General features: G+C 43.1%; 1 protein-coding gene across 3 annotated transcripts; it reads left to right on the top strand.

Moving 5' to 3' along the window:
• Positions 1-50,433: 50,433 nt before the first annotated feature.
• On the top strand, positions 50,434-89,609 carry LOC137345801 (uncharacterized protein C4orf19 homolog). 3 transcript variants are annotated; one of them, XM_068009220.1, is made up of 4 exons: positions 50,463-50,509; positions 70,782-70,881; positions 87,065-87,131; positions 88,206-89,609. In XM_068009220.1, the coding sequence occupies exons 3-4, from the start codon at positions 87,100-87,102 to the stop codon at positions 89,053-89,055; spliced, it is 882 nt and encodes a 293-aa protein (XP_067865321.1). In that variant the 5' UTR covers positions 50,463-50,509; positions 70,782-70,881; positions 87,065-87,099; the 3' UTR covers positions 89,056-89,609. The 3 variants fall into 3 exon arrangements, with proteins under 3 accessions (XP_067865186.1, XP_067865321.1, XP_067865246.1); XM_068009085.1 differs by lacking the exon at positions 70,782-70,881 and having other exon boundaries at positions 50,434-50,509; XM_068009145.1 differs by lacking the exons at positions 50,463-50,509; positions 70,782-70,881 and adding an exon at positions 50,688-50,831.
• Positions 89,610-109,581: the final 19,972 nt, after the last annotated feature.

The raw sequence follows: 109,581 nt of genomic DNA, 5'->3' as shown, positions 1-109,581 counted from the left end.
TTATTCTTCCTGCCAAAATGGACAATTTCACATTTTTCACATTATACTCCATTGCCAGATCTTTGCCCACTCACTTGACCTATCTATAACCCTTTGCAGCCTCCTTATGTCCTCTTCACAACTTACTTTCCTACCTATCTTTGTGTCATCAGCATATTTAGCAACCATACCTTTGGTCCCTTCATCTAAGTCATTTATATAAATTGTAAAAAATTGAGGCACCAGCACTGATCCCTATGGCACACCACTCATTACAGCTTGCCAAACAGAAACTGACCCATGTATACTTACTCTCTGTTTCCTTTAGCTATCTTCTATCCATGACAATATGTTACCCCCTGCATCATGAGCTTTTATTTTCTGCAATAACCTTTGAAGAGGCTTCTTATCAAATGCCTTCTGGAAATATACATACAGTACATCCACCGGTTTCCCTTTATCCACAGCACAAGTTACTTCTTCAAAGAACTCCAATAAATTGGTTAAACATGATTTCCCTTTCACAAAACCATGTTGACTCTGCCTAATTAGCTTGAATTTTTCTAATTGCCCTGCTGTAACGCCCTTAATTATAGCTTCTAACATTTCCCCTATTACAGATATTAAGCTAACTGGTCTGTAGGTTCCTGATTTCTGTCTCCCCTTTTTGAATACAGGAATTGCATTTGCTATTTTCCAATCTAATGGAACCGTACCCGAATCTAGAGAATTTTGGAAAATTAAAAGCAATGCATCAATTTTCTCACTAGCCACTTCTTTTAGGACCCCTGGATGTAGTCCATCAGGACCCGGGGACTTGTCAGCCTGCAGCTCCAACAATTTGCTCAGTACCACTTCCCTGGTGATTGTAATTTTCTTGAGTTCCTCCCTCCCTTCCATTTCCTGATTTATAGCTATTTCTGGGATGTTACTTGTATCCTCTATAGTGAAGACCGATGCAAGATATCTGTTCTATTCATCTGCCATCTCCTTATCTTCCCTTATTATTTCCCCAGACTCACTTTCTATAGGACCAACACTCACTTTGTTTACACTTTTCTCTTTTAAATATCTATAGAAACTCTTACTATCTGTTTTTGTATTTCTAGCAAGCTTTCTCTCCATATCATTCTATTGGCCATTCTTTGCTGTTTTTTATATTCTGTCCAATCTTCTGACCTGCCACTCATCTTTGTGTAATTATATGCTTTTGCTTTAAGTTTCATAATATCTTTAACTTTTTTAGTTAACCACGGATGGTGGGTCCTCCCCTTGGAATTTTTTATTCTCGTTGGAATGTTCTATTCTGTGTATTCTGAAATATCCCCTTAAATGTCTGCCACTGCATCTCTGTTGACCTATCCCTTAACCTAATTTGTCAGTTCACTTTAGCTAGCTCTGCTTTCATGCCCTCATAATTGCCCTTATTTAAGTTTAAAATACTAGTCTTGGACCTATTCTTCTCTCCCTTAAATGTAAAATTCAATCATATTATGATCGCTGCTGCCAAGGGGCACATGCACTATGAGGTCATCAATTTCTCTTTGCACAATACCAGGTTTAGTATAGCCTGCTGTCTGATTGGTTCCAGAATGTGCTTTCTAAGTAACTATCACGAAAACATTGTATGAAATCCTCATCTAGGCTACCTTTGCCCATCTGATTTTTCCTGTCTGTCTGTAGATTAAAATTCCCCATGATTATTGCCTTACCTTTCTGACAAGCTCCCACTATTACTTCCTTTATATTCTGTCCTACCATGTGGTTACTATTAGAGGGCGTGTATACGACTCCCACAAGTGACTTCTTGCCTTTATCATTTCTCATCGCTACAAAAACCATTTCTACATCCTGGTTTCCTGAACTTAGGTCATCCCTCTCTATTGTGCTAATAACATCATTAATTAACAGAGCCACCCCTCCATCTTTTCCTAGATTCCAATCCTTCCTAAATTCATGTACCCTTTAATATTCAGATCCCAATCTATGTCATCCTGCAACCATATCTCTGAAATGGCTATCAGATAGTACTTATTTATTTCTATTTGCGCTCTCAGTTCAGCTGTTTTATTTCGAATGCTATGTGCATTCAGATAACAGAGCCTTTAATTTTGTCCTTTTATTATTTTTGTAATGTCTAGCCTTGACTGCTGATTTACTCTTAGATTTGTACTCTTTGTCCCTTCTGGTCACGGTCTGTTTATTATTTCCCACATTAATAACTTTCTCTCTTGCCTTGTCTCTACTCTTTGATTTACCACATCTTCCGCCAGTCCAGGCTGCCTTAGATCTTCACTCCATTCCCCCAAAGTGTGAGGTTGTATCCAAGGGGAAAGGGAAATCCCTTGAAGAAACGGCTACTGACCCCTCAACTGGAACCCAGACAGAGATCCAGAGGTGAAACAATCAAGGCCATCTGCTCAGCAGGACAACCATTGAGCAGGCCATCGGGCTTCTGAAGATGTGATTCCGGTGCCTGGATCTGTTGAGTGGCAGCCTCCAAAACCCTCCTGCAAGGATCTTAGTCATTGTGGTGGCCTGTTGTGCTCTCCAGAATATGGCCCTCTAAAGAGATGTGGACCTGAGGACAGTGAGGCCCTGGAAGGAGACCGCTCATTGGGGGAGGACCAGGATGTAAGAGAGTAGGAGGAGGAGGGGGCAGAGAGAGATAACACTGAACAGAAAGGTGCCCCTACAGCACTATGAGGTGGCCCCCTCCTGCCACCCTCCGGGAAAGGACCTCCCTCCTCTCCCTCACGGCATTAGATCCAGTTCGACATCAATGAAGAGAGGGTCTGCCCTGCCCTCAGTGCCAGGCCTCCTGCTCCCATGTGGCATCTCACTTCCCTCTGGTGCAGTGGAAGGTTTTGGCACAAACTGCAGATCTCAGCCTCAGGACAGCCAGCAGCCTCAGTGATGGCTGCCATGGGGTGTCTACATGAGTCCCACCCTTGATCTGACCCACCTGCATTTTCAATCCCACTGGCTCTAAGTGGAAAGGAAACCTGTCTCCATACCAATTAAGGGCTTACCAATTTGAAAATTGCCATCTGAATCAGTTTTCCAGTGGAGGCGGGTCACTGACCCAAAACCTAACCCAATTCTTACCTCCGTAATGAAAATCCAGCCTCATATGTAAGGTATGGTGCTTGTATGGGCCTTGAACACCACTGGAGCTCTTGGTCAAGAAGGCAGCAGGGGCCGGTTGAAGGAGTAGGTGTTTCACTTAAGTTATGTGTCTCCAGCAGGTAAAGCAGCAGATAAGGGGTCCTGCAACAATGGAAAGCTCAGAGGATGCACCATCATCTCAAGTCACTGCATCAGTTCCTTCCAGTGCATCCTTGAAGGCCAGGGAAGAAATTCATGTCCAGTTCTGCAGCCAACCACTCACCCACGACCCACTGCCAAAATACCTTGGGATTACTTTTGACCGTACATTAACCTATGGCAACACCTCCAGAACACCAGAGCCAAGGTCAAGACGAGAGTGAATCTCATAACAAAACTGGCAGGAACCAGCTGGGGTAGCAGAGCCAACACACTACGCACTGGTCCACTTACCCTGGTCTACCCAACAGCAGAGTACTGCTGCTCAACCTGGCTCAGGAGCCACCACACAAACATGCTAGATATCCACCTGCAGGAAATCATGAGGATTATTTCTGGAACATTGAGACCAACACAGCTCAAGTGGCTTCCTGTGCTAGCACACATTAAACCTTCTGATGTCCGTAGGATGGCTGTAGACTCCAGAATGATATCAATGGTTTGGTTAAGTGGGCGGAAAAGTGGCAAATGGGATTCAATCTGGAGAAGTATGAGGTAATGCACTTGGGGAGGGCAAATAAAATAAGGGAATACACAATAAATGAGAGGAAATTGAGAGAGGTAAAAGAAGTGAAAGACCTTGGAGTGCATGTCCAAAGGTCCCTAAAGGTGGCAGGACAGGTAGATAAAGTGGTGACGAAGGCATATGGAATGCTTTCCTTTACTGGCCGAGGTATAGAATACAAAAGCAGGGATGTAATGCTGGAACTGTATAAAACACTGGTTCGGCCACAGTTGGAGTATTGCGTACAGTTCTGGTCGCCACATTACTGGAAAGACATAATTGCTCTGGAGCGAGTACAGAGGAGATTTGTAAGAATGTTGTCAGGGCTTGAAAATTGCAGCTATGAGGAAAGATTGGATAGGCTAGGATTGTTTTCCTTAAAACAGCGGAGGCTGAGGGGTGACTTAATTGAGGTGTATAAAGTTATGAGGGGCCTAAATAGAGTAGACAGGAAGGACCTGTTTCCCCGAGCAGAGAGGTCAATTACCAGGGGGCACAGATTTAAGGTGATTGGTAGAAGGATTAGAGGGGACATGAGGAAAAACTTTTTCACCCAGAGGGTGGTGGGTGTCTGACATTCACTGCCAGGATCGGTGGTGGAGGCAGAAACCCTCAATTCTTTTTAAAGGTACTTGGACATGCACCTGAAGTGGTGTAACCGGCAAGGCTATGGACCAGGTGCTGGAAGGTGGAATTAGATTGGGTGGCTAGTTTTTCAGCCAGCATGGACACAGTGAGCTGAATGGCCTCCTTCTGTGCTGTAATTTTTCTATGGTTCTATGGTCCGCAGGGAAAACATTTTCCTCAAAGAACACAACTGGCTGACAGCTAACGAAGCATTCCCATTGATACAGGACTTCAAAAGAAAAAACCCACGCACTTGCCTGAAATCTCGTAGTCCCTTCTGGAACATAGTCTATACCCTAGGTCAAAGGAAGTGGCTTATAACATCGCTCGAAAAAATGGTAAGCCCAAGGATTGAGAGCCGATAAGAGTCCAACAAAGAAGGGCCAAGAAACTGATAAAGAAAGGGAATAGAGATTATGAATGTAAGCTATCTACAAACGTAAAGGCAGACTGTAAAAGCTTCTTTAGGTATGTGAAAAGGAAACGATTAGTAAGGCCGAATGTTGGTTCATTGGAGGTGAAGACAGGAGAGTTTGTGGTGGAAAATGAGGAAATGGCAGAGAGACTAAACGATCTAGTCCTGGACCAGATGAGCTACATCCCAGAGTACTGAAGGAGGTGACTTTTGAAAAAATGGATGCATTGGTGGTTATCTTTCAAAATTCTATCGATTCTGGAAGGGTTCCTGCAGACTGAAAAGTAGCAAATGTAACCTCGCTATTTAAGAAGGGAGCGAGAGAGAAAACAGAGAACTACAGATCTGTTAGTTTGACATCAGTAGTAGGGAAAATATTAGAATCTATTTTAAGGATGTGATAATGGGACACTTGGAAAATAATGATTTGATTGGGCAGAGTCAACATGGATTTATGAAAGGAAAATCATGTTTGACAAACCTGTTTCAGTTTTTTGATGATGTTACTTGTAGCATAGATAAAGGAGAACCAATAGATGTGGTGCTTTTGATAAGGCCCCACACAGGAGGTTAGTAAACAAAATTAGAGCACATGGGATTGGGGGTAATATACTGCAATCGATTGAAAATTGGTGAACAGACAGAAAGCGAAGAGTAGGAATAAACGGGTCATTCTCAAGATGGCAGGCTGTTACTCGTGGGTTACAGCAAGGATCAGTGCTTGGGCTACTGCTGTTTATAATCTATATAAAGGAATTGGATATGGGGACCAACTGTAACATTTCCAAATTTGCAGATGACACAAAACTAGGTGGGAATGTAGATTGTGAGGAGGATTCAAGGAGGCTTCAAGGGGATTTGGACAGGCTAAGTGAATGGGCAAGAACGTGGCAGATGGAATATAATGTGAATAAGTGTGAAGTGATCCGCTTTGGTAGAAAAAACAGAAAGGCAGAGTATTTTTTAAATGGTGAGAGGCTGGGAAGTGTTGATGTCAAAAGGAATCTGGGTGTCCTTGTTTATGAGTCACTAAAAGCTAGCATGCATGCAGGTGCAGCAAGCAATTAAGAAGGAAAATGGTATGTTGGCCTTCATTGCAAGGGGATTTAAGTACAGGAGTAAAGATGTATTGCTTCAATTGTATAAAGTCTTGGTGAGACCATACCTGGAATATTGTGCTCGTTTTGGTCTCCTTATTGAAGGAAGGATATACTTGCCATAGAGGGAATGCAAAGGAGGTTCACCAGAATACTCCCTGGGATGGCAGGATTGTTTTTATGAGGAGAGATTGCAGAAACTGAAGAGTGAGAGGTGATCTCACTGAAACTTACAAAATTCTTACAGGGTGTGACAGGGTAGATGTGATAGGATGTTTCCTCTGGCTGGTGAGTCTAGAACCAGGGGACACAGGCTCAGAATAAGGGGCAGGCCATTTAAGACTGGGATGAGGAGGAATTTCTTTACTCAGAGGTTGGTGAATCTGTGGAATTCTCTACCCCAGAGGGCTGTGGAAGCTCAATCATTGAGCATGTTCAAGACAGAAATCGATAAATTTCTGAATACTAACGACATCAAGGGATATGGGGATAGTGAGAAAAATGGCATAGGGGTAGATGATCAGCCATGATCTGTTTGAGTGGCAGAGCAGGCTCGATGGGCCGAATGGCCTACTCCTGCTCCTATTTCCTATGATCCTACAAACCGACGACAGCCCTACCTCTTGATGGCGCACCTCCTGGTTGACTGCTAACATCACCAACCGCAGCCTGGTAACTTATCCAAGTGATAAAACCCCAGGTTTCAACCTCCAATGGAAAATCTGGACACCCCTCAACCAGTTAAGGGTGGGCCAGGGAAGATGTGGCCACTTGCTCCACAGTGGAACATGAGGATCAGCTCAAATTGTGACCATTGCCCACATATTGAACTCTTGCCCTGACAGATCTATTGCTGGTTGCATCACAACCATTCACATTGCATCAGGTTAAACCTTTGAATGGATTTTTAACCTCAACATTGAACTAAAACTGCTTCCCCAGCCATACAAATATATATAGTGCACCCTCCACCAGTGCAAATACAATCACATTGGTGAGCTTTGTTATACATGTCGAGTGGGTGGCACAATCAAGTGAGCACTGCACAGACACGCAGGAGGAACTAATGGAGGCAGCGAGCACCATACCTGCGAGCCAGTAACCAGCCTCATTGCCAGAGGCCCTCCCATCTCCATAACCTCGAGGTCCCCACTGCAGCTGCACAGCTCAGGGTGTGGCTGCAGTCCAGCTCTGTGGCCATTGCGATCAGCTGCCACTTTGCTATTGGGACTCGCTCCTTAGGGCGAGCAGTGGCAGAGGACAGAGACCTGGCAACCAGGTACCCAGAAATGAATTGGAAGGTCTCTGCTATCCCAGGCAAGTTTCAGCTGTTCAGACAAAGAATGGAGTTATGCCTTCTAGATAATGAGGTTATCTCATTAATGAAATAACATGATAGATGCAGAAAAGCAAGCAATCAAAATTAAAATTGCAATAGGCAACGAAAGGCCTTGTAGAATAACCTCCTCCAGTCTATCCAAAACCAATCTGAAAGATCCTGCAAAGCTCTGGTTGACGCTGGAAAACCAACTTAAAATAAGGTAAACTTCAGAATTCATCGTTTAGAGTTTATAAGGTATAAGCAGAAAATGAAGGAGAGCATCAATGAGTTTGTCAGTAGGTGCAGAACAAAAGAAAGGAGTACAACTTCACATATGCAGTGCTCTCTGAGCATATCATGGAATTAGTCATCACCTCCACACCAATAGAAGCATTCCAGAAGAATTTGCTCGACAAGTGATGCGACATAGATAGCATGCTACATGATGGATGGAAGTATGAAACCATCGTAGCAGGGAGACAATGCTTACAAACTCTGGAAGCTTGAATAACTGTTGGTGTAATATCGAGGGCACCTAAGCAGAAGAAGACACGTGGCATTTGCGGGACTCCCATCAGCCATGTAAGTGCCCAGCTAAAAGGGACACATGCAAGGCCTGCGGATTCAAAGGGCAGTGGCTAAGTTCTGCAGGAAGTCCGGTGACGAGGACAAAGGAAGAAGCTAGAGCAGACAGTGCTTCAGCCGTAGACGCACGCCACCTAGAGGCAAAGGCAGACAGGACTCATCTCGGCACTGCCAGAAATATTGGCCCATCAGACCAGAGGAGAAGAGACGGATGACGATGAATACACCACAGACTGTGAGCAACTATTCCACACAATCAGTCTGGCTGAACAGGCTGACTCCATAGCCAAGACGGAAGCCTTCACAACACTTGAGATCATATGTTCAAGCAAGACTGGAAAGCATCGCCTGTGTATAAAAATTGACACAGGAGCAGCTGGAAATACATCTGTACTGCAGACTCTCAAGGACATGTACAGGGAGAAATGGATGTCGGTAATCCAGCCTACCAGTGTGAAGCTCACCACCTACAATGGCTCACCAACACACTGCTTAAGCATCTTGACCTTGAAGTGTCGATACAAAGGGTCCCTCTGGTCAGGACAAACAGTTTATGTTGTGGATGTTTCAGGACCTGCAGTGACAGGGTTGCCAGCATGCAATAAACTCAATATAGTAACCATCCATGAGCTGAGTCAATTGAAGGACTATGACAATCCAGGTACATATATCCCCATAAAGTCAATCAAGGACCTCCAAAGGATGTACCCAGACCAGTTTGACACAGTTGGTGAGGCAGGCCTTCACCTCAAGGAAGCCACAACACCATCTATTGACCCACCACGAAAGTGAAGTGTGCATATATGGGACAAGTTAAGGATAGAGCTTGATGGGATGGAGAAGCAAGGCATAATTCACCAAGTTCAGCACCATATTGACTACTGCAGTTCCATGACTACCACAGCCAAGAAAGATGGTTGGATTTGGGGTTGTGTCTAGACCCGAGCAGGCTGAACAAAGCCCTGAAGAGATGTCCCTGCAAGGTGCCAATCCTGGAAGAACTCAACCCAACATTTGCGGCAGCCAGGCATTTTTCCAAGCCTGATCCCAAGTATGGATATTGGTCAGTACACCCGTCCGAGGAATCACAAGTGCTGACGACCTTCAGAGCCCCTTTTGGCAGATACTTCTTCCTTCGCCTACCTTTTGGGCTATAGGTCAACCAAGACATCTTCCAGCAACATATGGAATAACAGAGCATGTCCCAGGTTGTGTATGTATCGCAGACGACATCGCTGTGGTAAGGTGGGCAAAAGGGGAACATGATAGAAACCTCCATATGCTGATGGAGACAGTCAGGCATGAAGCTTTAGTCTTCAATAGCAAAAAGTGTTCCATCAAGACAGACCACATCAATTTCTTCATATCTATTTATAACACGGATATTTGCCCAGACCCAAGTAAAATTGAAGACATTCATTCCATGCTCACACCACTGGATAAAGATGACCTGCAGAGATGTTTAGGATCATTTTAAATTCCTGAGAGCATACATCCCAAATTTCTCAGAAAAGGCATCCTCACTCAGGGAGCTTTTGAAGAAAGACACACGGTTCGTCTGGCAACATAACCATCAACATGGATTCAATGCACTAAAGCAGACACTCTCAGCCGAATCATGCCTACAGTGCTACGACCCACAGAAAGCGACAATGCTAGAGGTAGATGATTCACAGAAGGGCCTTGGGGTGTGCCTCCTGCAGGACGGCACACCAGTAGCATTTGGAACAAAGAGGCTATCGCCTGCCCATGCAAACTACACAAACATTGAACGTGGGACTCTAGCACTCATTATTAGAATCACCAGTTTCCACACATAGTAAGGAATTCACGGCCAAAACGGACCACAAACTTCTAGAGATGATTTGGAGGAAGCCATTCACCAGCACACCACCTCACCTCCAGAGATTGTTGATAAAGATCCAAGGTTACAATTGCGATGTCAGGTACAAACCTGGAAACCAGATGGTTCTGTCAGACACTCTGAGCAAACTACCTGACCCCGGAAAGACATGGGATATACCACTTGACCTCCAGGTCAACGAGACATGCACAGATGTAAAGGATGTCTACAACATTAACCTGATGTGTTTTGGTCACAGTAAATGAGAGGAACTCCAGAGAGATACTTCCCAAGACCTCAAACTCAGAACTCTGTGGCATATTGTCGTCAGTGGTTGGCCAGAAACCATCAAGGAGATACCCACAGAGCTGAAGACATACTGACCATTTCGGGACGAGACTGGCATATTGAACGGAGTGCTTTTCAAAGGCTGCCAGTATTGATTCCGGTGACACTTCGCTCAGGCATACTTAGTCAGCTTCACCAGGGCCATATGGGGATTGAGAAGACGAGATGTCTTGCTCATGAATCAGTGTTTTGGCCTCTCATTAGCAAAGATATTGACCAGGTCATAAAGGTTTATGATGCTTGGCAAGAACACAAAGCCAAACAACAGAAAGAGCCACTTCAGCCACATGATATCCCGTTCTCTCCAAGGACCAAGTTAGCAACGGACCTGTTCACTGTTGGCAAGGAGGACTACCTACTCGTAACCAATTACCATTCCAAGTATCCAATCATTCAAAGGCTCAAGGCCATGTCAAGTGCAGCATTGGCCAGCACTGTAAATGCCATTTTCAGCCTTTGTGGTGCCTCGAGGGAGATTGTATTGGACAACGGTCCACATTACAGTGGAAAATCTTTTCAAGACATGTATGAGAAATGGTCTGTCGATCACATCAAACCTTCTCCCTGGTGTCCTTGCTCGGATCAGCAGAGCACATGGTCACATGGTCAGAATGGTAAAATCTCTGATCAGGAAATGCACAGAAACTGGACAAGACATCCCGATTGTTATGTTACATCTTCGTGCAACTCCGTTGGATTCTGAATTGCTGTCTCCAGCAGAAATTCTGTTCAGTCAGCCAGTGAGGACCACCCTCCCAAGCCATCGTGTCACAAAGTCATCTTCGGTCATGGACCAACTGCAACAAAGACGGAACAGGAATACAGGACACTCATGATAAGTGTGCAAATGCAGAACTACCTCCACTCCATGTCGGTCAGTATGTGAGAGTCTTACACCCACAGGAATAAATGTGGATCCCAGCAGAAGTGTTAAAAGTTTGCAGGGAACCATGATCTGATGAGGTGACGAAACCAAATGGAACTACACTAAGAAGAAATAGTTCTCACCTCAGAGAACTCACTGTCAGCCATGCACCGAGCAATCCAATAGCTTTGCCTACGCACAAATGTATGCATTTGCCAACGAAGGAACGACGAGTACCAAACCGAGCATACCAACACCTGAAGACAGCAATTCCAAACCCAAACCAGAGGCTGAAAAACCGGACAGTTCAAAATCACACCCACACACAGCTGTTACCAGGTCTGGTCGAGCCAGTTGCTGATCAGCATGTTTCCAAGAATACAAAATGTAGTAAGCACCTTGGAGAGTAGTCATTTTAAGTGTTGTTGTTATAGGTTATAATGTTCTATGTTAAGCAGTGTTCATAGTTGCTTAGAAGTAAGGACTTCTTGTTGTGTAGCAATAGAGATGTAATATTACTAATGTAGGCGAATGTGTTTCTGCATATGTACGCGCCACGGCCAGACGTGATGTGATTACCCATATGGTGCTGCCATGATGCCCAGCCAGGAGCACATATAAGAACAGTCCTCAATAAAGCACCAAGTACAACGTCTGTGCTGACTCTTTGACTGAGTTTGTATTGATCTAAGCACAGAAAATACAACAATGTCATTCTTGTGAATGTGCACTGTTACTAGGGTTACTGACATTTCATAACATGATTTCAAGGCATAATGAAACTATAGAAAGTTCCCATACTGTCAGATTTATGTCAATTAATTAAACCCACACTCCCATCAAAATGACAGTTTGAAGGTGACATGAGTTAGCAATAATAGCACCGATTCTCTAACTCACATTCCCCTCAAGCACAGGTCTCTGCTGGGAGTGCAAAATTGTTGAATTTACCCTATTATGATCTTTATGTCTCAACATAGAAACTGAAATCATCCAGCGCATTTTGCACAGGATTTGTAAAAGGCATGGTGTAGATAAGACAATATGAAAATATACCTTTTGTTTTTTAGTTCAGAATTTAACTTACAAAATACAAAAGGGTACTAAATATCTGTTCCTCGCAGCACATATTTGCTTAAAAACTGGAAAAACCAGTGTCTGTAAATTAAGAGTTAGATAACACTTGTCCAATCTGAATACTGAATAAGCAGGCAGCCTCTTGGAACTAGTTTAATCTTTAACTGCTTGAAGGCTGCCAGTTTTGTAAATGGCCATCACACCATACTGCAAGCAAACAGCTTTTAGCAGCAATTTGAATTGATGGCTTGTAAAATGATACAATATAAATATTGACTAAAGTTGAGAACTAAGCTGTTCAACCAATCACATGTTTTGCTTTGGGACACAGTGAGGCTGAACATTCAAATGAGGAGCACAAAGAATAGACAACATGTAAAACAACTCATCACTGTTAGCAATCACAAAAAAAACTATGGAAAGGGGTGCAGTAGTTTTAGGAAGCTTCATGGCACCACAAATTTATGAAATCATTAGTTGTGTAATTTAAATTAAATAGATTGAATTGCAGTTCATTTAATAACACCTTGTGCTTGAATATCGTCTTTCACATGGTAAAACGTTCCAAGCTGCCTCACAGAGATAATCAAAAAATTGATTAGCTTAAAGTGTTTATTTCAGATTTCCAGAATCCAGTATTTTGCTTTTGTATTAGCTTGAAGTGTTCTTCTTCATAGTCAAAAGTCAAAGCTAAAATGGCAGAAGAGTACAAAATACCAAACTGTGGTAGGCATTTAGCATTAACTGTGAAGTCCACATCACTCCAGATATCTGCTAACTCCACGTTGAATCTCTCCAGTTACAAGTTTTTCTGACTTGCCCAGTGACATGTAGTCCTGTTATTGAAAGCTGAGAAATGTCCTTCTGATTAATTGCATTTGAGGACTGAGGCAGCATTTCTGCACCTCATTCAGAAAAAGCTCAAGGTTACAACTTTAATGCTTTACTCCAGAATTGCTGATTAGTAAAAATGTTTCCATATCCATTATTAAAGTTATTGTTAATAATTTCCAGCTATTTGTTATAGATGTGGTATGAAAAAAAAATGTGTATAGTTTGAAAGTTGAAAAAGGCCCTTCTGTTTTCGAAGAATTAAATATTACAGGTCATTCACAACACTGAAGAAGTTTGCGAGTTCCAAACCAGGAACAACACATATTGTTCATACCATATGTTATTGGACTGGAATATAATTGTGTTAACCAAAACACATCTAATTTTAAAAAGGTAGATTCCAGTTCTTCATTATTTTTGCATTACTTTACATTGCCCTTCCTTCCCCTTACTCAATCAGCACACAGGCTCTTCTGCTGGTATCTTGGAAATTTGCCATACCCTGTGCAATGAGGGATGAAGGATTTAGTTCATGCAGCCTCTTTATCCCAATATAGCCACACACCTAGCATAAGGTTTTTTCTCCATGACAACAAGGAGACAAACAATATCTTGATTTTTTTTTTGAATAGATGTTTGGCAGTGATATGGGATTAAAGCCACCTGTATTGCTTGAATTCCATATGCCATCAAAACACAGACATTGTGATAATGTGGCATTCTGATCCACTGGGCTAATATGAATCTCTGAATTTAATTCTCTACAAAATTACTATTTTCAAAGCACTACTGGAAAAATCACCATTTTAAGTTATACTGTCAAATGAGAACCATTTTTGCCCAAAGAAGATTTTATATCCAGAAATGGATTTTCTTTATGCAGAAAGGTCAGGCAGAAAATCATCCCCTCTCCTCTGACAGATGAGGACAACATAAGGGAGAAAATATCCTGAAAAAACAAAGTCCAGAAATTAGCTCCTTGATCTTTGCAAACAAGTGCTGCTTTTTGCTGGTCGTCAGCACAGCAAAGACAAGAAGCAAATCAGCTTCTGTTTTGAAAGAAGCTTTGAAACTTAGTGGGGCCTAAATACAACATTGTTGCATCTGTTTTACGGGTGTAAGGTAGGCACAACCATGGCCAATTTAGCAGTGATATTGCTTGCACTGAATCAGTGGTCAGGCCACTGCTAAATTCATTGTGCATATTTTTCAGGTGTCCCTGGCAGCCGCCTATAACAGACATTAGACCCATTATAGATGTAAATGCCGGACCTAACGCCCGTTTTAGGTTCCCTTGTCGAAATTGGTCGACAATGAGTAGAGCTGGAGCCAGATCTGCTCCACACGGGATTCTTCACCGGTCCTTGTGGCCACCAATGAAATGCCCAATTTTTTTTAAAGAAAAGAAACGGTCACTGAGGAGCCAGGTGGAGCAGAACTGCTCTCCAACTCCACAGTCCACGTGATCAGTTCTCCAACCCTCTTTGTCTCTCCACCCCCTTCCCAGGATTTACCTTTGGTGAGAAAACTGGCCTGATATCCTTCTTAGTAAAATATTGAGAGGCCTGTGGATGTGCAATAAGCACTGGCAGCTCACACAAAAAATGTTAATGAGACCCAAGGACGAATTTCGGGCCGGTCTTTGGCCTTTAATTGGGGCCCACACTGTTAACGCACAGATGGTTATGGGCCCAAATATAAACAAAAAAATTCAAAACAAGAAAACATTTTAATCTGTCAAGGGGAGGCTACCCAAGTGGGTAACATAAAATGCATAAGAAATTAATTGTGGAACCCAACTTATTTGCTCTTAATATGTATAAATTTGGAGTATTTATGTCTAATTAACCTTGAAATAGCCAGTAGCAAAAAGATGAATTTTGTCACTCATTTTAAATGACAGGGTGATGCTCATTAACTTACATTTCCATTCTGTAGTCATCTACTAAGCCTTCACCATGCTGGAGATTGGCAGGAATGATAGAGAAACAAATACATTGATTTTTTTTTTGTGATGAGCTCCTGTGAGAATATGTTTATAGAGCTCTGGCAGTGTTAAGTCCAACCTCAACAATTAGCCAGCAGAGGCATAGCTTGTGAAAAACTTTACAAGGGCCAGTGTCCCATGTCCTAATGTGTAAAATGTACTAGGCAAGTAGGGCCTTCTATCTCTGAAGGCTGCCAGTAGACAGTAATTTGTGAGTGCTTATCATTTCAGAGTGCCTCTTATATCTTTTATAGTGTAAAATATTTGGAACTGTCATGAAGTGTCTGAACTTTTTGGTGTTCATAGAATGTCTGTGGTGCTGGATTCCACTGTTGTTTAATTCTGCCATTTATCATTGAAATTTGCAACTGGCACTTTTTTCCCAAGGTTCCAACTCTTAACTATGAGTTTTGAATTATTTCTTCCATGGCAAAACAGGCTGAACTACAAATTCTAGTTATAAGGAACTTGCATTTGAAAGTCGTGTTTTATCATTTGATGGTTGGTAAGAATGACTTGGTGTAGAGCTTCCATTTATAGCTGGAGAAATAGCAAACACTCCGGTCCCCTGAAATAAAAGTAGAAAATGCTGAAATGCACAGCAGGTCAACAACAACAACTTATATTTATATCACTTTCCTCACTCGCAGGACAATATCTCAGAGAACTTTATAATAAAAAGGAAAGGGATATGGTGGACAACAGTGCAGCTCATAAGGGGAGGACAATGGAGAAGCCAGGATGGAAAGCCAAAAGCAAAGTCAAACAGAGAGGTTCCAGAAAAGGGTTTGAAAGTAGAGAGGGAGGTAGTAAGGCAGAGGGGACTGGGTAGAAAATTATAGAGAGCATGTGCAGCATAGCTGAACAAGTAGTGACCAGTGCTAAGAAAGAAGGCACGACAGGCCCAGGGGATGTATTTTCTATAGAGGAGAAGGTGCATGCAGGAAGGTAAGGGATGAAATTGGTGAGGGAATGCACAGGGCAGCCAATGAGTGATTTAAAAACAAGGACAAGAATTTGAAAATCGTCAGGGAGCCGGTGGAATTCGGAGAGGATGGTGGGGGTGGGGGAGGGGGGGTGGTGGGGTGATGGAGGGGAAGAGGCTCAGTACAGTAGAGTACATAGGTCAGTTTTGGATGAGTTGAAGATTATGAAGGGTTGATGCCAGTTAGAAGAATGCTGGAGATGTCAAACCATGTAGTGGTGAAACATGGATTAGGGTTTCAACAGCAGAGAAGGAGAGCTAGAGACAGATGGGATATGTATAGCAGGGGCTAAAGAAAGTGGTTCTGGATGTGGAGGAAGAAGCAAGCTCAGGGTCAAACAGGTTCCACACTTCTTCTCTCAACTTTAAGATGGGAGCAGAACCATACAAACCTCTAAACGTTTCTCAGACAGTCAGGAAAATGATTGACTGCAGCTTCATTTCTTATTTTAGAAAACCGCAGCACCATTTTTAAAATTACACATTGAAGTGAATAGTTGATTTAATGATTCTGAAATGAAGATTATATTACAAAAGCAAACTGCTTTTGGTGCAAGATCTGCTCTGAAAATGCTCCATGGAAGTCATTACCCTTAATTCAGCAATCTAGCTCTCTGACCGTCATTGCTATATTCCAAAAAGCTCTTTAAAGATATTTTGTTACATTGAAATGGGCTTGAAGCTTGAAATGCTACATTACTTAGGACACTTGGACACATACTTCAGATCAAACATCACTTTAGTACATTAATGATGAACTCTCTGCTATGCTCTATGGTGGGGCAGGAGATCTGAACCTGTTGAAGGATGTGGCTGTCTCTATTTCAAGGTCCCTATTCCATCAGGAACTCATTATCATCGGGCAATAGTAAAGTGCCAACAGGATGAACAAAGGAAAACATACTGAATTTTGTTGTGGAAGATTGTATCAGAAAACAAAACATTTAAATCCTTCCTCTTACGGGTGAGATCTGGAGGGGTTAAACCGAACATTCTGTAGACTGTAAAGCAGAAAGTAACTACAATTCTATGAACCTAAGCATACAGAGAAACTGTTTTAAAAAAGCTGGCAACACACAAAGAAACATACATATATAGCGTCTTAAAAAATTGTAAAACGTACAACTGAAAAATGGCCATAAATAAAAGCTTATGACCGTGGCCACTGTACCAGATAAACTGCTTTCTATTTCATTGGTTTTCAGGATTTTTATTAGTGTTTTGGGATCACATTGTACAATTCAGTTTGTTTTTCTATGAACACTAAAGCCCAATATGGCTTCAGGTAGGACACATAAAAGGCATCAGATAAAATGAAAGAAAAGAAAGAACTGGCATTTATATTGCACTTTTCACAACTTTACAACGTTCCAAAGTGCTTCACAGACAATGAAATACTTTTGAAGTGTAGTCACTGTAGTAATGAAAGAAACAAGGCAGCCAGTTTGTACACAGCAAGGTCCTACAAACAACTATGAGATAATTGACCAAATAATATGCTTTATTGATATTGGTTGGGCAACAAATATTGGCAAGGGCACCAGGAGAATTACACTGCTCTTCTTTGAATAGTGCCTTAATTTTTTTTTTTCCATCCATCATATAGGGAACATGGGACCTATGATTCAACGTCTCATCTGAAAGACGGCATCTACGACCATGCAGCACTTCTTCAGTACTGAACTGAACAGCCAACTTAAATTATGTGCACAAGTCTCCAGAGTGGAACTTAAACCCACAACCTTGTGACTCAGAGAATGCTGCCATGGAACCACGACTGAAATAAGAAACTTGCCATGCTGCTCATTTCCCTTTATGGAATTTAAAATTATTATTTGTCATAACTTACAGAAGTAATCTAAAATAGAATATAGTATAAAATGGATTCTTACTATTTCTCAATCTTGGGGCTGGATTTTATTCCGGCAATGGGGGCCCCTGCGGCGGGCCAGAAGATGGTGGAAGACCCCACTTCAGCCCTCCATCGGTCCCCCATTGCTAATTAACAGTGGGCAGTCAATTAACTGCCCACTGTCAGCAATGCCGTCCCTTTAAGGGATGAACTCCCGCCTCCAGAGCTACCAGCCATTCAGAGAGCTGGCGGCTCTGCAGTACTGGCAGTGCCACTGGGAGCGGTGGCCACTGCCAGTACTGCAGGAGGCCCTGCAGAGGCGGCCCTGCAGAGGAGAAGACCCCAGGAGTATAAGTGGAGTCGAGGTCATTGGGCCATTTAGGCAGGCCATGGCAACATGGTGGGGGGGCTGTTAGTGAGGTTGGGGGATTCTTCCCGTGGGGGCGGCCAAAAGGGGACCCCTCCTTAACACTGCTAGGAGGCCGCTGGATCTTACCTGGCAGCTCCCCACAGAAGTAGGCCCCTCCGCCTTCAACAAAATTGAAGTTAGAAGCCCTTAAGCAGCCATTAATTTGGCCACTTAAAGGCCTCAATTGGCCTGGAGCAGGAAGGCCATCCCCCCCACCCCCCCACAGCCAGCCCCCAACAAAATGGCAGGGGGCCCAGGCAACGTCGGGAATGGTACCTGCCATCTTGTTTGGCCCACCCACCTCTGTGTCCATGTCCAAGGGCAACTCAAAACCCTGCCCTAATCACTAACAAAAGCTTTGAAACTATCTAAATTCACAAATATTTCAGAGCTAGTTAAAAACAGCAGTAAAAACCTGGGGTTCAGCTAATGCTCAAAAGTCTTCAGACTATGTAATTTACTCCCCACTGCTATTCTATATTTAAAGGCATAAAAATAGGGGTTTGGCAAACTTTTCTTATTTGGGGAAGAGCCAAGCATCATTTTCATCAAGATGATCATACACGCAAGCAATGTAATGATGTGTCACTATAATACTTGTTTACAAGCAAATAGGCTTACAAAATACATTTTCCAGGAAGACAGTGCCTCTAATTCATGTGCTTTGTTTTTCAAGCAAGAATTTAGCAACTGAATAGTGATGCATATTATAATGTCTGTGCTTTATTTATGCATATTATATATAGCACTGTATTTTGTACATGGAGTGCCGGGGTGGGTTGTCATGTAGTGGCACAACTCAATGTATACCTTCTCCAGTATAAGTTGGTGAATTCACACATTTCAATGACTGAAGGTCACATCCCACTTAGTGAGACTTGGCACAAATTACTACACTGAAATTTCATTGTGTAACAAACAAAATACTGCATTTGTTGTGACAGCATGCTGGTTCTTCCAATATATTGTGTTAAAGCCAAGGAATATCTTCCAAATTCAGATTCTAATGACTGAAGATACAGCCATTTTCTAATACTCCAATACTTAAATCAAGAAAGCAACTTCTGATGTGGTAAGAATTAGAGCAACTTAGGTTATTATATAGATTCCAGAATAAGGAAGTTCAAGAGAAAGGTAGAGATGGCAAGTGGAATGGAGGAGTAGATTAATATGTTCAAGAAAAAAATGGTGTTATGACCAGGTGCGAAATGTGTCTAGGGGTCTGTTACTATCTTCACCTGGTCTTATTGTAACAGGGTTTAATTTTAAACACACTGTGTTTTGAGCTCCCCCTTTGTGAATCCTTGTTCACAACTTTCCAATTATAAAGCAAATAAATGCGCACAAACAGGCTTTCTTTGGGTTAAAGAAGAAAGATGAAATTTATTAAACCTTAAACTTAAACTCTAATACGGTTAATGCCTACAGATATACGACTCGCCCATGCTAGCATACACACGCGATACACACATGCAAATAGGGACAGAAAAGAGCAGAAGAAAAGACAAGTAAAAAGGGTATCTTGTTACGGTGCTTCGAGCTCACTGTAATCCTTTTAAAAGTAGTCTTGCTTTTTGTTGGGGCCCAGTAGTCTTCTTAAAACCTTGTTCACGTAGGAAACCTTTCTCTCTTTGAGTTTCATGTGTTTTCAGAAGATTCAGTTCTATGGGAAGGAGATGGAAGCAGGTAGACAGGAAAGGCTGTAATTCTTGCTTCAGTTCCAGGAGAGATCTTTACTCCATGAGCACACGGCTTTGTCTCTGTTCAAATCCTGTTTTCTCCAATTTAAAACTCTCAGTTCAAAACTCTGCAACAGCCAATTAGTCATGTGACTAGAACTGATATGACCACTTCTGTGTTTTGGGGAAGCAACTGCTGGTTCCCCATTGTTTCAAGATTGTCTGGTACTATGTAAATGTCCTTCCAGTCAGAGCTTGCAATTTTAAGTTTTTGTTCATGTGGCAAAATAATGTGTACCTCAATCTTGGCAGATGGGGGGTTTGCCTGATACCTCCAAACCCAGGGGAATGAAATGCAATTTGAAGAAAAATGGCGCATTTCACTACAGAGTTTGAGAGAAATATAAGATACAGAAAGAAAACCATGCATTTCTCTCATTCATTTCCATTCATTCACCAATCTTAAAGATCATTAAAAATGGTCTTGTCTGGGTGTCAGGGCTGCTTTAATTTTCTGTTTTTTTTTCTCAGAAGAGTTAGTAAGTGCATGGGGGGGTGGGGGTGGGGGGTTATGTCCTGAACTCCCTGATTCATACAAAGACTTTTGGCTTCAGGGGATGGGTGGTCCCCTTTTCCTCTGTGTGGGGGAGGAGTCTTTGTTACTCTCCCCTTTGTTGCCTGGGACAGTCCTACCTGCAGGTATTTGTGCAGACTTCACTGCATTCTCCTGTGACACCTCGACTAGGTGAGGATTCACCCTCATGGTTTCTCTGCCCCATAGAGGTCTCTCTTTGTCTCTGCAGGTTCCTGAAAATGCTGTTAGCAACTTTGGTGGGGTGCTGCTAGAGTATTCAGTTACATAGGAGGATGTGGGGTCTAACTTTTCACATTTCTCAGGGTTGGTTGACCGGACAGTAGGGGTTTTCATCGGGATTCCTCCTGGACTTCCTTTAACCTGCCCTCTTGGTCACTTTTTCTCCTTCTCTTTTTAAACTTTTGCCAGCCATGTGCCTGCCTGTCCCCTTTTGGGCCCTCACAGTTCACCAGCCCTCTGCTGGAGGATCCTCCTAACACCGGTACAGGACTTAGGGTGCAGGTTTCACTGTAGGTTGGGGTTTCCCCTCAACCTGGCACATGTGGCAACTCCTGCAGTACTCCACCACATCTTTGTGGAGTTTTGGCAAATCAAACTGCTGTCTTATGCGAGCTTTCATATACCGATATGTATAGCTACTGTAGTCTCTTAGGCCCTTCTTAATATTTACCCCCTGTACCTCTTTGGCACCACTAACTGGTGAACTACTGTCCACTCCTGGCCCTCAGGTCTGTGAGGAGAACTCTATTTCCTCATCAGTACCTCATTCTTAAAAAGTAGCAAGAGGGACTCCCTCTGCTTCACTTTCAGACTGGGCAGCCTGTACTAACTCTTGCAATACTGGCTCGGCTCGCTGAGCTTCAGCTGGGGAAAATCCATTTAATTCATTCCCTGGGTCCCCTAAATTTCCAAAGAAAGTCTCAGACAGGCAGACCTCATGGCCATTTTCCTACAGTACCAATTCAGTCAACTCTGGGGGAGCTGGTTTGACTGACTACACATTCAGGGAAACTGCAGGAGTCCATCTCCCGCCACTGCCCTGTCTCTCTGACCTCCCGTGGTCTTTCCTTCACTACTGGGGGGCTACCACCTTCACCCCTGCCAGATCATTATCCAGGAACAGGTCAACCCCTTCCACAGGCAAACTAGAGACAATCCCTACAGTCACCGGTCCTGAAACTAGGTCGCACTCCAGGAGCACCCGGTGTACAGGTGCAGACATACACTTCCCTCCAATACCATTCACCACCATTCTGGTGTGCACTGCACTCTCTGGGGGAAAGGTCAGGCCTTTTCCCAGTTAAAGGGATCTGGTGGCCCCTGTGCCCCTGAGAATTACTATGAGCTTGCTTGCCCCGCTTGAGGGAAATGGGGTTACTTTCCCTTCAAACACAAAACCCTGATAACCTTCAGGAATCCTACTAACTTTTCCTGCACTGGCCATAGTAAGCTTCCTGGGTTGCACTCTTACTGCACTTAAAGCCACAGCTTGTTCTGTGTTTTCCATCAGGGTCCCGTCTGCACAGAGCGGGTGTGCCCTGATTAATCCTACGCTTTTCCCTTTAGTTTCCAGCAGTCAGCTCTTAAATGCCCTGCCTTATTACAATGGAAGCACACAGGTCTCCAGGCCTCAGTCTTGCTCACAGCACCTTCCTTTTTGGCTGGAGGAGGGCCCCCTGTGTCTCCTGCTTTCCTTTCTCTTCCAGGACTGCCTGGGCTACTATCACCTTACCACCCTTTGTCCTTTTCAGATTTGTGGAGTGATCAGGACAGGTTCTTCCCTGGGAAGCAAATTCATCAGCCAGAATGGCTGCTTGCTGGGCTCCCTGAACCGGGCTGCTCCTCTACATGGGTTTTTATTGAGAATGGGAGAGAGTTTTTAAATTCCTCTAACAGGATTACTTCTCTGACAGTCTCATAGTTGAGTTGTATTTTTAAAGCCCTCAGCCACTGGTTAAAAGCCAGCTGTTTGCTTCTTTCAAACTCCAGATAGGTTTGATTGGCTCGTTTTTTGAGGGTTCTAAACTTCTGGCGGTACGCTTCGGGTACTAATTCATATGCCGCAAGGATAGCAGCTTTGGTCAGTTCACGGTTTGATAACTCTCATCTGGCCGCAAGGAATAAACCTCAAGGGCTTTTCCGGTTAGTTAGCTTTGCGATAAGAGAGACCAGGTCTCAGCTGGCCATTTTAGATGCCTTGCCAGTTTCTCGAAAGACACAAAAAATTCTTCCACATCTTCCTCATTGAATTTTGGAATTAGTTGGGCGAGTTTTAGCAATCTTGTACCCAGTCCTGAATTATGTTCCTCCATATTGGCCGTGCTTTCACGAGGGCTACTCTGTCGCCCCCTAGATAACTCAAGCCACTGTAACTCTCTTTCTTCGCATTCCTTCCAGAATATTCTTTCTTTCTCTCTCTCCTCTCTCTCTTGTTCCTTCTCCTGTCTTTCTTTCTCTCTCTCCTGCCTTTCATTTCCTTCACATCCTTTTGGAAGGCTCTCCCTTTCTCCCTCTCCTGTCTCTCTCTCGCTTTCTCTTTCCCTGTCTTCTAATTCAAGTTTCCTTTGTTCCAATTGTATCTTTGCTAACAGTACCCTCTCTGGGTCTACTTCTAACACTGCCTCTGCTTCTTCAGATTCAAGGGAAAAATGGTTGTCCATTAGCCTTAGGAGTTCAGACTTCCTAGCTTTGCCACGTACAGTGATCCCACACTGCTCAGCTATTTTTCTCAACTCCTCCATACACAGTGCTTTTAACCTATCCCAAATTACTTCACCCTGGCTTGGAGAGCTACTCGCTTCAGTTGCAGACATGCTAGTATTCAATCACACACAACCACAAGAACCCCTTTATTGATTTGCTCTTTTTAAGTGGGAACAATTTGGCTTCCCACTTCCAATTTCACTCGTTTGTCTGTGGGTAACAATATAGACGCTAGCACCCAATTTCTGTTATGATCTGGTGCAAAAGGTGTCCAGACTTCTGTTACTATCTTCACCTGGTCTTTTTGTAACAGGGTTTAATTTTAAACACATTGTGTTTTGATCTCCCCCTTTGTGAATCCTTGTTCACAACTTTCCAATTATAAGGCAAAGAAATGAGCACAAACAGGCTTTCTTTGGTATAAAGAAGAAAGATGAAATTTATTAAACCTTAAACATAAGCTCTAATACAGTTAACGCCCACGGATATACGCCGCGCCCACGCTAGCATGCACACGCGATACACACATGCAAATAGGGACAGAAAAGAACAGAAGGTGTCATCAACAGTGCCATCAAGCGTCACTTGCTTAGCAATAACCTGCTCAGTGATGCTCAGTTTGGGTTCCGCCAGGGCCACTCAAGATGACATCAAGGAGTCGAACAAAACTGAAGTCTATGGGAATCACGGGGAAAATCCTCCGCTGGTTGGAGTCATACCTAGTGCAAATGAAGATAGTTGTGGTTGTTGGAGGTCAATCATCTCAGCTCCAGAACATCACTGCAAGAGTTCCTCAGGGTAGTGTCCTAGGCCCAACGATCTTCAACTGCTTCATCAATGACCCTCCTTCAATCATAAGGTCAGAAGTGGGGATATTCACTGATAATTGCACAATGTACAGCATCATTTGCGACTCCTCACATACTGAAACAGTCTGTAGAAATGCAGCAAGACCTGGACAATATCCAGGCTTGGGCTGATAAGTGGCAAGTAACATTCGCGCCACGCAAGTGCCAGGCAATGACCATCTCCAACAAAAGAGAATCTAACTATCTCCCCTTGACATTCAATGGCATTACCATCACTAAATCCCCCACTATCAACATCCTAGGGGCTTTCGTTGACCAGAAACTGAACTGGAATAGCCATATAAATACCATGGCTACAACAGCAGGTCTGAGGCTAGGAATTCTGTGGCGAGTAACTCTCCTCCTGGCTTGCCAAAGCCTGTCCACCATCTACAAGGCACAAGTCAGAAGTGTGATGGAATATTCTCCACTTGCCTGGATGGGTGCAATTCCAACAACACTCAAGAAGTTCGACACCATCCAGGACAAAGCAGCCTGCTTGATTGTCACCCCATCTACAAACATTCACTCCCTTCACCACCGACGCACAGTGGCAGAAGTGTGTACCATCTACAAGATGCACTGCAGCAATGCACCAAGGCTCCTTAGACAGCATCTTCCAAACCCGCAACCTCTACCACTTAGAAGGACAAGGTCAGCAAATACATGGGAACATCACCACCTGCAGGTTCCCCTTCAAGTCACACAACATCCTGACTTGGAATTATATCACTGTTCCTTCACTGTCGCTGGGTCAAAATCCTGGAATTCCTTCCTAACAGCATTGTGGGTGTACCTACCCCAAATGGACTACAGCAGTTCAAGAAGGCAGCTCACCCTCCACTTTCTCAAGGGCAATTAGGGATGGGCAATAAATGCTGGCCTGGCTAGCGATGCCCACACCCCATGAATGAATAAAAAAAAGAAGAAAAGATAAGTAGAAAGGGGTTTGAGGCAATATCTTCTAACGGTATTTCGAGCTCACTAGCCCTTTTGTAAGTAGTCTTGCTTTTTGTTGGGGCCCAGTAGTCTTCTTAAAACCTTGTTCATGTAGGAAACCTTTCTCTCTTTGAGTTTCATGTGTTTTCAGAAGATTCAGTTCTATGGGAAGGAGATGGAAGCAGGCAGACAGGAGAGGCTGTAATTCTTGCTTCAGTTCCAGGAGAGATCTTTACTCCATGAGCACACGGCTTTGTCTCTGTTCAAATCCTGTTTTCTCCAATTTAAAACTCTCAGTTCAAAACTCTGCAACAGCCATGTGACTAAAACTGGTCTGACCCCTTCTGTGTATCGGGGAAGCAACTGCTGGATCCCCATTGTTTCAACATTGTCTGGTACCATGCAAATGTCCTTCCAGTCAGGGCTTGCAATTTTAAGTTTTTGTTCATGTGGCGAAATAATGTGTGCCTTAGTCTTGGCAGGTGGGGCAGGTTTGCCTGACAGATGGGATTTTAGTAAATTAAAGCAATATCTCTAGAAAAAATGTAAAATGAAAGTCTGGCTTGAGCCAGAAAGCTGGAAGAGGTTAATGCTAACAATAGGGATCTGTTAGAGAATATCAGGGCAATTAAGGATAGCTGAAATCATTTTATACGCTGAGATAATATGGCTATGTACAGATATTGAGGATTATTTTGTTAGTTCATACTTCTGATAGGGGGCCTCACTCACTGATCATATGGTTGGAAAATGTGGGGCAATGTGTGCCCATGTTTCCCATTAATGGGGTCGATGAGCAAGATGCTCATCCAGAAGCACAGAACCATAAAATTTCCCCTTATATATACGAATAATGAGCAACTTCAATCAACTCAATGTAGACTGATAATGTGACCACAGAATTATAATTAGTTAAATGTGGTACAATGTCCTGGCACAATGGAATGAATATTGTGATTACAGTGCACTACTGTTCATGAGGCACCATGTGTGCTGCTGCCCCAAACACCTAACCTAACACAATATCCACACCTTGCAATATCTGCTCATTCAAATACTCTTACAGTGCTTCCAGGGTGTAGTGCATGACCGATTGAGAGTGCCACAAAATCAGGAGTCAGAATGTTAGGCATCAGCAGCCATAAACAGGTTGTTGGCTTGCTTTATTGCATCATAATTTTATTTTATATTTTAACACATTTTTAAAATTCTTTAGATAAAGAAGCTTCTCCTGAATTCTCTATTGGATGTATTAGTGACTATCTTATATTTATGGCCCCTAGTTCTCTCTACTTCCAAAAGCAAAATACTGCACATGCTGGAAATCTGAAATAAAAACAGAAAATACAGGAAACAGGTCTGGCAGCATGTGTGGAGAGCAAAACAACATTAACGTTTCAGGTCTGTGACCTTTCATCTAACTTCAGCATTTATGTTCTCTACTTCCACCCTATCTAAACCATTTCCTAATCTTAAAGACCAGGCCACTCCTCAGCCTTCTCTTTCCTAGAGAAAAGAACTAAAGACTATTCAACCTTTCCTGATAAGTATATCCTCTCTGTTCTGGTATCATCTTTGTAAATCTTTTTTGCACCTTGGCCAGTGTAAACTCTGAACAACAGTGATCCCAGCACTAATCCCTGTGTAACACCACTTTCTACATTCTACTAGTATGAGTAACTTTGAGGGAGAAAGATTTGTTCACTGCTCCTAGTGGCACTACACAGACTACATTGAGTTCCCCATGTCCTTCATATCAGTGCAGAACACAGCACAGTCCATGCAGATAGCGGCCTGCAGTGCAGCCTGCCCCCAGGGAATTGACATAAGTCTGCATCGCACTACTGGAAGCAAACAAACTTCTCCCCCACCCCACCCCACCCGTCCACCACCCCCCTCATCTTTTCTGTTTTGTTGCCAGCTTGCTATCCATGACTCCACATACTCAAACCTTAGTCATGAGTCTGTTGTACAAACCTTGTCAAATGCTTTGTGAAAATCCAAATTATAATATATTTACTGCATTGCCTATTCTTTCTGTTACATCTTCAAAGAATTCAATAAGATCAGTCAATCATGATCTTCCCTCTGAAATCCGTGATGATTACCCGTCATTATATTTTCAGTTTCAGGAATTTTTTCTATTACAGCTTTTTGTAAAGATTGCATGCTCTTTCCTGATGCTAAGCTAATTGGTCTATAGTTCCCTGGTCCTGCTCTATCTCCTCTTTAAATGTAGGAATAATCTTATCTGCCCTCTAGAACTAATGAATTGTTTCATAAATATGTAATAGTGCCTCTGCTATCTCTTCCCTAACTATGTTTAATATGTGCAGATCCAATCCGTCTGGACCAGGGGTTTCATCCTCTTTTTGTTTGATTATTTTATTAATTATCTCCTGTTTTCTATCTTAAATATCTTCATCTCTTTTTGATCATTTCTTGCTTCTTCTAATGTCAATCCCACCTTGTTAGAGTCCCTACTGAATGCAAAGGCAAAGTAATTACTCCATATTTCTGCCATTTTGCTGTCATTATCTGTGAGTTTATCTTGTAGATCTATTCCTATCTTGATTTTTCTTTTGTTATTTATGTATAGGTAGCATACTTTACCATTTCTTTTTCTTGATAACTTAATTTTGTTGTTTACTTCCTTTTTTTGACATACTTCCTATATGAATTGTATTCTTTTGCCAACCTATCATTTTCTTATATATGTGCTTAATTTCCTTTTTCATTAGTTTCAATTTTAACCTTTTTTTTATTCATCTGTGGTGTTTCATTATTGTCTACTTTGTTCCTGTTTTTAGTGGAATATATTTCTCCTGAACTCTCTTGATCATCATTTTAAATATTTTCCACTGTTGTTCTAGCTCTTTGTCAGTCAATCTTTCTTCCAGTTTACCTTCACTAGTTCCATTCTCTTCCCCTCAAAATTAGCTTTTTTCCAATCTATTGCTTTGATCTTTTTCTTACTTATGATTTCTCAATCAGTATTTTAAACCATATTATGTTATGATTGGTATTGCCTAGATGGTCCCCTAAATGTAAAGGCATAAAAAAGCTGCAGGAAAAGATTAGGGAAGCTGAAACTCTAAAGTTTAAAGAAAAAAAAATCAAGGGGTCTTATGGAATTATATAAATTATTAAATACTGTAGGCAAAGTAAGCCCAGAATATTACTTCAAAGTGAGACAGAATACTAAGATCAGAGGATATATATTTAAATTAGTAAAAAGGGACTTTAAAACTGATATTAAAAATAGCTTCACTGAAAGAGTGATAAATATTTGGAATAATCCAGCAGGCAAGATGGTAAAGGCAAAAACATGGGTTTCTTCACCATTTCTGACGAAACATTAACTCTGTTTCTCTCTCCACCGATGCTGCCTGACCTGCTTAGTATTTCTAGCATTTTCTGTTTTTATTTCAAATTTCCAGCATCTGTAGTATTTTGCTTTTGTGTCAAAAACACATGTTTGCTCAAAATGGGAGAGTTACAGTATTCTAAAGTTGCTGAAGAAGCTTTTAGTCTTGCATTCATCACGACAGACGAAAGAATGCCAAATTTCAAAGGGAGCAACAATTTATACTGCAAGAGAAAAGGGTGCTGATTGGCTGGCAAGTCAACTCTGATTGGTGGAGGTGTTGCCATGGCGAATGCATAGGGAACTCTTGTTCCCCCACGCTTTGTTTAATTCAAAATGGCGCAACGCTGTCCCTGTGTATGAATATATGTAGCTTCTAGCAATCATAAGTCAGCCATATTGCGAGCCCGACTGATAATCTTAAATTGGTTGTTAGTGCAATTCTTAGCACATTTGGGATTGTTCAGCTAGTGCTGTCCAATCACGGAATCGCATCTAACATTAGATATTTGGGGGAATTTTGTGCTTTCCCGTGGTGGGTTTGGAGGTGGGGCGGTGAGGTTCCACCACCATCCTGCCTCTGCCAAAATTTAGTCCAGAGCGGGAAGGCCTGTGAACAGCCTCCCCACCCCACTGCTAATTGAGGCCCTTAACTGGGGAATTAACCCCCAGTTAAGGGCATCTTCCCACCACAGCCGCAATTAGTCATGTGGTGGAGGGCCTTGTTGCCACATGGGAAGCATAGCCTGAAAAACCATATGGGCTGCTTCCCAGTTCCGGGGGTGGGAGTCCCTCATTAAAAGGCACTTAGTACCTGAACGAGGGATCTGGCATCGGGCAGGGGGGGCCCACTGAGAGTCACCCCTGCTGCCCTTGCTGCTGACCCCCCCTTCCCTCTCCCTTGTGACCTCCACCCCTATGAGACCTCTCCCACCCTGACCTACCTGAGGCCTGGGTCGAGCTTGGGGGAATTTTGTGCTTTCCCGTGGTGCCTCCAGTAGATGCACCTCCAGCAGCAGCCACCGTGGTGACGCTGCAGCTGCCTTCCACTGATTGGCTGGCAGCTTTCCATGGGCAGGACTTCTGGAGATGGGGTCCTTGATCCAGTGGAAGACCACTGCTGTTCACTTAAGTGCCAAATTGGCAGTAGATTCAGCAGACCATCCAGAGAAGAGGAAATGCAGGGATCTCAGCATTTCTTTTTCTGCATGTTGAGAACCTTGCTGCCAGGATAAAACTCCCCCCATTGTGTTCTGAGTTTTGAAAGTACGGGCTGGTTGAGTACCGCCAGTACTCTGCCAAAGGGACATACTGTTTGATACAATCTACCAGTCATTAGGACGTATGACCTACGTACCTGGCATCACATTGGCACTGGAATTCATATACCACATGACTCATTTGTGTGGTAGGCAGATCGTCTTTTGGCTTGACGGCAGCATCCTGTTAGTGGAAAATACCCACGCGTTGCTGCTGCATAGTAACAGTGTGAAATGACTAGCTTCAGCTGTTGCTCAAATTTTTGAGATACTTTACTCTTCCAGGGTAATTTGAGGTAGCCTGGGCACATTTCAGGTCTGAAAGTGGAAGCCTTAGGCCTATTCATGAGTATGCGCAATACACAATGAGCAATGATCTGTTCAAGGTAGCCATTATCCCACAGGATAGCTTTAATGCGCCCTATTTCAGCATCAAGCTTGCATGGTGAGTAAATGACTTGGCCCTATTTACAAGATTGCTGATAAGGTCATTCTTATAGCGCATGGCGCTATAGGAATCCCAATGCGTATATTGACCAGTGAACGTAGGCTTGCAGTAGACAGTAGTAGAGAATCCGTGAGCAGAGTTCTCAACTAGCACGTTGAGGAAAGGGAAGTCATTAGACTGCTCCATTTCAAAGGTGAATTTGAGCATGGGATGGGGCACATTAAGGTGTGTAAGGAAATTCTTACATGTAGCTGCTGATTCAAATATAGCAAACGTATTATCTACATATCGGAAATATGCAAGGGGTAGGAGGTTAGGGGTCATCCCATAGAAAATGTGTTCTCGTGGAAACTGACGAAAATATTAGCGAGAGCTGGGCCTAGAGGGGATCCCATGGCAACACCAACTATTTGGGCATACTTGGTGTCATTCAAGCTGCACTCAACTACACGAGTTGCTAAGTCCATAATGTTCAATGAATACAGATTCAGAAAATGGTGGTGTGTCTATATTGCCCTGATATAGTGACACGGCGCAAATGTGTATAGATACCTTGAGCGGCACATTTGTGAATAGGCTCGCAATATTGAACGAGCTCATAGTCACAGCATTGCCATCAATACGCAGGTCACGTATAATCTTCATGAAGGTGGAGGAATCTTTGTGTATGTGGAAAACTCACTCAGGACTGGTTGTAGCAACTCATTCAACCGTTTGGCCAATTCATGTTGTGCAGAACCAGTCATAGATAAGATAGGACATAATGGGTCATCACATTTGTGTATCTTGGGCAGCCAGAACATATGTGGACACAGTGAACCTTGAAGACGAATTCTATCCTAAGTCACAAGGCAGCTTGTTATTCTTACACAAGTGTAACAAATGTTTATGTAGCTTGCTTTCGAGAAGGACTGTGCAGTCGTGCTTGGCAGCAAGCAAAATGGATATGAATTTGGACCTGTCATTAAGAATGGTATGCATTTTGTCAGTATAGTCATGCTTGTTAAGGAAGTCTATTCCAGTCCCTTTATCAGGCTTTCAAATATGTATATCTGGGTTGGCCTTGAGGGTGTAGTCAACCAACCCATACTTGCAAAATACAGAACACAATGTGTAACCATAGATATGACTCTGCAATTGGACAGCACTTACTGAATAATACCAAGTGTGCTAAGAATTACACTAATAACTAATTTAAGATTATCAGTCAGGCCCACAATGTGGCTTACGTACGCTTGCTAGAAGCTGCATATATCCATTCGCAGGGACCTGTCCTCTGCAGACAAAAGGATCATGTCCAGTCTTTGTGCCTTTTTTTGAATTCAACAATAGTGTGTGGTAACAAGATTTCCCTGTGCATTCTCCATGGCAATGCCTTGACCAATCAGAGTCAACTTGTCAACCAATCAGCACCCTTTTCTCATGCAGGATAAATTGCTGCTCCCTTTGAAATTTGGCATTCTTGCATCTGTCCTGATGAATGCAAGATTAAAAGCTTCGACAGCATGTCTCTTCTTTTAGCAATAGCAAGTTCAGTACTACCAAGTGATTATTAGAAAGTTATTATAACATTATATTTTAAGAACATAATTAATTGTGTTATTTTAATGTTGCATTACTATAAACTGCAGCAGCAGATTCAACTCCAGCTTTGGCAATCATCCCGCAATCACTGTTGTTTATAGATAGGCAATGATCATCTTTTACAAGTGCCACTCGACCTGCCATTCAAGTTAGGTTCACATTTTTGCAACATGAGCAGAGGAATAAATATTAAAATGTGACAACCATGCACTGGAAAATTAAGCAAATCTAAAACTCTCACCAAACTGTTGGATCACATTATTATCAGTAGGGTTCTCACAGAATAGATTCAGAACACATAATTTATATTTGAAGTTTGTCTCAGGACCTGTGAAATACCATAAACTGAATACAAGCGTCCATGATATTATGTAGAATTGAACCAGGTTTCTGCAGAATTAGTGACCAGAATTTTACGCCACCTCAACAAGTGGGATGGTGGCGGGAGGTGGGGGCGGCGTAAAATGGGGCAGGAGGGTCCAGGAGGCTTTCCTGACTCGCTCCTGCCTCCTCTGCCCTTTATGTAGGGTGGGGGGGGAGGGCGAACAACGGCCCACTTAATGGCCACTTAAGGACCTTCACCTGCCTCCACGTGGATATTACACGTGGCAAGCGGGCAGCCTGGAGCCAGGAAAAGCTGCCTGGGATTGTCCTGGGGGGAGCCCTACTGATCAGGCAGGGTGCCCGATGGAGGGCTGCCCCCTCTACCCCAACAACCCTCAGCACCCAACATGCCCCCCTTCCCCCCAACTGACCACCCTTGCCTCGCCAGGGCCTGACCGATTACCCCCGGCGAGGCAACCAAAGCTTACCTTAACTCCCAGCTCCATGTCTTCCTCTGCGGTTGGCTGGGCTGTAGTCCCAGCAGTGGCCACCGCTTTTGGTGGCGTTGCTGGGACTAAGAGCTGCCGGCCCGCCGATTGGCCAGTAGCTCCATGAGGTGGGACTTCCTCCCTGGAGCAGGTGGAAGTCCCGCCTTGGAACACTTAAAGCCTGGGTACCCGTAAAATTTTCAGTCGATGGCCAGCTCCCGTCCGCCAAACGTAAATCTCGGCCTATATTCCAGTCCCTCTTTTACAATCAATATAAGAAAATATTTTAACACTTTTTTTTACACATTTAACCTTATCTTTCTTGCTTTGCTGTTTAATGAGTCACAGTAAAGTCATTTATATTTTATACTTGAGTCTAGGCACAACAGTGCACATTTATTTTAATTATGATTTCCAAGTTTTTAATGATATTTCTTTAGAAGAATTCTTTGTAAAGTTTATATGCATGGACATATGCCAAACAGATTATCTATTGAAAAAAGGCCTTTCAATGCCTGTGAGATATAAAGCTTGTCACTTGCCGGTAATTATTGGCATTTAATAAGTCATTGGAGGATGGTTACAGTGGATATAATTGTATAACATTTTCAAATGCTTAGAACTATGCTTGGCATTTTGAAGTATGGACGCTGACCAACTAGGTTAAGTTAATCATAAAGATTAGCATACAGAATGAGATCTGGATGAACAGCTCCTTGTACTTTCAGCTCTGTATATTACTCCAACCCAGGCACCTCTCTCTGGCAGATTAAGGATCATGTCTGAAATTAGTTTGTGGCATCTCAAACAAATTCCAAATAAATGCCTATCCATAGCAAGGTTGCTTATGCTTTGTCAGTTTAATTTAGAGGATTTCCAGGATTGAAAATAGACAAATTGGAAGTATCGCTGCCCAAATCCTGATCCACATCAAGTCCCATTCATCCATCACCTCTGTGCTCACTAATCTACATTGGGCCCCCTTCCGTCAATGTCTCAAATTTAAAATTCTCATCCTTGTGTCCAAGTCCCTCCATGGCCTCACTCCTTCTTATCTCTGTAACCTCCTCTAGCCCTACAACCATGTGTTCCTCCAATTCTGGCCTCTTGTGAATCCCTGATTTCCTTCACACCTCTGTTGGTTCCAGGCTCATCCGCCTAGGCCCTAAGCTCTGGAATTTCCTCCGTAAATCTCTCTGCTTTGCTACCTGTTTCTTCTGAAAATCATCTTCTTTTTACCAAGCATTTTAGTCACCTTCCTTAATGTCTCCTTATGTGAATCAGTGTCAAATATAGTTTAATAATGCTCCTATGAAGCACCTTGGTATGTTTTCCTGCATTAAAGGCACCATATAAATGCAAGTTGTTGTATTCAAGAGGTGAAAGTTCTTCTTAATTACGGGTTAAGCATACTATTGAGCAAAATAGAGGGATCTTTAAGTTACATCCGCCTCCAGAGTACCTGGCCAAGGAGTGTTTGATATTGACATTGAGTGATCAAACTGGGAAGCGCTCCATTCCACAGAAATACCATCCCTTTTCAAACATTATTTACAGGTGACATACATTCATCTTAATTTCTATCTGCCATTCTTTTCATGCCTAATTGTTCTGTGACCTTTCTCTCTGTTTTGTAAGTATCAGTTTCTTATTGAGGGAGACTGTCTTCAGTTTGGCAGCAATCTTTAACATCCTTCTTCATGTTTCAGCTGACACTCACTTTTGAGATAACTTTAGCTGTATAATTCAGGCATTTGTTCCAAACCAATGGGTGACCTCTCTCCTTTTAACACTTCACTAAAAAGATGATCCAGTGTTTCTTCCCTTAAGTGTGGCTCAACTGATATTTCCTCATGAATGCAAATAATTTAGTCAAGATGTAAACAATGATTTTAGCTTGCAATTGATTGAATGGCATACATTTCTCCTAGCTCTATTATCACAATAACAAAGTTAAAAATACACTATCAGATAATTCTTATAAAATTTACTTGAAAAAAGCATGATCACCCACTTTGCACTCAAAATAACTTTTTCACTTAAATTGTTGGCAAGAGGAACATCAAAAGGTGTCAAGAGTCTCAAGATAAGTGTCTTATCAAGTCTGGTCAAATCCAATTCTTTTTTCAGTAACAAGTTAATGTTTAGCAAAGAAAGTCTACAGACAGATGGTCCAGCATACACTATAATATGTGCTCTCAGGATGAAACCAAGAGGATGATGAAAATGCCTCACTTTAAAAGTTTGGTGAGAATACTCAAATGATACTGTAGGCTGAATTTTACCAGCACGCTGCCGATCTCCACGGGAGTGCCAGCCACTGCCCGTAATATGGCAGCTGGATGGCCTGCGCGACAAGGTAAGTAATTATTTGTTCATTTACATTTATTAACATATTGAAATGTTGGTCCTGTCACCAAGCAGCAGGAGGGGCTGCCACAAGGCCTCGCTGCCACGAGTAATATGGGACAGGGAAATGTGGAGGCATTTTCTGTCTGCCTCCGCCACGACCCCTGACATCGGGGGAGGGGGGGTGGTTGGTAAAATTCAGCCTGTGTCTTCTTTATTGGCTGTGTCACCAGTTAAACATACGGAAAATTCTAAGCTTGTCTATCTTTGAAGGGAATGTAGCTTCAAATGAGAAAATACCTCATTTACATTTTAGTTAAAGTTAAACATGAGTTTTTAAATTATTAACATGATTATCATTATTAACATGGCACATGACTTCTCATAGATAGGCAAATGAAACTCAAGGATACTTTCCAGCATATCAGGTTTAATAAGGAAACTATTGTTTGATAAAAGGAGGTCACTCCAGAATCGTTCGTGAAAATCGTATGATGCATTCTTAAGTTATTGTGTTAACAAGTTAATCTTCGACAACAGAAAAGTTAAGGCTGAATGTGTTGTAAAATAACACAGAAAACCACACTCACACTTTCCATCATACTTATCACAGTGGGGGAAATGAAAAAGAATTGTTTACAATTACATAGAAATTACAGCACAGAAAGAGGTTATTTGGTCCAACTGGTCTATGTTAACTTTCAGCTCCACATGAGCCTCCTCTCACCCCTCTTCAGCTAACCCTTTCAGCATGTCTTTGTATTCCTTTCTCCCTCACAACCAAAGAAAAAATAGTGCCTATTTGGGAACAAAAGGGTAACTTGTGTGTGGAGGCAGAGGGTTGGTATGGTTCTTACTGAATACTTTGGTCTGTTTTCACAAAAATGAGGGACAATACAGACATTACAATCAGGGAGGAGGAGGGCGAAATATTAGATGAAAGTAACATAGTGAGAGAGGAAGTATTAAGGTGTTTAACATCTTTAAAAGTGGATAAATCCTCTGGCCCAGATGAAATGTATCCTAGGCTATTAAGGGAAGCAAGAGAAGAAATAGCAGAGGCTCTGACCATCATTTTCCAATCCTTGTTGGGTACAGATGTGATCCAAGAGGACTGGAGGACAGCCAACATTGTACCATTGTTTGAAAAGGAAGAAAAGGATAGACTGAGTAATTACAGGCCAGTCAGCCTAACCTCAGTGGTGGGAAAATTACTGGAGAAAATTCTGAGGGACAGGATAAATCTTTATTTAGAAAGATGTGGATTAATCAGACAGTCAACATGGATTGAGGTCATGTCTGATTAATAAGAATGAATTTTTTGAAGAGGTAACAAGGAGGCTTGATGAGGGTAGAGCATTTGATGTAGTCCACATAGATTTTAGTAAGGCTTTTGAAAACGTCCCACATGACAGTTTGGACACGAAAGTAAAAGCACATGGGATCCAAAATTGGCTCAGAGGCAGAAGGAAAGGGTAATGGTCGATGGGTATTTTTGTGACTGGAAGGTCGTTTCCAGTGGGGTTTTGCAGGGCTCAGTACCTAGGTCCTTTGCTTTTCGTGGTATATATCAATGATTTGGACTTGAATGCAGGGGGTATGATTAAGAAGTTTGCAGATGATACTAAAATTGGCCGTGTGGTTAATAATGAAGAAGAACGCTGTAGACTGCGGGACTCAACAAGTGATAATGACCTGGAACTCGCTACCCACGAAGATGGTGGAAGTAGAGACAATCAATGATTTCAAACAGAAATTGGATGGGCATTTGAAGGAAATAAACTTGCCGGGCTACGAGGATTGAGCGTGGGCGTGGGACTGACTGGATTGCTTCGTGAAGAGCTGGCATGGACTTGGTGGGCAAGATGGTCTCCTTCTATGTTGTAAATGACTCTATGACTCTCCATATCAATGGATTTGTCAGGGTCGTGGAACAGTGGCAAATGGAATAAAAAATAAAAAATGCTGGAAATACTCAGCAGGTCTGGCAGCATCTGTGGAGAGAGAAGCAGAGTTAACATTTCAGGTCAGTGACCCTTCATCAGAACTGGCAAAGGTTAGAAATGTAATAGGTTTTAAGAAAATAAATTGGGGTGGGGCAAGAGATAACAAAAGTGAAGGTATTGATAGGACAAGATCACAGAGAATAACTGACAAGAAAGTCATGGAGCAAAGGCAAAGGGTATGTTGATGGTGTGTTGAAAGACAAAGCGTTAACGCAGAGAGGGTGTTAATGGACAGAAAACTGAACAGCCCTGGCCCAAAGCACAAACATGAAAAAAATAGTGGGCAGGCATATGGTAAGAAAAATGAATGATGAAACAAACTAAAATAAAATAAAAGAAAAGAAAAAAATAACTTTGCTCCATGACCTTCTGGTCAGTTATTCTCTGTGACCCTGTCCTATCAACACCTCTTTTGTTATCTCTTGCCCCATCCTGATTTATTTTCTTAAAACCTATTACATTTCTAACCTTTGCCAGTTCTAATGAAGGGTCACTGACCTAAACGTTAACTCTGCTTCTATCTCCACAGATGCTGCCAGACCTGCTGAGTATTTCCAGCATTTCTTGTTTTTATTTCAGATTTCCAGCATCTGCACTATTTTGCTTTTATTTTAGTGACAAATGGAGTTCAATTCTGAGATGTGTGAAGTAATGCATTTGGGGAAGGCTAACAAGGCAAGGGAATATACAATAAATGGTAGGACAGTGAGAAGTGTAGAGGAACAGAGAGATCTTGGAGTCCATATCCACAGATCCCTGAAGATGGCTGGACAGGTAGATAAGGTGGTCAAGGAGACAGATGGGATACTTGTTTTTATTAGCTGAGGCATAGAATATAAGAGTTAAGAGGTTATGTTGGAACTGTATAAAGCACTAGTTATGCCACAGCTACAGTACTGCATGCTGTTCTGGTCACCACACTATAGGAAAGATGTGATTGCACTAGAGAAGATACAGAGGAGATCTCAGAGGATGCTGCCTGGACTGGAAAATTTTAGCTATGATGAAAGATTGGATAGGCTAGGGTTGCTTTCTTTGGAACAGAGGAGGCTGAGGGGAGACCTAACTGAAGTGTATAAAATTATGAGGGGTCCTATTCCCCTTGGTTGAGGGGTCCATAATCAGGAGGCATAGATTTAGGGTAAGAGTTAGGAGGTTTAGACAGGATTTGAGGGGAAAGGTTTACACCCAGAGGGTGGTGGGGATCTGGAACTCACTGCCTGAAAGGGTGATAGAGGCAGAAACCTTCATAACAGTTAAAAAGTACTTGAACATGCACTTGAAGTGCTGTAACCTAAAAGGCTACGGACCAAGAGCTGGAAAGTTGGATTAGGCTGGATGGCTACTCGTTGATTGGTGCAGACACAATGGGTCAAATGGCCTCTTTCCGTGCTGTAAATTTCTACGATTCTATGATTCATTTGTTTATCTAACTTCTCCTTAAATGTATCTATGCTATTCACCTCAACAACTCTTTGTGGTAGCTGAGTTACACATTCCAACCATTCTCTGAGTAAAGAAGTTTCTCCTAAGTTCCATATTGAATGTATTGGTGACTATCTTATATTTATGGCCCCTAATAATTTATAACAAATAGCAGACTTTGGTAGCTATCTAACAGTATATAGAACTGGGTGGAATTATGGGCTAGACACTGGCTTTTCTAGTTCCAATCCAGCCCAGACTAATGGGATGAAAGTCTCTGCTGGCTGTAAGGATCCTTTATGAACTGAATTTGGGCACACTGAATCTGATTGCTTGTGGATGTGGGCCTACGGAACAAAACAGCCCTTAATTAGGCATTCATTAATTAGGCTGGTGTGGGAAATGGAAAAATTGCCACACTGATGCAAAAAGGGATGCTCTTTTACAGTCAGGGTTACAGGGTGCTTTTGGGGCAGAGTAGCAAATGCTTCACTCACAATCTGGCTGGGCTATACCTGATGTGGGAGTGTTTGGTGTTGACACTGTCAGAAATGCATCATATAGTGCCAGGGAATAATAATTTTAAATAAAATAAATGTAGCTATTCTCCTTGACCTTCAACAGCACCATGATTAACTAGTCCCCTACCATCAACATTTTGGGGTCACCATTCACCAGAAATTGAAATGGACCAGCCACATCAATATGGTGGCTACAAAAGCAGGATAGAAACTGAATATTCTGCAACAAGTTGCTCACCTTCTTATCTCTCAATGCCTCACCACTATTGTGGGAGCACCATCACTACAGGAACTGCAGCAATTCAAGGGAAAGGCCCACCTTCCACCCCAGACTCAACTGGGGATGGTCATTAAATACAGTCTTGCCAATTTCACTGACATCCCAAGAACAAATGAAAAGAAACAGATAAGGTCCCAATCTGACAGCAGGTGCCCCACATTATTGCAAGTGGGGGCTCTATAGTGTCCAACGTGTTTGGGCAGTCAGGGGAATGCAATGTGTTGAGTGCAAAGGCTGCTGAAAGACTGTGCACAATTGTTGGTCAAGGTTCCTTAGGGCCTGAATTTAATTTAATTTAGGTGGCTGCTCCATGGTATGGGCAGAGCCCCTGCGCACTTTTGCCACATAACTCCCATTTGGAAATAGCGCGAAAAGGAAAGTTGCATAAGTAAATTTCTTAACTCTACCACCACTTCCCCACACACCCACCCACCCACCTCCCATGCCCTGTGCCTGATGCTTCTCACTCCATACCTGGAAAATCACCTGGGGAAACAGTGGGCAGTCTTCATTGGCTACAGGTGCCGATATTCTGGCCTTTGACACATCATGAGTGATTGCTAAAAACTTATGCAAATGACCTAACCTGACATTATCCGATTTGGTCAACTCATTTAAACATACAACACCTGCATTTCTCTAACACTGGTATTGCTGCATGTAGGTATTGTTTTCAGCTCCATAGAGTCTTTCTTAGTATCAGGGATAAAAACAACAAACAAGAATGTGTAGAGATATCCACACTCCTATGGGCGGAGTGGGGGTGGTGGTGGGGGAAGCATCTGACTGAGCCACTTCCCTGGACTGATGCCATTGTCTTTAGTCATAAGTTAATTGCATCAGAAATGATCATGTTTTTGAAATATTACTGCCTGCAAGTATGTAGACTGGGAGGGAGAGAAGACAAAACTCTTTGACCCAAAATTCTTCAGTGATATGGGTGAAATGATAGAGTTATCAGAGTGTGCACGGATGTGCGAAGGTGGTACTTGCTTGCAGGACCAAGTTTTGCCGGTTCTCCATCCCTTTTCTGGTTGTAAGTGGGTTTCCCATGGATATGAGTGGTTTAGGCATCCATCCTCTTGGAGCCTGATGTCAGGTGGGACTGACTGGATAATCTCACATGCTGGACTTCCTGCTGGTCGCATCTTTGATGAGTATAACATACTGCGCATCTGTAACAGGCAAACATTCGGGATTTCACAGTGGCAGGTGGGTCGCACAGGATTGTTTAAGGCTGGTGTCCTTACAGAAACTGGTCGCAAAATAAACAATGAACATATTATTTTGCTTACAAACATACGAACATACCAATTAGGAGCAGGAGTAGGCCACTCGGCCCCTCGAGCCTGCTCCACCATTCAATAAGTTCAAGGCTGAACTGATTACTCCACATTCCCTCCTACCCCCGATAACCTTTCACCCCCTTGTGAATCAAAAATCTATCTACCTTTGCCTTAAAATATTCAAGGATTCTGCCACCACCGCCTTCTGAGGAAGAGAGTTCCAAAGACTTGCAACCCTCTGAGAGAAAACATTTCTCCTCATCTCTGTCTTAAATGGGTGACCCCTTACTTTTAAACAGTGACCCCTAGTTCAAGGTTCTCCCAGAAGGGGAAACATCCTTTCCACATCCACCCTGTCAAGACCCCTTAGGATCTTATATGTTTCAATCAAGTCGCTTCTTACTCTTCTAAATTCCAGCAGTTACAAGCCTAGCCTGTCCAATCTTTCCTCATAAGACAACCCGCCCATTCCAGGTATTAGTCTAGTAAACCTTCTCTGAACTGCTTCCAACACATTTACATCCTTCTTTAAACAAGGAGACCAATACTGTACACTGTACTCCAGAAGTGGTCTGTGATCCACATTATACTCCATTTGACAGATCTTTGCCTACTCACTTAACCTATTTATATCCCTTTGTAGCCTCCTTATGTCCTCTTCACAACTTACTTTCCTACCTATCTTTGTGTCATCAGCAAAGTTAGCAACCATACCTTCGGTGCCTTCATCTAAGTAATTTATATGAATTGTAAAACGTTGAGGCCCCAGCACTGATCCCTGTGGCACACCACTTGTTAGATCTTGCCAACCAGAAAATTACCTATTTATACCTACTCTCTGTTTCCTGTTAGCTAGGCAATCTTCTATCCATGCCAATATGTTACCCCCTACTCCATGAGCTTTTAATTTTTTGCAATAACGTTTGATGTGGCACCTTATCAAATGCCTTCTAGAAATCTAAGTACAATACATCCAGCAGTTCCCCTTCATCCACAGCACATGTAACTCCCTCAAAGAACTCCAATACATTGGTTAAGCATGATTTCCCTTTCACAAAACCATGTTGACTCTGCCTGATTAGCTTGAATTTTTCTAAATGCCCTGCTATAATGTCTTTAATAATAGCTTCTAACCTTTTCCCTAAGACAGATATTAAGCTAACTGGCCTGTAGTTTCTTTTTTCTGTGTCCCTCCCTTTTTGAATAAAGGAGTTACATTGGCTATTTTCCAGTCTAACAGAACCTTCCCTGAATCGAGGGAATTTTGGAAAATCAAAACTAACGCATCAACTATCTCACTAGCCACTTCTTTTAAGACCCTAGGATGAAGTCCATCAGGACCTGGGGACTTGTCATCCCACAGCTGCAACAATTTGCTCAGTACCACTTCCCTGGTGATTGTAATTTTCTTGAGTGTCTCCCTCCCTTTCATTTCCTGATTTACAGCTACTTATGGGATGTTACTTATATCCTCTATTGTGAAGACTGATGCAAAATACCTGTTCGATTCATCTGCCATCTCCTTATTATCCATTATTAATTCCCCAGACTCACTTTCTATAGGACCAACCCTCACTTTGTTAACTCTTTTCTTTTTTAAATATCCACAGAAACTCTTACTATCTGTCTTTATATTTCTAGCTAGCTTTCTCTTGTACTCTAATTCTACCTTCCTTGTCAATCTTTTAGCCATTCTTTGCTTTTTTTTTATATTCTGTCCAATCTTCTGACCTGCCTCCCATTTTTGCATAAATGTATACTTTTTCTTTAAGTTTGATACTATCTTTAACTTTTTTAGTTAACCACGGATGGGGGGTCACCCCTTGGAATTTTTCTTTCTCGTTAGAATGTATCTATACTGTGTATTCTGAAATATCCCCTTAAATGTCTGCCACTGCATCTCTATTGACCTATCTCTTAACCAGGGATTTGCCAGTTCACTTCAGCTAGCTCTGCTTTCATGCCCTCATAATTGCCCTTATTTAAGTTTAAAATACTCGTCTGAGACCCACTCTTCTCTCCCTCAAACTGAATGTAAAATTGAATCATATTATGATTGCTGCTACCTAGGGGCACCTTAACAATGAGGTCATTAATTAATCCTATCTCGTTGCACAATACTAGGTCCAGTATAACCTGCTCTCTGGTTGGCTCCAGAACATACTGTCCCAAGAAATTATCCAAAAACATTCTATGTACTGTTCATCTGGGCTATCTCTGCCCATCTTGATCTTTCCAGTCTATATGTAGGTTAAAATCCCCCATGATTATCACCGTACCCTTCTGACAAGCTGTCATTATTTCTTCCTTTATACCCTGTCCTCCAGTGTGGTTAATGTTAGGTGGCCTATACACCACTCCCACAAGTGACTTCTTGCCTTTATGATTTCTGATCTCCACCCAATCTGCTTCTACATCCTGGTTTCCTGAACTTAGGTCATCCCTCTCTATTGCGCTAATACCATCATTAATTAACAGAGCCACCCCTCCACCTTTTCCTAGCTTCCTGTCCTTCCTAAATGCCATGTACCCTTCAATATTCAGGTCCCAATCTATGTCATCCTGCAGCCATGTCTCTGTAATGGCTATCAGATCATACTTATTTATTTCTATTTGCACTCTCAGTTCATCTGTTTTGTTTCAAATGCTATGTGCATTCAGATACAGAGCCTTTGTTTTACCCTTTTATTATTTTTGTAACCTCTAGCCTTATCTGTTGATTTATTCTTACATTTGTACACTCTGTCCCATCCAGTCACAGTCTGTTTATCATTTCCCATACTTTCCATCAATCTTTATCCAGACTTAATGGTTCTGAAACTATTGGTTTGTCACTTCTATATTCCTGCCCCCACCCCCTTCCCCACCTAGTGGAATCCTTCATCTACACCAATTTTTGACATGGGCACCTGTCAATAACATGCTAATTGTCTGATCCTGGGAATTAGGTACATAAATCTCTGAGGCATCTGAAGTCCCACTTCACTATTGCTTTAGCATCAGAACAAGATTGTAGTTTCTCAGGCCTATTGACACGCATGGCTGCACCACCAAAGATATTTTACATTAATCAAGAGTCCAGTATGCATTATTTTAGCACAAAAGACAAATACTGCGGATGCTGGAAATCATAAACAAAAACAGAAAATGCTGGAAATACTCAGCAGGTCAGGCAGCATCTGGGGAGAGAGAAGCAGAGTTAACATTTCTGATCGATGACCTTTCATCTAGAACTGACAAAGGTTAGAAATGTAATAGGTTTTGAGCAAGGGAAAGGTGGGTGGGGGGGAAGAAGAGAAAAAGGGGAAGTCTGTGACAGGGTGGAGGGCAGGAGAGATTAAATGACAAAAGTTTTCATGGTATAAAGCTGGCGCTTTAACAAAAAACTTTTTATCTTCTTTTTCAGGTGTGAAGAATCGAAGCTTCAACAACTCATGGGTACCAGCACCCCTCTGGATCCTTCTTCCCCTTCCCTTGCCTCTGACCCCATCCCTTCTTAGAATCTTACCCCTTGTTGTGTATTCACGATACCTTCTGATCTTCCCCTCTCTGACTCTGAATGATCTGTCCTCAGCAAAGGCCTCAACTTCATCCCCTTACACCCCCACCTCAATGAATTTTGAGCTCGGCATGACGTTGAGCTCTTCTTCTGTTGCCTCCACCTCCGCGCCCACATCTTTGGCCAGGAGTGAACCCCTGCACAGCGGCCTCTTTTACTCATCTCCAACATTCTCCCTCCATTGTGTGTTGAGCCGGAAGAGATAAGTGAGGTTTTGAATGAGTACTTCTCTTCGGTATTTACGAATGAGAAGGGGTGTATTACTGAAGAGGACGGTGTGAAACAGACTGGTAAGCTCGAGGAAGTGCTCGTTAGGAGGGAAGATGTGTTGGGGTTTTTGAATAACTTGAAGATAGACAAGTCTCCCGGGCCTGACGGGGTATATCCAAGGATGTTATGGGAAGCAAGGGATGAAATTGCAGAGCCGCTGGCAATGATCTTTTCATCTTCTCTGCTGACGGGGGTGGTACCAGGTGATTGGAGGGTGGCAAATGTTGTGCCCCTGTTCAAGAAAGGGAATAGGAACAACCCTGGGAATTACAGGCCAGTTAGTCTTACTTCGGTGGTAGGCAAGTTGATGGAAAAGGTGCTGAGGGATAGGATTTCTGAGCATCTGGAAAGACACTGCTTGATTCGGGACAGTCAGCACGGTTTTGTGAGGGGTAGGTCTTGCCTCACAAGCCTGATTGAATTCTTTGAGCAGGTGACCAAGCAAGTGGATGAGGGTAAACCAGTGGATGTGGTGTACATGGATTTTAGTAAGGCATTTGATAAGGTCCCCCATGGTAGACTTATGGAGAAAGTCAGGAGGCATGGGATAGTGGGGAATGTGGCCAGTTGGATTAAGAATTGGCTAACTGATAGAAGGCAGAGAGTGGTCTTAGATGGTAAATACTCAGCCTGGAGCCCAGTTACCAGTGGCGTGCCGCAGGGATCAGTTCTGGGTCCTCTCCTGTTTGTGATTTTTATTAACGACTTGGATGAGGAAGTCGAAGGGTGGGTCAGTAAATTTGCAAATGATACAAAGGTTGGTGGAGTTGTGGATACCGAGGAGGGCTATTGTCGTCTGCAAAGGGACTTGGATAGGTTGCAGTGCTGGGCTGAAAAGTGGCAGATGGAGTTTAACCCTGAAAAGTGTGAGGTCGTCCATTTTGGAAGGACAAACACGAATGCAAAATACTGGGTTAACGGTAGGGTTCTTGGGCATGTGGAGGAGCAGAGAGACCTTGGGGTCTATGTGCATAGATCGTTGAAAGTTGCAACTCAAGTGGATAGGGCTGTGAAGAAGGCATATGGGGTGTTAGCGTTCATTAGCAGAGGGATTGAATTTAAGAGCCGTGAGGTGATGATGCAGCTGTACAGGACCTTGGTAAGGCCTCATTTGGAGTACTGTGTGCAGTTCTGGTCGCCTCATTTTAGGAAGGATGTGGAAGCCTTGGAGAGGGTGCAGAGGAGATTTACCAGGATGTTGCCTGGAATGGAGAATAAGTCTTACGAGGAAAGGCTGAACATTCTAGGCCTCTTCTCATTAGAACGGAGAAGGATGAGGGGTGACATGATAGAGGTTTATAAGATGATCAGGGGAATAGATAGGGTAGACAGTCAGAAACTTTTTCCCCGGGTGGAGCAAAGCGTTACAAGGGGTCATAAATTTAAGGTGAAGGGTGGGAGATATAAGGGGGATGTCAGGGGAAGGTTCTTTACCCAGAGAGTGGTCGGGGCATGGAATGCCTTGCCTGGGGAAGTTGTTGAGTCAGAAACTTTAGGGACTTTCAAACGGCTTTTAGATAGGTATATGGATAAAGGAGAATGATGGGGTATAGATTAAATTGTCCTTGACAGAGGACAAAGGATCGGCACAACGTCGTGGGCCGAAGGGCCTGTTCTGTGCTGTATTTTTCTATGTTCTATGTTCTATGTTCTATTCTCCACCTGGACCCTTCCTTCTGGTCTCTTATCCTCCCTCGATCTTTTCATTGAGAACTGCTGGCGTGACATTGGCCGTCTCAATTTCTCTGCTCCTATCACTCACGCTAACCTATCTCCCTGTGAACTTGCTGCATTCTGTTTTCTCAATTCCAACCCTAATATTGTCATCAAACCTGCAGATAAGGGCGGTGCTGTTGTTTTCTAGCGCACCGTCCTCAACCTAGCAGAGGCCAAATGCCAACTCTCTGACACTTCCTCTTACCTCCCACTGGACCATGACCCCACTACTGAACATCAAACAGTTGTATTCATGACTGTCACTGGCCTCATCTCCGCTGGAGATCTTCCCACCATGGCCTCAAACCTCATAGCTCCCCAACCCCATACAGCCCAATTCTGCCTCCTTCCCAAAATCCACAAAGAAAACTGCCCTGGTAGAGCCATTGTTTCAGCTTGTTCCCACCTACATCCGTGACTTTTCCGATGCCCTCCATCACTCCAACAGTTTCCGGTTCCTGGCCCTCACCATCTCCTATTCACTATGGATGTCCAATCCCTCTACATCTCCATCCCCCATCAGGATGGTTTGAAAACTCTCCACTGCTTCCTTGAACAGAGGCCCAACCAATCCCCATCCACCACCACCCTCCTCCGTCTGGCTGAACATGTTCTCACATTGAACAATTCTCCTTTAACTCCACTCACTTCCTTCAAATAAAAGGTGCTGCTATGGGAACCCACATAGGTCCTAGCTATGCCTGTCTTTTTGTAGGATAGGTGGAACATTCCTTGTTCCAGTCCTACTCATGCCCCCTGCCTCACCTCTTCTTAGAGTACATCGATAACTGTATCGGCGCTAATTCCTGCTGTCGCCCTGAACTGGAAAATTTCATTGACTTTGTTTCCAATTTCCACAATTCTCTAACCTTCACGTGGTCCATCTCTGACCCTTCCCTTCCCTTCCTTGACTTCTCTATCTCCATTTCTGGGAATAGGCTGTCAACCAACATTCATTATAAGCCCATGGACTCCCACAGGTACCTGGACTACACCTACTCACACCCCATTTCCTGCATGGACTTGATTCCATTCTCCCAGTTTCTCCATTTCCATCGCATCTGTTTGGACAATGCAACCTTCCATAATGACACTTCTGATTTGTCTTCCTGTTTCCTCAACTGAGGATTCCTCCACCATGATTGGCATGGCCCTCAACCCTCTTCGATCTATTTCATGCACTTCTGCTCTCACTCCTTTGCCTCCCAGAACCATGATAGGGTTCCCCATGTCCTCATCTTCCACCCCACCAGCCACTGTATTCAACAGATCATCCTCCACCATTTCTGACACTTCCAGCGTGATGCCACCACCAAACACATCTTCCTCTCCCCTTTCAGCATTCTGAAGGGACCATTCCCTCAGTGACACCCTGGTCCACTCCTCTGTCATCCCCTATACCTCCCCCCTTTTCTACGGCACCTTTCCATACAAGCGCAGGAGATGCAACACCAGCCCTTTTACCTCCTCAATTCCCACTGTCCAGGGCCCCAAACACTGCTACCAAGTAAAACAGCAGTTTACTTGTACTTCTTTCAATTTAGTATACTGTATTCACTGCTCAGAATGTGGTCTTCTCTAGGTTGGGGAGACTGAACTGTCATGAACAATTGCTATACCGAATGATGATTTTTCGTTTAATCCATCGGTTGGAAACATGAATTAAACTTTAAAAAGAAAGCAGGGAACAAAGAACTTGGAGTAAACTTTAAAAAGAAAGCAGGAGACAGAGAGTTGAAAAAAGGTCACTGCTAGCAGCTAAAATGATCATGGCAATTTGCATCTAAATGCCCGACATACCAATGTATTGAGATGGAGAGGTAGGTATGGTAAATCTCCCATCAGAACAATGGCTTGTGAATTTTGAATGAGCTACCTGCCTTGCCTTAATTAACAAGACAATAAAGGCAACCTTGGAACATTAACACTGGTGGAGATGAGTCACTCAAAGGGTATTCCTAAAACAATGGGACCCTGAGAAATTGGAATTCTTAGACATGATCTGATTAATTTGCAAAAGACAGAATACACTGGGCCATTATATATCTCTCCATCTATGTGAACACTTGCAGTTACTTCTCTCTACAGCAGACATGCATCTGTGTTTGACCAGTGAAGGACTCAAGTGGGTCTCTCTCTCTCTCTCTCTCTCTCTCCAGGCGACCTTGCAATTTTAACCCTACCTGCTGACAGCAAAACATCCAAGTCTATCATTGCATTAGACAGAGACCCCGGGAAGAAAACCATCCGTAATGAGAAGCTTTTTTATGTTGTCTGTTGCAACATAAATGAAATGCGTGGAGTTCAGTTGATTGAAGATCTCAAACAGGTTTATTAAACAACTAAACCAATATACATTGCAGAGCTAACTATTTACAGAAGCTACTTCTCGGTGTTACAGTTACAGAGTGAGTCTGGCATGTAGTCCCATGACTACATCCTGGTACTTGGCTCATTAGCATCTTAAGATCTTAAAGGGACATCACGCTTAAAGGCAATCACACAACATCATCTGCATCACTCTCTCCAAGAAAACCCTGAACCAGTTGGCCCCCTCTACCAGTCAGAAACTTCAGGACCATGAGTTCAGCTGGAAGACAACTGAATTACCAGATTCCGCAGACTGTATATTCTTTTTTATTGTTTTGAACTCTAATCCAACCAATCTATTCTTCTTCACTCTGTAACCTATTTGTGTGTGTGATTCTCGTGTGTGTATGTGTGTGAGTGTGTGTGAAAGTTGGAGCGCAGTTTATTATTTTATTTAAATAGGATTTTGGTTTTAAGTTCAATAAACTAACCTCTTTCTTTTTTAAATTCAAGAAAATCTGTCCAACTGGTTCTTTTATGGTCATAGCACATGGAGTGTTAAACACTCACTGAATTGGTAAGCACATCCATTGTTTAAAAGAAATAAACCCTGTTGCAGTCAAACAAGGAGTGGGACAAGAGGGGAGCCTTTTGGCTCTTTGTGACCTGATCATAACAAAACGCTGACTGGGTAACCGCTTTGCCGAACACCTCCGTTCAGTCCACAAGCGTGACCCCGAGCTTCTTGTTGCTTGGCATGTTAATTCTCCACCATGCTCCAACTCTGACTTTTCTGTCCTTGGCCTGCTACAGTGTTCCAATGAAGCTCAATGCAAGCTCGAGGAACAGCACCTCGTCTTTTGACTGGACACTTTACAGCCTTCCGAACTCAACAACAAGTTCAATAACTTTCGATCACAGCTTCTTCCCCACCTTTTTTTCCCCTTTTCACATGTTTTGTTTGCTGGCTTGTTCCTCCCATCTTGTTTCTTTCCTAATCTCTTTACTTTGTGTTCAGACAGCTGCTATACTGTGCCATCTACATCTCATCCAGAACATCTTTTGTTTCTTTACTTGGCTTTGTACCATGAAACCTTTATTCATTTAATGTCTCCTGCTCTCTGCCCTATTACAGACCTTCTATTTTGTTCTTCTTCCCCACACCTCCCCTTTCGCTTTCTCAAAACCTCATACATTTCCAACCTTTGTCAGTTCTGATGAAAGGTCATTAACCTGAAATATTAACTCTATATTTCTCTCCAAAGATGCTGCCTGACCTATTGAGCATTTCCAGCATTTTCTGTTTTCGATGCATTATTTTAGGCCTTAGTAAGACTCCAACAACATGTGCCAGGTTACTCATTAGAATGCACTTTATATTATGTCTCCTGGGAAGTTTCCTAAGAACTTAGGTTTTCCTTGAAGAATTCAGCTTTCTGTCTTGACTACCTATTTTAATATTAAAGTGAAGATAGGGTGGGGAGGGTGTGATTATCATTCATGAATCATTTCAACAGAGACTGTTACAAGATTGTAGAAAGAACTGCAATGATTTGGGTTTTTTTGGAACAGTTAGAGTATTGTAAAATAAACACTGTGTTCATTATTTGCTATGTGCCTCCTGCCTTCATACAGTTCTCACACTTGTAAATAAATTCTAATAATAGTTTTAATCTGCACCAAATAGTCAGATAGTATGTTTATGTCATCTTATGAAGTAATCAGGAGAACATATTGAACAGTAAAATAAAAGCAAAATACTGCAGATGCTGGAAATCTGAAATAAAAACAGGAACTGCTGGAAATACTCAGCAGGTCTGGCAGCATCTGTGGAGAGAGAAGCAGAGTTAACATTTCAGGTCGGTGACCTTTCATCAGAACAGTTCTGATGAATGATCACCGACCTGAAATGTTAGCTCTGCTTCTCTCGCCACAGAATCTGCCAGACCTGCTGAACATATCGAACAGTGTATGTTGTCTACAAAGGCATAATACCCTGATAAAAGTATGAAGGTTAGTCCTGTGGCACATTATCACTATTTAGGTAACACGTAAGATTGCAAGTTTTAATTAATGGATCATGTGGGTCTGTTTATGGGAACTTTTATTTTTGCTGTAAACTCAAATTGACAGTGTTGGGAGAAAGCCCAAGTTCTAACAATGACCCAGAACTAAACATAATAATGAATCATTTGCTGAACTAGTATTTTGTGTTTATCAAAAAGTTTTCCAGAAAAAAGAGAGCAGTAAGGGGTTAAAGGGCTTGCTGGTTGGTGAGTGTGCAAATGCAGGCATTTATTTTGATTTCCAGTCACATGGTGCTTTAATAACCAATGACTTCAGCTAAATGTAGCACTAGGAGAGGTCATGCAAATCTAGGGCTAAACAGCCTCGAACATATATTTTAAATTCAAATGTGGATGGTGCGTAGGAAACCTAACCATGGGAGATTATTATCAGAGCAGTGTTTCCTTGACTTAACAAGACTAAGCCTCAGGTACAGAAACTATTTTCTTCCTTTAACTTGGGCCATCAAGTGAGAAATTTCAGCTGGTTTAATAATTAATGCGTGATACAGCACCTTTTCTGCTGGATGAAATGCTCCTTTGTTTCACTACAATTAAACAAATAGACTATTAGAACAAGGTGACACTCCTACTACTACAAGTTGTTTGATGAATGCTGCTGTCATCGGCTTCTGAAAAAAAGAGCAAATGATCAGCTCCTTTTGGCTCTTTTTATGGAAAAATCTTCTCTGATAATGGATCTGTTTCACTGACCTGTTCTGAGCGAGTACACACCTTATGTTCACAGTACCTGTGAGTAGCACCTTAGGCTGTTAATGTTAGTTCAACAGATAGTCAGGATAACAACTGAGAATCGGGATATTTTTCACAAGCTAATCGTGCCTTTTGTGTTGTGTTGTGAACTTTAGACATATTCAATTTTGTGAGAAGTCATGCATGAGCAAGGAAAATGTTTGAATGTAAATTATGCTGTCGAGCTTTGTTTTGAATTTATCCTATTTCACTGTTTAGTATTTAAACACGTTCTTGATGCAAATGGAAAGCTGTTGGTCTTATAGGTGTTGGAGTCATGAAAAGGAGAATTATAACGAGACAATGGATTCCAACGTTGTACATCCTGCTAGTGGCATTCAATTCACTTTTACTTAGTGACTTTCACTGCATATCCTGGTACATGCAAGTAATAGGATTTATCAAGAACAAACATATGGCTTATGTTGGGGCCACACCCTAATGAGAACAGTGAGTTAATGAGAGGTTTGTTTCAGAAAACCCACACTGGAAAGTATGAGGGTTACTCTACACAGTTATTATCCAGACTCTGGACATTCATGAATCTAACAACTACCTCCAGAAGCTAAAGTTGATTTCATTCAGTGCTAGTTAATGAACTTTTGCTCTTAGCAGTGAGCTGATATGATTACGTACAGATCACTGAGACTGTGTTTTCATTGTCAGGAATTATTATAAAACATGAGTTATAGGCCACTTTTTAACCATGATTGTCTCAACACTGGAGATGCTATTACAACTTTGAAGTCACTCAACAGGTCTATTTCACCTTTTTTTATTCGTTCATGGGATTTGGGCGTCACTGGCTAGGCCAGCATTTATTGTCCATCCCTGATTACCCTTGAACTGAGGGCTTGCTTGGCTATTTAAGATTGCTGTGGGTCTGGAGTCATGTGTTGGCCAGACCAGGTAAGGATGTCAGATTTCCTTCCCTAAAGGACATTAGGGAACCAGATGGGTTTTTAACAACAATCAACAATGGTTTCATGGTCACCATTAGACTAGCTTCATAATTCCAGATTTATTAATTGAATTCAAATTTCACCATTTACCGCAGTGGGATTCAAACCCATGTCTCCAGAGTACCATTCTGGGCCTCTGCATTGCTAGTCCAGTGGCATTACCACTAAGCCACCGCCTCCCCATTAATCATATACTTGCCAATCTTTAGTGGCAAGGCTCGTGGTGAATCAGAGGGTGTGCTGTTTTGTAATAGAGGCTTAAACAGAAACATTTTATAATTATTAAATGTAAAGATATTGTGTGGTGCTGCTTAAAGAATTGGAGGGTATGTGAGTTTATGATAGGTGTGTTACACTGGCAACACACATGGAGTCACTGTCACCTTCATCACCTGGGTAGAAATCTGCCAGAGTGGAATGTCCATGAATGGTATAAATCACCCAATTCTCCTCCAATTGAAATCAATGGCCAGAATTTACCCACCAACACTCCAGCCCCGGGAGCAGCCTAAAAGTGAGGGGTGGGGGGGGAGATGGTGGTTGTAAGATTGAGAGGCACATGGTAGGGGTTGCCATTCCTGTCGCCAACCTGGCCCCACTGCCATCTGACCAGCAGCAGGGGAGGTTGAAAACAGCCCACCTACCCCAGGCTAAGTATTTGCCACTTAAGGGCCTCCTCCCACACTTCTCCATCTGGGGAGGATGTCCAGTAAAAATAGGTGTTGGGGGGGCCCCTCCTGATCAGACACCCTATCCCCCATAGAGGGTTTCCTATGGCACAAATTACCCCCTCTGGAGCACCTCCCCCACCCTCCAAACCGACCCCCATCCCCCTCGCTGTGGTCCAGCCGACTTTCCCCGGCGAGGCTCAAATCCCCACTCACCTTTTGGTGCTGAAGTCCCTCTTGCTCTTCTTGCTGGGTGCAGTCCCAGCAGTGGCCACTGCTCCTGGTTGTGCTGCTGGCACTGGGGAGTTGCTGGACCTCTGATTGGCCGGCAGCTCCTGGTGGCAGGACTTCCTGCCTCAGAATGGCGGAAGCCCTGACCAAGGCCAATTGTGGGCCTGGACCACGCAAAATTGCTGTGTGGCTGCCCGGCCTGGCAAAGGAGGGCCCGTCCAAATTTTTCTCTGTTAAAATGTAAAATTGTGGTCGATGGGCCAAAAAAAGTGGGCAGCTTCTTCAATGGGTGGACGTGTGATCAACTTCACTAGATCACTTCCCAAATGAAGATTACCCCCACTTCATTTTGTAGGTCTTTCACGTTCTCACTGAAGGAAAAATATTGTAATAAAAACAAAGTGCTGGAAATATATTCCACCAGAAAAATATTGTAATATGCTGAATATTAAAATACTGCTTACACGAGAGGAAATATACTCTGAAGTTTTGAAAGTTGTCATGTGACATATAATACTGTGCAAAATATTTAATCTGTAAATGTTCTGATTGATCAATATATTTTTGAGGGCAATCAGGAAGAATTAGGTATGATTCTCCAATATTAATTTTTTACGGAAATGGTTATAATAAATAGTCAAGATTTTATGTTCAGTAAGTTAATACCTATTGGAAAATCTGAGCTGGTATGTTTCAGGTGAATGGAGTTTGTGTGATGCACCTGCTCTATTTTCTATCATGCTTGGTTGACTCCCCACTCTAAGTGGAGTTGGTAAGGCTAATATGTACAGTAAATGTTTGCAGTATTTCAAAGGAGCCAATAATGGACATGAAACAGGAAGGTCACACTAGCTGGAAATCAAAAACAAATACCAGGAAGGGAACGAAAGGCAAGTACAAGGTGCCTGAGAGAAGGGATGTTAATGCAGATGAAAGTTATTTTAAATGTTAGATCATTTGATGGTGAGATTATGGTTTTATTTCATTTTTATTCAATTATTTTCATTGTTAATTATGTCAATTTTTATTTCTATGGGTATATGTTAGCACAGGTGAGAAACTAACGTAGCTGGATATTGTCAGAGATGACTTCCAAGACAGTGGAGTTTAAGGGCTAGAAATTGGTATAGGGCCATTTTCAGGCCTGAAATAGACTGCACATGGGCTTCCCCAGAATATTGCCAGTGAGCTGTGGATCCCATTCAGGCATTCTGAGGCAGCTCGCCAGTTTGATAAGGAAGAAGTTGGGCCAGCTGTCATGCCAGCAAAAGCTATCAATTAGGTTGTGGGAGGTGGGAGAAGAATAGGAGGGGTTGATCCTGGGACAAAAGTGGCCCTCAGGGGTGTTATTAAACTAAATGGAGCACTCCTACTCATCTCAGCTCCACATGAAGGCAAATTTAAAAAACATTTACCTACCTTTGTCGTAGTGGCCTCCAACGGCTCTATCAGGAATTCTGATTAGGTCGCATTACACTCCAAAAAAACAAATAAGAGTAGTGCAGGTCTGATGAGTTTATGGAAATGTTCCTGTACAAGTATTAGGCTTCCCATGAACCTATTCAAGGATCCCAAACTCGCTGTTAGGTGGCCACCAATATACAGTCAGTGGTATTTCATGGGGTCTGAAATTGGTACCTTTTTTCCCGTTTTCCACACAGAGCACCAGTTTCTGCCCCTGAGTGTTTGTAACTATTTCCTGGGAAATTTAAAGCAAGCAGAGTGCTTTGTACCTAGGGACAGATGACACCAAATGCAACACTATTATCTACAGAAAATTGGGCAGTGGTTTGTTCCTTTTCTGTAAGCCGTCCTTTATTTGGATACTACCTGCCATTTCCATGCCATTTATTAATGCATACAACCGCCAAAACTGAAGGATTAATGGCTCTGACATAGTGGCCAGAAGTTTACAGCGCCTCCCCCCCCCCCGCCGCCACCCCCACATACACACACACACACACAGGAGCGGGCTGGTGGCAGGAGGGGAATCATAAAACTGAATAGAAGGATTGGGTGGGGGGGGGGGGGGCCATTCCCAATACCTTCCAGCGCCCTTTGCAATTTTACCAGGAATGGTGGCGAGAAACGGCCCGCTCACCCCAGGCCAAATAAGGCCCATAAGTGGCCAATTAACTGCCACTTAAGGACCTCCTCTCGCTGCAGCTGGTATTTCACCACTAGTGGGCAAGAGGCTCAGGCCTTCCAGGAGGCTGCCCAGTAAAACCTGGCAGCCTCCTTGCGTGCTTGGGGGGGCCCTCTTGATCGGGCATCCTGTGCCCCACGGAGGGCTCCCCACTGCCCAACAGCCCCCACTACACAACATTTCCCCCCCCACACCCCCGACACTTACTTTGTTTCTGGGGCCAGTGTCACTCTTGCTGCTGAAGCTGGCTGCAGTTCCAGCAGTGGCCACCGCTCCCGGGACTGAGCCTCCGGCCTGCTGATTGGCCGGCAGCTCCATTAAGCAGGACTTCCTACCTCAGAGGGGTAGAAGTTCCACCCATAGCCAATTATGAGCCTGGGGACTGTAAAATCCCGGCGTGCCTCCCCAGCGGTGGCGAGCTTGCCCCCGACCTTTTGGCTGGTGGGCAGGGCCTCCCGCCCAATGATAAATTCCGGTCAGTCAGTCAGGTTTGCCAAGCAATAGTTTGCAGTTAATCACAAGACAATAATGAAGTCAATATCTCGCAGAACAGTTTCTTGTAATTGTGATCTCAAACTGAACTTTGTTAGTGCAGAGACAATGTCAGTAAATCCAAGCACACACCCCTTTAATCCAACACTTGATATATTTTACAGCTGATAATTGTTTGGTTTTTTATTGAAAATATCTCCTCCCTTCCCCCTGACATGTTGGACTCTCTATGAAGTATCAAGAAGTATCAAGCAGGTAGTGCAGGAGACCTCTGAGTGCATCTCACTCTCCAACTGGTATTCAGTTCTGAATACTGAGGTAAGTGATGATTCATCTAGGGAGTGCAGCCAGAGCCAAGTCCATGGCAGCACAGCTGGCTCAGCTGCACAGTGGGGTACAGGAAAGACTGGAAGAGCCATAGTGATAGGTGATTCAATAGTCAGGGGAACAGACAGCCATTTCTGTGGCCGCAGACATAAATCAAGGATGGTGTTTTGCCTCCCTAGTGCCTGGATCAAGGATGTCACTGAGTGGCCACAGAGCTTCCAGAAGGGGAGGGTGAACAGCCAGCACATCAGAATTAACCACATAGGCAAAAGAGGGATGTGGTCCTGCAGTCAGAATTTAGGGAGCTAGTTAAGAAATTAGCAAGCAGGACCTCAAAAGTAGTCATTTCTGGATTACGCCCAATGCCATGTGCAAGTGAGTATAGAAATACAAGGACAGATGAATGCGTGGCTGGAAAGATGGTGCAGGAGGGAGGGCTTCAGATCCCTGGGACATTGTAACTGGCTCTGGGGGAGATGGGACTTATACAGGCCAGACAGGTTGCACCTGAACAGAGCCGGGACTGAGTTCCTTGCGGGATGTTTTGCTAGTGCTGTTGGGAGGGTTTAAACTAGTTTGGCAGAGGAATGGAGACCTGAGGGTAGATTTGGCTGGGACAAATTCAGAAATGAAAATGGAAGGCAGAAAATTAATGGATGAGTCGGGAAGACGGAGGAAACAAAGATTAGAAAATAAAAAAAAGAGTTTGGCAGTGCTGAAGGGTATCTATTTCAATGCAAGGAGTATAGCAAATAAAGCAGATGAGCCGAGGGCACAGATAGACATGTAGCAGTATGATATCTTAGCTATTACAGAAACGTGGCTTAAGGAGGGACAGGAATGGCAGTTCAGTGTTCCTGGTTACAGGGTTTTCAGACGCAATAGGGAGGGGATAAGAAAGGAGGGGGAGTGGCAATTTTGGTCAAGGAAACTATTACTGCTGTGAGGAGGGATGATATGTTGGAAGGTTCATCAAATGAGGCCATATGGATTGAGCTAAAGAACAAAAAAAGGGGAAACCACATTGCTGGGAGTGTACTATAGACCCCTAAACAGTCAGAGGGAGATAGAAGAGCAGATATGTAGGCAAATCTCTGAGAAGTGCAAGAAAAATAGGGCAGTAATAGTAGGGGATTTTAACCACCCCAATATTAACTGGAATAGTTTTAGTGTGAAAGGAATTGAGGGAGCAGAATTCTTGAGATGCATTCAGGAGAACCTTTTTGATCATAATTCAGTCAGTTTTAACAAAATTATGGAAAAGAACAGAGATAGAACAGGAGTTAGAGTTCTCAATTGGGGCAAGACCAATTTTACTAAAATGAGCAGTGATTTAGTGAAAGTGGACTGGAAACAGCTACTTGAAGGTAAATCAGTGTCAAAGCAGTGAGAGGCATTCAAAAGGGAGATTCAAGGGGTTCAGAGTAAACATGTTCCCACAAAGAAAAAGGGTGAGACGGCCAAATCTAGAGCCCCATGGATGTCAAGGAGCTTACAGGGTAAGATATGGCAGAAAAGGAAAGCTTAGGTCCGTCACAGAGAAAATGGAGGGGTGAAATCAAAAAGGAAATTAGGAAAGCTAAGAGAGGGCATGAAAGAATATTGGCAAGCAAAATCAAGGTGAACCCAAAGATGTTTTATTAATACATTAAGAGTAAGAGGATAACTAAGGAGACAGTAGGGCCCATAAAAGACCAAAAAGGTAACTTATGCGTAGGGGCGGAAGATGTTGGTATGGTTCTTGATGAATACTTTGCGTCTGCCTTCACAAAAGAGGGGGCCAATGCAGATATTGTAGTTAAGGAGGAAAAGTGTGAAGTATTGGATGTGATAAACATAGAGAGAGAGGAAGTATTAATGGGATTAGCATCCTTGAAAGTTGATTAATCACCAGGGCCAGATGAAATGTACCCCAGGCTGTTAATAGAAGCAAGAGAGGAAATAGCAGAAGGTCTGACCATCATTTTCCAGTCCTCACTGAATACAGGTGTGGTGCCGGAGGATTGGAGAACTGCTAACATTGTACCTCTGTTTAAAAAGGAAGCAATAAATACAGGCCAGTCAGTCTAACCTCAGTAGTGGGCAAATTATTGGAATCTATTCTGAGTCACAGGATGAATTGTCACTAAGAAAGGCACAGTTTAATCAAGGATAGTCAGCATGGATTTGTTTAGGGAAGATCTTGTTTGACCAACATGATCCAATTTTTTGAAGTAACAAGGAAGATAGATGAGGGTAGTGCAGTTGATGTGGTCTACATGGATTTTAGCAAGGCCTTTGACAAGGTCCCACGTGGGAGATGGTTAAAAAAATAAAATCCCATGGGATCCAGGGAAATGCAACAAGATGGATACAAAATTGGCTCAGTGGCAGGAAACAAAGGGTTTTATTGCAACTGGAGGGCTGTTTCCAGTGGCATTCTGCAGGGCTCAGTACTGGGTCCCCTGCTTTTTGTGGTACATATTAACGACTTGGACGTAAATGTAGGGGGCATGGTCAAGAAGTTTGCAAATGACACAATGATTGGCCATCTGGTAGATAACGAGGAGGATAGCTGTAGACTGCAGGAAGATATTGATGGTCTGGTCAGATGGGCAGAAAAGTGGCAAATAAAATGCAACCCGGAGAAGTGTGAAGTGATGCATTTGAGAGGTCAAACATGACAAAGGAATACACGATTAATGGGAAAATACCAAGAAGTGTAGAGGAAGTAAGGAAACTTGGAGTGAATGTCCACAGATCCCTGAAGGTAGCAGGACAGGTCGATAAGGTGGTTAAGAAGGCATATGGAATCCTTTCCTTTATTAGTTGAGGTATAGAATATAAGAGCAAGGAGATTACGCTGGAACTGTGTAACTCATTGGTTAGGCCACAATTTGAGTACTGTGTGCAGTTCTGGTCACCTCATTACAGAAAGGATGTAATTGCACTAGAGAGGGTACAGAGGAGATTTATGAGGATGTTGCAACTTGTTGCAACCTAGCAATCCACCTTGTTACACTTAAAGCTAAATGACATCACTTTTTTTTAAAAAAATGTTCAAGTTAAAAAAGAGTTAAGTAAAGGCTTAGGGTACGGCAGCCTCAGCTCAATGTTTGCATTTGTCTCTGTGCTGTATTCAAATCAGGCCCAGTAAGCATATTAGGTGTGTCTTTGCACTATGCACTGCCTCTGGGAAAAGCCAGACTGCATGAGGCTGAGACTGGGCAGCAAGAGTTCCCTCAATCCCACCCACATCGCAAGAGATGGAGTAGAGGGAGCACCTAATTCTTGTTTGGCAGACTCTCGTTGGTAAATTAAAGTGTGAGCAAATCCTTTGCATATTGTTCCTATACTTATAACCCTCTGTTGTGTTTCATATCAACATTAATGTGACTTAATCCTTTTTTCTAAGGTGGACCAGGAAAACCTGCCATCCTGACACTTTGATTGCATGCTATGTCTTAAAACAAAAATTGTGGCATAGAATATAGAGTTAAAGAGTAACTTATGGCACAGAAGGTGGCCATTTGGCCCATCGAGTCCATGATGGCTCTCCACAGAGCTATGCTGTCAGTCCCACTCCCAGACACGATCCCCTTAGCCCTGCAAGTCTATTTCTCTCAAGTGGCCATCCAACTTCCTCTTGACATCAGTGATTGTCTTCGCTTCCACCTCCCTTGTGAACAGTGAGTTCCAGGTCATTACTACCCACTGCATAAAAAAGTGCTTCCTCATATTCCCCCTGCATCTTTTGCCCAAAACCTTCAATCTGTATCCCCTAGAAGGGGCAAGGACAGAATCCATTTGGTTAGAGCTCAACAGCAAAAATGATCACGCTACTAGGGGTGTTCTATAGGCCTCCAAATAGTGAGATAGAGATAGAGGAGCAAATCTGCAGGGAAATCAGAGATGTGCAAGAACTATAGCATGATGATATTGGGGGACTTTAATTAACCAAATATTGATTGGGATAATTTTAGAGTAAAGGGTAAGGAGGGGGAGGAATTTCTAAAAGGTATTCAGGAGAACTTCCTTGATCAGTATGTTCTTAGCCCAACTAAGTGTCTGTGGGGGCGCACTTGGGTAACAGCGATCATTGTATCATAAGGTTTAGATTAGTATTGCAGAAAATCAAGGAACAAAATAAGTTAGAATGTCTATATTGGAAGAGGGATAATTTCAACACAATGAGAAGGGATCTAGCCAGGGTAAAATGGAACTGAAGACTGGCAGGAAGAGTTGTATTGGAACAATGGGTTATTTCTAAGGAAGAGATTAGATTAGATTAGATTAGAGATACAGCACTGAAACAGGCCCTTCGGCCCACCGAGTCTGTGCCGACCATCAACCACCCATTTATACTAATCCTACACTAATCCCACATTCCTACCAAACATCCCCACCTGTCCCCACATTTCCCTACCACCCACCTATACTAGTGACAATTTATAATGGCCAATTTACCTACCAACCTGCAAGTCTTTTGGCTTGTGGGAGGAAACCGGAGCACCCGGAGAAAATCCACGCAGACACAGGGAGAACTTGCAAACTCCACACAGGCAGTACCCAGAATCGAACCCGGGTCCCTGCAGCTGTGAGGCTGCAGTGCTAACCACTGCGCCGCCCAAATGTTTCAGGTACAGGCTAGGAACATTCCAACAAGGGTGAAAGGTAGGGGAACCAAGAACAGGGCTGCTTGGTTGATGAGGGAGACAGAGATGATGATGATAGAAAAAATGAGGGTGCATGATATGTGTCAGGTGAACTCATCAGGTGAGAACCAGGCCATATACAATAAGTTGAGAGGGGAGGTGAAGAGGAAAATAAGACTAGCAAAGAGAGAATATGAAAATAGAATGGCAATCAACATAAAAGGGAACCCAAAGAGCTTCTGCTGGCATGTAATTAGCAAGTGGGTAGTAAGAGGAGGAGTGGGGCCTATTTGGGACAGAGAGGATACCCGGGTTCGATTCTGGGTACTGCCTGTGTGGAGTTTGCAAGTTCTCCCTGTGTCTGCGTGGGTTTTCTCCGGGTGCTCCGGTTTCCTCCCACAAGCCAAAAGACTTGCAGGTTGATAGGTAAATTGGCCATTATAAATTGTCACTAGTATAGGTAGGTGGTAGGGAAATATAGGGACAGGTGGGGATGTTTGGTAGGAATATGGGATTAGTGTAGGATTAGTATAAATGGGTGGTTGATGTTCGGCACAGACTCGGTGGGCCGAAGGGCCTGTTTCAGTGCTGTATCTCTAATCTAATCTAATATGCCTAGAGGTGCAGGACAAGGCTAATGTACTTAGTAAGTACTTTGTGTCAGTGTTCACTAAGGAAATGGAGGCTGAAAAAATATAACTAGAAGCAGAGAGTGTACGGGCAATGGATAGGATAAAAATTGAGGGGGGGCAGGTACTAAAAAGATTGGTTATGCTTAGGGTACATAAGTCATCTGGTCCAGATGGCTTGCATTCCAGGTTGCTAAAGGAAGTGGGGATGGAGGTAGCAGAAAGGCTTGCCATAATCATCCAATCTTCCCTGGATACGGGGGAGGTGATAGAGGATTGGAGAGTGGCAAATGTAACACCCTTATTCAAGAAAGGGTGTAAGGACAGTCCTAGCAACTATAGACCAGTTAGTTTAACATCAGTGCTGGGTAAGGTTTTAGGAACTAATCAGTGAAAATATCAATGGATACTTGGAGAGGTTTGAGTTAATTAAGGATAGCCAGCATGGATTTATAAAAGGCAGATCATGCTTGACTAATCTAATTGAATTTTTTGATTAAGTAAAAGAGAAGGTTAATGAAGGAATGTGGTAGAAGTTGTTTATATGGATTTTAAGAAAGCATTTGATAAGGTACTCTCATAAAAGGCTGGTTAACCAAATTAAAGCACAGGGAATGGGAGGGTCTTGTTTTTATTTCAGATTTCCAGCATCCGCAGTATTTTCCTATTATAACTGCAGAAGTTTGTCGTTTAGCTGAAATTATGGGATGCTATCAACAATTTGGGGAAATTGCATAAAGCTTTGATACAAGCTTTGTCCTGTGTGAAATGCAAAAGTAACAGGTAAAGGAGAGGCTCCTTAGAGAAACAGTCTTGGGTTTAGTAAAATGTTGAAATACTGAAGAGCTTCAGGGCTTGTTAAAGAATGCATTGGAGGTGTAAAGAATCTAGACCCAGTTCATGCTCTAATTAAGACGGTGCAACTGTAGCCAGCAAGAGCAATAGTGCAGCAGCAGCTGTCAGTATCAAACTGCAGCCAGCAAGAGCAATAGTGCAGCAGCAGCTGTCAGTATCAATACAGGAGTGTTATGGGTGGGATGAACAGTGGAAAGATATCCCATGTACAGCTTGCTGTATTTGAATTGCAGAAAATGTAAGCATTTTGTGTCTCAGTGTTATGTCAAAAGTCAGAGAAAGATCCAATGTCAATAGCTGACATTGAGAATGAGTAAGAGTAAGAAATCATTAAATCATCAAGCCTGTTGCCAGAAGCGAAGCAGGTCAGAGCTGTTACTGGTAGCCACTACCTCAACCTGTAATGCTACTATGTATATTTATAGCAGGCCAGTTCATTTTCAGTTAGCTTATGTAAGATGATCATCGCCAAACAGCAGACAGGTCTGAGTAAAGTGCACATTGCAAGATCCTAGTTTATTTGTTCAATGTATAATACTATATTAAAGCTCTGCAATGCCGCAGAGTTAACTCAAAGACTGGTCAGAAATACCCCAAAGAATTTTAGGTGCCAGAAACAGCACTTATTATATTTTCAATGACTTAATAATTGATAATTATATAGGGGGATGGTAGCATAGCGGTAATGTGACTGGACTAGTAATCCAAAGGCCCAGACTAAACCTCTGGCGACATGAGTTCAAATCACACCACAGTAGCTGGGGGAATTTAAATTAAATTAATTAATTAAATCTGGAATAAAATGCTAGTCTCACTGATAATGATTATGAAACTATCAGATTATTGTAAAACCCCATCTGGTTCACTGATGATCTTCAGGGGAGGAAATCTGCCATCCTTACCTGGTCTGGCCTACATGTGACTCCAGATCCACAGCAATGGGATTGACTCTTAACTGCCCTCTGAAATGCCGTAGCAAGCCACTCAGTTGCATCAAACCGCTACAGAATAGCACTGTGGGTGTACTTTCATCACATGGACTACAGCGGTTCAAGAAAGCAGCTCACCATCACCTTCTCAATTAGGGATGGACAAGAAATACTGGCCTTGCCAGTGACAGAAACAGCCCAAGACAAATGGGGAAGAAAGAGCCTTGGTGAGACCACACCTGAAGAAGTCTGTACTGTTTTGGTCTCTTTACCTAAGGAAGGATGTACTTGCCTTGGAGGGCATGCAAAGGTTCAATAGACTGATTTCTGGGATGAGTGGATTGTCCTATGCGGAATGATTGAGTACGCTAGCCCTGTATTCCCTAGAATTTAGAAGAATGAGAGGTAATCTCATTGAAACATATACAATTCATAAGGGGCTTAATAGGGTAGTTGCTGAAAAGATGATTTCCCTGGCTGGGAGTCTAGAACTAGGGATCACAGTCTCTGAATAAGGGGTCGGCCATTTGGTACTGAAATGAGGAGAAATTCTTCACTCAGAGTTGTGGACCTTTGGAATTGGAATTGAGTATATTCAAGACAGAGATTGATAGATTTTTGGATACTGGGGGGATTAAGGGCTATAGGGATAATGCAGGAAGGTCGAAGACCAACCATGATCATATTGAATGGCGGAGCAGGCTCTAATGCCTATTTCTTATGTTCATATGTTTAAAACAAAATCAAAATACTGTGGATGCTGGAAATCTGAAATAAAAATAGATAATGCCTGAAGCACTCAAGGTGAGGTAGCATCTGTCCAGAGAGAAACAGACATGACCCTTAAGAACTGGAATAAGCTAGAGATGAACAGCTTTTAAGTAAATACAGAGCCAAGGAAAGGGCGATACATCTTTGTTGGGAATAAGGTATTGAAAGAAATTGAATTAATCAAGGTTCAATATAAAAGCATATTTGCCACCATGACTGAAATCACATTATAGCCAGAATCCAGGAAGCCCTGAATCAACTTAGCAAGGAGTACCCAAATCCCTCTCAAGGAACCGGTTGATTAGAGTGAAATTATTACCTGAAAATAAATCCTGAGATAAAACCAGTGATTGATCCACTCAAGAAAATACCTATTGCAAATAAATAGCGTGCTCAAGGAGGAACTTTCAAGATTAACTAACAATAATGCTCCAGTGACCAAGCTGTTACAATCTTTTCCCTGTCCTTGTTCAACCACAACAGGTTTATTTCTTTTTTGGTGGATATGCTTGCCAAATCAGTGAGTATTTAACTACTTACATGCTATGATCATAAAAAGAACCAATTGGGCAGGTTTTCTTGAGTTTAACAAAGAAAGAGGTTAGCTTTATTGTACTTAAACCAATCTAAGTAAAATAATAAACTACGCTCCAACTTTCACACACACACACACAAGTTACAGAGTGGGGAAGGATAGATTGGTCAAATTAGTCCGAAGAAATAAAAAGGAGTATACAGTCTGTGAAGGTTGGTGACTCAGCTAGCTTCAGGCTGAATTCAGTGGTCCTGAGGCTTCCGGGTTGAAGATGTGGACAGCTGATTGGGTAGTTCTCCAGGAGATAATGATGTGGATGATTTCCTTCAAGCGGTCTCAGTCTGCAGCAGTGATATGCCTAGGTGGTTACAGCCAGTAGGCAGGGTTTGAAGCTTGCAAGGTGGATTGGAGAGAGAGAGAGGGGGGGGGGGGGGGGAGAAGGGACCCACTTGGATCTTCGCCTGTCAGTCTCTATCTACTTGTCTGGTTGCTGCAGAGAAAACACCAGCTTAAGCACACTGTTGGTGGGCCTGTTGGTGACCATCACCAACATGGTGGTTACCAATGTGTATTCCCTCTTGCAACTTAATTAGTCCATGTATAGGAATTCCCTTCTCACAACCAGGGTCCCATTGTTCAAGTGATTAGGTTTAAATGGTTTGTCTCCACCAGTTTAATGTTCAAGTGATGGCTTTAATGTCTTGCTAATGGGAGCAGGATAGTAGTTCACTCAGATTCCCCAGGTTATTGTTCTTGATGGGACTGTGCAGACAATTTGTCTCCACCTCAATGCATTAGAATGTGGAGTATAGTGATGCAAATTGGGATGGCCATCTTAGCTGCTAGTAGAGTCACCATTTTTATCTTTTTTTTTATTTAATCAGGTTTCCAGCCGGTGGATTAAAAAATCATCATTCAATATAGAATGCTTTCATGACAAAACTAATATTAACACAAGAACATAGGAATGGGAGTAAGCCATTCACTCACTCAAGCCTGTTCCACCATTCAATCAGATCATGGCTGATCAGTATCTCAGCTTCATTTACTCCCCTTGATCCCCTTACCTAACAAATATCTATCAATCTCTGTCTTGAAAATTTCAGTTGATTCAGCATCCACAGCTTTTTGGGAGCGAGAGTTCCAGATTTTTAGTGCAGAGAAGTGTGACGTGATACATTTCGATAGGAAGAACGCAAAGAGACAATATAAAACAAAGGTGCCATTCTAAAGCAGGTGCAGGAGCAAAGGGACCTGGGTGTATATGTGCACAAATCATTGAAGTTGGCAGGACAGCTTTAGAGAGCAGTTAATAGAGCATACAACATCCTAGGCTTCATTAAGAGGGCATGGAATGCAAAAGCAATGAAGTTATTTTAAACTTGTATAGAACGCTGGTTCAGCCTCAACTGGAGTATTGTGTCCAGTTCTGGGTGTCACACTTTAAGGAATGATCTGAAGGCATTGGAGAGAGTGCAGAAAAGGTTTACGAGAATGGTTCCAGGGATGAGGAACTTCAGTTACATAAATTGAAAAAGTTGGGACTGTTTTTCTTTGGAGAAGAGAAGGTTAAGAGGAGATTTGATCGAGGTACTCAAAATCATGAGGAGTCTCACAGGGTAGTTAGGGAAAAACTGTTCCCATTAGGAAGGCTAATGGTAAGAGGATTTGACTACAGGAGTAGTGAGGTCTTGCTTCAATTGCATAGAACCTTGGTCAGACGGCACCTGGAGTACTGTGTGCAGTTTTGGTCCCCTTACCTTAGGAAGGATATTATTGCCACAGAGGGAGTGCAATGAAGGTTCACCAAATTTGTTCCCGGGATGGCGGGACTGTCCTATGAAGAGAGATTGGGGAAACTCGGCCTGTATTCTCTCGAGTTCTGAAGAATGAGAGGTGATCTCATTGAAACCTGCAGAATACTTAAAGGGAGAGACAGGGTAGATGCAGGTAAGATGTTCCCCCTGGTTGGGGAGTCTAGAACCAGGGAACACAATTTCAAAATAAGGGGGAAGCCACTTAGGACAGAGATAAGGAGAAATTTCTTTACTCAGAGGGTTGTGAATCATTGGAATTCTCTACCCCAGAGGGCTGTGGAAGCTCAGTCATTGAGTATGTTTAAAGCAGAGATTGACAGATTTCTAAATACCAATGACATAAAGTGATATGGGGATAGTGTTGGAAAAAGGCATTGAAGTGGATGATCTGCCATGATCGTATTGAATGGCGGAGCAGGTTCGATAGGCTGAATGCCCTACTCCTGCTCTTATGTTCCTGTTGGTGGAAGGATCGAGAACAAGAGGGCACAGATTAGGTAATTGGCAAAAGAAGCAATACGACTTGAGGAAAAACATTTTCACATAGCAAGCAATTAGGATCTGGAATGTGCTGCCTGAGAGTGTGGTAGAGACAGGTTCAAACAAGGCATTCAAAAGGGAATTGGATTGTTATCTAAAAAAAAAAGAAGTGCCACGAGATAAACCAGTCTTTTGGAGAGGTGGCACAGACACAAAGGGCCAAAAGGCCTCCTTCCATTCTGTAACAATTCTGTGATTTCCATCATCTGTGTATGGAAAAAGTGCTTCCTGATTTCACTCCCAAATTATCTGGCTCTAATTTTAAGATAGTAGCCCTTTGTTCTGGATCACCCTCACCAGAGTGAATAGGTTTATTGTATTTACCCTGTGGAATCTCTTCATTTTAAACACTATTAGATCAGACGTCAATCTTCTAAACTCATGGAAATATATGTCAAGTTTATGCAATCTTCTCATAATTCAACCCTTTAAGCTTCATTATCATTCTGGTGAATCTGCACTGCACCTCATTCAAGGCCAATGTATGTTTACAGTGCTTAGAATTGGATGCAGTACTCTAAATGGGGTCTTACCAATTGAAATATAATATTCTCACTTTTGTATTCCAGCTCCCTTGTGAGAAAGACTAAATTTCCATTAGCTGAAATCCCTTACTTTCTCCACAGCTAAGGCTCGGTTTTTCCCTCCAGGGTGGGAAACAGATGTTGAACTGTTTCCGGGTGGTGAACCTGACCCCGGGGGTCAGGGGGTTGGGGAAATAGTCACAGTGTGATTTTTAACGGTATGTCCCCTTAATTGGTCTGAAGACAGGTTCTGTATCCAAATAAGGATGAAGGATGGGCTTTCAAAGCTGGACGGCCACTCAGGGCCTTACAGCTTGAAAGGAGCAGCAGGCTGCAATAGGAGGTAAGAGAGAGGGTGCTTCAAGATGGAGGTAACCTCTCTCCAACATTTTCAAATCTTATTTTAAAAATGGGTTTTGCAACCAGGACACCACTGTGTGGGGAGGGGCGGGGAGGAACCCTGTGCAGGGCAGCCTGTGGCTGCTCCAGCATCCAGAGAGGCAGGAGGGCGCCTAAGCCTGCCTGGAGCATTGGGCCCTGGGCCTGCCACCGTGTGCTTGCCTCCAGGCACCTAAACAGGGCCTGGCAGCCTGCAGGAACCTGGAGGACAACTGGAAAATCCCATTTGGACTTTTTTATTTGGCCTCAAGTAGCTCCTAATGAATCTGATCAGCTACCAGGCACATGAGGGCGAGTAACCCTGATGGCCTCCCCCTGCCTCCACAAAAATGACCCAGAGGAGGGATGGAGCCGGGGAACTGGCACACTGGCCAGTGTGGCTAATTTTGGCTCCCACCTGCATCCGATCCCAGCTCCGGCGAGGGACAAAAATCCAGTCCATCGTCTCTCGCTACAGGGGAAAAAAATTCCAATTTGTCTTTCTTGGATCCAAAGTGGATGATCTCGCATTTCACCACGTACAATCAACAAGGAAGTAATTCAGGTGCAATCTTTAAAACTGTATCCATGAATTTATAGACCATTTGAGGTGTACTCTTAAGCTGTAAAAGAAATAAAAGGTCTTAAAAAGAATTTTGTTTTATAACAGCATCTTGCTTAGGATCTTTAAGCCTTTGTGCGGAATGTGTTGAGTAGGTTAGAAGGATTGATTTGTAAATTTGACATTTTCAAGCTGTTTCTAAAACCAGTAAGTCTAGGTCAGAAAGTTGATTGTCTCCTCTAAAGGTCTTCTGATTGTGCTGGCAAGGTACTGACCAGAAAGGTTGGTAACAGGACACATCGGTTATGGTTAATAGTATGGTGAAATCATCATATCTACTACTAGAGACACTGAAAATCTTCCAACTAAAATCTAAATGAAAAAATGCTATAGAAAGAACTAGGTGATCAGATCTAAGCTCTGCAGTCCTGCCACATCCAGTCGTGAATGGTGATGGACAATTAAACAACTAACTGGCGGAGAAGGCTCCACAAATATTCCCAACCTGAAGGGTGAGGGAGCCCAGCACATCAGTGCAAAAGACAAGGCTGAAGCATTTGCAGCCATCTTCAACCAGAGGTGGTGAGTGGATTATCTATCTCAGCCTGCTCCTGATGTCCTCGGCATCACAGATGCCAGTCTTCAGCCAATTCAATTTATGCCATGTGAGATCAAGAAACAGCTGAAGGCACTGGATACTGCAAGCAATCCGTGTCCACATGTCAGCCCTGACAACATCCCGGCAGTAGATTTTTTTAAAAATTCATTTCATGGGATGTGGCTGTCACTGGCAAGCCAGCAATTGTTGCACATTCAGAAGTGCCCTTGAGAAGGTGGTGACGAGCTTCCTGCCCGAACCACTGCAGTCCATCTGGTGCGATACACCCACGGTGCTGTTAGGGAGGGAGTTCCAGGATTTTGATCCAGCGAGAGTGAAGGAACAGTGATATATTTCCAAATCAGGATGGTGTGTGCCTTGGAGGGGAACTTGCAGGTGGTGGTGTTCCCACGTGTCTGCTGCCCTTGTCCTTCTTGGTGGTAGAGGTTGCGGGTTTAGAAGGTGGTATGAAAGGAGGTGTAGTGAGTTGCTGCAGTGCATCTTGTGAAAGGTACACACTGCTGTCTCTGTGCATCAGTGCTGGAGGGAGTGAATGTTTAGGTTGCCAATCAAGTGGGCTTCCTTGTCCTGAATGTTGTTGGAGCTGCACTCATCCAGGCAAGTGGAAAGTATTGCATCACACTCCTGACTGGTGCCTTGTAGATAGTGGACAGGCTTTGGGGAGTAAGGAGGTAGGTTATTTGTTTCAGAATTCCCAGTCTCTGACCTGCTCTTGTAGCCACAGTATTTATGTGGCTGCTCCAGTTCAGTTTCTGGTCAATGGTAACCCCAAGATGTTGATAGGGGATTCAGTAATGGTAATGCTATTGAATGTCAAAGGGAGATGGTTAGATTCTCCCTTGTTGGTGATGGTCATTGCCTGGCACTTGTGTGGCGCAAATGTTACTTGCCACTTATCAGCCAAAACCTGAATGTTGTCCAAACCTTGCTGCATGTGGACACGGACTGCTTCAGTATCTAAGTTGTGAATGGTGCTGAACATTGTGCAATCATCAGCAAACATCCCCACCTCTGATCTTATGATGAAGGGAAAATCACTGAAGCAGCTGAAGATGGTTGGGCCTAGGACATTACCCTGATGAACTCCTGCAGCGATGTCCTGGGGCTGAGATGATTGACCTCCAACAACCACAACCATCTTCCTTTGTGCTAGGTATGACTCCAACCAGTGGACAGATTTTCCCCTGATTCCCATTGACTCCAGTTTTGTTTGGGCTCCTTAATGCCGCACTCAGTCAAATGCTGCCTTGATATCAAGGCCAAACACTCTCACCTCGCCTGTTGAATTCAGCTCCTTTGTCCATGTTTGGACCAAGGCTGTAATGAGGTCAGGAGCCAAGTGGCCATGGTGGAACCCAAACTGAACAGCAATGCGCAGGTTGTTGCTGCAGACTTGTATTCCAGAAATAGCCATGCCCCTAGCCAAGCTGTTCCACGACACTGGAATCTACCCACAATGTGGAAAATTGCCAAGGTATGTCCTATTTACAAAAAAAGCGAGGCAAATCCAACCAATTACTACCCCATCAGTCTACTCTCAATCACCAGCAAAGTGATAGAAGGTGTTGTCAACAGTGCTATCAAGCAGCACGTATACAGTTTTAAAATTAGGGGTCACCCTTTTAGGATAAAGATGAGGAGAATTTTTTTCTCTCAGGATTGTGTGGCTTTGGAACTCTCTGCCTCAGAAGGTGGTGCAGACAGGGCCATTGAATATTTTTAAGATGGAGGTAGATAGGTTCTTGTTAGGCAAGGGAATCAAAGGTTATTGGGGGTAGATGGGAGTGTGGAATTCGAGACACAAACAGATCAGCCATGATCTTATTGAATGGCGGAGCAGGCTAGAGGGGCCAAGTGGCCTCCTTCTGCTCCTAATTAGTGTGTTCTGAGTGATGGGCCTTGACATCAAGGCAGCATTTGACTGAGTGTGGCATCGAGGAGCCCTAGCAAAATGGGGTCAATGGGAATCTGGGGGGAAAACTGTCCGCTGGTTGGAGTCATTCCTAACACAAAGAAAGATGCTTGTGGTTGTTGGAGGTCAATCATCTCAGTCCCAGGACATCACTGCAGGAGTTACTCAGGGTAGTGTCCGAGGCCCAACCACCTTCAGCTGCTTCATCAATGACCTTCCCTCCAGCATAAGGTCAGAAGTGGGGATGTTCATGATGATCGCACAATGTTCAGCACCATTCACGACTCCTCAGATACTGAAGCTGTCCATGTCCACCTGCAACAAGATCTGGACAGCATTCAGATATGGGCTGATAAGTGCCAGGCAATGACCATCTCCAATAAAAGAGAATCTAATCATCTCCCTTTGACATTCAACAGTATTATCATCAATAAATCCACACCATCATCATCCTGGGGGTTACCATTGACTAGAAACTGAAGTGGACCAGCCACATAAATACTGTGGCTACGAGAGCAGGTAAGAGGCTGGGAATTCGATGGCAACTAACTCACCTCTCAACTCCCCAAAGCCTGTCCACCATCTACAAGGCACAAGTCATGAGTGTGATGGAATACTTGTCTGGATGAGTGAAGCTCGACACCATCCAGGACAAAGCAGCCTGCTTGATTGGCACCCCATCCACCACCTTCAACATTCACTCCCTCCACCACTGGTGCACAGTGGCAGCAGTGTGTACCATATACACGATTAACTGCAGCAACTCACCAAGGCTCCTTTGACAGCACCTTACAAACTCATGACTTCTAGCACCTAGAAGGACAAGGGCAGGAGATGCATGGGAACACCACCACCTGCAAGTCACCCTCCAAGTCACACACCATCCAGATTTGGAAATATATCACTGTTTCTTCAGTGTTGCTGGCCCAAATTCCCTCTCTCTCTCTAGCAGCAATGTGGGTGTACCTACACCGCATGGACTGCCGTGGTTCAAGATTGTGGCTCACTATCACCTTCTCGAGGAGTTAGCGATCCCATGGATGGAAAAAAAAATCCACACCCAAGTAAGTAAACTATTTGTTGTCACAGGAAACATGGGAGCTTGCAAGCACTTAAGCAGCTTTTGGATTAATAGCTCATGTCTGTTCAAAGAGCCAAGACTACCTGAACAGTCCCCAGTACTGGCAACAGCCCTTTAAATTGTGTGTTACCTCACCCCAAAACACTGAGTCAGCAATTTTATGCAGTATAATTATAGTTAGATTAAAATGCTGCAAGGGAACAGACATGTAGCTGTTTGGTTGTTGTGATTAATGCTGCAGCATGGAAGCTGGTTACGCATTAAATTTACTGGCACTTCTTTTGAATTCCAGTTAGCTTTTGAGTATGAATATATTATAAAGAAAACCATTCCCTGTGATCTATTTTATAAAAATGTTTTTAAGTTAAGAATTTAAAACATGGTTGAAAATTATTAATAATTATTGTGGCATGAGTTTTTAAATTTCTGGCATGATTTTATTTTTCAAATTGCTAATTTTGCTCAGAAACCACCACTTATACAAAATTTCAGGATGTGGGGATCAATGCAAAGTATAGTTAATCACAGAATTTGGCATGGAATGTTGTATTGCACCACATCATCAATAATGATAAAAATCCTATAATTTTAATATGTTGAATCTTGGTCTTCAAAAGTGAGGGGCCAGTACAGTGGAAAATTTAGCCTCAGTGGAAGTGACTGGGACAAGGACGATGTTTTGCTACTTTATCATATTGCATTTTGACTTCAATTTATCCCCATTTTAGATGTTCAAAAACTAGCAGTGCTAAACTTGTTTCTTTGCCTTAACAGCTAACTGGTTCAATAGGTTAACTATTTGATTTTAGTGGTGCAATTAGCTGTTTTCTGATTGGCTGTTCTTTTATTCTGTGCCAGTTGAGCTAGTGTGAGAGAGCACAAGTATAAATTTGAGTTAAAACAAGAAAAGCTGGAAATACTCAGCAGGTCTGGCAGCATCTGTGGAGAGAGAAGCAGAGTTAACTTTTCTTGTTTTTATTTCAGATTTCCAGCATCCGCAGTATCTTGCTTTTAGATAAATTTGAGTTTACTGGCAAGAGTACTCATGACCAGTGAGAGTCTAGTAGAGGTCAGCCTTGAGCTATTGTTAACCTAAAACTATTAAGTTTAAATTGTTCTTTTTATTTTAATAAACTAAGAGAAAATTATTTAGTTAAAGGGATGTGATTAGGACGTCCTTGACGCTTAATGTAGCTGAGACAAGTACATGTACAGGAAGTATCTCTGACTGCTTGCACTCAAACTCAAAGTTTGTGATCTTGAAAAGTAACTGGGGATATTGGGGTAGATTTTAACTTTCCCTGCTGGTTGGTAAACTCAAGTGGCAGATAAACTGCCCATTATACACCTCATCTAATTCTCCCTTCCATGGAAAATCAGGAGATATATATTACCGGCAGCTGATCAGATATTGCCCATTTTACACCCGTGCAAAAAGTCAAACCTAGATATATTGCTCTTGGTCTCATCATCTAAGTCATTAACATGGATTATGAATAGTTGAAGCCCCAGCACTGATGAGGGATTCAATAGTCAGGGGATCAGACAGGCATTTCTGCAGCAGTAAACATGACTCCGGGATGGTGTGTTGCCTCCCTGGTGCCAGGGTCAAGGATGCCACGGAACGGCTGCAGGACATCCTTCTGGGGGAGGGTGAACAGCCAGAGGTCGTGGTACCAATGTCATAGATAAAAAGAGGGATGAGGTCCTGAAAGCAGATTTTAGGGAGTTAGGAAGGAAATTAAAAAGCAGGATCTTGACAGCAATAATCTCAGGATTACTCCCAATGCCATGAGCTAGTGAAAATTTTACATTATGTTTGAAAGTGAGGTAGTTCAATCTGAAGCCAGGGTGTTAAATTTAAACCAAGGAAATTATGAAGGTATGAGGGGTCAAATGGCTAAGGTGGATTGTGAAAATACATTAAAAGGTATGACAGTACAAAGGTAATGGATAGTTTTTAAAGAAATATTACATAGTTTACAGGAACTCTACATTCCTTCAATGCACAAAACCCCAAAAGTAAAGGCAGTCAACCATGGATAACAAAGGAAGTTAAGGATTGTATAAGATTAAAAGAAAAGGCCTATAAAGTTGTCAGAAATAGTAGTAAACCTGAGGATTGGGAGGATTTTACAATATAGCAAAGGATAATAGAACATGAATGTAAACTGGCAAAAAATATAAAAAGGGACTGTAAAAGCTTCTATTGGTATGTAAAAAGGAAACGTTTGGCTGTAACAAATGTTGGTACATTATAGGCAGAGTAAGGAGAAATTATAATGGGGAATAGAGAAATGGCAGAAGAGCTAAATTATTACTTTGCGTCTGTCTTCACTGAGGAAGATGCAAGAAATCTCCCAGAATTAGAGATCCATGGGATTAGGGGGAATGAGGAATTGAGGGAAATTAGTATTAGTAAGAAGGTTGTATTGGAGAAATTAATGGGGCTGAAGGTTGATAAGTCCCCAGGGCCTAATATTCTACATCCCAGAGTGTTGAAAGAGGTAGATATGGAGATAGTGAATGCATTGGTGATCATCTGCCAAAATTCTATAGATTCTGGAATGGGTCCTGCAGATTGGAAGGTAGCAAATGTCACTCCACTATTTAAGAAGGGAGGGAGAAAGAAAACAGGGAATTATAGATCTGTTAGCCTTACATCAGTCGTTGGGAAAATACCAGAATCTATTCTAAAGGATGTGATAAATGGGCACTTGGATAATAATGATCTGATTGGTCATAGTCAACATGGATTTATGAATGGGAAAACATGTTTGACAAACCTGTTGAAGTTTTTGAGGATGTTACTAACAGAATTGATGCGGTGTATTTTCAGAAGGCTTTTGATCAAGTTAGCAAAATGAAAGCATATGGGATTAAATTAAAGCTCCTGTTCCTATGTTTCTGGCATGGATTAAGGATTGATTAACAGGCAGAAAGCAGAGAGTAGGATTAAACAGGTCATTCTCGCATTGGCAGACTGTGACTAGTGGGGTACCACAGGATCAGTACTTGGGGCCCCAGTTGTTCACAATATATATCAATGATTTAGATGTGGGGACCAAATGTAATATTTCCAAGTTCATGGATGACACAAAACTAGGTGGGAATGTGTGCTGTGAGGAAGATGCAAAGCGGCTTCAAGGGACAGACTTAGTGAGTAGGCAAGAACATGGCAGATGGAATATCCACTTTGGTAGGAAGAACAGACGTGCAGAGTATTTTTTCAACGGTAAGAGATTAGAAAGTGTAGATGTACAAAAGGACCTGGGCGTCCTTGTCAATAAGTTATTGAAAGCTAACATGCAGGTGCAGCAAGCAATTAAGATGGCTAATGGTATGTTAGCCATTATCACAAGAGGATTTGAGTACAGGAGTAGTGAAGTATTGCTTCAGTTGCACAGAACCTTGGTTAGACTGTACCTGGAGTACTGTGGAGTACCTGGGAGGTGGTGGCGTAGTGGTATTGTCACTGGACTAGAAACCTAGAGACCCAGGATATTGCTCTGGGGACATGGTTCAAATCCCACCACAGCAGAAGGTGGAATTTGAATTCAATTCATAAATCTGGAGTTAAAAATCTAGTCTAATGAAGGCCATGAAACCATTGTCAATTGTTGTAAAAACCCATCTGATTCACTAATGTCCTTTAGGGAAGGAAATCTGCTGTCCTTACCTGGTCTGGCCTACATGTGACTCCAGACCCACAGCAATGTGGTTGACTCTTACATGTCCTCTGAAATGGCCCAGCAAGCCACTCAGTTGTATCTAACTGCTTGCACTGTGGGTATACCTACAGCGGTTTAAGAAGGCAGCCTCACCTCCACCTTCTCAAGGGCAATTAGGGATGGGCAATAAATGCTGGCCTGGCCAGCAACGCCCACATTATTGCCACAGAGGGAGTGCAACGAAAATTCACCAGACTTGTTCCTGGGGTGGCGGGACTGTCCTATGAAGAGAGATTGGGGAAACAGCTTGTATTCTCTAGAGTTTCGAAGAATGAGCGGTGATCTCATTGAAACCTACAAAATACTTAAAGGGATAGACAGGCTAAATGCAGTTAAGATGTTTCCAGTGGTTGGGGATTCGAGAACCAGGGGACACAATTTCAAAATAAGGGGAAGCCAATTAGGACAGAGATGAGGAGAAATTTCTTTACTCGGGGTTGTGAATCTTTGGAATTCTCTACCCCAGAGAGCTGTGGAAGCTCAGTCATTGAATATGTTTAAAGCAGAGATTGACAGATTTCTAAATACCAATGACATAAGGGGATATGAGGATAGTGTTGGAAAAAGGCATTGAAGTGGGTGATCAGTCATGATCATATTGAATGGCGGGGCAGGTTTGATGGGATGAATGGCCTACTCCTGCTCCTATGTTTCTATGTTCCTAGCAGTACTCTGCTAGTTACAGTCTGCTAACTAGAAAATGCCCCATTTATTCCTACTCTCTGCTTCCTGTCCGTTAACCAATCCTCTATCCATGCTAATATATTACACCCAACTCCATGTGCCCTTATCATGTGTATTAGCCTTTTATGTGGCACCTTTATCAAATGTCTTTGGAAATCCACGCATGCTACATCGACTGATTTCCCTTTATCTACCTTACCAGTTACATCTTCAAAAAACTCTAATACATTTGCACTTTCCAAATCCACGACCTCTACCACCCAGATGAATAAGGGCAGCAGGTACATGGGAATATCACCACCTGCAAGTTCCCCTCCAAGTCACACACCATCCTGACTTGGAACTATATCGCCATTCCTTCACTATCACTGGGTCAAAATCCTGGAACTCCCTTCCTAACAGCACTGTGAGTATACCTACACCACATGGACTGCAGTGATTCAAGAAGACGGTTCACCACCACAAGGGCAATTAGGGATGAGCAATAAATGCTGGCGTTGCCTGAGATGCCCACGTCCAATGAACAAAAATATTTTTAAAAAGCCTGCATGAAGGAGTTAAGTTAATATATTTTCGTAATGAAAATGCCGCCTTGGAGCATTTTCAGTTGAGATTTCACTGTGTTTAGTAAATTTGCAATCGGATAATGCTGTGATGTAATTTGTGAAGTTTCTGGAAAGGTCTGGGAGGACGAATCGGTGCTGAAATGGAACTCCTGCATGTCACACCACTGCACCCCTCTCCCCTGTGCCCCCACCACATACCACACCACCAACCCCCCCGGCAACTATGACCCTGCCTGAAATATCAGTGGGACATAACAATTTTAATATCTTGGACAGCAGCCCACAATGTTTCTTGTGCAACATGAACATCCATCTGAGTGAGGGTGGCACCATGCCGTAACATTAATGAGTTCCAGTTTATTGAGGGTTGAATTATCAGGGTAGACAAGGGGGAACCAGTGGATGTAGTGTCGTGTATTTGGATTTTCAGAATGCATCGCGAGGGCCACACAATAGGCTGTTACACAAGAAGATGAGGGCTTTTGCAACTGGGGCAATATATTAGCATGCATTGAGGTTTGGTTAATGGATATACAACAGAGTAGGGATAAATGGGTCATTTTTGGGATGGCAAAGTGTTATTAGTGGAGTGCTACAAGGATCAGGAGTTGGGCCTCAGCTATTTACATTATATCAATGACTTAGATGAGGGGACTGAGCATAATGTATCCAAGTTTGTTGATGATACAAAGTTAGGTGGGAAAGTAAGCTGCAAAAAGATATAGACTGGTTAAGTGATTGGGCAAGAAGTTGGCAAATGGAGTATAATGCTCTTGGCCTTCCTAGTGGGGTCCAAAGGAGTGCAGACCACGACGTTTGGCATCGGTATGGCTGCAGGAACTGCCGGAAACATGCCAAAGGTGACACATGACCGCCTTAGAGATTCCGCTGTGCAATGACTACTGGCAACACCTATGCAGTCGTATTCAGCTGGCCTCCGACACCAGAATCATCAGAGGAATGTATGATGGCATTAAGAGAGCTTTTGGGCCAACCATCAAGAAGATCACCCCTCTCAAGTCTACATCAGGGGACACAATTACTGACCAATGCCAGCAAATGGACCGCTGGGTGGAGCACTACCTAGAACTGTACTCAGGGAAAATGTTGTCACTGATACCGCCCTCAATGCAGCCCAGTCTCTGCCAGTCATGGATGAGCTGGATGAACAGCCAACAAAATCGGAACTCAACGATGCCATTGATTCTCTAGCCAGTGGAAAAGCCCCTGGGAAGGACGGCATTACCCCTGAAATAATCAAGGGTGCCAAGCCTGCTATACTTTCAGCACTCCATGAACTGCTTTGCCTGTGCTGGGATGAGGGTGCAGTACCACAGGACATGCGCGATGCCAATATCATCACCCTCTATAAGAACAAGGATGACCGCGGTGACTGCAACAACTACCGTGGAATCTCCCTGCTCAGCATCATGGGGAAAGTCTTCACTCGAGTCATTTTAAACAGACTCCAGAAGCTGGCTGAGCGTGTCTACCCTGAGGCACAGTGTGCTTTCGAGCAGAGAGACCCACCGTTGACATGCTGTTCTCCCTTCGCCAGCTACAGGAGAAATGCCGCGAACAACAGATGCCCCTCTACACTGCTTTCATTGATCTCACCAAAGCCTTTGACCTCGTCAGCAGACGTGGCCTCTTCAGACTACTAGCAAAGATCGGATGTCCACCAAAGCTACTCAGTATCATCACCTCATTCCATGACAATATGAAAGGCACAATTCAGAATAACGGTGCCTCATCAGACTCCTTTCCTATCCTGAGTGGTGTGAAACAGGGCTGTGTTCTCACACCTACACTGTTTGGGATCTTCTCCCTGCTGCTCTCACACGCATTCAAGTCTTCAGAAGAAGGAATTTTCCTCCACACAAGATCAGGTGGCAGGTTGTTCAACCTTGCCCGTCTCAGAGTGAAGACCAAAGTACGGAAAGTCCTCATCAAGGAACTCCTCTTTGCTGACGATGCTGCATTAACATCCTACACAGATGAGTGGCTGCAAAGACTCACCGACAGGATTGCGGCTGCCTGCAACGAATTTGGTCTAACCATCAGCCTCAAGAAAACAAACATCATGGGACAGGACATCAGAAATGCTCCATCCATCAAAATCGGCGACCACACTCTGGAAGTGGTTCAAGAGTTCACCTCCCTAGGCTCAACTATCATCAGTAACCTGTCTCTCGATGCAGAAATCAACAAGCGCATGGGAAAGGCATCCGCTGCTATGTCTAAACTGGCCAAGAGGGTGTGGGAAAATGGCACACTGACACGGAACACAAAAGTCCGAGTGTTTCAAGCCTGTGTCCTCAGTACCTTGCTCTACGGCAGCGAGGCCTGGACAACCTATGTCAGCCAAGAGCGACGTCACAACTCATTCCATCTTCGCTGCCTCCGGAGAATCCTTGGCATCAGGTGGCAGGACCGTATCTCCAACGCAGAAGTCCTCGAGGCGGCCAACATCCCCAGCATATACACCCTACTGAGTCAGCGGCGCTTGAGATGGCTTGGCCATGTGAACCACATGGAAGATGGCAGGATCCCCAAGGACGCATTGTACAGCGAGCTCGTCACTGCTATCAGACCCACCGGCCGTCCATGTCTCCGCTTTAAAGAGGTCTACAAACGCGACATGAAGTCCTGTGACATTGACCACAAGTCGTGGGAGTCAGTTGCCAGTGATCGCCAGAGCTGACAGACAGCCATAAAGGGGGGCTAAAAAGTGGCGAGTCGAAGAGACTTAGCAGTTGGCAGGAAAAAAGACAGAAGTGCAAGGAGAGAGCCAACTGTGTAACAGCGCCGACAACCAATTTTATCTGCAGCACATGTGGAAGAGTCTGTCACTCTAGAATTGGCCTTTTATAGCCACTCCAGGCGCTGCTCCACAAACCACTGACCACCTCTAGGCGCTTACACGTTGTCTCTCGTGACAAGGAGGCCAAATAAGAAAGAAGAGATATCTTGGCGGCTTGTGGGGCTGGAGGAGATTACAGAGATAGGGGCAAGGCCATGGAGGGATTTGAAACAAGGTTGAGAATTTTAAAATCAAGACATTGCTTTACCAGGAGCCAATGTATGTCACCACATGAATGCTAGGTGACTGGGACTTGGTGCAGTTAAGACACAGGCAGCAGAGTTTTGGATGACCTCACGTTTAGAGAGGATAGAAAGTGTGAGGCCAGCCAAGAAGGCATTGGAATTGTCAAGTCTAGTAGTAACAAAGGCATGGCCGAGGGTTTCAGAAGCAGCAGATGAGCTGAGATGAGGCGAAGTGGTTAGGATCTGGAGAGAAGTGGCCGAGATTGTGGTGGAGGCAGATTCAATCGTGGGTTTCAAAAGGGAATTGGATAATAACCTGAAGAGAAAACGTTTGCAGGACTACAGGGAAAAGGCAGGGGAGTGGGACTAGCTGAGTAGCTTCGAGCTGCCACGGACACAACAGGCTAAATGGCCTCCTCCTCTGCTGTAACCATTCTATGATTCTTAAGACGGGCAATGTTATGGTGGTGTAAATAGGTAGTCATGGTGTTGGCACAAATATGTTTTCAGATGCTCATCTCGGGGTCAAATATGACCCAAGATTGCGAACAGACTGGTTTAGTCTCAGACTGTTGTCAGAGAGAGAGATGGAGTTGGTAGCTAAGGCACGGAGTTTGGACCAAAAACAATAGCTTCAGTCTTCCCAATATTTAATTGGAGGAAATTTCTGCTCATCCAGTACTGGATGTCTGATAAGCTGTCTGATTATTTATCAATAGTGGAAGAGTCAACAGAAGTAGGGGTGAGGTAGAGCTGGGTGTCATTAGCGTAAATGTGAAAACTAACGCAGTGCTTTTGGATGATTTTGGGCAGCATGTAGATAAGAAATAGGAGGGCGCCAAGGATAGATCCTTGGGGGGGAACACCAGAGGTAATAGTGCAGGAGTGGAAAGAGAAGCTATTGCAAGTGATACTATTTCTACAATGAGATAGATAAGAGTAGAACTAGGTGAAAGCTGTTCCACACGACTGGATGACAGTAGAGAGGCATTGGAGGAGGATGGTGTGGTCAACTGTCAAAGGCTGTAGATAGGTCAAGGAGGAGGAGGGATAGTTTACCTTTGTCACAGTCACATAGGATGTCATTTGTGACTTTAAGCTGTTTTGGGACTGTGGCAGGGGCGGAAACCTGGTTAGAGGGATTTAAACATGGAGTTCTGGGAAAGAAGACCGCCGATTTGGAAGGCAACAACACATTCAAGGACTTTAGAAAGGAAAGGGAGGTTGGAGATGGGGTGGTAATTTGGAAGGATGGTGGGGTCAAGAATTGTTTGTTTTTGATGAGAGGGGTGATAACTGCAGAATTAAAGGAGAGAGAAACAACACCAGAAGAGAGAACTGTTAACAATATTAGCTAACATGGGGTCCAGGTGGGGAAGTTGGGTGGTCAGCAGTTTAGTGGGAATAAGGTTGAGGGAGAAGAACACTTTTTTTTTAAAGTGGGAGACTAGAAAATGTTGCTATTAAGAGGAATTTGGGTGTTCTTGTACACAAATCACAGAAAGTTAACATGCAGGTACAGCAAGCAATTAGGATGGCAAATGGCCTTTATTGCAAAGGGGCTGGAAGTGTAAGAATGAGAAAAATCTTGCTGAAATTAAATGGAGCTTTGGTAAGACCACACAGGGTGTACTATGTACAGTTTATGCTTCCATACCTTAGAGGGAATGCAACAAAGTATCACTACATTGATTCCTAGGATGAGAGGGCGCTTCTATGAGGAGCAATTTGAGTAGGTGGGCCTATGTTTGGAAGAATGAGCGGTGATCTCATTGAAAAATTCTTAGTATCTACCCTATCAAGAGCTTGAGAGGCTGTTTCCCATGGCCGAAGATTCTAGAACTGGGTGTCATAGTCCCAGGATAAGGGCTTGGCCATTTAGGATTGAAATGAGAAGAAATTTCTTCATACAGTGTTGTGAATCTTTAGAAATCTCTACTCCTAGAGGACTGCAGATGATCAGTCAATGAGTATATTTAAGTCAGAGAGGGATAGTTTTTTGGGCATTAAGGGAATTAATGGATATGGGGATAGGTCACGAAAATAGAGTTGATGTAGCAGTACAGCAATTAATTTATTGAATGGTGCAGCAGCCTCGAGGAGCCCTATGGCCTACTCCTGCTCCAATTTCTTATGTTCTTATATGGCCACATAAAGCAAATCTGCACAAATGTTTTTTACTCCCTTAAAATATATCACTTTTAAAGCACAGTGAGTGAATCTTCAGTGTCTAACATTTTAATGGACCATGCAGGAGAATCTGGTCTTCGGCAGTAATTCAAAACAGGCGATAACTACTCAGTTATATAACTACTCAGTAGCCTGTTTTAGACACTCCCCTGATTTTCTTTTTCATTTACTTCAATTCACTATTGCTCATTTTGCACTGCCATCAAAGGCCAATTTCTTACCCATATGTTCTATTCTCCTACTCAATTGTCATATTCTGTCATAGAACAGTACATGCCAGGAATTGTTCTAATGCACTGCAACATAAAGTAGACTTGCTGTCACACCCTTCTTAGCTCCTTGAAAGATTGCCACTTGACTGAAACATATAAGATTCTGATTGTGGGAGAATCTAGAACTGGGGTCACTGTTTAAAAATAAGGGTGCAATTTTCCTATCTAAAGGAATAGTTCGTAAATCAAGAGAACTTTGGAAGATTATAGTTAGGGCACCTGCAATGTTGCCACCTACTTCCTTGAAAGTCTGGGAAGGGATTTGTCACTCTGGAAGAAAGGTTTGAATCCATCTCAGACTAGTGAACCAATTTCCTTTCTTTCGCTTAATTAAGTTTTGCTTCAGTGATGTTTGATTGGTTATTCAGTCATGTAGGAAAGTCATTAATAAGACTACCTCTGTTCAAGTTCACAGAATCACAGAATAATACAGTGCAGAGGAGGCCCTTCGGCCCATCGAGTCTGCACTGATGCATTAAAGACACCTGACCTGTCTACCTAATCCCATTTGCCAGCACTTGGCCCATAGCCTTGAATGTTACGATGTGCCAAGTGCTCATCCAGGAACTTTTTAAGGGATGTGAGGCAACCCGCCTCTACCACCCTCCCAGGCAGTGCATTCCAGACCGTCACCACCCTCTGGGTAAAAATGTTCTTCCTCAAATACCCCTTAAACCTCTTGTCCCTCACCTTAAACTTGTGTTCCCTCGTAACTGACCCTTCAACTAAGGGGAACAGCTGCTCCCTATCCACCCTGTCCATGCCCCTCATAATCTTGTACACCTCGATCAGTCTTCTCTGCTCCAGCGAAAACAACCCAAGCCTATCCAACCTCTCTTCATAGCTTAAATGTTCCATCCCAGGCAACATCCTGGTGAATCACCTCTGCACCCCCTCCAGTGCAATCACATCCTTCCTATAATGTGGCGACCATAATTGCACACAGTACTCCAGCTGTGGCCTTACCAAAGTTCTGTACAACTCCAACATGACCTCCCTGCTTTTGTAATCTATGCCTTGATTGATAAAGGCAAGTGTCCCATATGCCTTTTTCACCACCCTATTAACCTACCCTTCTGCCTTCCGAGATCTTTGGACAAACACGCCAAGGTCCCTTTGTTCCTCGGAACATCCCAGTGTCAGGCCATTCATTGAATACTTCCGTGTCACATTACTCCTTCCAAAGTGTATCACCTCACACTTTTCAGGGTTAAATTCCATCTGCCACTTTTCTGCCCATTTGACCATCCCGTAGATATCTTCCTGTAACCTAAGACACTCCACCTCATTGTTAACCACTCGGCCAATCTTTGTGTCATCCGCGAACTTACTGATCCTACCCCCCACATAGTCATCTTTGTCGTTTATATAAATGACAAACAATAGGGGACCCAGCACAGATCCCTGTGGTACGCCACTGGACACTGGCTTCCAGTCACTAAAACAGCCGTCTGTCATCACTCTCTGTCTCCTACAGCTAAGCCAATTTTGAATCCACCTTATCAAGTTACCCTGTATCCCATGTGCATTTGCTTTCTTGATAAGTCTCCCATGTGGGACCTTGTCAAAGGCTTTGCTGAAATCCATGTAAACTACATCAACTGCACTATCCTCATCTACACACCTGGTCACATGCTCAAAAAATTCAATCAAATTTGTTAGGCATGACCTCCCTCTAACAAAGGCATGCTGACTATTCCTAATCAAATTTTGCCTCTCCAAGTGGAGATAGATTCTCTCCTTCAGAATTTTCTCCAATAGTTTCCCTATCACTGACGTGAGACTCACTGGTTGGTAGTTCCCTGGCTTATCTCTACAACCTTTCACAAATAGTGGGACCACATTAGCTGTTCTCCAGTCCTCTGGCACCTCCCCTGTGGCCAAAGAGGAATTAAACATTTGGGTCAGAGCCCCTGTAATCTCCACCCTCGCCTCCCACAGCATCCTGGGACACAAATCATCCGGACCTGGAGATTTGTCCACTTTTAAGTCTTCCAAAACCTCCAATATCTTGTCACTCCCTATGACAATTTGCTCAAGAACCTCACAGTGTCTCTCTCTGAGTTCCATATCTACATCCTCATTCTCTTGGGTGAAGACAGACGTGAAATATTCGTTCAACACCCTACCAATGTCATCTGGCTCCACCCACAGATTTCCCCTTTGGTCCATAATGGGTCCTACTCTTTCCCTGGTTATCCTCTTCCCATTGATATACATATAGAATATCTTGGGATTTTCCCTACTTTTACCAGCCAGAGCTTTCTCATATCCCCTCTTTGCTCTCCTAATTGCTTTCTTAAGCTCCATCCTACACTTTCTGTACTCCACTAATGCTTCCGTTGATTTGCTCTCCTTGAATTTGCTAAAAGTCTCTCTTTTCCTTCTTATCATACCCTGAATGTTTCTGGTCATCCATGGTTCTCTGGGCTTGTTGCTCCTACCTATTACCCTAGAGGGAACATGTTGGGCTTGTACCCTCCCCATTTCATTTTTGAATGCCCCCCACTGCTCTTCTGTAGATTTCCTGACAAGTCTACCTTTGCCAGATCCTGCCTTATTTTACTAAAATTCGCTCTCCCCCAATCCAAAACCTTTTTTTGCAACTTATCTATTTCTTTCTCCATTACAAGCTTAAATTGTACCATGTTATGGTCGCTATCACCAAAATACTCCCCCAGCAACACATCAACCACCTGTCCGGCTTCATTCCCCAGAATTAGGTCCAGCACTGCACCCTCCCTTGTTGGATCCTCTACATATTGAGCTAAAAAGTTCTCCCTTAAACATTTTAAGAACTCCACTCCATTTAAGCCCTTAACACGATGACTATCCCAATTAATGTTGGGAAAGTTGAAATCACCTAATATAATTACTCATTATTTTTACACACCTCTACGAATTGCGCACATATTTGCTCCTTAATTTCCCACTGACTATCTGAGGGTCTATAATAAATACCGAGCAATGTGGCTGTCCCTTTTTTATTCCTAAGCTCTACCCATAAAGCTTCATTTGATGCCCCCTCCAAGATACCATCTCTCCTTACTGCAGTAACTGACTCCTTAACTAATATTGCAATGCCCCCTCCTCTTTTACCCCTTCCTCTGTCTCACCTGAAGATTCTATATCCCGGGATATTGAGCTGCCAATCCTGCCCCTCCCTCAACCATGTCTCCATGATGTCTACTATATCACAATTCCACCTGTCAATCCTTGCCCTCAACTCATCCGTTTTATCTGTAATACTCCTGGCATTAAAGTAGAGGCCATCCATCCTGGTCCTACTCCCTTGAAACCTACTTCCGCTGTATTCCCTCTGACCTGTTTGCTTTCCTGTGTTTAGCTGTGTCCCTATTCTGCTAGGAGTCTGCGTCCCCTCCCAAATTAGTTTAAAATCCTCTCAACAGCACTAGCAAACCCGCCAGCAAGGATGTTAGTGCCCCTTTGGTTCAGATGTAGGCCGTCCCGCTTGTACAGGTCCCACCTTCCCTAGAAACAGTCCCAGTGGTCCAGGAATCTAAAACCCTCCCTCCTGCACCAACTCTTAAGCCACGCATTCATCTGTGCTATTCTCCTATTTCTATACTTGCTAGCACATGGCACTGGGAGTAATCCAGAGATTACAACCCGGGAGGTCCTGCTTTTTAGTCTACTGCCTAACTCCCTGAATTCTTGATGCAAGACCTCATCCCTCTTTCCAACTATGTCATTGGTACCAACATGTACCATGACCTCTGCTTTATCACCCTTCCCCTTCAGGATGCCCTGTAGCCGTTCAGTGACATCCTGGACCCTGGCACCAGGGAGGCACCACACCATCCTGGAGTCATGTTGATGGCCACAGTTGTGCCTATCTGTTCCCCTGACTATAGCATCCCCTATTACTATTGTTCTTCCTCTCTTTCCCCCTTCCTGTGCAGACAGGCTGCTTGTGGTGGCAGAAGCTTGGCTCTGTCCGCACTCCCTGGAGGAACCAGCCTCATCAGCCTCCAAAATGGAATACCGATTTGCAAGCGGGACCCCAGGGGACTCCTGAACTACCTGCCTGTTTCTCTTGGACTGCCTGGTGCTCACCCATTCCCTTCCTTCCTCAAGTCCCTTCAGCTGCAGTGTGACCACCTCTCTAAACATGCTATCCACGATGCTCTCAGACTCGCGGATGCTCCACAGTGTTTCCAGCCACCGTTCCAGCTCTGAAACCCGAGCTTCCAGGAGCTGCAGCTGGACACACTTCCTGCATACATGCTGGTCCCGGGGACTGGAAATGTTCCCGTATTCCCACATGCAGCAAGAAGAGCAAACCACGGCTTTAAGCTCTCCTGCCATGACTAAACCCTTTAAATTTAAAACTTTAGAAGACTATTATAATAAAAAAAATAAATCAACTATGTCTTGCTAAAACAATGACTTACAATTCAATCCAGTTTGAAAAATACCCACCAGGACTTATTCACCAGGCAGCTGTGCTCTTTGGAAACTCTCGGATTCCCTCATGCTCTTTGAGGACAGGTAGGAAATGAAAGGAGCTCCTCGCTCCCTCCTCACCGAACTCCCTCAGTCACAAAACTCCCACTTTAGCACTCTAATGCAGCCCCAAGTCAGCACTCCAGTGCAAATGAAGTCAGCACTGTAAGATGGCCCACTTTTATACTGTCTGACTCTAGCCTCTGAAAACTGGTTTAAGCCAGTTATCTAATTAACAAGGTGCAGCTGCAAGCAGAGCCTGAGTGAACTCTGTTTAAAGCTGGTCTAAAACTCACCTTCTCCAACCCAAACAGCAACTGTTAAGTTAATTTGCTAAATAAAAGAAAGACTAGACTTCAGATAAAACTAACCCTTAATTACCCTCAGTCACAAAACTCCCACTTTAGCACTCTAATGCAGCCCCAAGTCAGCACTCCAGTGCAAAATTGATATGCATATTTTCCAGCAGAAATCCTTAGATAGTTATCTGAAGTTGGAAAGCTGGATGATTTTACTTCTCTGCATTCCTAGCCGAGGGATGCTAAGGTTGATATTTATTATCGCAGCACAAATCAGCATTGGGACAGAATGTGCCATAATTGTACTTAAGCTTAATTATTCCAATTCCATGTTGTCATATCTTCTTGTTTTAATTTTACACAGCTTGTTCCTCGTAGGATTTGACTACGACTGCTCAGATGGGGTGCAGGTGCTGTAGAATGATAAAAAGGTGAGAAAAAATACTCAAATTTGGACTCAACATACTCAGGAAGTGCAGTTGCTTGCTCAGCTGTACACAAATCTTAGCATCTTTTTTGACCCGGACCTGAGCTCAAACCCCAAATGCTATCCATCAAGATTGCTTATTTCCACCTCCACAGCATGACCCAACTCTTCAGTGTCATCCTCAACCCTGCTGAAACCCTTTTCTGTTATCCACCATTACAAGATTCTCTGGGACTGAAACCACAGGGTCTCTGCTCCTCTGCCTGAAGTACATCAGTGTAGGACTCACGCGGATGAAGGGAGTCAGGGCAAGAGGCTCATTCCCTATAGGTGCAACAGAGGCATCTGATCTGACTGCTCAGGCAAAGGATGTCATTGCTTAGTTCCAGCCTTACTCTCCTTCCCGGTAATCCCGCCTTCATCTATCCCAACCCAACATTGATGGGAAAGCTACCAGCCATCACCTATCTTTGTAAACTTTCTCCAAAAAAAACTCTAGCATCCTTTTAAGAGCCTCCAGAAAAAACAATTGTTCAACCAAGATTTCAGTCACCTCTCAACATTCTCTCTCAAGGGCTCACTATTCATTCTATCCTTCCTCAATGAAGTGCTCTAGGACATTTCTCTGCACATTAAGGCAATATATAAATGCCAGCTTTTGCTTATCTGCAGGGGAGGATGTACTCCACCTGAATTGTACATCACATTAATACATTTTTACTTTATGTAATACTCCCCCTCAGTAATGTTTCTCTGCTGTTGAGGCAGAACCTTGCACTGCAGTGCATTCGCACAGGCTGCAGCAACATTCTAGTACAAATTGTAGCTCACACTACTCAACGTTGGTTAACTCAGCACCAATAAGGTATTGCACCTGGGATCGGTCTTGCCTGTATCACTCACACTGTATGATGGATTAGTCTACTGCAATAACAGCAGAGCCAAAGAGAGACTTTGATCCTATCTGTCTTTCTCTAAGGTGAAAGGGCAGTGTGATAAGACCCTCCACCACATTTAACACATTTTTCATCCTTTCAAAATAAACCCATAAGGCAACAGTTTTTTTTTGTTGTTTCAGGTACATCTTTGGACCAGCTATAATAAGAGAAATACCATCCAACAGTGTGAAAAATGAAAAACATTATAAAAACAATGAAATTAAACACGAGACATCATTCCACAACAGGAATGCGAAAACCAACAAAATTGTTGTTTCAACTTTGGACAAAGTAATAAACTTGGAAGAACAAAATGTAGAAATCATAGGAAAGGAAATTAATGCATCAGGAAAGAATGTAACACATGTACAAGAGAAAACAGTGGAAGATGTCAGTGACAACACTGACAATGATGCAATGCACACATTGAATAATAAATTACTGCATCAAGGCTCACATGCTGTTGCACAACAAGGTGAAATAGTACAAACCACCAATACAGACAATTTCTCAAACAATAACTTAAAAGATGTATCTAAAGATGAACTAGTACAGCACCATCACCCAGGAACAGAAAGCAACTGTCACACAGTCAGTGGACCATCCACACAACAACTTGTTAAAATAGAAAATATGCAAGAAGTATGTGACATCTGTCAAGTAGGAGAGAAAACAATCAACAATATTAAAATTGACTTTTCAAATAATGGTAAATTGTCACATGTGCAAAATGAAGAAATAACTCAATACAATGTGGAAACTGACATAGATGAAATCAAAAGTTTATCAAACCCATCATCTGATAAAGAAATGAATACCTTAAACGGCCACAAAGATCGCGAAAGCACTCCTGCTATTGACAGAGAATTCACCAAGGACTTGCTTGAAGAAGTGAAACTCATGATAGAGGGGGAAGATCCAGAGGTGGCAGCTGCACTTGCAGCACTGGAGGCAGCAACAGCAGGAGAAGATGATGAACTGGAGGACTAGACGGGACTAAACAATGTCTGTCTTATTGAATCCCACCTGATTTGAAGTGTGTAACATAATCTTGGGTTTCAAATGATGTCCCATACCACCTGAACTTCAAGACTGTGAAGCGTCTGATTAACATACTGTAAGCCAATTATTTATATACTGAAAAAAATTCTAAAAGATACAAAGGCAGAAAAATCTTGGTCCCGCCAAGTAGAGAAAGTGCAGCAGAGCAAGGATCTTGTACCATGGTTGACTCTGCTAGAGTGTCTGTCTGGCAGGGTTACCTGACTGAAATCCTTTTGATAGGTGACCATGCCAATTTGGATTCAACTTGGAGCAAGGAGCCTTCTTCAAAAGGTGAAGCGAGAACAGCTGCATGGGAGAATGCTGGCAATACCCTCCCTCCCTCCCACTTAAGGGGGGCAGATAATGGTGAACTGCTCCCTTTAGAAGATGGCCAATCAAAAGAAAATGCCAGAACCAGTTCCAGGGTCTTTGAAGCTATGGGTCCCAATCCCACTACAATACCTGGACAATTCTTTTTTCCCATCAGCCAAATCACTGAGCAGAAGGGGGCAGTGGGGGGGGGGGGGGGGGGGAGGGTGGCGGAGGGGAAAGGGGAGTGGGTAGGAGCTGCAGGAATTCTGAACCATCTATCCGTTCCCACTTCCTTCTCTCATCATGTAACTTGAATGGGACCAGGTGAAGGTTGTGCTTGTCGCAGGCATAATGGAAATGCTTGCTTGCGCCTCTTCTGGTTGCACCCAACTTTTCACCCATGCTGGGTCTCTTACGCCAAGCCTGAGCACATTCAGACCTATAATCTGTTCAGTTTATGTTCTTCAACACTGGCAATTATTTTTTGTATCATAAAATGCTACAGTACACAAACAGCCCACTTGGCATAGCAAGTCTGTCACAGTATTTTCCTTCAAGCCATCTAGTTTATTCCCACTCTCCTGCTCACTCCTCATATCATGAATCATTTCTCTTCATCAGCAACTACATGAAGATATAGAAAATTTAAAGCAGAGAGAGGCCATTCTGCCCATCATGTCTGTGCTGGCTGAAAAAGAGCAATCCAGTTTAATCCCACTTTCCAGCCCTGCACTATCAAGTATATTTTAAATGTGGTGAGGGTTTCAACTTTCTACCTTTTCAGGCAGTGAGTTCCAAACTCCCATCACTTTCTGGGTGAAAAAAAAATCTCTACTCTCCTCTAATTCTTCTAATTAATTTAATTCCATGTCCCTGGATATTACCTCTCTGTTAAGGCAAATAGGTCCTTCCTACCCACTCTATCTAAGCCCCTCATTTTATACACTTCAATTAAATCTCCCCCAAGCCTTCTCTCATCCAAAGAAAACAACCCCGACCTATCCAATCATTCCTCATAGCTATAATTCTCCATTCCTGATGATATCTTCATCAATCTCCTCTGTGCTTTCTCTAGTGTGATCACATCTTTCCTGTAATTTGACCAGAACTGTACACAGTATTCTAGCTGTGGCCTAACTAGTGTTTTATACAGTTCCAGAATAACCTTCCTGCTCTTATACTCCATGCCTGGTTAATAAAGGAAAGTATCCCATCTGCTGAACCTCCCTTTCTACCTGTTCCGCTATTTTACAACACTCAAACCTGAGTGCCTCTTTCGAGTCTTTACATGGCTCGTCAATGAATGGACACCTCTAGCATTAACCACAAACAAGGGCTATGCTGATGTTAAGGCGAGGACTGAAACAGGGTACTATTCTAGCACTGATCCTACCGACCGGCCAAGATACCAAGTGTATTATACCATACCACGGGATGTTCTACCACACTGAGAGACATGAAGCCAGGGATTGTTCTGGTTAGTGATCCAGTGACCTACTCTGAATTACATCATTTGATCGTGTTGTGCAATATCCAACACCATTCTATCATTACTATTCACCCTGTTTCATATTAAATCTATCTTCTACCCACCACCAAATTTCACTCTTCTATATTAACTTTTTTTGCACACACCTAAATTGGTGTCATTACTGCATGTTTCACACCTTACCTGGCCTCAGGGATCAGTGTATGTCACTACCAGCTCAAAGGCTGGGCTTTTATAAAATGGAACTACCTGTTGCTGAAGATGTGTAACATTTCAAAGGCCAGGGATATCACTAGTCTTGAAATCTGCTGTGCAAAAGATTTATATCTTTGCATGTTAGGGAAGCACATGAGGCTGTTGTTCTCTTCAAGCCATTTACCTCTGGCGCCCAGCTCAAGGCCTCCCGTCAGTTCCATGATCTCCGATCCCAAATGTTGATATTTCTAGTCCTTTATTGTCTTTCTTGTAATGAACTGTGACATCCACCACGGCAACATCGTTGGCTTTCTTAACTATATCAGGTTTCCATAAAGAACCATAGAATCATAGAATAATAGAAAGTTTAAGGCACAGAAAGAGGCCACTTGGCCCATCATGTCTGTGGCAGCTAAAAAACGATCCACCTATTCTAATCACACCTTCCAGCATTTGATCCATAGCCCTGCAGCTTACGGCACTTGAGGTGCATATCCAGATACCTTTTGAATGAGTTGAAGGTCTCTGCCTCTACCACCCTTTCAGGCAGTGAGTTCCAGACCATCACCACCCTCTGGGTGAAAAAGGTTTTCCTCATCTCCCCTCTAAGTTTTCTACCAATGACTTTAAATCTATGCCCCCATGTCACTGACCCCTCTGCTGAGGTGAGTAGACCCTTCACCTCCACTCTATCCAGGCCCCTCAAAATTTTGTACATTTCAATCAGATCTCCCCTCAGCCTTCTCTGTTCCAAGGAGAACAGCCCCAGCCTATCCAATCTTTCCTCATAGCTGCATTTTTCCAGTCCTGGCAACATCCTCATAACTCTGCTCTGTACCCTCTCTAGTGCAATTACATTCTTTCTGTAATGAGGTGACCAGAACTGCACACAGTTCTCAAGTTGTGGCCTAACCAATGAGTTATACAGTTCCAGCATAACCTCCCTGCTCTTGTATTCTATACCTCAGCTAATAGAGGAAAGGATTCTATATGCCTTCTTAACCAACTTATCGACCTGTCCTGCTACCTTCAGGGATCTGTGAACATTCACTCCAAGGTCCCTTACTTCCTCTACATTTCTCGGTTTTTCCCATTAATCATGTATTCCTTTGCCTTGTTTGACCTCCCAAATGCATCATCTCACACTTCTCCGGGTTGAATTCCATTTGCCACTTTTCTGCCCATCTGACCAGACCATCAATATCTTTCTGCAGTCTACAGCTATCCTCCTTGCTATCTACCACATGGGCAATCTTTGTGTCCTACGCAAACTTCTTGATCATGCCCGCTACATTTACGTCCAAATCATTAATATACACCACAAAAAACACAGGACTCAGTACTGAGCCCTGCGGAAAGCCACTGGAAACAGCCCTCCAGTCACTAAAACACCCATCAACAATTACCCTTTGGTTCCTGCCACTGAGCCAATTTTGTATCCACCTTGCTGCATTTCCCTGGATCCCATGGAATTTTATTTTTTTAACCAGTCTTCCATGTGGGACCTTGTCAAAAGCCTTGCTAAAATCCATTTAGACCACATCAATTGCACTACCCTCATCCTTGTTACTTCTTCAAAAAATGTGATCAAGTTGGTCAAACAAGATCTTCCGTTAACAAATCCATGCTGACTATCCTTGATTAACCTGTGCCTTTCTAAGTGACAGTTTATCCTGTCTCTCAGAATAGATTCCAATAATTTGCCCACTACTGAGGTTAGACCATCTTTGGCTATAAACCTTGGTTCAAGGTAAGCTGTCCAGCCGTACTTGGAGACATATTGCTGTAACTGATCAAGTATCTTATTATGGCGCTTTATACGTGCATTCTTCACAAACGGGCAGCCACCTGAAATATGAGCGAGGGTTTCATTTGAAGCCTCACATCTCAGACAGGTTTTAATTACATAAGGTTGACCCCTTGTTAGGGTTTATCTAGTAGGATGTAAATTGCAGCGTAACAGTAAACTATTTATAAACCGAGACAATTTAATATTAAACACAGGCTTAATCCAAGAGTTTGAAATATTATCATTCTGATAGTATGAAATTCCAGCACTTGACTTTTAGGATTAACCCATTTGGCAAATTCCCATTTCCCCCACATTACATATGTATTCACAGGCTTTGATCTACTCGGAGCTTACATGTCCAAGGTGGGTTCCTCAAGATCGTCCTCTTCTGGGGTATTACCAACTTTATCTGGAATAAATTCTTCAATTTCCTTAAGTTGTCGAAGGTAATATCAATATTACCCTTACCTCAAAACCGAAATTATGTGCGAATCACTTCATCAATTTACATTTCTAGTGCTTCGTGTTTACGAATTATCGCGGCTGGAATTTGCACTAATTTTGGCATACCAAGCCCTCCATACCTATTACTAGAATAGTAATTGTACATTGTATGAGGTGGAAGGTGTAGGAATTGCTTTGTGGCGTTCTTAATAATCTGATCCAATTTTATTTAATGTACTTTGAGACAGGTCTGTTAGGATCAGGTGAAAGTACAATCTAGGGATGATATATGTTTAAAGGATCTCAATCTTTTGAGCTGGTTTAAGAGCTGCTGCTATTAGATTTAACACTCAGGATTTCAACCTCTCTTCCAAGTCGCCCTCTGCCACACCTGTCCAAGGTTCGATATGGGCGCCTAAATATACCTCCGTATCCCCTGGTAGAATATAGGAAATGGTACCAGCCTTTAAATTCCAGTTTTCTTTATAGTTATACAAAAAGGTCTTCCCCTTGCATGTAAAGTGAAACCCTTTAGTCTTCAAGATGTTGATAGCAGTCCTGTGTTCTTGCAAAAAGACTGGACAAGTTTAAGGTTCCATTCCATCCCAATATCTCACTTAGGAGGGCTATATCATCTGTGAAGGTCAGTGTGGAGCAGTTATCCCTTCTACCTCCAAGAGGCATAGAAACTCCTGAACCGGCCTTTTCTAGGGAGCACACCAACAGATCCAATGCAATGTTAAATAGTATTGGTGAGAGGGAGTCTCCCTGCTTGACACCCCTCTCAATCTGTATTGGGTTAGTCATAATCTTATTCCCTTCAATTACCGTAGTGTTGTTGGAATATAGATCCTCAATCAGGGTAATAAAGTCTTGTGGCAGACCTATTCTATGTAAAGCTTTAGTGAATAATTTGTGCCCAACAGAGTCAAATGTTTTCACAAGATCGACAAAAACCACTGCCACGTCCTTACAACTATTTTTAGCTCCCTTTTATAATGTTTTCCAACATGGCAATGTTCTCATTGCATCTGGGAGTAGCTGTTAAAAAAGCCCTTCTGCCTAGGATTAACCTCAACTGAGACATCTCGCCATGATCTTTGTAAATAAGCGAAGCAGCATTGGACTTATAGTAATGGGTTGCCAGTTGTCAATGTCTTTTAAGTGCTCGATATGATCGGTCTTCGGGATGAGAACTATCCAACTCTTTTTAAGAGACTCGACTCCAGCCATAGAGAGGAGAGTCAGGGAGGCCGTATGTCATCTTCCTTGTGAATGTCCTGGATACTTTCCACTGTGGGGACGTTTTTTTATCCGGGATGCTTCTCATCCGGGCGTCTCTGACCCAAATGAGTCATCCATTTTTTGAGGTTGATACCGTCACAAGATTAAGTATCAGATCTATGCAGCTCAACAGCCACCTTGTGTTCATTCTATAGTCGTTTAACCTACAAACATGGGATACCCAATTAATGTTATTTCCGGCGGGGCCAACGAGGAAGCATGACTACACTATAACGGACAACAACACGTTAAAAAATGCCACTGAGGCAACTAGCCAGAGAGGCTCGCTTGCGAGACCCTTAAGACAGTCATAGTTACTCCCGCTAGGGATCTGTGAACATGCACTCCAAGGTCTCTCTGTTCCTCTACACTTCTCAATATCCTATTATTTATTGTGTATGTCCTTCCCTTGTTTGACCTCCCCAAATGTATTACCTCACCTTTCTCTGGATTGAATTCCATTTACCACTGTTCTGCCCACCTGACTAGTCCGATCTTCCTGCAATCTACAGTTTTTTTCCTCACTATCAATCACACAACTAATTTTTGCATCATCTGCAAACTTCTTAATCACGCCCCCTACATTTTAGTCTAAATCATTGACATATACTATGAAAAGGAAGGTACCTGGTACTGAACCCGGTGGAACCCCACTGGAAGCTGCCTTCCAGTCTCAAAATCACCCGTCGGCCATTACTCTTTGCTTTCTGCCACTGAGACAATATTGGATCCAAGTTGCCACATTCTCCTGGATATCATGTGCTCTTATTTTCTGACCTGTCTGCCATGTGGGATCTTGTCAAAAGCCTTACTAAAATCAATGAGGGCTGCATCAAAGCTATTACCTCATCGACCCTCCTTGTTAGTTAGACACAACCTTCCCTTAATAAATCCATGCTGACTGTCCTTCATTAATTTATGCCTTTCTAAATGATGATCAATACTGTCCCTTAGAATTTTTTCCAAGAATTTGCCACCAAGGTTAGACTGACTGGCCTGCAGTTACTTGGGCTAACCCAACTCCCTTTTTAAACAATACAATGTTAGCTTTTGGCACTATGCCTGTAGCTAGAAAGGATTGGAAAATGACAGTCAGAGCCTCTGCTAGTTCCTCCCTTGCTTCTTTTAGCAGCCTAAGATGCTTTTTATCTGGGCCTTGTGATTTATCTACTAAAACTGCTAAACTTAATATTTCCTCTCACTATGTTTATCCCATCCAATATTTCACACTGCTCCTCAACTACAATGTCTGCATCATCCCCCTCTTTTATGAAAACAGATGCAAAGTATTGATTAAGAACAATGCCCATGTCTGCTGCCTCCACACAAAAGTTCCTTTTTGGTGACTAATCAGCCCTACTCTCCTTTATTTATTCTCTTGCTCTTTATGTATTTATAAAACAACTTTGGGTTTTCCTTGATTTTTACAGGCCAATATTTTTCCATACCCTCTCTTTTAATTTCACACCTGCATTTTTTATACATTTTTATACATTTTATACATTTTTTAATTGAGTTCTCGGTATCTGACATTGGCTGGATTTTGCTTTGTCTGCTCTTTGACAGCTGGGGGTTAGGGTTGCTAGTTTTGGAAATACCACCCTTTTTCTTTGTGGGAACATATTTGTCCTGAACTTCCTCTCTCTCTCTCTCTCCTCCTTGAATACCTCCCACTTCTCTGACACTGATTTACCTTCCAGTAGCTGTTTATGTATTTATAAAACAACTTTGGGTTTTCCACTTTTGCCAAATCACATCTCAGCTTAGGAAAAATGGCCTTTTTCCCAATTTAAAAGTTTTACTCTTGGTCTATCTTTATTCTTTTTCATAGCTATGCTAAAGCTAACTCCATTATGATCACTCCCACCAAAATGCTCTCCCTGACACCCCTTTTACTTGCACAACTCCATACCCTAAAACTAAGTCCAGAACAACCCCTAAAGATAGCTCTTGTTGGACTTGCCACTTACTGGCTAAAAAAGCTGCCTGGAACGCATTTTAAGAATTCTGTGCCCTCTATACTTTCGACACTGATTTTATCCCAGATAATATTAGGCTAGTTGAAATCCCCTACTATTACTGCACAATTGTTTCTGCACTTCTCGGGCAAGTTGCTTACATATTTGCTTTTATATCGCCCTCAGACTGCTTCAGGGCTTACAGTACACTCCCAGCATTGTGACTGTCCCTTTTTTTACTCCTTAGTTCAACACATATATAGCTTCATTTGATAATCCTTCTAGAGTATCATTCCACCTCACAGCTGATTGTTTCTTTACCCATTATTGTGAACTCCCACCTTTTTTTTCTCCTTTTTTTCTGCCTGAAAATCCTGTAACCAGGAATGTTGAGCTGCCAATCCTGCCCTTCAAGCCATATTTCAGTATTAGCTATGATCTCATACTTCTAATTGTCTATCTGTGCCCTCAGCTCATCTGTTTTATTCACTAGACTCCTTGCATTGAAGTATATACCACTAATCACTCAGCAATTCCTTTGTTATCTATTTTCTGGCACTTGCTTTCTCTGCCCTCCAAACTCACTTACTGATTTTCTGCCTTCCATTTCCAGCTTTGCTTCACTTCTGAATCTATGCCCAGGTTCCTATTCCCCTGCCAAGCTAGTTTACACTCTCCCAAACAGCAGTAAAAACCTGTCAAGATATTAGTACCGGTCTTGTTGAGGTGTAATCCGTCCAGCTTGTACAGGTCCCACCTGCCCCAGAACTGGTTCCAATGCCTCAGGAATCTAAAGTCATCTGTCCAACCACAGATTCATCTGCACTATCCTCCTAATTCTGTACTCACTAGCGCATGGCATTGGGAGTAATCCGGAGATTCCTACCTTTTGAGGACCTGCTTTTTCATTTCTTTCCTAGCCCCCTAAAATCTGCCTGCAGGACCGAATCCCTCTTTCTGTCTATGAGACCATGAACTCTGGCTGTTCACCCTTCCCCCTCAAAATGTTCTGCAGCCCTCAGTGGCATCCTTGACCTTGGTACTAGGGAGGCAGCATACAATTCTGGAATCACATCTGCATCTGCAGAAACATCCCTTTGTTTTCCTATCACTATTGCTGTCTGACCTTCCTCCTCCCTGCCTGTACAGCTGAGCCACCGATGGAGCTATGGGTCGTCTCTGTTTGTACACCCCAGAGGAACCATCACTGAATACTGGTTAGACAGCAAGTTGCAGTTGGGGGATTCCTGCACTACTTGCTTGGTCCTACTTGTCTTTCTGGTTGTCACCCATTCGTTTTCTGCCTACACACTCTTAACCTGCAGGGTGACCACTTCCTGGGATGTGCTATCCACTTAGCTCTTGGCTTCATGAATGAAGTGCAGTAATTCCAGCTGCCTCTCAAGCTCCAAAACTCAGAGCTTGAGCTCCTCCAGCTCACAACACTTTCTACACCTGTGGTTGTCCAGGACACGAGAAGCTTCCTGGAGCTCCCACATGGCACAGGATGTACATTAGACAAGACTGAGGTATGCTGCTTTGCTTCTATTTAATAGATGGCCAGCTACACTTACCAGAAATAAACTTAAGATTGACCCTGATCTGGACAAAATAAAAACACACCAATCATCTCACGCTCCCTTAACTCCAGGCTCTTCAATTGAAGACTGCTTTTGTTAAAGAATGAAATTACTTGCTGTTGACTCACCTTATTTACTCACCCTCAGAGCTCCTCCTGAATAGTGGTCACTGTTAATGTCACCAATTCCCTTGCTGTTCTATGCTGACTGAGGATTTATCTGGTTGTCTTAAATGACAGTTTGTGAGAAAATTCCACATTCTAACCACCCATTGTGCCAAGAAATATTTTCTAATCTCTCGTTTAATTCTTTCAGCTCAACATTTTTCCATTCAGCCTTTGATCCTCTGCTGCTTTTAGGCACCTTCATCTGACAAAGGTGGAACTAGCAAATTTATCTCTAGCCTCTTTACAGGCCTCAAAATTGTAACATTAGCTCTGTGGTATAAACAGAATATGTCCTGTGCTGATAGTTATCAGTTCATTTTGTTAGGGTTTCCACATGAAGCGATGTAAATGTTCCTCTGGGGACAAACTTCTGCAGAAGTTCACCTCCTTCAAATGTCTCTTCGTCTTCAAAAGGCTTAGTCATGGTATACTATTATACTACATGATTGTTTTTCCACAAGACTCCGTGCTGCATGAAAGAACATTTTTGTTTTATTGCAGTAGAAATTAGAACACATGATAGATACAGTCCCCACTATTTATACTGGGTGCACATTTGCCCACTGTGTCAGATGACCAGTATAACGCGGTAGCATTAATAAAAAAATAATTTCAGTATGTTTTTTTGGAAACTTCCCAGTGGCACAGTAGGTTTTGTATACTAATACATTGAGCCATAGAATAGATATCTTCGACAATGAACTATAGCCCAGAGCATGCACACTGGCTTGTTCCAAGTACAAGTGCACAGTAGGTGACTAATACAAAAGCAAAATATTGCAGATACTGGAAATCTGAAACAAAACCAGAAAATGCTGGAAATACTCAGCAGGTCTGGCAGCATCGGTGGAGAGGAAAGCAGAGTTAATGTTTCAGGCTGATGACCTTTCATCAGTAATGTTCTGATGCAAATTAATCGACCTGAAATATTAACTCTGCTTTCCTTTCCACAGATGCTGCCAGACCTGCTGAGTATTTCCAGCATTTCCTGGTTTTGGTGCACAGTAAATGAGATTCTTTCTCTGGAGGGAAACAGTTAAAATTCACACTGAAGCATGCGCTAAAGATACCTGTAGCTGAAACGTTGATAATAGAGAGAAATGTAACAAAAAGTAGCCTGTGGAATGAGAAGCGAAATAGTGATTGAGCACAGCTCCTTTTGCCCAAAGTAAACAGTGAATTTAAGAAGCTACAACTGGCAACTTTGAAATTGGCGTTAATGCAAAAAAGCTAAAGACTATCGCGTTTTTGTCTGAAGAAAGTGCTTACCCATTTTAAATGTGTGTGTTTTCAGTGGTAGGGTCTGTAGTAGTAAAAGATGATCACAAAAACGATTGTCCAAAGATTTGAAGCAATGAAACGTACTGCATATGTTGCAAAAGACTAATATAATGACTGTGAATGAAAGCACTTATCACTGCATTATTCTCCGAGGAAATGAGAGTTAGCATTCTGGAATAACAAGTTTCAGTATGCCTAGATGGAGAGTTCTGTAAATAATATATTCCACATTCAATATTGTAAATAGCATTTGAATTGTTATATAAATTGTAAACTTTTCTATAACTGAGAATACTTTGTGAACCTTAATATGCAACACACTCCCAGTGATTTAATAACAATTGGAGCTGCAGAGAAAAAAAAATCTCACTTTTCCATTTAGAACTGTTGTGAAAAAATATTAATTTATATAAGGAAACATGAAAGATATTATTTTATTTCTAGACACTTTATCTGGTCTACAATAAAATATTTGCTAGAAATCCAAATTCCACTGTAAATTATATTATAACAAGGCTCCTTTCTGTAAGTATTGCCTACAGACAACTGAAACTTGCAAGAATTTTCTGGTTAAGATTTATTTTCTCCAGAAACATTTATAGGATTGCCAGTGTGAATGCCTCAGTCTTCTCTTTGGTCATGCTCAGAATTTCTTAGTCATATTTTCCAATACAGGTTCAATTGTGTGTTTAGGCATTTACTGTAAATACCAAATACAGTCAAGTTTCAAAATTACACTTGAGTTCATTCACATTGTATTGTTCCAGTGATATCAAAAGCAGATTCATGCAAGGTAGGCAAACCCTTTCCTGTGGCTCCAGATATTCCCCTTTACTTCCACAAAAACATGGAAACATATTGCAAATAGTGCAATGCTATCCATATTTACACCTCCTTAGTTGACAACAGGGCAGACTATTAGGCATTACATTATTGGCACTCGTGTTTAATTGGCTCACCAATAACAGACTCTGGGGCACAATTTGGTAGTCCCTGAAAATGGGCACAGGGATCACGAATGTGCAATTAACCCATGTCCATTGCTTCTGCTGTAGGAACTTGCAAGCTTTGTGCTGCCTCCTCACTTACACAGTTGTAGCCTGCAGTCAGGGTTAAGCATATTGTTGAGTGGCTGCCCACCTGAGCAGAGGGCACAAAATTGTGAGAGGCTAGCATGAGCTCATGCTAGCCTACACTACTTAAAGCCAGCATGCAGCTCTTAAAGGGTAGATACATTTTGACTGGAGCAGGTGCTGGAATTAATTTTATAGTGGGTTTTGATCTGAGAATGGCACAACATAGCAGAGGGTGTGTTCCCGGTTCTCTGACGCAGCACTAGAGGCCTTGGTGCAGGAGGTGAACGGGAGAAAAGAAGTCCTCAGTTCACCAGGAGGCCCTCCAAACAGATATTGTAAAGGTAGTGGGAGCAGATAGCTGTTGCAGTTGACGCCAGCAGTCGAGTCCCAAGGACCTGGATGCAGTGTCTCAAGAAGGTCAATGACCTCACACGAGTGAAATTCAGTGAATGTATATTCAAATGTCTTATCCTACCAATTGAACACTGGCCTTCTGGTGTTCAATGCACCACACCCACATTACTGACTTATTAACAATCTCTATCAATCACAAGTTTTACTTCACATTCATAGCTTCACCTCACCCTCTCAAACTTTGCACTACTGCAAGCCTCACAACCACATCTCAGCTTACACACATTGCTGGTTATTCGACTATGATAGGCACATCATCCAAAACCATTGCACAGAACTCACTGACACACTTTCCTTTCTGTTGTTGGACAAGATGGTGCAGAACCATAGGCAGCAGCAGCAAACTGGTGATGTACAGACTCATCTGCATGTCCTCACCACACTGTTGGAGACACTGCCATGAGTGAGGCTGTGGAGAGCAGCAGGGCTGAAAGCATTGTTAGGACCAGGTGAGAAAGGGGTCTAGGGTTCCCTCTCAGCCTTCACCTGGTCTTACCACAACAGGGTTTAATTTTAAACACACTTCTTTTTTAGCACTCCCTTAGCGAATCCTTGTTCACTAACTTCCAATTTTTAGGCAAAGAAACTAGCCAAACCACTTTTTCTTAGGCTTAAAAAAAAAGGTTGAACTTTATTAAATTTAAACTCTAATTTGCTTAATGCCTATGGACACATGACACACCCACACTAGCATGCATTCGCAATACACACATGCAGATAGAGACAGAAATGAGCAGAAGAAATAAAGTGGAAAAGTTTGAGGAAATATCTGAAGATAGTTTTGGTTACTGTTCTTCAAGCTCACTGTAAAGTCCTTGATTGTAGGTAGGTCTTGCTTTGCGTTAGGGCCCAGTATTCTCCTTAAACCTTGTTTGATGTAGGAGACTTGTCTCTCTTGAAGTTCATGTGTCCTCAGTGGGTCCAGAGGCTTGTGAGAAAGAAATGGGAGCAGACAGGAGAGGTCTTCTCACTCCAGCAGCAGTCTTTCTGAGTTCAAACTCTGTGACAAAAAACCCTGGACTAGTTAGTCATGTGACCAGCTGGTTTAACCAGTCCTGGCTTTTGTGGATTGTACCACCTTAGCAGTCTCTGGAATGCTCTTCCTTACACCTTCAATGTTTGGTGATCAAAATCCATTGTGGGTTGAATGGGTCAGGGAATGGCGCTTTGTCTCCACAAGCACTTGCCTGTTAGTATACAAATGTTTTTCAGCTAAGTGTCTGGCAGCCCTTGTAACAGGCCTTTTCTTCCCAGCAACAGTTTAAAATCAATGTTCCTATGACAACATTAATATGCCTCATTCTTGGCAGGTGGGGGCCTGCATGACAGCATTAAAGATGATGGAATGGTCATACTAAATCGATCTTCCCACATCAATCATCCCCCTCATCCCATAATTTCTTCTGATTTACGAGCTGCAGATGGTTTAAGTATGGATCTCTCCTCTCACCACAACCCTACCCTGGTACCTTTCTCCATTCAGATACCCAAGAACTGCAACCTGGCCAGGCAGTGATGCAGGAGCAAAAGTGAAATAGGAAGAAGAGACTGATGATGAAGAAATACTGTCACACATATAGCCACTAGCTCAGACACTGACACTGCACATACTTTAGTGTGTAGCTCAGAGACAAAAGCTGCATGTGGTGAGATACCAAGCATGAATGGTCTGCAGCCAGGGCAGGGAGAAAGGGTCGTGTAGATGCCAGCTCACCTGAGGGAGAGGTTGCATCAGTTCTTCTGCAGAGGACTTGGATAAAACTTTGATGGGGCAGCATACAGAAAAAGACTGATGGGTATGCACACAGAAATGTTTAATTCATTTGACAGGCCTGCCAAATACAGCAGCAGGGATAGGGAGAAGCAGGGAAGTTATGTTGAACCTTTATAAAGCTCTGGTTAGTCCACAGCTAGAGTATTGCATCCAGTTCTGGTCACAATTCTTTAGGAAGGACATGAGTTTCATTGAGAGGATGCAGAGGAGATTTACCAGAATGGTTCCAGCGACGGGGGATTTTAGCTACAGGGTTAGGTTGGAGAACTGGACTTGTTCTCTTTGGAGCAAAGGAGATTGAGTGGAGCTTTCATAGAGGTGTACAAGATTATGGCAGATTTAGATAAAGGTAGACAAAGAAAAGATGTTCCCATAAGCTTCCCACATCAATCATCCCCCTCATCCCATAATCCAAGGACTAGGGGACACAGATTTAAGGTTTTGGGCAAGAGTTGCAGGGGAGATGTAAGGTATAACTTTTTTTTTAAACGCAATGAGTGGTAATGAAACTCATCGCCTATGAGCGTGGAGGAAATGGAGAAGATGAACGATTTCAAAAGGAAATTAGATGGACACTTGAGGGAAATAAACTTGCAGAGCTTTGGGGACATTGTGGGGAATGGGACTGACTGGATTGCTCTAAAGAGAGCTGCCATGGACTCAATGGGTCAACTAGCCTCCTCCTGTGCTGTAATGACTCGAAATTCTGTGGCCATTATCAGGGAGCATGGAGGAGTCCATCACCAACCTTGCACTCAGCTTTTTGCAGGGTTTGGAGTCCATTTCCAGCATAGAAGTGGTGACCAAATCACACTTGTGGACCTAATCATGATGCAGCATTCGATATCTCTTTTTTTTCATTTTCAAGTGCTTTTTCTTTAAGTTTCATGTTGTCTCTTATCTCTTTAGGGGATTTTGTCCTAACTTTCTCTACACATTTCGAGAAGCAATGTAATATATAATGAAATTCAATAATTAAACTAGTAAAATAATTTTGAATATTTGAAACATACATAATTGTAGGCCGAAAATAATTTCTAAATTTGGCCAACGCATGGCCTGTAGGAAATACTTTCAATTGAGACGATACATATGCCAGATTGTAATCTTGGTTATTTCTATTATTTTCCACGTAAATCACACTTGACTCTCTCATTAAGGAGGGTGGAATTTCTGGATGATTCTAATGCTTGCAACAACATCTCACAGATGCCCCTTCCTCTGCACAACCTCTCTACCATCTTTGAAGCTGTTGGACACTTCATTTTGCTGCACAGTCCACTTATATGTACACTCGTGGCTCCACTCAGAATCACAGAATCATAGAAAGTTTATGGCACAGAAAGAGGCCAATTGGCCCATCGTGTCTGCGCCAGCTGAAAAATAAAAAGCCACCCAGCCTAATCCCACCTTCCAGCATTTGGTCCATAGCCCCACGGGCAGTTCCGGTGCACATCCAGATATCTTTTAAATGAGTTGAGGGTTTCTGCCTCTACTACCTTTACAGGCAATGAGTTCCAGACCCCTACCACCCTCTGGGTGAAAAAACTTCTTCCTCATCTCTCCCCTAATCCTTCTACCAATGACTTTGCATCTATGCCCCCAAGTCACTGACCTCTCTGTTAAGGTAAATAGGTCCTTCACATCAACTCTATCCAGGCCCCTCACAATTTTGTACATCTCAATCAGATCTCCCCTCAGCCTCCTATGTTCCAAGGAGAACAACCCCAGCCTATCCAATCATTCCTCATAGCTGCAATTTTTCATCCTTGTAAATCTCCTCTGTACCCTCTCTACTGCAATTACATCCTTTCTGTAATGAGGTGACCAGAACTGCACACAGTACTCAAGTTGTGGCCTAACTAATGCTTTATACAGTTCCAGCATAACCTCCCTACTCATATTCTATATCTCAGCTAATAAAGGACAAGATTCTATATGCCTTCTTAACCACCTTATCGACCTGTCCTGCTACCTTCAGGGATGTGTGGACAGAGTGGGGAGGTGGTGGCATAGCGGTAATGTCACTAGTCTAGTAACCCAGAGCCCCAGGTTTATGCTCTGGGGACATGGGTGCAAATCCCACCGTGGCAGATTTGAATTCAATTAATAAATCTGGAATTAAAAGCTAGTTTAGTGGTGATCATGAAACCATTATTGTTTTGTTGAAGGAAATCTGTCATCCTTACCTGGTATGGCCTATATGTGACTCCAGACCCACAGTAATGTGGTTGACTCTTACATGCCCTCTGAAATAGCCGAGCAAGCCACTTGGTTGTGTCAAACCACTAAAAAGACTAAGGAAAGGAATGAAACCGGACGGGCCACCCAGCATCGACCTTGACATTGGAAATGATGACGGCAAACCCTGCCTTGTTGACCCTGAAAAGTCCTCCTTACTAACATCTGGGGGCTTGTACCACATACTTACAGAAGCATACCTTGCAGACAATGTTCCAGACATCACCATCCCTAAGCATGTCCTGTCCCATCAGCAGGACAAACCCACGAGAGATGGCGACACAGTGGTAGACAAGATTTTATCAGGCAGGGTTGTTGAGGCCTTTGCTGTCTGGCTGCCGCGGGTAAAATATCAGCGGCAGCAGGGGGAGGCCCTTAAATGTCTGCTAATTAGCTACTTAAGGGCCTTGATTGGCCTGGGGTGGGCGGGCCGTTTCTCACCACCGCTGCCCCATGTAAAATTGCAGTGGGGCCTGCAGTTGAGCCTCCCACTCAATTTTATACTCTCCTGCAACCAGCCCATTCGTGCGGGGGTGGGCCCTAAAATTCTGGCCATGGGCAAGGAAACCTGCTGCTGATTACCACTTACCGCACCCACCCCCCCCAGCCCCACCCGCCTCAGCTGATGAAACAGTGCTTCTCCATGTCGAACTCCAATTGGAAGAAGCACTGAGGGTAGCAAGGCACAGAATGTACTCTGGGTGGGGGATTTCAATGTCCATCATCAAGAATGGCTCGATAGCACCACTACTGACTGAGCTGGCCAAGGCCTAAAGGACATATCTGCTAGACTGGGTCTGCAGCAGGTGGTGAGGGAAATACCTACTTGACATCATCCTCACCAATCTACTTGTCGCAGATGCATCTGTCCATGACAGTATTAGTAGGAGTGACCACCGCACAGTCCTTGTGGAGACGATGTCCCGTCTTCACATGGAGGATACCCACTATCGTGTTGTGTGGCACTACCACCGTGCTAAATGGGATAGATTTCAAACATATCTAGCAACTGATACTGCAAAGGCCACAGGCTCTGACAACATTCCGGCAAGAGTACTGAAAACTTGTACTCCAGAACTAGCCGCTCCCCTGCCCAAGCTTTTCCAGTACAGCTACAACACTGGCATCTACCCGGCAACATAGCAAATTGCCCAAGTATGTCCTGTACACAAAAAGCAGGACAAATTCAACCTGGCCAATTACCTCCCTATCAGTCCACTCCCGATCAGTAAAGTGATGGAAGGTGTCATTGCCAGTGCTATCAAGTGGCATTTGTTCAGCAATAACCTGCTCACTGACGCTCAGTTTGGGTTTCACCAGGGCCACTCAGCTCCTGACCTCATTACAGCCTTGGTCCAATCATGGACAAAAGAACGGAACTCTAGAGGTGAGGTGAGAGCGACTGCTTTTGACATCAAGGCAGCATTTGACCAAGTACGGCATCAAGGAGCCCGAGCAAAACTGGAGTCAATGGGAATCAGGGGAAAACTGTCTGCTGGTTGGAGTCATACCCAGCATAAAGGAAGATGGTTGTGGTTGTTGGAGGTCAATCATCTCAGTCCCAGAACATCACTGCAAGAGTTACTCAGGGTAGTGTCCCAGGCCCAACCATCTTCAGCTACTTCATCAATCACCTTCCCTCCATCATAAAGTCAGAAATCAGGATATTCGCTGATGATTGCACAATGTTCAGCACCATTTGTGCCTCCTCAGATACTAAAGTAGCCCACGTCCATATTTAGCAAGATCTGACAACATCCAGGCTTGGGCTGATAAGTGGCAAGTAATATTCGTGCCACACAAGTGCTAGGCAATGACCACCTCAAACAAAAGAGAATCTAACCATCTCCCCTTGATGTTCAATGGCATTACCATCGCTGAATCCCTGACCATCAACAACCTGGGGTCACCATTGACCAGAAACTGAACTGGACCAGCTACATAAATGCTGTGGCTACAAGAATAGGTCAGAGGCCAGGAATTTTGCAGCGAGTAACTCACCTTCTGTCTCAAAGAACAAAGAAAATTACAGCACAGGAACAGGCCCTTCGGCCCTCCAAGCCTGCACCGATCCAAATCCTATATCTAAACATGACGCCTATTTTCTAAGGGTCTGTACCTCTTTACTTCCCGCCCATTCATGTATCTGTCTAGATACATCTTAAAAGACGCTATCGTGCCCGCGTCTACCACCTCCGCTGGCAACGCGTTCCAGGCACCCACCACCCTCTGCGTAAAGAACTTTCCACGCATATCCCCCCTAAATTTTTCCCCTTTCACTTTGTACTCGTGACCCCTAGTAATTGAATCCCCCACTCTGGGAAAAAGCTTCTTGCTATCCAACCAAGCTATCCTACCTCTTATGATTTTGTACACCTCAATCAGGTCCCCCCTCAACCTCAGTCTTTCTAATGAAAATTATCCTAATCTACTCAACCTCTCTTCATAGCTAGCACCCTCCATACCAGGCAACATCCTGGTGAACCTCCGCTGCACCCTCTCCAAAGCATCCACATCCTTTTGGTAATGTGGCGACCAGAACTGCACGCAGTATTCCAAATGTGGCCAAACCAAAGTCCTATACAACTGTAACATGACCTGCCAACTCTTGTACTCAATACCCCGTCCGATGAAGGAAAGCATGCCATATGCCTTCTTGACCACTCTATTGGCCTGCGTTGCCACCTTCAGGGAACAATGGACCTGAACACCCAAATCTCTCTGTACATCAATTTTCCCCAGGACTTTTCCATTTACTGTATACTTCACTCTTGAATTGGATCTTCCAAAATGCATCACCTCGCATTTGCCCTGATTGAACTCCATCTGCCATTTCTCTGCCCAACTCTCCAGTCTATCTATATTCTGCTGTATTCTCTGACAGTCCCCTTCACTACCTGCTACTCCACCAATCTTAGTGTCGTCTGCAAACTTGCTAATCAGACCACCTATACTTTCCTCCAAATCATTTATGTATATCACAAACAACAGTGGTCCCAGCACGGATCCCTGTGGAACACCACTGGTCACACGTCTCCATTTTGAGAACCTCCCTTCCACTGCTACTCTTGTCTCCTGTTGCCCAGCCAGTTCTTTATCCATCTAGCTAGTACACCTTGGACCCCATGCGCCTTCACTTTCTCCATCAGCCTACCATGGGGAACCTTATCAAACGCCTTACTGAAGTCCATGTATATGACATCTACAGCCTTTCCCTCATCAATCAACTTTGTCACTTCCTCAAAGAATTCTATTAAGTTGGTAAGACGTGACCTTCCCTGTACAAAACCATGTTGCCTATCACTGATAAGCCCATTTTCTTCCAAATGGGAATAGATCCTATCCCTCAGTATCTTCTCCAGCAGCTTCCCTACAACTGACGTCAGGCTCACCGGTCTATAATTACCTGGATTTTCCCTGCTACCCTTCTTAAGCAAGGGGACAACATTAGCAATTCTCCAGTCCTCCGAGACCTCACCCGTGTTTAAGGATGCTGCAAGGATATCTGTTAGGCCCCAGCTATTTCCTCTCTCGCTTCCCACAGTAACCTGGGATAGATCCCATCCGGACCTGGGGACTTGTCCACCTTAATGCTTTTTAGAATACCCAACACTTCCTCCCTCCTTATGCCGACTTGACCTAGAGTAATCAAACTTCTGTTCCTAACCTCAACATCCTTCATGTCCCTCTCCTCGGTGAATACCGATGCAAAGTACTAGTTTAGAATCTCACCCATTTTCTCTGACTCCACGCATAACTTTCCTCCTTTGTCCTTGAGTGGGCCAATCCTTTCTCTAGTTACCCTCTTGCTCCTTATATATGAATAAAAGGCTTTGGGATTTTCCTTAACCCTGTTTGCTAAAGATATTTCATGACCCCTTTTAGCCCTCTTAATTCCTCGTTTCAGATTGGTCCTACATTCCCGATATTCTTTCAAAGCTTCGTCTTTCTTCAGCCACCTAGACCTTATGTATGCTTCCTTTTTCCTCTTAGCTAGTCTCACAATTTCACCTGTCATCCATGGTTCCCTAATCTTGCCATTTCTATCCCTCATTTTCACAGGAACATGTCTCTCCTGCACGCTAATCAACCTCTCTTTAAAAGCCTCCCACATATCACATGTGGATTTACCTTCAAACAGCTGCTCCCAATCTACATTCCCCAGCTCCTGCCGAATTTTGGTACAGTTGGCCTTCCCCCAATTTAGCACTCTTCCTTTAGAATCACTCTCGTCTTTGTCCATGAGTACTTTAAAGCTTACGGAATTGTGATCACTATTCCCAAAGTAGTCCCCTACTGAAACTTCAACCACCTGGCCGGGCTCATTCCCCAACACCAGGTCCAGTATGGCCCCTTCCAGAGTTGGACTATTTACATACTGCTCTAGAAAACCCTCCTGCATGCTCCTGACAAATTCTGCTCCATCTAGACCTCTAACACTAAGTGAATCCCAGTCAATGTTGGG

The sequence above is a fragment of the Heterodontus francisci genome, chromosome 1 (genome assembly GCF_036365525.1).
Source record: "Heterodontus francisci isolate sHetFra1 chromosome 1, sHetFra1.hap1, whole genome shotgun sequence".
Classification (NCBI taxonomy): domain Eukaryota; kingdom Metazoa; phylum Chordata; class Chondrichthyes; order Heterodontiformes; family Heterodontidae; genus Heterodontus; species Heterodontus francisci.
Note: the sequence above shows the minus strand (reverse complement) of the source record. Positions and strands in the feature narration are given on the sequence as shown.

Excerpts from the sequence above, each read along its gene's own strand:
- LOC137345801 (XM_068009085.1), top strand. The coding sequence starts at position 87,100 with ATGGGGTGCAGGTGCTGTAGAATGATAAAAAG. Across the intron at positions 87,132-88,205 it reads TGCTGTAGAATGATAAAAAG|GTACATCTTTGGACCAGCTA; the intron begins GTGAGAAAAAAT and ends TTGTTGTTTCAG.